At 43.3% G+C, this 143,716-nt stretch overlaps 5 protein-coding genes and 1 pseudogene across 6 annotated transcripts in view; 4 read left to right on the top strand and 2 right to left on the bottom strand.

Moving 5' to 3' along the window:
- Positions 1-4,475, top strand: part of LOC119254927 (olfactory receptor 10T2-like) — an 11,737-nt gene extending 7,262 nt beyond the window's left edge. Inside the window, exon 2 of the mRNA XM_037521963.1 lies at positions 4,203-4,475. Within this exon, the coding sequence (XP_037377860.1) occupies positions 4,203-4,475 (273 nt within the window). The remainder of the gene's footprint in view (positions 1-4,202) is intronic.
- Positions 4,476-5,762: 1,287 nt separating this feature from the next.
- LOC119254926 (olfactory receptor 10Z1-like) lies at positions 5,763-6,707 on the top strand. Its single transcript, XM_037521962.1, has one exon. The coding sequence runs from the start codon at positions 5,763-5,765 to the stop codon at positions 6,705-6,707; it is 945 nt and encodes a 314-aa protein (XP_037377859.1).
- Positions 6,708-13,245: 6,538 nt separating this feature from the next.
- On the top strand, positions 13,246-14,202 carry LOC119254925 (olfactory receptor 10Z1-like). The gene has a single exon (XM_037521961.1). The coding sequence runs from the start codon at positions 13,246-13,248 to the stop codon at positions 14,200-14,202; it is 957 nt and encodes a 318-aa protein (XP_037377858.1).
- A 57,665-nt stretch (positions 14,203-71,867) lies between these two features.
- Positions 71,868-111,973, top strand: ZDHHC13 (zinc finger DHHC-type palmitoyltransferase 13). Of its 2 annotated transcripts, none has more exons than XM_054699348.1 (17): positions 71,868-71,968; positions 79,536-79,679; positions 82,248-82,370; positions 83,799-83,876; positions 84,919-85,063; positions 86,385-86,449; positions 88,455-88,617; positions 88,859-88,984; positions 92,074-92,207; positions 95,275-95,377; positions 98,659-98,781; positions 100,214-100,276; positions 100,937-101,030; positions 101,874-101,957; positions 105,912-106,069; positions 108,586-108,683; positions 111,584-111,973. In XM_054699348.1, the coding sequence occupies exons 5-17, from the start codon at positions 84,935-84,937 to the stop codon at positions 111,720-111,722; spliced, it is 1,479 nt and encodes a 492-aa protein (XP_054555323.1). In that variant the 5' UTR covers positions 71,868-71,968; positions 79,536-79,679; positions 82,248-82,370; positions 83,799-83,876; positions 84,919-84,934; the 3' UTR covers positions 111,723-111,973. The 2 variants fall into 2 exon arrangements, with proteins under 2 accessions (XP_054555323.1, XP_054555322.1); XM_054699347.1 differs by having other exon boundaries at positions 71,911-71,968; positions 79,531-79,679.
- An 8,967-nt stretch (positions 111,974-120,940) lies between these two features.
- Positions 120,941-139,006, bottom strand: CSRP3 (cysteine and glycine rich protein 3). Its single transcript, XM_037521667.2, has 6 exons — positions 138,907-139,006; positions 129,802-129,941; positions 127,006-127,174; positions 124,888-125,017; positions 123,641-123,734; positions 120,941-121,276 (listed from the first exon to the last, which is right to left on the bottom strand). Exons 2-6 carry the CDS (start codon positions 129,911-129,913, stop codon positions 121,200-121,202), a joined length of 582 nt encoding a protein of 193 aa, XP_037377564.1. The 5' UTR covers positions 129,914-129,941; positions 138,907-139,006; the 3' UTR covers positions 120,941-121,199.
- On the bottom strand, positions 122,043-122,217 carry LOC119254116 (40S ribosomal protein S29-like; annotated as a pseudogene).
- Positions 139,007-143,716: the final 4,710 nt, after the last annotated feature.

The following is a 143,716-nucleotide window of genomic DNA, read 5'->3' as shown; positions in this document are numbered from 1 at the left end:
AGAGAGTCACACCTGAATTGCAAGACTGTAAATCTTCTAACATAACATCTCATAAATATAAGAGACTAGTAGGAGGTCTTCCTTCTGTAGAAGGTGAGAATTTTAGTTCCAATGGGTAAATAATTATTCTATATGTTCCAGTTATCAAGTGCCTGTTGATGTTAATAGTCCACTGTAAAATATTAAAGGAAATATAGGCACAGATTATCTAGGAATTAATAATGTTGGCATTCCAATCTCCTAATATAGATGGAACTCATAAAGCTGTATGGAGGATACCTTTGAAAGAAATGAAAACAGAGAATGGCAAACACAAGGAAAAAGCCAGATGATAAAAAGGTATGATTTGGATAAACAAAGGGAAGGACTGAGAAATATTATAGGCATTATTGTCTTTAGTGCCTGCCCGAGTTATTGAGAAGGTGAATTTGTCATGGTGACATAATCTCCTATTATGACTATACAAAAATAATATGAAAACAGTGGAAGGGCCTCCCCGGTGGCACAGTGGTTGAGGGCTGGGTTGCGAAGCTGCCCCACGGCCTCTGCAGCACCGGTTCAATCCCCGGCCTCCAGGTGAGGGTCCCACATGGCACATGGCGCGCAGACCTCTCCTGCCGCCAGATGCTCCCCTCAGCAGTGTACTCCGGTCCTTCTGCCTGTTCTGCTCCCTGCTCTGGCTCTGGTGAATTCTCTCACCCTCCCGTGCTTCTGACTGTACCCAGTGCTTGTAAAAATAAATAAATAAATCTTTTTAAAAAAACACACACAATGGAATATAATATCAAATTTATTTTAAAAAGCCTTGAAACAAAGTTTTTAACCAAAATTAAAGAGAAATATTGTACAAATTACAGACATTAAACTGTGCTGAGGTTACTCTCCTTAGAGTGATTTGCCTAGAATTTTGGCAGGTGTGGGCAGGGTGTGCTGTTTTGATAAAGCTCTCCTGGACATTCTGGTATGCCTCTTCATAAATGACCACTTATGTAGATCAAGTGTGATTTGATTCTTCAGTAATTAAGGGAAATGTTTAGAGTCAAAAAACAATGGCCTCTTTCTCTTGGATTCTAAGCAAACACTGTTGGCCTTTTCAGAAGTGCTCATTGCTCATAAATTCAATTAAGTGAGTGTGTAGGAAGCATCAATGCATGTGTTCATATCTTTGCCAGGTGACAAAATCCTGAGAGCTATTTAGAAAGTCAAATGTCTTTGTACATGTCCAAACAAAATAAATGCTAATTAAAGCAAAAGAGGCACTAGTTTGTTATAAGTAGATGTGCCAAAATATTAATCATGGAAATAGAATAATAATTCTGAAGAAGATAGAGATCATTTTTTCGCTGTCATTAAAATATCCTCATTCAAAAATCCAAATTCACTGGACTTAGGCATCAAGATAGTGGGTAGGGAGAATAGAAAATGTTAAATCTGATCTTGTCTATTCAGTACAAGAGTCAAGCTTTAAGAAAATGAATGAAAAAACATCACAGCCAAGGAGGTTTGGGTTGATTTCTGAGTGGAAATGACACTTGAAAGGTATTTTCAAAATTTTGTGCTCTTAAATAGGCAGACAAGCATAGGAAGGATATTGCAAGTTACAGAAATAAGTGTGCAAAGTAAGAGTCACAAATGGACACACGATGTTAGGAAACATGATGATCCCTGTATAGAGCAGTTTGGTGACAGGAGATGAGGTTGGGCGGGAAAGGCCTTGAAAGCCAGTGTGCTTGCACAGAGATGTTTTATAGTTAAATACCAAGTAAGTGGTTCTCCAGACTCCCACTAACATACTGTCAATATACTATAATGTACACTCATACTTAATATACTACGAATGTAATGTCCAAGTGCACTTAACAGCTACCTTTGGCACATTAAGTAACTTACTTAGTCATGTTTTTCTCACTGTAAGTGAGAAAAATAATAGCATTTTAATAATAATAGCATTCATCTCTTCACAGTTATGAATATATATGAGATTGTATTAACAGAAAAATTCAAAAAAGATTAGAAGATATTAGTATTATATGCATGCAAAATCTAAAAGTTACAATGAAGAGCTGAAGCATATTGCAGATGGAGATAGAAAGTATTGTGCATGTAGAGGACACGTCTGAAAAAAGATCAAAAGTCTGAGAAGAAGTAGATGGAAGAAGGAAGAGGCAAAGCTGAGGCAGAGGGAACACATGGTGCAAGACACAGTAGCATGAATGACCGCATAGTTTGGGGCAGTGAGGGGGCTGTTGTGTTCTCTGATGCAGAGTAGATAGAGGGATGTGGTGGAACATGAGCCAGGAGTGGTATCGAGGGTTCAGTGTGTGATGAACACTAATGTCCTATTAGGTTATTTTGATTGCTTCCCACAAGCACCATAATGACTAGTGAGTTTTTAGATTATCAGTGTCAAAATATATCCTGTATGTAGAAACAAAAATCTGGTCATAGGTGTTGAATGAATAAAAATGCAACAGACTTGAGACTAATAGAAAATGAAGGGGGCACCATATTTACTATGTGGGATGGACTCAAGAAAATAGCAGAGGGAATAAAAAAGGGCATGGTGATATCATCAGGCAGACAAGGAATTATGGGTGTGGATTATGTAAAAAGATGAGGAGGAAGTCAAAATGGTGATCTTATGAGGGCTCTGTGGTCTCTAACAAACTCAAAAAACAAAACAAAACGGGAGGGAGCTAACATGGGAGACATGTCAATTTTGTTTGGAAACTCATGCACTCAATACTGGCAGGATATCATGGCCTGAAAATGTGCCAGAAGATATTGGCAAATCATTTTTTATAGAGGCAGGGATTAGAGAGTCACACAAGACAAGTAACAACTACACGTTCCATTTAGAGGTGAAAGAAGGGGTAAGTTTCAGAGGAAAGTAGTGTGGAGGGGTAGAAGTTAAGCCATGATGGTCTGGCTGAATGAAGATTGCTCTGGTAGATGAGTCCCCACCTCAAGGTCTGGGTAATAACTGTGAACTGTGCCTGCAATGCTCTCTCCCCTGATTCTTACCCTGTTGGTTTTCATTGTCATTCCATTCTCCATTAAGAATGTCACTTCCCCAGAAAGAGTTTTTCCAATTCCATGAACAAAAATGGTCATTCCCTCACATCAGAGATCCCATTGTGTCCAGTTTCATGTGGTGTTTCCATAGCTGGCACATCACACACATTAAGTCAATATATATGTTGGATAAACATCATTTTACCACATTGTACTTTGCTTGCATCATTTGTAAAGTCAGAATGAAAAATCTTCCAACCTGGCAGAAAACAGCTCTGTCTACCCCAGCCTGTTGCCCAGCACATTATAGGTGTTAAATAGGTGCTGGTTCCCTGGCCTGACTCATTGTATTCTTTTCCCCATAACTAAAGTACAAATAAAAAACAGGGCTCTTTTAACAGCAATATATTAGTTTTGTTGCCTTTCTTTGCCTTTGCTCTTTTGTGAATCCTAGAAAATATTTTCCAGTCAAGGTTTCTTTCTTTCTCTTGCACACTCCTTCATTATCCACCATAATTTCTTACTATTTTTCTGTCTGAAGGTGTGATGACTGATGGACACTACTGAATCTAAGGTGATAGAAGGTAAAATCAAAATTCTATGGAATGTTATCATATGATTTTCCTGTCCTTATCTCCTACAAGATTAGGTGTTTAATGAACAATCAAAAGTGAAATGTGGTTTGCCAAATTGATCTGAGAAATGTGCATCGATTGGATTCAGTCTGTACTCCAAAGCAAACAACATAACAAGTATTCCTTCTAGGAAATATCCAGAGATTCAACTGAAAATGTGAATTTAGTTAAAACACAATGACTAGAATATTCCATTCTAGAATGAGACTGTACCTTTAATGCCATATTCACTCCAAGCTAGTAGACTGTTTTGGAAAAACATAGTCTAAAAAACTGGAGAATTTCAGTGAGAAGTATTTAAGAACCTAGAATATTGAGGTCTTAAGATCCAGTGAGATTGTATATCTGAAACTTTAATTATTACCATGGATTGGAAACCACTGGAAGTAGAAATGTTCAATTCATTCATTTGGTCCAGCATTGTCTCAGTTATCACTATTGCACCAATTCGTAGTGAAGGATTGATGAAAAAACAATCTCATTCATTGTAAGAAAAGTCAGGGTTTTTTTAATATATAGCACATAAAACCTTTATTTTGTGGTATTTGACAGGTTTGTGCAAGGGGAAGTCCTCGTAACAGGAGACCCTACAGGGACAGAGCAGTGGCATGGCCACTGGAAGAGGAAGAGAGCAAAGGAATTCACAGGAAAGAGAAAAAAGCGAGGAGTCTTAAATATCTATATGAAATTGCATTAGTAGCTGTGGAGACTCTGAGTCAGGGAGCACCAAACGAGTTCAGCATCTTGGAACATTTTAGCCCAAGATTTGGCTTATCCATGGGAACACATGCTGGATCGTGGCCCAAGCGAGCTTTTAATTCATGATCCTAGCTCGCTGTGAAAAAATAAAAGTGAGGCCCTCTTTAGCCCATTTATGTAACTTCATCATCCTCATCATCCTTTTAACTATCAATTTTCCATTGAGGTATAACTAACATACAACATGACATTAGTTCCAGGTGTACAATATAATGATTCAATATTCTTCTATATAGTGAAATGATCACCACAATGTGTCTAGTTAACATCTGTCAACAACATTCTTGTAAAGATTTTTTTCCCAATATGACTTTTCAAGATCTGTTCTCTTAGCAATTTAAAACACAATACTGTATTATTAACTGCAATCATCATGATGCACATTACATTTCCAAGATTTATTCATTTTTTAACTTGAAGTTGGTAACTTGTGACCCTTCACCCATTTTCCCTACCTCTTGCTCTCTGTATCTATGAACTTCATTGTTTTCAGCTTCCACATACAACAGTGATTGTCCTTCTCTGCCTGACTAAGTTCACAAAGTATAATGCTTCATGTTCATGATTATTGTGGCAAAAGCAGGATCTCCTGGTTTTAATGCTTAACACAGTCCATTGTGTGCTTGTGTGTACACATTTGATCCATTCATCCTTTGGGGGACACTGAGGATGCTCCTCTCTTGCCTGTTGTAAACAATACTGCAAGGAGGATGCAGTAGCCCATATATTTTCAGGTTAGTGTTTCTTCTTTATTTTTGATAAAAACTGATAAATTAAAATGCAAGATCATATGGTAGCTATATTTTTAATATTTTGTGAAAGTTCTTTAGAGAACTTCACTGATCTTTCTAAAATTTTTTAAGTGCTAGAATCATAATTTTTTTAAAAATAATTGAACTATTTTATTCAACCAATCAATAGTTTATTAACACTATTACATGCCAAGGTACCATGAGATCACATGCACAAAAAACATTTTAAAATGCGAAATACCAACATCCAGTGCACAGATCAATTTTATTTCTATTTCTATCTTACATGCAGGTCTTGATAGAAAAGAGACAAAGAACATTTTTGGGTGTAAAGTCCAAGAAGATATTTGGGAACACTCAATACATCATTTACACAAAGTCTCATACTAGATCAGTCTCATCTCTGTGATGACTGAATTTAACACCAGCCAGGTAGCCTTTAACATCCCTTTCTCAGGCTTCTTTATGAAGAGTTGCTTTGAACTTCTCCAGATGAGTGGATACAGACAGATGATTCCAGAGCAGATGGATCTTCACGCAATCTCAAAGTCTTAACCTCACAATCCTCTGCACCTCTGAGGAACATTGCTCATAGCAGAAGATGAACAATCAAACCTCAGTCAGCACATTTCTTCTCTGGGGGTTTTCCAGTTTCCCAGACCTCCAAGTTGTCTTGTTTGTGGTGATTTTATTCTCCCATGTGATCATCCTGGTCGCCAATGTGTCCATCATGGTGGCCATCAAGCTCAGCCACAATCTTCACACACCCATGTACTTTTTCCTCTGTGGCCTGTCCTTTTCAGAGACATGCACCACCATGGTAATCATCCCCCGCGAGCTGGTGGACCTGCTGTCAGACAGCAAGACCATTTCTCTTCCTGAGTGCGCCACGCAGATGTTTTTCTTCTTTGCCTTTTCTGGCAACAACTGCTTCACCATGGCAGCCATGTCCTATGACCGTTACACTGCCATTCACAGCCCACTGCACTACACCACCCGGATGACACCCAGGATCTGCTGTCGGCTCATGGTGGCCTCTTGGATGGTCGGGTTCCTGGTTTCTCTGTGCGTAACCATGACTGTATTCAACTTGTCTTTCTGTGGCTCCAATATCATCCAGCACTTCTTCTGTGATATTGCTCCTGTGGTCTCCCTTGCTTGTGATTATAATTCCTATCATGAAATGACTATTTTTCTACTCTCTGCCTTTGTGTTAGTAGGTAGCTTTATTTTAATTATGATTTCCTATGTGTTCATTGGGTTTGTCGTCATGAAGATGTCTTCTGCAAAAGGGAGATATAAGGCCTTCTCCACTTGCTCTTCCCACCTCACTGTAGTGTCCATACACTATGGATTTGCTGGATTTGTGTATTTGAGGCCTAAAGACAGTAGCTCATTCCGTGAAGATATGCTGATGGCTGTGACATACACGGTAGTGACACCTTTGCTTAACCCCATCGTGTATAGTCTTAGGAACAAAGAAATGCAGACTGCCCTAAGGAAGGTAGTGGACAAAGCAAATAGTTTTTATCACTCAGACAATTAAAAGTAACTGATATTTGAAAATATATGGCACATTTATAGATAGCATTGGAGAAAACTTCCAATGAAATTTTTACTTTATTTACAAAACAAGATATTTTCTAATTGCCTGGCTTGCCCTAGTCTCGTGCCTTTCTTACTACAAAACCTGCTGTAGTTTTGAAACATTTTAAAATGTTGTCACACACATATACATACTCAGCATGCACCTACCCACACACGTGAACACATGTACACAATGGTACTCTCTACTGGTACATCCACATCGTGAATGATATTCCCTATGCTGTCGTAGGACTCAAGGACTAAGATGGGGAAAAGGGCCCAGAGGCTGGTGACAAAGCAAATGAGGAGAAGAAAATGGGTGGTCAGTAAGGGACTCTGAGGACAGTAGGACAGGAGACTTTATTTTATAGCTGCATAATAGTGACTGCAATGAGCTAATAGTTTGGTAATAACGATGCAAGCAAAAGATTTAGAAACATGGTAAGGAATTAGGAGAACGTCCACATTGTGTGCTAATGCCTATAGAATAGGGGAATGAGTTAATATCAACAATATTTAGAGAACTAAAAAGCTCAACAGCAAAAAAGCAATAACCTGGTTAAAAAGTGAGCAAAGGATCTGTATGTCTTCTTGAAGGCAACCAGGCACATGAAAAGATGTTCATCATCTCTTCTTACTAGGTAAATGTATAACAATAACAAGATACTACTACACGTATGATAAATATTATTTATCCTGAGACAAGAAACAAGTTTTACAGAGGGTGTAGACAGCAGGAAACAGAAATTCAGCACCACAAGGAAGAGAAATTTCATCTGTATGACTGTGTAACTGGCAATGGTGACAATGGCTTAAAAGGAAAGTGCTCCCTTAAAGTGCAGTCTGATTCCACAGGGAACCCTGGAACATGAAAGTTCTTCTACTTTGTGACAAAGGGTGACAACAGGTGTGCTTTTTGCATTACTGTACTATTCAATTCCTGCCCCTGGGTCTCCCTGGCAGAGAAAGCAGGCACTCACAGTTATTTCCAGTCAACAATGCTCTTTTCAGTCATAAACAATACTCTGAAGAGCACATTAGCAGCTGACCCTCAAATAGGTACTGGTCTGTTAAGGGAGATCTAGGAAAGGCTACCTAGCCTTAAGTCCTAATTTATTGTTAGAAACAGCAGCCTGGATGGCCACATCATGTCTGTGAGCACTGAGCTTCTGGTCCAGGCCAGGCCATTCAAAGTTAATACCGTACCTTATAGAATTTATTTTTAAAAGCTGCTATTTTTCTCTTAGTTTGTACTTCATTCAAAGAAGGATTTTCTCGTGCTGAACCCTAAAATATGGAAAGAATTTAGATGAATACATTCAAGGAAATAGATTTTACAGAGACAACAGAGTACATCGATGAATGCAGAATCTCATTAGGAGATAGAGTATTGATTGTTTTGTCTCACATTGAGAGCAGATACTGGAGACTAGACTTAATGGCACATTAGATAATAGACAGCACAGATGGTGAAAGATTTTGAAGGCCGAGCTGATGAGAGAGGTAATTAGGAGCTATATATGAACATCACCAATGGCATTGAGGGAACTAAAAGTATGGATGGAAGGGATATTTTTTGTAGCAGATCTTCTACAGCAGAGTTACCTATGAGAAAAAAATCATGGTGCTTACTGTGTGTTAGTTTCCATTCTATTCATCCTCTTCTAATGATTCCCCAGAGGACACCTTCTGGTGACACACTGTTGCCTTGCCAACTGTAGAGCTGAGGAGACCTGGGAGACTTGGCAAGTTTTCAGAGTTATTAAAAAAAATATTTACAGAAAGGAAAATATCCCTGAGGAAATGTCTACATCCTAAAATGTATTTTTAACAAGTTGCGTTTTGATCATTTCAATAGCTATGCAGAAGAAACATAATTAAAATGTCCCTATGGCATATCAGGATTTAAATCACAGTTTTGTGGATACTACACTAGATGATAAGTGCATGAAGCACAAGACTCCTGTTATCTAAGCAATAATCTCACAATAGTGGTCTGGGGCAGGAAGAAGATACTAAAATCTTCGTGGTCCTAAGCACCATCCTTAAGGAATGGAAAAGGCATTTCCTTTGATGTTACAGAAGGAAAAATAGCAAAGGGGACTCATCACAAGTATTCAATGGAAAATTGCCTTAAAATTATTCTTGATTTATGAGATACCTAAAATCAAAGGAAGAACTGTGCAAAGTCACACCTCGACTGTAAGATTGTCAATTCTTCTTCAGGCAAAATATCTCATGAACTTAAGAGACTAAAACATTTTCCTTCTGTAGAAGGTGAGAATTTTAGTTTTCTCTCATTCCAATGAATATTATTCTATATGACCTAGTGACCAAGTACTGTTGAAGTTAATAGCCCACTGTAAAATATTTAAGGAAATATAGGCACCAATTATCAAGGAACTAATAATGTTCGCATTCCATAAAAATCTAAATGAGGAATCATATAGAATTCAAGAGACATTTTCTGTTAGGATTCTGGAATCTAGAAAATGCAGACAATACAACGGGATGGGGAGTCAAATTAACCTAAGAAAGAAGTAAAAGTATGAGAGGAAATAGACAGAGGAGGGAGAAGTTGAAGCAGAGGGAACACATTGAGCAAAGGCACAGTGGCATGAAGGACTGTATAGTTTGGGGCAGTGAAGGGGCTGTTGTATTCTCTGATGCAGAGTAGGTAGAGGGATGTGGTGGAATATGAACCGGGAGTGGTATCGAGGGTTCAGTGTGTGATGAACATGAATGTCCTATTTGGTTATTTTGATTGTCTCCCACAAGCAGCATAACTAATTGCTATTTTTGACATTATCAGTGTGAAAATATATTCTGTGTTGAAACCAAAATCTCGTCATAAGTGTTGAATGAATAAAAATGCAGCAGACTTGAGACTAATAGAAAATGAAGGGGGCACCATATTTACATGGTGGGATAGATGCAGGACAAAGAGAGAGGGGATTGAAAGAAAGAGGCTGATGATATCAGCAGGCAGACATTGAATTTTGGACATAACCTACTTGTGAAAGATAAGGAAGGAATCAAAACTGAGATCTTACAGCAGTTCTTGGTCTGTAACAAACTCAAAAAATATGGGCAGAAAGTGATATATGGGAGATATTTCAATTTGTATTTGAAAATCTTGCAATTAATACCTGCAGGATATCATGACCTGGAAATGTGCCAGAAGATATTGGCAATTCAGTTTTCAGAGAGGCAGGGATTAGGGAGTCACACAACAAGTAACAATCAAAGCAGTGAGAATAGAAAATGCTTCTTAGAGGTGACTGCAAGGGGAAAGTTTCAGAGGAAAGAAGTGTGGTAGAAGTAAAGCAATAATGGTCTTGGCTGAAGATGGCTCTGGTAGATGAGTCCCCACCTCAGGGTCTGGGTAATAACTGTGAACTCTACCTGTAATGCTGTCTCCCCTGATCCTTACCTGTTGGTTTTCACTGCCATTCCATTCTCCACTTAAGTATGTCACTTCCTCAGAAAGACCTTTCCCAATTCCATGGACAAAAATAGACATTGGCTCACAACAGAGAGGTCCTGTGTATCTAGTTTCATGTGGTGTTTCAATAGTTGACACATCACACACATTTTAGTCAATGTATGTTGGATGAACTCATGGCTTTAGCAACTACTTTACCACACTGAACCTTCCTTTCATCATTTGTACAATCAGAGTGAAAAGTCCTATTACATGGCATGAAACAGCTCTAACCCCAATAGGTGTCTGCACGTTATAGGTGTTAAAGAGCTGCTGGTTCCCTGGCCCGACACACCTTGAATTCTTTGTCCGTAACTGCAGTACAAACAGAAAACAGGACCTTCTATATTTTTTTGTTCCATTGTCTCCATTTTGTCTTTAGTCTCTGTAAATCCTACAAAATAATTTCCAATCAGTGTTTCTTTCTTTTCTTGCACACTCCTTCACTATCCACCACTAATTTCTTTATAATTTTTCTTCCTGAGCCTATGATGACTGAAGTTCTCTTCTGAAGATAGGGTAACAGAAAGTATAATCAAAATTCTATGGAATGTCTTCATATCACTTTTCTGCCCTTATCTCCTACAGGATTAGATATTTAATGAAGAACCTAAGTAGAAATATGATTTGCTATATTGATCTGAGAAATGTGGTTTGTTTCCCATTCAGTTTGTACTTCAGAGCAAACATGACAATTTTACTTCCTAGAAAATATCCTGGAGATTTTACTAGAAATGCAAAATTGATATAGAGACTAATGATTTATATGCCACTCAAGAGTGAAACCATACCTTAAAAATCATGTTGATTCCAAGCTAGTCAACTATATTAGAGACCTGGAAAAGAATTTCATTTAGTATTTCTAAATAACTTGCAATATTCATGTTTTAATAACATGTTTTAATGACACGATAGCTGAAGCCCAGTTATTACTGTGGATTGAAACCCAATGGAAGTAAAAGTGATAAATTAATTTATTTGGTCTAGCATTGTCACAGTAACACCTTGGAGGCCATTTCATAGTGGTGGATTGAGGAAAATATAATTGTGTTCATTGCAAGAAAGTTTGACGGGTTTTTTTGTTTGCTTGGTTTTTGTTTTGCTCTTTGGCAAGCTTTATTTTGGTGGTGCTTGACAGCTTTTACCAGAAGAAGTCCTTGCAAAAAGAGATCTTCCAGAAACAGAGGTGTGGCCCCCAACTGGAAGAAGAGAGCAAGGGAATTCACAAGAAAGAGAAACCAGAGAGGAGGTTTAAATATCTCTATGAAATTTCACAACTAGCTATGGAGACTCTGAATCAGGTTGCTCCATAGAAGAGCAGCATCTTGGAATGCTTTTAGCCCAAAGGTTTGGCTTATCTATAGGTAGGAGACACTGAATCGTGGCCCAATCTAGCTTTTAACTCTTGTTCCTAGCTCTCTGTAACACAGTAACAATAGGGGCCATTACACAGGGTCCTCTTTATCCCATTTCTGTAACACCTGCATCATCCAAATTTTTAACTCATTGAGTTTTCCATGGAAGTATAATTGACATATAACATGACATTAGTTCCAGTTGTACAACACGATGCTTCAGTATTCTTGTATACTGTGAAATGATTGCCATAAAATGTCCAATAACATCTGTCAGCAAAACAGTTACAAAGATTTTTTGTAATGAGAACATTTAAGATCTCTCAAGTTTAAAATATACAATACTGCAGTATTAATAACTGCAATGACCATGCTGCACATTATTTGCACGAGATTTATTTCCTTTATAACTTGAAGTTGATAACATCTGACTCTATCACCCATTTTCCCCACCTCTTGTTCTCTGTGTCTTTGAACTTCATTCTTTTTAGATTCCACAAGTGAGATCATACAGTGATTGTCCTTCTCTGTCTGACTTAGCTCACACAGTATAATGCTTCATGTTCATGAATTTTGTTGTAGACGGCAGGATTTCCTGCTTTTTTAGGGCTGAAAGTAGTGCATTGTGTGTTTGTGTGTATATATTTGATCCATTCATCCTTTGATGGACACTGAGGTTGTTCCTTTTTGGCTATTGTAAACAATGCTACAATAAATATGCAGTTGCACATATATTTCTAGTAGTTTTCCTTTTTTTGATCAATACCCAGAAATGGAAATGCAAGATCTGTGGTAGTTAATTTTTTGAAGATTTATTTATTTATGCATATAAGAGGAGGGGTGCAGGCCAGAGGTGTGGTGGTGGTGGGGGTTGTGTGTTTGAGAGGATTCACTGGAGACAGAGTGGGGAACAGAACAGACAGATCTACTGAAAAACACTGCTGTGGGAGCAGCTAGACAGGAGCAGGTGAGACTGGAGAGGTGTGCTGCACCATGTGGTTCAGCTCTCTGGCTGAGGATGGAACTCACGCTGCAGTGGCTGTGGAGAGAGACTTAACTCCTTGTGCCAACAGGGAGACTCTGAGGTAGTTATTTTTTAAATGTTTTGTGAAAGTTCCTCTCTGACCTTCCTAAGTTTTTTAAGTGTTATTATCATTATAAATTATTTTAAAATGATTAGCTCTTTGCATGCATTCAATCAATAGTTTATTAAGCACTATTGCATGTCAAGTTACAATTAGAGCACTAAAAAATAACATTTTAAAATGTGAAATATCAAATTTCATACAGTGGGTGAAAACAGACCAATTTTATTCCTATTTCCCTCTTATAAATAGGTCCTAATTGGAAGAGAGACCAAAAAAAAAAAAAAGAGCACTTTGGGTGTAAAAAACAAGAAGGTATTTAGTCCCACTCAATAGGTCATTTACAAAAACTCTCATACTAGAATCAGTCTCATTACTATCATGTCTGAACTTGACTTCAGTCAGGTGCCTTTAGTGTCCCTTTCTCAGGTTCCTCCATGAAGGTGGTCTTAAGCTTGTCCAGGTGCGTGGATACAGACAGATGATTCCAGAACAGATGGATCTTCATGCAATCTCAAAGTCTTAACCTCACAAACCTCTGCACCTCTGAGAGAACGTTGCTCACAGCAGAAGATGAGCAATCACACCTCAGTCAGCACATTCCTTCTGTGGGGGTTTTCCAGTTTCCCAGACCTGCAAGTCCTCCTGTTTGTGGTCATTTTATTCTCCCATATAATCATCCTGGTTGCCAATGTGTTCATCATGGTGGCCATCAAGCTCAGCCACAATCTTCACACACCCATGTACTTTTTCCTCTGTGGCCTGTCCTTTTCAGAGACATGCACCACCATGGTAATCATCCCCCGCGAGCTGGTGGACCTACTGTCAGACAGCAAGACCATTTCTCTTCCTGAGTGCGCCACGCAGATGTTTTTCTTCTTTAGCTTGGGCGCTAACAACTGCTTCACCATGGCGGCCATGTCCTATGACCGTTACACTGCCATTCACAGCCCACTGCACTACACCACCCGGATGACGCCCAGGATCTGCTGCCGGCTCATGGTGGCCTCTTGGATGGTCGGGTTCCTGGTTTCTATTTGCATCATCATCACTGTATTCGACTTGTCTTTCTGTGGCTCCAATATCATCCAGCACTTCTTCTGTGATATTGCTCCTGTGGTCTCCCTGGCTTGTGATTATAATTTCTATCATGAAATGACTATTTTTGTATTCACTTCCTTTGTGTTAGTAGGTAGCTTTATTTTAATTGTGATTTCCTATGTGTTCATTGGGTTTGTCGTCATGAAGATGTCTTCTGCAAAGGGGAGATATAAGGCCCTCTCCACTTGCTCTTCCCACCTCACTGTAGTGTCCATACACTATGGATTTGCTGGATTTGTGTATTTGAGGCCTAAAGACAGTAGCTCATTCCGTGAAGATATGCTGATGGCTGTGACATACACGGTAGTGACACCTTTGCTTAACCCCATCGTGTATAGTCTTAGGAACAAAGAAATGCGGACTTCCCTAAGGAAGGTATTGGACAAAGCAAATAGTTTTATCACTCAGACAGTTAATAAAAGAATCTAATAATTGAAAATGTATGGCACATTTATAGATAGCATTGGAGAAAACTTCCAATGAAATTTTTACTTTATTTCCAAAACAAGATATTTTCTAATTGCCTGTGCTGGCCTTAGTCTCACATCTTTCTGACTACAAACCTGCTGCAGTTTTGAAACATTTTAAAATGTTGTCACACAGATATACATACACAGCATGCACATACCCACACATGTGAATGCATGTGCACAAGTGTATCTTGCAAATATATTAAAATGTTTTGGAACACTTTGTTTTCATAATTTTGATTGCCTTTGGGAAAGAAGAAAATTATCCACAAAAGGAAGAGAACAAAGAATGAAGAGAAGTGACAGGTTAATAGAGAGAAAAGTGTAGGAGAGAGAGAACTTATTTACTTGTTTAGAAGAGAAGGTACAAAAACAATTTTAGAATTGAAATAAATTTCAAAGAATTTTGAAAAAAACACTTCGTTCAACTGTTTCAAAGAAATATGTAAACTAGGGTGTAATGGATGATTGCCTGAAAAAATAAATTTACAAATGTGACTACAAAGAAATAAACATTTTCAACATGTCATACTCCAGGAATGATATATAAATTCTCTCTGAGAGCTATTCTTCCCATCCCTTCAACATAGAGGTAGGGTGGATGGTTGCATAATTACCTTACTGAAGTCCTTGGAAACAAATAACTCAAATGTTATGTAAGTCCAGTTAAGGCAACAAAGACATGTAGTGTGTTATTTATGAAATCCAATGGTGTAACGTGGTCAATATGGGATAGTTTGATTAATATAATTGTATGGGTTGTGGAGAGAGTAGATGCTGTAGTGGTGTATAGGCAGTTTGAGATCACACTGTCTAATGGTACATCCACATCGTGAGTGATATTCCCCATGCTGTCGCAGCACTCAGGGACTAAGATGGAAAAGGGCCCAAGGAAAAGGGCCCAGAGGCTGGTGACAAAGCAAATGAGGAGAAGAAAATGGGTGGTCAGTAAGGGACTCTGAGGACAATAGGACAGGAGACTTTATTTTATAGCTGCATAATAGTGACTGCAATGAGCTAATAGTTTGGTAATAACGATGCAAGCAAAAGATTTAGAAACATGGTAAGGAATTAGGAGAACGTCCACATTGTGTGCTAATGCCTATAGAATAGGGGAATGAGTTAATATCGACAGTATTTAAGGAACTAAAAAGCTCAACAGCAAAAAAAAAGCAAATAACCTGGTTAAAAAGTGAGCAAAGGATCTGTATGTCTTCTTGAAGGCAACCAGGCACATGAAAAGATATTCATCATCTCTTCTTACTAGGTAAATGTAACTCAAAACAGTAATAAGATATCACTACACGTATGAAAAAGATTATTATCCTGAGACAAGAAACAAGTCTTAGAGAGGGTGCGGACAGAATCCTGTAAACTGTTGGTGAGGATGTAAAACCGTTGGAGAGCATGCACTCACAGATATTTCCTGTCAATAATGCTCTTTTCAGTCATAAACAATATTCTAAAGAGAATGTTAGCAGCTGACCCTCAAATAGGTACTGGTCTGTTAAGGGAGATCTAGGAAAGGCTAACAGCCATGAGCCCTAAGTTATTGGTAGAAACAGCAGCCTGGATGCCTTTGGTAGTAAGCACTGGGCACTGAGCACTGAGGTTCATGTCTGTGAGCATAGAAGTCCTGGAATCCAGGGCAGGCCAACCAAAGTTATCACCGTATCTTATAGAATTTAGTATATATTCCAGAAAAGAGATTTTACAGAGACAATGGCGTACATCATGATGAATGCAGAATCTCATTAGGAGATAGTGTATTGATTGTTTTGTCTCACATTGAGAGCAGATATTGGAGACTAAACTTAATGGCACACTAGATGATAGACGGCACAGAAGGTGAAAGACTTTGAAGGCCGAGCTGATGAGAGAGGTAATTAGGAGCCATTAGTGAACATCACCAATGACAGTGAAGGAACTAAAAGTATGGATGAAAGATATGTCTGTTTCAATAGATCTTCTACAGCAAAGTTGCCTGTGAGAAAGAAATCATGGTACTCACACTGTGTGTTAGTCTCCTTTCTACTCATCCTCTTCTGATGTTCCCCAGCTGATACCTTCTGTTGACATCTGTTCCCTTGCCTACTGTAGAGCTGAGGAGACCCAAGTTTTCAGAATTATTAAAAAAAAATATTTACAGAAAGGAAAATGTCCCTGAGGAAATGCCTACATCCTAAAGTGTATTTTTAACAAGTTGAGTTGCGATCATTTCCATTGCTATTCAGAAGAGTAAGTACAAACTTAATTAAAATATCCCTATGGCATATCTCACAATAGTGGTCTCATGCAGGAAGAAGACACTAAAATCTTCATGGTCCTGAGCACCATCCTTAAGGAGTGGAGAAATTTTTCCTTTGATGTTACAGTAAAATAATAGTAGAGGGGACTCATCACAAGTATTCAATGGAAAATTGCCTTGAAACTTATTCTTGATTTATGAGATACCTAAAATCAAAGGAAGAACTGTGCAAAGTCACACCTCGACTGTAAGACTGTCAATTCTTCTTCAGGCAAAATATCTCATGAACTTAAGAGACTAGAAGGTTTTCCTTCTGTAGAAGGTGAGAATTTTAGTTTTCCCTCATTCCCATAAATATTATTCCATATATTCCAGTGACCAAGTACCTGTTGAAGTTAATAACCCACTATAAAATACTTAAGGAAATATAGGCACCAATTATCAAGGAATTAATAATGTTGGCGCTCCGACATGCCTGCCAAGCCCCTCACCTGCACACATTTGGGAGGAATCAGAGTCCCCATCTGGGAGGGAGTCCAGCTCCCCTCAGTTTGGGAGGGAGTCTGTGAGTCTCCCTCCATTTGGGGCTCCTTTGGTGTGTCAGGCCTGGGTCAGTGGGAGTTAGGAAACATTGGGTATTTTCTTTGGGTATCTGGTATTTGGAATTTCCTATTCATTTCTGGAAGTTAGGGATGTGGTGAAAATTGTGAGAGGTGTGCCATATTTGTTTCATCTGAAAGCCCCTTGGGCATTAACTGAGTTGGGGACTTCTAGCTGCCAACTCATATCTAAGAAGCAGCTCCTATCACTGTTTCCCTGCAGAGCCCAGGAACAGCTGACAGTGGGGAACAAACAGATGCTTTTCTAACACAAGAGCCAGGCAGTAAGCGCTTCTTTTCCACACTGGCTGGCTCAGGCATGAGTTCCTTTTGGCTCTCCTCTTCCAGTCTCACCCTGACATCCAGGGTCAGTTCAGGCTATTTGGCTCTAGGCAACCTAGGATAACCCTGACTCTGTGGACACCGGCATGTGGCTGGAAGAACTGGGTTGTCCCCATGAGAGCAGTGGGCCTGGAATGGGGCTACTACTTACCTTACTTGGTCCTCACTTTGTGCAAGCAGCTTTGTGAATCTGAACATTGTGTGTGTGTAAGGAATTCAAACAAGTATTTGGAATCAGGTCTTGGTTATTAAAAATTGGGTATTTTTCTTATTTTTATGTTTTTAGTCAGACAGCTAATTCAGTATCTACCAGTCACTCTGAAAATGGGATGTAAAGTCAGCTGAAGAGAGTGTTCTCCACTTGAAGGAGGCCTTATCTGCCTCTGAATTCGCTGGCCTCTTCCGATCACACTCGGGGACTTCTGAGATCAGGCTCAGTTGGTTTTGTCAAAATTGCTTTGGACTTTCTAGTCAGCTGTGAAGGAAACCTGCCAGTTGGTTGGAAAATTTCTAAACTTATTGGCCATTCAAAGAGGCAGAAATCTAAATTCAGGTAAAAATTGGGTAGCCTGTCATTTGGTTGGTAGAAGGAAATTTTGTGGAACCTCAGTAGAGCCCCTGAGACACTCCACAAAGTTTCTCCCTTTCCTCCTGGGAAAGGCATCAGATGAATTTGTCCTATTTGATTGACCCAGTAAAGTAAAACTAGAAGGGAAGACTTGTCACTTGGGAAAACAGGTAAAACTTTGACACATACAGACATGTGCACATTGGTTTTCTAAAACGCGTATAAACCTCTCAGTACCTGACAGGTATGTAAATTGTCAGTGGTGATTGTCGCCTTGTCATCTTGTATACCTCAGTTGTTTGATATCTACAGAAATTGTTTCTGGAGAAAATAGGGGCGAAAGGCCTCAACATATTCCTATTGATGGAACTTTTGATGGGTTAAAAAAAAATTTTTCCCGCAAAAGAATGAATAGATTGTTGGAGAGACACGTGATCTTTACAAAGGTTTGACATAATACTGGGAATTCTGAGGCTTCGCTGCTGTCCTGGGGGGGTTTGTTCCTTCCCTCCATCCTCGCTGCCCTCACAAGACAACCTGTTTGTCACGTCATTTATTTACAGCCTCAAAAAGCTCTTCAGTGACTCCCACTGTCCGTGCTCAGGCTAAAGTCCAAGCTTACGAGAGTCTTGCCATCTGCTCCTGCTGTCTCAGGCCCGTGGCGCCTCTCTGACAACCTCCTTCTCTCCCGCTTCCCCACGCACCTGACCAGTCAGTGTCAAGGGTCATTCCACAGCAGCCCTGCCCGACGCCCGCTCGGCCAGGAGCTTGTCAGGTGTCCCTTCCAGGGAAGGCTGTGGCGTCTCAAGCTCCCTGTCACAATTCTTGTGGGTCTGTTGAGGTTCCCTGTGGCCCCGATTGCTCCTGAGGGTGTTCTGAGCTGTGGGCTCTGCTCAGCCCATGTCCCTGTCTAGCAGACAGCGGGCGCTCTGCAGCAACAGGTGAAGGGGTCGTGTCCGCCTCTTGAGTCGAGGGGATATTTTCCTTTGTAGAGATAAGGAAATGCAGGCTCAGGTATTAGAGGAAAAAACTATCCTCCCGCCCCCGGGCCTGCCTGAGCGTAGACCCTTCTATTTTGGCGGAGCGGGTGGTCTCAGGGCTCCCATCTGTCGGCTCCTCTGTCTCCTTATTCAACGCAGGCGGGAGCGCACACCTGGCACCTTGGGGTGCGGGGGAAGTGCTGGGGCAGCCTTGCCCGCCTCTCTCTCAGCTGTCAGGGGCCTCGCCTCGATGCCGGGAATGACGCTGCCAGGCGGGCGCTCATCCCTGGGGGCAGTGAGGAGAGGGCGCTGTTGTCGCACCCCAGGGCGGGGCTCCGGCCACTGGGAGGGCGCAGGTGTCAGGGAGTCTGTGCAGCCTCCATCCTGGGCGGCGACCAGCTCCAGCGGGACCCGGGAGTGGTGGACACAGCTGCAGGGCGACTCCTGGGTGGAGCGAGGTGCGTTTTTACCTTGTTCCATTGAGTTCTCCGCTCAGAGCACAGCAGTGATCAGAACTTCCCGCGCCTGTGGGTCTCCTGGGCGCCCCCTCACACTGCGGGTTCTGACCCAGTGGGCTGCACAGGAGTGAACCCGGACCTCTGTGCTGCTCCGTGCCCACAACGCAAACTGCCAGCGCCTGGCAGTTTTCCACGTCCAGCCCTCCCTCCCCTGGGTCCTCCCGGCCGGTGCCCCCCACTCTGCCATCGGCCGCCCACAGGAGATGCTCCTCACTCTCACCTCCCTCTGGGCTCCCCTCTGCGCAGATGGAAGCGCAGAGGGTGCTGCAGGGCCAGGTTCCTGCCCCCACCCCTGCCCGCCCCGCTCCCCCCTCAACCCTCCACTCCCCACCCCACAGGCCCAGGCCCAGGCCAGGACTTCACTCCAAGTCTTACCAGAGTCTGGAAGGGAGAGAACCCGACTCACGGAGACACCCACCTGATGGTCCTTCCTGCTGCATCGTGACAGTGTGGAAATTCAAAGTGAGATAGAGGTAAATCGCCCACGTGTCCTCCAAAGATGGTGACGATGTAAAAATTGTAAGATGAGTGGGGAAGGCTCGCCTGTCCTTACCTCTAGGGTGGAAATGTTGGTGAGGATGTCCATTTTGTGGGGCCTGTGTGCAATTCCATTTCAACATTACCCAAATGGGTTGAGACTAGAACATCTGTTGCCATCAACGCTACCTTGAAAGTCACCGTGTCAGGAACAATAAAGGTCATGGATAGACACGGCAACAGCCATCTGCTATGTGTCAGTGGCTTCCTTTCATTGACAGTTGACAAAATTCATTTAAAGGGTACCTTTTTAGCCAAAAATAAAATCCCCTTTTTAAAAAATGGGAGTTAAATATTGTTGGCATTCTTTGGTTCCTTGAATGCCTCTTGCTATTCCCAGTTTTTTTTTTTTCTTCCTTTTCCTTGAGCCTTAGCTCCCTTTTCATTTATGAAACTTCTGACCTTGTACAGTTTACAAGTTTACCCAGAAATAAAACCACTGTTGAACTACTACAAAAGAATCGATATAAATTTCGATACCACCATCTTTCCTGTCAATGATGGACCCTCTGCTGAAATAATCAGGTTTTCATTTCAAGGATGAGACAGAAAATGAACGTTTCTGTTTGGCAGGACACTAGATTTATATCGATCAGTGACAAGTTGATTTGGAGGACAGGAGTTTCATTCTATTGTGTTCTCTATTTCTTTTTGCAAAGGCAGTGAACTAATCACAGGAAGGTTTTATTCGTTATTTCAAATTTTGTTTTATGGAATGTCGTGGCTCCATTCAAAATTTTGTCTTTTTCTTCCCATAGTTATGCACAACTTTCAGGCCTCTGCTACTTGTTTCTTTTGTAAAATTTTTATTTATTTAAGCATATAAACTGGCCTGGGGTCGGCCTGCAGATCAACCTCCTCAGTCTGGGAGGTGGAACTCCTCAGCCCCCAGCTGTGCTGGGTCCCGCCTGCAGGACGAATTCCTCAGCCCTCAGGCTGGGCTGGTGCCGGCCTGCAGGTCGAGCTCCTCAACCCAAAGGCTTTACTGGGGCCAGCCTGCAGGTCGACCTCATCAGCCCCTAAGCTGGCCTGGGGCCAGCCTGCAGGTCGAATTCCTCAGCGCTTAGGCTGACTTGGGGCCGGCCTGCAGGTCGACCTCCTCAGTCCACTTGCTGGGCTGGGGCCGGCCTGCAGGTCAACCTCTTCAGCCCCCAGGCTGCGCTGGGGCGGGCCTCCAGGTCGAAATCCCCTAGGCTGTGCTGGGGCAGGCCTGCAGTTCTACCTCCTCAGCCCCCAGGCTGGGCTGGGACCGGCATGCAGCTGGACCTCCTCAGCCCGCAGGCTGTGTCGGGCCTTGCTGGGTCGCCCGCAGGAGGACCTCCTCAGCCTCCAATCTTGGCTGGGTCTGGCCTGCAGGTCAACCTCCTCAGTCCACACGCTGGGCTGGGGCCAGCCTGTAGGTCTACCTCCACAGCCTCCAGGCTGGCCTACCTCCTCAGCCCACAGGCTGGGCTGGGGCCGGCATACAGGTGGTCATTCTCAGCCCCCAAAATGTTCTGGGGTCGGCCTGCAGTTCAAACTCCTCATTCCACAGGCTGAGTTGGGGCCGGACTGCAGGTCTACTTCCTTAGCCCCCAGGATGTGTTGGGGCCGGCCTACAGGTCGACCTCCTCAGCCTCGGGGCTGGGCTGGGGCTGGCCTACAGGTGGTCCCTCTCAGCCCTGAGGCTGTGTTGTGTCCAGCCTATAGGTCGACATCCTCAGCCCCCAGGCTGGGCTGGAGCCAGCCTGCAGGTCGATCTCCTCAGCCCACAGGCTGGGCCAGCTGGCCTATAGGACTACCTCCTCAGCTGCCAGGCTGGGCTGGTTCCAACATGCAGGTCGAGTTCCTCAGCCCAAGGCTTTCCTGGGGCCGGCCTTCTGGTAGACCTCCTCAGTCCACAAACTGGGCTTGGGCCGGCAGGCAGATTGACCTCCTCAGCCCCCAGAATGGGCTCAGCTGCCCTGCAGGTCAACCTCCTCAGCCTCAGGCTGGGTTGTGGCCGGCCTGCAGGTGACCTCCTCAGCCCCAAGGCTGTGCTGGGTGGGGCCTCTAGGACGACCACCTCAGCCCCCAACTTGGCTTGGGCCTGCCTGCAGGTTGACGTCCTCATCTCCCAGGCTGGGCTGTGGCTGGTATAGAGGTAGCCATCCTCAGCGCCCAAGCTGTGCTGAGGCCGGACTGCAGGTTGACCTCATCAGCCCCCAGGCTAGGCTGGGGCTGGCCTGCAGGTCTACCCCCTCAGCCCCCAGGCTGGGCAGGGACCGGCATACAGGTGTACCTCAGCCCCCAGGTTGTGCTGGGGCAGGCCTGCAGGTGGTCCTCCTCAGCCTCAGGCTGTGCTGGGTCATCATGCAGGAGGACCTCCTCAGCCCTCAGGCTGGGCTCGGGCTGCCTGCAGGTCACCTCCTCAGCCCCCAGTCTGAGCTGGAGTCTGCCTGAAGGTGGTCCTCCTCAGCCCCCAGGCTGTGCTGGGTTGGCCTGCAGGACGACCTCCTCAGCCCCCAGGCTGGGCTGGGCAGGACTGCAGGTCGTCATCCTCAGCCAACTAGCTGTGCTGGGACCTGCCTGCAGGTGGACCTCCTCAGCCCCCAGGCAGGGCTGTGGCCAGCCTGCAGGTGGTCCTCCTCAGCTCCCTGTCCGTATTGTGTCCGGCCTCCAGGTCGACATCCTCAGCCCCCAGGCTGGGCTTGGGCGGGACTGCAGGTCAACCTCCACTGTCTCCAGGCTGTGTTGTAGCCATCCTGCAGGACAACCTCCTCAACCCCCAGGCTGGACTAGGGCCGTCCTGCAGGTCGAACTCCTCAGCCCCCAGGCTGGGCTGGGCCAGCCTGAAGGTGGACCTCCTCAGACCCCAGGCTGGGCTCGGCTGGCCTGCATGTCGACCTCCTCAGCCCCCACACTGGGCTGGGGCCGGCCTGTAGATGGACCTCCTCAGCCCCCAGGCTGGCTGGGGCCGGCCTGCAGGTCAACCAACTCAGTCCAAAGGCTGGGCTGGGGTCGGCCTGCAGGTCGACCTCCACAACCCCTAGGCTGGGCTGGGTCCGGCCTGCAGGTCGACCTCCTCAGTACAGAGGCTGGGCTGGGGCCGACCTCCAGGTCTACCTCCTCAGCCCCCAGGCTAAGCTCGGCCAGCCTGAAGGTTGACCACCTTAGCCCCCAGGTTGAGCTGGGGCCGACCTGCTGGTCGACCTCCTCAAGACACACGCTGGGCTGGTGCCGGCCTGCAGGTTGACCTCATCAGCCCCCTGCCTGAGCTGAGGTGGGATGCAAGTCGAACTCCTCAGTCCACAGGCAGGGCTGGGGCTGGCATGCAGGTCTAACTCCTCAGCCCCCAGTGTGGGCTGGATTCAGCCTGAAGGTGGACCTCCTCATCCCCCAGGCTGGGCTCGGGCTGTCCTGCAAGTCGATCTCCTCAGCCCCACGCTGGGCTAGGGCTGGCCTGCAGGTCGATCTCATCAGCCCCCAGGCTGGGCTGGGGGCGGCATACAGATGGTCATGCTCAGCCCCCAGGTTCTTCTGGGGCCGGCCTGTGTCGACCTCCTCAGCCCCCAGTCTGTGGTGGGTACAGCACGCAGTTCAACCTCCTCAGCTCCCAGCCTGGCTGTGTCTGGCCTGCAGGTTGACCTCCACAGCCCCCAGGCTGAGCTGGGGCCGGACTGCATGTCAACCTCCACAGGCTGGGCTGGAGTCGGCCTGCAGGTCGACCTCCTCAGCCCCCAGGCTAGGCTAGGGCCGTCCGGCAGGTCCAACTCTTCAGCACCATGGCTGGGCTGGGCCCTGCCTGGAGGTCGACCTCCTCAGCCCTGACACTGGGCTGGGGCCGGCCTGCAGGTCAACCTCCTCAGTCCACAGGCTGTGCCAGGACCCGGCGCGGACGGGGACGCGGCCCCCCAAGTGGACCAACTTAGCCCCGCTCAGAGCAGGTCTGGGGTGAGCGCCCCCCAAGTTCTGCCCGGGGTGGGGGCGACCCTGGAGGCGCCGCTGTCACCAGAAGGCGGACGTGGCCCGGGAGCTGCCCGAGGAGACCTCGGGGGAGGGTGAGCTGCCGTCGGGGACCCGCCCGGGACGCCGAGCCGCAGACGCAGCCGGGGAGCAGGAGCCCGACGCCCCCCGCCTCTCCCCGACGCACCGGGGCAACCCATGGAGGGCGTCTTCTCGTGGCGCCCGGGGCTGGGGGAGCGAGGGGCCCCTCTGTGCCCGCGGAGAGGAGAGTCGGGGTGCCCTAAGCGGCCTGGGGGCGGGGGGTTCTCCGCCGCAGGCGGGAGAGTCTCAAAAAGCCGCTCAGACCAGCCAAGGCGGGCGCCGAGGCCGGAGCCCAGCCCGTGGGGACGAGCCGCGGGGCTCCCCGAGCAGCTGCGCCTCCTCGCGGCACCTGGGGGTGAGGGAGGAGGAGCCTCCGGGGCGGGCGGGGACGGGGCCTGTGGGGGCGCCCGCGGGGAGCTGGTCTCCAGGGCCTGGCGCAGGGGCCGCCGGCCGCGGGGGGACGACACCTGGAGCGGCGGGGACGGCAGTGAGTACCCCTGGGGCTGGGCGGTCACCCCAAGAGAGCTGAGCGTCTCAGACCTCAGAGTGCGCGCGGGTGGGGGTGGGGGTGGCTGGCGTTGAGCCCGCAGCCGGGAGAGGCGGGAGCCGGACGCCCCTGCACGGGACCGCGGAGGCCGCCCAGACTGAGCAGCGGTGGTTCCCCTGCGGGGAGCGGGCCTGTGGGGGGCAGTCGGGAGCGACCATGGGGGGGCCTGCCAAAGGGCTCCTCATTCGCCCTCGGGGGTGCCCTGTCTGGAACGAGCGGGTCTCCGCTGTGTCTGTCGTGATGTTGTGCTCGGTTGCGCCGCTCAGCTGTGCGGGTCCTGGCTGCAGGGTTCCGTGGCCAGGAGAAACCAGGTGGGGACTGTCCGGAGACAGCAAATGGCGGGGTGGACGGAGGGGTAAAGGAAGATTGCTTCCTTTTGGGGTTTGCCCCGAACGCCTTTGTGGCAACCTGCAGCTGAGAAAACTGGGGGCCTTTGGGAGTGTGGGCTTTTTATCAGCTGCCTGAGGGTGAGCACCTGGGGGAAGGGGTGGGCATGCTGACGCGGCACACCTGAGATTGGGGGGGGGGCGCTGAGAAAATAAAGGATGCAGCAGAGAGCAAGAAGAGGAACAACCAGAGCATCGCCGCTGGAAATAAGGTACCGGGAATGGGGAAGGGGGTGGGGGGTAGAGGGCCCAGTGGGTAGAGGCGCAGGGCCTAAAGACTGCCCTGTGAAGCTCTCCCCAGCCACTGCAGCGTGAGTTCAATCCCCCACCGGCCAGGGAGCTACCCACATGGTGCAGCTGACCTCTCCCACCTCCCTGCTGCTCCCCTCAGCAGTGTATTTCAGGCAGTCCGCCTGTTCTGCTCCCCACTCTGTTTCTGGTGAGTCCTCTCACCTCCCCCACACCTCTGATCTGCCCTACAGCTCTGGTATGCATAAAGGAAATTAATCTTTAAAAAAAATTACACACACACAAAAAGCAACCCCCAGAACGGGTAAGTGTTCACACATACCCTGTGTCTGACCAGGGCTTCATGTGCAACACTGGCAGACACGCGCGCACACACACAAGCAAGGAAGCCAATGACCCCGATACACGGAGAGCAAAGGAGCCCCGTGGTCACTTCTCAGAGAAGATACCCCATTGCTGTAGACCTGGGCAGACACTTTGCCACCATTATTACAGGAAGGATAAAGTGAACCACAGAGAGGAGCCCTGTGCTGTGAGAGGGCCCAAGAGAGAACACGCCCTAAGTCCGGAAAGGCACCGCGGATGGGCCCCAAGGTCAGCAGCTGAGCAGACCCCACACACCTCCCAGTATGAACACACGGGCCTGGGAAACAGGATGCCCAGCCCAGAAGCACAGGAGGGGGCGCCAGATCAGATCGTGGAGGGAGTGACCTCTGCCCCGGGGCCCAGGGTGGGGGGTTCTGGGTCTTTTGGACCCTTTTCTGACTTGGGGCAGCTCTTGGGCTTCAGTGCCCCTGCTTTGGGACAACCCTGTTAGGCTGGGCCTTCAGCCACGGGTGGTGGTGGGGGGGGGGGAATGGGGAACTCTGGGTGCTGGATTTGGAAGCCGTGTCTGTCCCATTTTCTTCATTGCACTCATGAAAGTATTAAAGTTCCTTTCCACGAAAGGCCTCACGCACTAGCGCATGTCTTGTCTCAATGCGCTGGTTGGCAGAACTGATTGAGAACGGGCAGGTTTGGGGGTGATGGGGTGTCCTCACCCTGCCCTCCAACACTTTGTTGGAAAGCGAGTGAGAATGACAAAGACAAATACCCTCCGTTGACTTAGCAGGTGAGGGGAAAAAGTAAAATTCCTAGAAAAAAGAACGGACTCTAAGTAAGAAGCCAGCCAGGTTGCTGAGGGTCAGAGGAAACGGGAGAGGCGACAGGCCAACGGGAAAAATGCCAGGGACTAACAGATATTGGGAAGGAGAGGTCAGGAACATAGATGGAGATTACCGGGGTGCTGTTACAGAGTGAGAGTGATCCTGGGGGGGTCCCTGAGGAGCGATGACTTGACAATGGCGTCAATGAAGTGACACAGTGGGCGCTTCAAGCAGAGGGAACCTCCCGTGCAAAAGTCCGCCCGGAAAATGGGGTCATTGTCAGCGAAATTCACGGGGCCTCTGTGTATATGGGGGCTGGGAGGGCCGGAGAGTGGAAGGAAAGCTGAAATACCCCCCCTGTTTTAGTCATGGTGGTTGATAACCCGCCATAGAAATGGTAATTTGATTTTCCCCTTGGTGGACACCACCTGGGAAGTCAGCCCTGAGTCTGGGGAAACAAACTGATCAGCAACCAGGAGGTAGGTAAATAAATAAATAAATGCACAGACATGAAATCCAAAGCGTTAAGAGTCAAGAGAAAAGACCCCCACGGGGCCTCCCTGGGGGCGCAGGGGTTAAAGAAAGCGCAGTCAAGCTCTTGCCAGCCACTGCGGCAAGAGATGGATCCCTGCCGGCCAGGAGCAGCGCGCACAGGGCGCAGCAGACCCTCCAGTCTCCCCGCTGCTCCCCTCACCAGGGAATTTCAGTAGATCCGCCTGCTCTGACCGCCTCTCTCGCTGGTGCATCCTCTACCCTCCGCCCCCACCTCTGGGCTACACCCCACTGCTTGTGTACACAGTAAGCAACTCTTGGGGAAAAAAGAAAAGCCCCCCCGCCCCCCCCCCCAGTGCAGGCAGGGGCACACACTAAACCCATCATGGTTGTGAAAACGAGGAGCTTGTCAGGAAGAGGTGCCAAAGGAAAAAGTGGATCAGATGGAGGAAGATGCGCTCACCCAGTGGGAGCAGGTGTTGAAATGGGCGGGGGGATAGGATTCCACATGGGAACCGGGACGATTAATTGAGGGGGGGGCGATGTGCTGGGTCCCTGGAATATTCTGGTTAAATGCAAGACGGAGGGCTGTGATGAGAACACGCGGAGGGCTGCGCGTGAGGTGAGCTCCGCGGCGAGGGGCTCTGAGAGTGGATGGGGAGCACCTGCGCTGCCGGGAAAGTCCCCGCGCGTTTGCAGCCACCGCAGGGTCAGTCAGTTCCTTTCCCAACGTCTCTCCCGAAACACACAAGACACTGCGATCCTTTGCGGGGCAGCCGCGAGCAGATCCAGGGCACGCGCGGTGGTGGGGCTCAGGGCCAGAGCGGGGGGTCCGGGGGTCCAGGCCGCCGCTCGGGCTCGGGCGCCAGGGGCTCTACGGCATCACCTGGGCCCTGCGCGCGGGAGGCGCGGGGGCGGACGAGGGCGCGCACCTGGGGAGCGCGGGCGGAGCATATAAGGCGGCGTCTCCGCGGCGGGGCGGGCTCCGGCCCCCAGCGAGAGCGGTGGCGAGCTAGGACCGCAGCGCCTGGGACCCGAGGAGACCGTGGGGGAACGCGGGAGAGAGCCCCGGGAGGGTCAAGATCCCCCGGGAGCTGGGGGGGCCTGCCCGTCCTTCAGCCCCCCGCCACCCCACCTCAGCCCGGATCCCGGCCCCTCACCCCGGCCCGCCCGCCCGCGCTGCGCGGGCCCAGAGAGCCGGAGAGTCTGGGTTCGCAGGGGCCGGGAGCCTCCCCCCGGGTCCGGGCCTCCTGCCCGCCCCGCCCCCGGCACCCAGCTGTGCTGTTGGGGAGAACGCGAAAGGCCCACGCCAGCCCCCGGGAGCCCCAGGATCCTCTGCTGGTGAGCCCGGAGCCCTCCGGAGCCGGCCCCTGCGGGACCGGCGCGGACGGGGACGCGGCCCCCCAAGGCCTCCGGTGGGACCGCGAGGGGCGCGGCTCCTCTCTGCGGCCCCCGGACCCGGCGCCACGGGGGACGGTGCGCACGGCGGGGGCGCAGCGGACGTACTTGGGCCACGCTCAGAGCAGGTCTGGGGTGAGCGCCCCCCAAGCTCTGCCCGTGGGAGGGACGACTCTGGAGGCGCCGCGGCCCCCCAGAAGGCGGACGTGGCCCGGGAGCTGCCCGTGGGGACCTGGGGGGAGGGCAAGCTGCCGCCGGGGACCGGCCCGGGACCCCGAGCCGCAGACGCAGCAGGGGAGCAGGAGCCCGACGCCCCACCCGCTGCCGGCGCTGCCGGGCACCCGCCACGGACGGCGGGGACTCCCGAGCACGCCAGAAACTGGGGCGGGGGGCGCCTTCTCCGTGGTGCTCGGGGGTGGGGGAGCGAGGGATCCTCTGCGCGCCCCCGGAGAGGAAAGTCGGGGTGGCCGTCAGCGCCCTTGGGGGAGGTTCTCCGCAGCAGGCGGGAGAAAATTCCTAGAAAAAAAGGCTCTCAAAGAGCCTCTCAGACGCGTCAAAAGCGGGCGCCGAGGTGGGGAGCCCCGAACGTGTGGGACGCAGCCGCGGATGCCCCCGGAGCAGCGGAGCCCCCTCACAGCACCAGCGGGCGAGCCCCGTTGGCTTCGGAGTGAGGGTGAGGGCGGAGGAACCTCAGGGGGCGGGTGGGGACGTGGCCTGTGGGGGAGCCCACGGAGAGGGCCCCGCGGGGAGCGCGGTCTCCCTGGCCGGGCCGTGCCCACGGGCAAAAGGCTGCCCAGGGCGCAGGGCCCGCGTGGCAGCGGTGGTGAGACCCGGTGCGGCGGCGACGGCAGTGAGTCCCCCTGGGGCTGGGCGTCTGCGACCTCAGTGCGCTCGGCTGCGGCGGGGCTGGGGGCGGTGGGGTGTGGCTCGTGTTGAGTCCGCAGCCGGGAGAAGTCCCGCGAGCCGAGCCGGACGCCCCTGCCTGGGACGGCGGAGTCCGCGGAGACAGAGCAGTGGTTCCCCCTGGAGTAAGCGGGGCTGTGGGGGGCAGTCTAGAGGGATCATGGGCGAGGGGGGGAGCGTGCAAAGGTGCGGCTCATTCAGCCCTCCGGGGTGCCCTGTCCGCTAGGAGCGGGTTTCCGCTGTGTCTGTGGTGATTGTGCTCAGCTGCGCCGTTCACCTGTGTGGGTCGTGGCTGCAGGGCTCACAGGCCAAGAGAAACCAGGTGGGGATGGTGGAGAGACAGCAAGCGGCTAGATGGACTGGGGGGTAAGGGAAGACTGCTTCCTTTCGGGGTTTGCGCCAAACGCCTTTGTGGCAAATGTGGGGTAGTGAAAATTAAAAAAAAGGGCGTTTGGGAGTGCATGCTTCGCGTCGGCAGCCTCAGGGTGGGCACCTGTCAGAAGGGGTGGGCGTGCTTGCTCGGCACACCTGAGACTGGGGGCTGCGAAAATAAAGGTTGCTGCAGAGAGCAAGGAGCAGAAGAGGACGCATGGGAGCGAAGTAGCTGAAAATAAGTTACAGGGATCCAGGGTCCAGGGGTAGAGGGTCCGTGTGTGTGTTTGTGCACGTGTCTGTGTCAGTGTTGCAGATGAAGCCCTGGCCAGACACAAGGTGTGCGTGAACACACTTTCCCTTTCTGGGGGTTGCCTTTTGCGTGTGTGTGATTTTTTTTTTTTTGATTAATTTCCTTTATGCGTACCAGAACTGGGGTGCAATCAGAGGTGGGGGGGGCAGGTAAGAGGACCCACCAGAGACAGAGTTGGGGGAGTAGCGGGGAGGTGAGAGTTCAGCTGCACCATGTGGGTAGCTCCCTGGCCGTTGGGGGATCGAACTCACGCTGCAGTGGCTGGGGAGAGCTTCACAGCGCAGTCTTTAGGCCCTGCGCCACCAGGGAGGCCCGCTTTTTAAGTCTGTACGCATCTCACTTGTTTAGTTTCCCTTGGGACAAAGAGAGAAGGGAGGGTTGAAGCTAGAAAATGTGCTCCATCAAGGGCAGGTGGCATCAGGCATTGGGAGTCTGCCCCCAGACACCTCTCAGCTGCAGGAGGCTAGGGCGCATTAAGTCCTGGCGATTGTGGCCTCCTTATCAACAAGGTCCTTGCTGAGCAGCTTCTGTGGTGCTTTGTCCTGCATCAATCCTTTGCTCCCAGGCTGGTGTTCCTGGCCACACCTTGTGGCGCAGCCCATCTGCCGGGGGAGATCTGGCCAGGTGCGCTCAGGGTGGATTCCAAAGGCACCTCCTAAGATTGGGCTCTGATCTAGGGACCTGGCGGCTCTGACCTGATCTAGGAAGGCAGAGTGCAGCTCACAAGATGGTGGCCGAGCAGGCTGCTCCGGGTTCGCAGACCCCAGGCCACTGGTCGGTGGCCTGTGCCTCGTTGTGTTACAGGGCAGGGAGAGGGGCACCCCAAAACCTGCAAACCTGCCTGCTCTAATTAGTTCTGCCATCCGCCCGCCGCATCAACACAAAACATGTGAGACTTGAATGAAAAGGAACTTGAACACAATTAGGAAACAGTACAGGAAAGGCAAAGAATATAGTTTCTAAATTAAGCACCCAAAGTCACCCATCCCCTCGTGGGTAAATAGTCCCCCCAAGCAGGGTTGGCCCAGAGCAAGGCCCCAAAGCCTGCTGTTACAGGGCAACCCTAATAGAAAACGGGGTGCCTGGCTGTGGGTCCTCACCCTTGAGCTTAAAAGGGACTTAGGAATACTCCACTGCAGGCACAAACAAAAAGTTAATACAAGGTTTATTTACAAGGGAAGGGGAAATGAGGAAATGTACAACTCGGGAGAAAAGAGGGAGATAGTCTTCAATGTGTCCTTCCCTTTCCGCAGACCTGGAATCCCAATGCCACCGCTGAGAGCTGGCGGGAGCCAAGAGAGCCCCCCAAGGCCTATGTGTCTGGTCTGATACCACACCTGGCAGCTTACCTCTACCCTCAGGTACCAGCAACCCCGCCTTTAATGATGATTGGACTTGTCATTCCCAATGTCTTGATGGCTTTGGTCTGGAGTGGGTGTGGAATCCACAAAGCCTGTATGCAATTAGCTCAGGACATCCTTTCCCCCTAACGCTACCACAAGTCTAAATCATCTTCCAGCGGGGACCCACAGAAAAGGATCAGAAACAACCAGACAAGTATGGGAGGAAAAGAGCAAAATCAAGACAAAACCCACCATTGCCACCTCCCCAGGGGTCTCACACGTCTGTGTCACCTAGTCCACAACCAAATGGCAAGCGCAGTTTCTTCACGTGTCTCTCGGCTCCACGTGCCTCCTCCAGGGCTCCTTCTGGCTCCATCCTGCTTCCTTCCTTCCTCCCTCTCCTCTGCAGCTTCTCTCTGCTTAGCTCCACCCTCCTTTTTGGTGGGATAGGGAACCTCCCCCTTTCCTGGGGACCACATGTTACAATCTCCCCTTTTATTTTTATCCCACCATATCTATGGTGGCACAGTCTTAGCAGACAGTCTTTTTGCAGGGTTACAATGTAGCCAAGAGAAACAACATTAGTCAGCAGCATTGTCCATGAAGGTTGAGTATGACACTTTTCCATCTGGAAAATAGTCCATTATCCAAGCCAAAAGGGGAAAAAAAAAAAAAAAAAACATCTGGAGGCATTAGCCAAAACAAGACAGCAAATATATTAAAATCACAGGGGAAAAAAGTCTTAAAATTGGTTCAACTTACCTAAAAAACAAGTTCTCTCACACTTGACCCCAAGTTGTTTCAACAGCATAGCAAAAGTTTGCAAGCTAAACCTACTTTTAAACCATATTACCTCTTTTTTGCATATAATCACAGTGCAGAAAAACCCAACAGCCATTGTAGCTGGCACTGTGGGAACACTCCAGGTAGGATCAGAGCGAACTCTTGACGTCTCGTCCACAAAGGCTTCAAGAACAAAGCTGATCTCACCAGACTCCACCTGGGCTTCCTCTTCTCGAGGGTACCAGGGCTTTTGTTTATTCCGGGTTGCCCAGTCCTGCCCAGGGAGGCAGCTTCCTCACCTCCCTTGGGGGTCTCTGGAGCTCTATGGACAAAGCAGCGGGTTCTCCTCTGCTTGGCCCAGCTCTGTTTCAGCTTCTTGGAAGAATGCCTCTCAAAGCCACACGATGCCACTCATCTCCAATTGTTTTTGTTTGAAGCAGACAAAATCCCTGTGGAAGTTATGCAAAAATAGACACTGACGTGAGTAGTAGAAATTACTACCACTATTTTCATGTTGTATTGGTATCAAGGGGAGAGAAAATGCAAACACGAGTTAGCTCTGCTGAAAAAAAAAAAAGTAATTTAACATGAAATCTCATTGTCTCTTGTCTCGTTCCCAGTAGTAACCAATGTTTAGTTTCTATTTGGAATCTTTTAGAAATCAACATTGTAGTTTCATATATTAAAACCACATTTATTTTTAACTTAATAACAACAGGATAACTGGGTTTCTAGTAGAAGATATGTAATTTATCATACCACAACACTATCTGTCATGTTTCTTCCTCTGTATCATATTTGTTAGCTAAATTATTTTCAGATCATCTAAAGCCTACCAGTGTTTTCGGCTGCAGCTCCTGTGACTTCCTTTCATGTGACTGTGCTGCAGCCAGATAGAGGTACCTGTCACTTCTTTTGAAAACTATGAAGCATTTGAAGCAATCAAACATTTATTCACTCATTTGTTCATTCATCCAACTCTACTGTATGCCTGTGCTATGCCAGGCACTATCCCAAGCAGTAAAGCTACAGTGATAAATAAAACATGTGCCTCATATTCAGAGGAGCTGACTCAACTTCCCCTGGGACTGCATGTTGATGTAGAAGGGTTTGGAGATTCAGATTTAGGGTCTCTTACCCTTTAGAGACCTGGAAGAGTAGGAGGACCCAGTCAATGCAGTAGTAGTGGACAGCAGCTACTGAAGAAGGGGTTAACTAGGAGAACATGGTATTCTGGAGACCGAACCACAAAAGCTGGTTCTAGATGGTGAGTGTGAGCAATAGCATGAGTCCTACTCCAGAGACTGAGTATGACAATACAAACAACTGACCTTGGGATGTGCCATACAGAGTCATCACAGATCTGGACAGGAGTGGTTCCAATGGAATGTGATTCTGGAAAAGTGAAGTAGTGGGTTTGGGGGAAAAGGGTGGGTAATGTGATAGAATAGTTGGATACCCCAAAGAACCAACTGATAGATAGCACAGGAGGATGGTTGGTACAGAAAAAGTAGTTTTATGGGAGGAAAAGTTCTAAGATATAATAAAATGAAACTCTGACTATTTCTGCAAGAAAAAGAAGCAATGAGGTTGATCAGGCCCACCAGATACTAGCCCATGTTAGAACATAAGAGGTCTCAGGAATGTTATGGTGTGGTGCTAATATAAATACAGGCGGGGATATGAATGGAGCAAGGTCTGAGAAGTTCTTGGGAACTAGATGTAAATACTTAATGGAATTCATTCTACAGTAGAGGGACTATTTTGAATCGGAGGTGAGTGAAAATGGACTTTAACATACACTATCAGGCGATGGAAGACACCCAGGGGAAAATACAGTAGGAAACATACCTCACATCTTACACCATATTAAGTTTCAAACAGGTTGTTTATGTAAATATAAATAAGGACAGCATAAAAAATTAGGGGAATTATGGGAGAATTTTTTTTATAACCTTCAATTGGGCAAAGTCTTCCTAACCATGACATAAAACTTAGAAGTCATAAATAAAACTAGTGATTAAAACACTATGAAATCTTTTTCTGCATGGAAATTCACACCATAAACAAGTCCTTCTATTAAAAACCATTTGGGAAGTGGGTTCTCTTCTCTCTTCTTGACCAAGACTGGAAGACTATGGCTGTGTGCTCATAATGATGGTTATTATGGCCCAGAGCTGGGGGCCTAGAGGAAATAGATCAAGATCAGCTGGTCTTGGCTGGAGGGAGGAAAGACAGACACATGGCTTCAGAGAGACACAGAGGAATCCAACAGGAGAGAAGTGGAGAGAGCAGGGGGTAGGAGACTCTCTGAAGAGCTCCGTCCCTTTCTCTCTGAGTAAGGGATGCCTATAGTTCTTACATAGGAGTCACATGGCTTCTCAGACTCTTGACAACCCCAGGTAAGGCAACAGCTTCTCAGGGCTTGGTGCAGCCCGGGGACGAATTCATTTCAGAATCAGGGGCTGGGAAGGGCCTCCTACTTCCAGGTAGCTCTGGAGTAGAAGGATTCTTTTCTTTCCAATCCTTTGTCTTTTTGGAGCTGGGTTGCTCAAGAAATTAGGAGATTGTGGAGATAGGAGTTTTAGGGCTCTTAGCAACTGTGTGGTCAAGGAGCTGGCAGTCAGGTTCTAACTGGAGAGAACCAGCTCCTTTCTCTACTGTTCCTCTGTTCTGTCCTCCCATCTGTCAGCCATTTAGATCTGCCATCTGGGAACATGAGCTTTGAGTGTGGGGAAAGTCGAGAAATAGAAAATTTCTTCTTCCCTGTGGTAATTTCTTTTTCTTCCAGACAGCACACAGTTCACGCAACACTTATTGAATGCCTCCTTTGTGCCTCCTGTCCAGTGTCTCTCCCTGCTGGTGGCTCTCTTAGAGGGAACACTGATAGTCCGCACAGCCCCCTTGCTGTGGGCACCCAGGGCTGGAACTCACAAAGTACGTGCATGTGTGTGTATATGTGTATGTAAATGATGTGTGCACAGCCTCAGCCTGATCACTGGTGTACACTCAACTCCTAGTGGTGGCTGCCTGCCACACTCTCTGTGGTCATCTTGTTCTGTCCCCACCTTGCCCCTCTGTGGTCCACCTTTCAGCATCATCAGGTGTCTTGTATGGACGAGAGATATTTAATCTAGTGAGGGGTGGATCTATCCGGCCTAGGGATCTTCTGCCTTCTGTGACTAGCACTGCCCACCCCACCCCCCACCTTTGTTATTGTCTTAGGCCATTTACGAAGGCAATCGGTTGAGATCATCTACCTACTCTCTGGAGATATTAATTTAAAACATATGGATACATAAAGATTAAGAGTAAAGGAATGGAAAAAGACACATCAGGCAAGGAAAATGTAGTTAGATTAATATTAATTATGTGACTATATGATGAATACAGAAGTTATTTTCATTATTTTAAGAAGTTAATTACAGCTTTATATTAGTAGAAAAACTATTCTGTTTTTTAGCATTGTGGTTTTATTCATTTATTTTTCTTACATTGTTGTTCATGTTTGTACAATATTTGATTTCTCCCCTCACTTGTAGTCCCCATAAATCTCCCACCACCGTATCACCTGTAAACTGTCACCATAGCTCCTTGTGCTCTTCCCTCCTCTGTTTTGACTCCTTTCTCTCCTTCTCCCTTGCTGTATGTCTCAGATTTATAATTTGCCTGCTCGTTTTGTCTTTTTTTAGAAAAACTATTTTTAAAGAGAACTATTTACAAAGTCAAAAGTGTAATTAGGAATAAATCTAAAAGAAATACATGTAAACTTAGGTGTAGAAACATAATTATATTTTTCTTTGAATGACACTAAAGACTATCTAGATAAATTAAGAGCATATATTTGTAGGTAGGAAATTTGACATTGTAAATATATGAATTGTCTCCTATTTCTCCACTGTATATTCAATGCAATAAAACCTCAGTAGGATTTATGTGAAATTTGGTTAAATTGATTTTAAAATTTAAAAGGAAAATCAAGAATTGATACTAGGCTTTGTAAAAGAAGCATAAGGAGATAGTATCTGAATTTATGAAGTTGTAGTAGTGTAGATAATACAGAAAACATCTATGGATAGACACATTGGCCAGTAGATTATGAGAGTCCAGAAATTGTTTTACTAGAATACCAAGCATTGACATACTCTGGGTAAAGGAGTGACTTTTTATTGAATAAAATCAAGAAAAAACTGTGTTTGTGGCAGGTGTGACGGTTGCCCACCAAAAACAAATAATTGTTCTTACTCCAAGTCACATTTTCAGTAACAATGCTGATGACTCTGACCTCCAGCTGTTGATGCTGTCCTCCATGTGTGACTTTCAAGAAGCTGCTCAACTCCTCTGGGTCTTCATTTCCTCTCTCACAAGTTATGGATGACATCTACCTGGAGTTTTCCAAGGGACGCCTAGGGACAATTCGGTAAGATTTTGTAGACTTCATACACGAAGGTAGTGACAAGTCTGAGTCTCCTGAAAATCAGCTATTTGGAGTTGGGCAAGTCATTTAACCTCTCTGAGCCCAATTTTGAATCTGTTAAGTATCATGATCTACTTAATAGAATTTTTGAATTAAAATGTAAGTGAGACTGCGTGTATTAAGCACCTGTACCAATGTCTGGCACCTAAATGTTCAATAAATGCAGTTTTCTCCTGCTAGCAGAGAGAATACTCCTATTGGTATGATTCGGTGAGTTACTTTTGGGTCCTGGAATGCTCACAAATTTGTCCATATAAGTTAATGGTAATAACATTCCCACATCCAAAATTAAACTTATCAAATAAGACTTTCTGAGTCAGCGGAACCTGTAGCTATTATTCTGTTTCAAATTTCAAGCTAAATTTAAAGCCTTGGCTGAAAGTTCCAACACTGTCTTGGTATTGTTGCATACCTGAGTGAGAAATGTTGAGAGCAATGGTGAAGCCAGGATAAGAAGAAAGTTTCACGATTTTGTGGTTCCTGAAGTGACACATCAGATGAACAGCTGAAAAAGAAAGGTGCCATTCCACAATGCTGCCACTAGGTGGCAGGCGGTGATTATTTTGGGATCCTGTAACCCTTAGAATAAATCCTACTTGGTCGTTGTGAGTTATCTTATGGATGCATTGTTGCATTCTGTTGGCAAGGATTTTGTTGAGGATTTTTGCATCAGTGTTCATTAGGGAGATTGACCTGCAATTTTCTTTTTTTGTGCTGCCTTTGTTTGGTTTTGGTATTAGTGTAATGTTGGCTTCGTAGAACGGATTTGGTAGTATTCCTTTTTCAATTTTTTGAAAGAGTTTGTGTAGGATAGGCACTAATTCACTGCTGAACATTTGATAGAATTCATTTGCGAAGCCATCTGGGCCTGGGCTTTTGTATTTGGGGAGTGCTTTGATTAATGCCTCAATTTTGCTGTTTGTAATTGGTCTGTTTAGTTGTTCTATTTCTTCTTTGTCCAGCTTTGGATGATTATATCATTCTAGGAATTTGTCCATCTCTTCTAGGTTGTTGAATTTTTTTGCATATAAGTGTTCATAGTAATCTCTGATTATTCTTTTGATTTCTACTGAGTCTGTTGTGATTTCTCTTTCATTTATAATCCTATTTATATGTGTTTTCTTCTGTTTTTTCTTTATGAGCCTTGCGAGAGGTTTGTCTAGTTTGTCCATTTTGTTTATTTTTTCAAAGAATCAATTTTTTGGTTTCATTGATCTTTTGGATTTTTTTTTAATTTCCAATTCATTTATTTATGCTTTGATTTTTATTATTTCCTTTCTTCTACTGGCTTCAGGGGTTTTTTGTTGTTCTTTTTCTAGTTCTTTGAGACGTGTGATTAGGTTGTTTCTTTGAGTTCTTTCTTGTTTGTTGATGTGAGCCTGTATTGCTACATATGTTCCTCTTATTACTGCTTTCGTTGCATCCCATACATTCTGGAAAGTGGTGTCCTCCTTGTCATTCAACTCAAAGTATTTTTTAATTTCTTCTTTGATCTCCTCATTAGTCTACTATTCTTCCAGTAGTGTGGATTTCAGTCTCCATGAAGTGGAAGTGTTCCTTGTTTTCTTTTCATGATTTATTTCTAGCTTGATGCCTTTATGATGGGAGAAGATAGTTGGAATGATTTTGATTTTCATGTATTTGTTGATGTTTGTCTTGTGGCCCAGTATGTGATCGATTCTGGAGAATGATCCATGTGCACTTGAGAAAAATGTGTACTCGGATTTTTTTGGGTACAGTGTCCTATAGATGTCTGTTAAGTCCATGAGTTCTATGTCTTTATTTGGGGCTCTAGTGTCTTTGTTTATTTTTTGTCTTGTTGATCTGTCCATTGGTAAGAGTGGGATGTTGAAGTCTCCCATTATATATGTATTTTCCTTAATATCTGTTTTCAGAGCTGATAATAATTGTCTAATATATTTTGGTGCCCCTTCATTTGGTGAGTATATGTTGATGAGTATTATATCTTCCTGATGTATTGTCCCCTTGATCATAATGTAGTGACCATCTATGTGTCTTTTTACCTTTTTAAATTTGAAGTCTATTTCATCTGATGTAAGTATGGCTGTTCCTGCCTTCTTTTTTGGTCCATTTGCTTGTGGGATTGCTTTCCAACCTTTTACTTTCAGTCTGTGTTTATGTTTTGTGGTATTTTGTGTATTTCCTGGAGACAGCAGAAGGTCAGATTTTGTTTTTTAATCCAGCCTGCTACTCTGTGTCTTTTTATTGATGAGTTTAGTCCATTTACATTTAGAGTTAATATTGATATGTTGGCATCTATGTTTGCCATTATGTTTGTCCTTTTTTGTGTGATTTTATTCCTTGCTTTATTCTGTTCTTCTTCTTCATTCCTCTGTCGGTTTTGGCTTTAGGACTTCTTGTGGAATTTTTTGGAGCGGGGGTTTAGTTGTGATGAATTTCTGGAGTTTCTGTTTGTCTGAGAAGGTCCGTATTTTTTCTTCATAGAGGAAGGAGAGCTTTGCAGGTTAAAGTATTCTTGATTGGCATTTGCTGTCTTGAAGTTTGCTGAATATGTTACTCTATTCTCTTCTTGCCTGAAATGTTTCTTTGAAGAAGTCTGAAGTTAACCTGATTGGTTTTCCCTTATAAGTTATCTGTTTCTTCCCCCTTGCCAGTTTCATTATTTTTTCCTTGTCTTGGACTCTTGCAAGCTTTACTGTTAGGTGTCTTGCTGTAGTTTTCTTTTGATTATGGTAATTGGGAGTTCTTCTCGCTTCTTGTACGTCTATATTCATCTCCTTTTTCATGCTTGGGAAGTTTTCTTCAATTATCTCCTTGAATAATTTCTCAGTTCCTTTGTCTCTCTCCTCACCTTCTGGAATGCCTATAACTCTTGCATTTCCTCTCTTCATGGAGTCTGATAATTGTCTAAGAGTCTCCTCATACTGCTTCGTTTGTACTTCTCTCTCCTATTCTCTTTTGGCTCTTTTTATTTCTGTATCTTCGATAGTACTGATCTGTTCTTCCATTTCATCGATTCTGTTTTCATTGCTTTTCCCAGAGTTCTTTATCTCTTCTAGTAATCTTTTTATCTCTTGCGTTTCTTTTCTTTCCTTTCTTAAGGTCTCAATTTCATTCTTCAGTTCAGTGATTATTTGTCTCAAATCATTTTTTTCCTTTTTGTTTTCTTTCTGCTTTTTAATCAGGATGGTTATTAAATCTCTATCTGATAGGCCAAGAAGTTCTTCCATGTAATTGTTGAGCTCTGGTGACTGTATTTCTTTTTGCGGTGTGTCCTCCTGTGGCCTTGCATGGTTATTTATATTTTTTCTTCTCCCTGTTGTTTGTTTTCTAATTAGTTCTGTGCGTTGGGATGTTGTGCCACTGGTGTTGGCGGGCATCTCTTTGGAGTGCTCCTTTAGGGGTGTCAGAAACTGTTTACCAGACTGAGACCAGCACTGGTAGGCAAAAACTCCACCAGGGTGTTGATGCTGTGTTGCTGGGCGCTGTCCCTTACAGTTCCCTCCTCTGTATTTACTCAGTTCCAACAGGGAATCAGCTAGTTGGTGGTTTTATTCTGGACACGAGGTGGCACCAGAGACCCGTACTTGCTGACCTGTGCTTTTTCCCAGTGGTTCTCTGAGTAACAGAGGGGGACAAAGGGGAGTATCTCAACGCAGGGGCTCTTATTCAAGCTGGGTGCTGTGTCTGCCCCTTGTTCACCCGGTGATGTGCCCACAGCTGTATGGATCCTGCGCCCTGAATTCTGCACTCTAGGTCTCAGTTCCAGGGCTATCAGATCCAAAACACTGGCTGTCACCCTGTGCTGTGCCCGCTGCTATGGCACGTCCCACGCCCCGGATCCTGTGCCTGGCTCTCAGTTCCAAGATGGGGTGTTCCTCCACCTCTTATTTCCCTCCTTACCCCTGTTTGCATGGCCCACCCTCTCTCAGAACCTGAGGGTGTTTTGGGGACCCCTGGTTTCCAACTATAGGATGTTGGTGATTTTCTTCTGGTTGCTAGGTGGCGCCAGAGATCTTTCCTTGTGTCCTTCCAGAACTGTTTTTTTTTTCCCCATGGGTCTGGGGGAACAGTGTGGGAGTGGCGTGAAGCGCTTCAATGGCGTGGGGGTGCTGTGTCTGCTCGCTTGTGCCCCACCATCGTGGGGATCCCAGGCCCCGAATTTCATGCCCCGGGTCTCAGTTCCAAAGCCCTCAGATCCAGGACGCGGGCTATAGCCCAGCTCAGTGTCCGCAGAAATGGCGCCTTTTGCACCCCACTTCCGTGTCCAGGGCCTGGTTTCTGATTACTCAGTGAGGGGCATTCACCTCAATGAGGGCTCCCACGCGTATCCTGGCAAGCCAAGGTCTCAGGTGCGGGGACCTGGGCAGCCGAGATCCGGGTATGCTTATCTCGTGCACCGCTTTTCCACACAAGCTTACCCGCTGGCCTTGGGCTATTGTAGGTCTCCTCAGAGTCTTTGTTTTTCTCTAATGGTCCCTTTTATCCTTTAGATCCAATCAAGTTTCTCCATTGAAATAGATCCCAGCTCACTGTCCTGCTTTCCTTGCCTGAGCCTGGTGGTTCCATGTTCTGCCCAGAGGTCTGACACTGCACTGTGCCATGTTGCTCTGAACTCATGCCTGGAGATGTGTCCCCCAAGTTGGAAATTCCCTGATGTCAGGAACCATGTTATTCATTGAGTGGTTCTTTCATTCAGCTGTTCAACAAACCTTTATTGCCTTCAGATATTGCCTGAATGTTCCTGTTTTGGGTGCTGTGTTTGCACAGTAACCCAGGCCCGAAATCCAGTTCCTGATGGCTGCCTGGTATACTTTCCAAAGGACTCCTCTTCCCCCACCCCACCTACCTAATGTCCAGGGCCCTCTTACCTCTCAGAGCTAACAGGCGAGCCCCTGAAATGTTCATGGGCAGGTACGGGCAGCTGAGAGGTAATTCTCTGTCACCTCTCTCTTCCCCCTGGAGAATAAAAAGAGTTATGGTCTCTGCCCTCATGGATGTCAAAGCCTTACATGGAAAAAGACAAACAGCAAGAAAATAATGAAGAAATAAAATAATTATATGCCATAATAGGTACCATGAAGGAAAAATCAATATGACCAGGATCCAGAGTATTTGGGAACTTCTTTGGATAGAGTGATTGAAAACACTTCTCTGAGAGCAGATTAAGCTAAGCCCTAGAGAAGGAAAGGAAACAGATTTGTCAAGAACCAGGGGAACAGCATGCTTGCTGCAGGAAACGCAAGTACAAAGACCCTGAGGCAGGAAAGAGGTTAGCTTCTACTGTGGCAGGAGCAGAGGAAGGGAAAAATAAACAGGGCCTAAGAGTTGGGTTTATTCTAAGTGCAATCAGTGTCTGCCTAGTCATTTTTATAGTCTCTGGCTCTTTACTTACTTTTCTTCCTCTTACTTCTTTAAACATAATAAGCATAATTATTTCACAGTGTATATCCCAATATCTTCAAAGGGCTGATTCAGTGGATCCTGTTTCTGCTGCCTCTCTCTTAGGTGGTCTGCTTCCTTGCATGTGCTGGGGTTTTTAGTGTAAGCCTTTATTTGGGGAATCCTGCAATAATGCTATATGGCCTAGCTTGAGGTACTTTTCTGCAGGGGGAATTTGTCATTGCTTCAGCCAGGCATCAGGACTGAATGCTGAAAGACCAGGATCCTCTTTAAATTCATACGGTCATTTGGGTGCCTCTTAAGATGCTACCAATATCCTTTCAGACCCACATCATGCAAAGGTCACTCAGTAGCTCTCAAATCTCAGATTTTTTTCTTTTTACTAGAAATCAAGGCTGATGCAGACCCTTCCTGCTGCCTATTTATATTGCACAGGTACACTTCGGAGATGTGGGTTCTGTCCCAGACCACTGCAATAAAGCGAATCACACTCAATTTTTAGTTTTGCAGTGCACAGTTATGTTTACACTCTGCTGTAAGTGTGCAATTGCATTATGTCTAAAAACACAACACATGTACCATTACACTGGAAAATACCTTGTTGCAAAACAAAATGCTAACCATCATCTGAGTCTTCAGCGAGTGGCTGAGCAGTACCTGTGGGAGGATGATGCTGAGAGCAGTTAGTCTGAAAGTCCAAACAAGAAAAACACATACCAGATGGAGTCACTTATAGGTGGAATACAGAGAAACCAAACAAAGAGTCAGATGAAGCCAAACTCAAAAACTAACTCTTAAAATCTGACCATAGAACGGAGGCAACCAGAGGAGTTGGGGGAATCACTAGAACAAAGTTAGGAGGGAGCTTAAGGGACTCTGGGTGCTTTGGTGGTGGGTGTGCTATGGCAACAACCCCTGAAAGGTGGGGGTCCTATACTTCTAATATACAATGATGTAAAGCAATGCTAATGCAATAAAATATTAATTAAGAAAAAAGATAGTGATTTAAAAAATGCAGTATCTGTAAAACCAAATGAAAGGAAGCACAACAAAATGAATAAAATGAGGTACACCTGGGCTGGGGGGTTTGTTTTTGCTTGGTGCTTTGTTTTATTTTTCACTGATCACCATTCAGCTCAGGGGGTAGCCCTTGCTGAGTCTTGGCTTTATGTGGAAGGATCTCCAGTTTGACTCCCCACTCCCATACTCTATGGGTACAGGAATTAGTGTCACCCTTCCTCTGCCGGCAAAGTGGTGCCTGCTGCTATTCTGGGCCTCGGGACAATAGACTCCCAGGGAAGGTTTGCTGCCTGGATCCTCTAGGACTGGGGTCCGGCTTATCTCCTAAACTTAGGTTCCTCTTCCTTGAAGTCTCTGCCATTAATTGAAAAGCATGTTTTTAAAAAGATGTTTTTTCTAACACCTTAACGTTTCATAGCATCACCTGGGAATTCATTGACAAGCAGACTTTTGTGTTCTGCTCACAGTCTCAGAATCAGAATGTGAGTTTTATTTTACAAGACCCCAGTGGACTTACAGAGGCCAAGAAGCTTGTCTTCCCTTGACCATATATATTACCTGAAACAGAAGTAGGATAAGGCACTTGACATGGATATTCTAGGATAGAGAAGAGATGAAAATGAAGTTGTTCCTTTCCTTCCATTGCTTCTCTCCTGGTTGTGATTCTGATGAAGAGAAAGTCTAGGGTTTGTAGCGGCATCTTGGTGGGCCTGTCTCAGCCCCACCAAGACCTCACACTGGCAGACTCAGCCCTAGGCAGTTCTGGAAGAACAAGACTCTGGGAGGGGCTCAGAGGCCCCAGGCCATGCTAGCCTGCTGTTTGCAGATCCCGGAAGTCCTTGTGCAGTTGAGTTCTCTTCTCCCACTGTTCCCTTCCCCAGCGGGGTCCCTGGGGTTATGCCTCCCTGGGGGGTTCTCATCCTGATGCAGATTCTCATCACATCGAAGCTAAATGACTGTCCCTCTCTAATCAAGGGTCTATTTCCCTGGGGAAAATAACCAGGTAAAGAAAACAGTCCTGAGTCCAGTGTTAGGGATTAAAAAATTAAATAAAATTAATTTAAAAATTAAATTTAAATTCCAGGTGATAAAATGTCCATTGTGCTGTTGAGCTTCGCCATGCCTAGGCTTCCTTATGTCCTCAGCTTCCCTGATTCTCCCAACGTGGCAGCTACTTACTGAGCACTCCTACTAAGTGACTCCTACTAAGTGCATTGAGTGCACTGCTTGATGTACATTATCTCATAGAACATCCCACAACATCCTGTGCAGAAATGAGATAAGGGAGTTTCAGTCAATTTGTTGTCCAAGGTTGGGGGGGTTGGTAAATGGTGAATTTGCATTAGAATTCAGGTCTTGGACAACAAAGTCCATTCTCTTTCTGCTCCTCCATTCTGTCCTCCTATGTGCAGCACCCAGCATTGTGCCTGGCCCCAAATAAGCCTTTAATAGACATTTTAATGTTGAGTGAATCTTATTTTATTGAACACCTATGTGTTAGTTCAAATCCTTACAATAATCCAGAAAGGTAGGAGTGATTGTTAATGTTGCAAAGATAAGCACACCAAGGTTCAGAGAAGTTAAGTAAATATCCAAAAGTCGCACAGCTAGTGAGTTGTGGAGCTGGGATTTGAATCCAAGTCTTTCTATCTGATGCTTCGAGCCATGCACTTTTGGTTGTACCTCCCACGCCTCTAACATGGGGGGCAGTGTTGGAAAGGGGTGACCCAGGGGCAAGATGCTATCAGTGGTTCTGGAGAGAGACATATCTGTCCCTGTGGCTTCAGTGAATGGACTCTTGAGTGTGGAGTGACAATTTCATGGGGGCAGATGGTGACTGGAGACACAGAGTAACCTTTAGCAAGTGTCTGACAATGTGAAAAAGGGAGCACCCCCTCCCTGGGGGTGTTAGTCAAGGCTAGTAGAGGGTGGGCTCTATGTCTGCTTTGCTTCTCATAGTCTGAGGCACTGTGAGGCTCTTGGTCAGCCCTAGAATTCTCTGGAGAGAATGACTCAAAACTATCCTTCTGAGCAGAGTAGTTCAGAAGAATATAGCCCTGGTAATGGTAGTTTCTAGGTGTCTGGGAAAGTCTTCTTTGATGAGGAAATCATCACGGCATGATTAACTACTTGGATAAACTTCTTTATTCCTGTGTGGGCCTCACCCAGAGACCTTTTAGGAGACTGACTTTCTTCTACACACACAGAAGTAGAGAATGTGACACAACAGGTTCTAATTTGGGTCTCTGAGAAAAAATAGAAACTGAAATAAATGGAACCCATTAAGTTTCCAATTGAATTTCAAAGGACTGATCCTCTAAAATGCCTCCTTCCAACCAAATAATCTGGGCTCAGAGTTATGAATGCTTCCAATTGTCCTTTGACAAGTAATGTATATTGTCCCCAGTCCACTCAGTGGGCTGAGTTCATTTTCTTGAACTCCGCCAGCCTGGGACTGGGACTTCCTTCAGTGCTGAAGAGCTTCTAAATTGTGAATAATAACAGGGATATTCAAATTTGTACAGAAGTTTGCACTTAACAAAGCACTTTCAAGTTTGTTCCCATTGGAACTTCCAAGACCTCCCGTGATGGGTAATGTGGAAAATGTCATCCCCATTATACCAACCAGGAACATGAGACTCCAAAGGTGGAGAAGTTACAGGATCCAGTTTATAAAGGGCAGATCTAAAACCCAAATCTAGATTTCTTGATTCCAAATTCAACTAGAGCTCCCTACTGCCATTAGTCAGGGAGATCATTTGATATCTGGCATCAAGGCAGCACCTTAAAACAGATAAATACAGATTTTTTTTAATTTATTTTTATCTTCTTACATTGTTGTAGTCCACATTGTTCTCCCACCACCATATCAAGCAAACAAAATGAGCAAAATAAATAAATCTTATGCAAGGAGAAGATTTTAATTTTCATAATCTTGAAGGCAAAGTTGTTTCAGTGGATCATCTGAGGCTACAATGATTCCCCACCCCTCTTCTCCTGTATTATAGCAGAAACTCCTTTGTATTCCCAGCCACTGTCTTCCATATATGTCAGAGCTAGGGCCTGAACTCACTGCTATCTGACTCTTAGTCCAAAGCTCTTTAGTTCAATAGACTGTCACAGACATTGGCTAGGATCAGTATTGCTTAGGAACAGTGACAGGAGCCCCTGAATTGGGATGACTAGAGACAGGGACTCTAGAACTCTGTCTCTATAACACACTATGTGTGCTTTTGAGCCAGTCACATCACCTCTCTGAAACTCACTGGTTTCATCTGCATGCCAAGGAGGTGCGACAGATCCTTTTCTGGCTTGCTGTGTGTGATGTTACTCAATCTCCAACACATGATCCTGGAGGAAGCATAACAGTGGCCCCTGAAATTGCTAATCAGTTTTGCCTTTTGAGCCCCTGTTTCTGTAGGAACGCAAAATCTGCCAAAGGAAAACTCTAATTATTCTATGGGGACTAGCCCAGCTAGTAATTACCTCGATTATTTTTAATTGTATTTTATAAGATGCCTTTCATCCAAGATCTCACAGGGCTTCTCAAACACTCATTAGGGAGCCCCACCCCCTCTGGTGTGGATATGAAAGGCTGAGGAATGATTGTAATGTCAAAAAGAGGAGGTGGGGGAAGAGAACAGGGGCCTGAGATCCCAGGAATAATTTCACCTCTGAGTTCAAAGGCCAGAAGAGCAGAGCAATGCCAGGGAAATGCTTATCTTTAGAAGGAATTCAAAGGATATTCAGTGAAAAGCAGTTGGATGAGGAAATTGTTCTTTCCTTTTAAGAAGTCAACTCTTGTTTGTATGTGCCTGGGAGAGGGTTATGCCATTTGGCTCAGTTTAACTTGATTTGCTTCATTTTACTTTAGACTGACCCATCAGTGTGTTCTGAGTTTGTCTCCAGCACCAGGCCTGGGATAGGTGATGTAAAGAATGTAAGTGAAGCAAGGCTTTCATGGCTTTCATTGCAGATTTGGGGACATTGGTGTAAGCAGCAAAGGCACAGGAACCTTCCAAGAGCCCTGATTCACTGCCTGAAATGGATGGCTAAAGCCAAAGTTAAGATGCTCCAGTATGTGGCCAGTACCTCCTCTAACACCTCTTGGTGTTAGTGAGTGACTTTGGGTCCACATGCTAAGTCCCAGGACTTGACTGACAAATGGTGTAGAAGAACCATTTTGAGTAGCTCATCATGGGGACCACCTTTCTCATTTCGTCCCCACCCTCTGCACCATTACCAAGCCACCCAGGGTACCTTTAACAGTTCCTTTCATCCCTGTCCCAATGATTGGGAGAAGGGAACACTGTGGAGCATGAGAATGTCACTGTCCCTGAGTTGGGTGAGGGGCCAACAGTCACATTCCTGTGGGCCTATAAGCTCCTGGATGACAAGACCCCTCCTGCTTACCACTTTCCTGAGCACATTTTCTGTCCACATTGTGGGGATGCTCTGAACATATCTACAGACTAAAAGAGCAGATCATAAAGCTAGGACCCTGTTTGTGGCCTTGCAAGAATGTTTGATGAGGCCAGTGGAGGAACTCTCCCCTACTCTGCTTAGAGATAGCTGAAACCAGAGGATAGCCAGGGACACACAGCTCCAGGGACTTCAGAAGCCAATGATGGAAGTCACTTGAACTTGTAGGGGAACCATGATGTGGTAACTGAGGACCCGGGGTGAGATGGTGTGGGAACAAGGCATATGGGGTGAGGTGGTAAAGAGGGTCCTTTAGTGAAGAGGCATGACCTACAAGGTAAGGCTTATGAACATTTTGCAGATGGAGACTGTAAGGAAGGGACTTCCTCTTAAAAACAGATACCTAATTTTCACATATATAAAATAATACATGTATTCTTTTATGCTCTCTCAAGTCAGTTTGATTTAAGTTTCTATCACTTTGTAACTGAAAAAAATCCTGGTTTAATGTGCCCAGCTGGTAAGTGATACCAGATTCTGGTTCTCTGCATTCATCATCCATTTATCCATCCATCTATCTGTCCGTCCATCCATCCATCCATCATTAATCTATTCATCCCTCCAAAACACATTTATTTAATATATATGGCAATTGTTCAATGCAAAGATTTGAATGAATCAATGACTAATTTGTCATTGTGTATTTAATGACAAAAGTGCAACCTTCTCCTTTTAATCCTAGTGGAGATAAGGTAACAAAGGGCAAACCAAGCTCTGAACTCAGAGCTTGAAACTCAGTCCGAAACTCAGTCCCCCAAGGCAATACTGAGTTTCATCAGTGTCATTAGCACACAGTCAGACATGATCCTTCCTTTGCCAAATATGATAGAGTCATGCTGATGCCACAACCCAAACAGGAGGGTCCAGACTGTCATTGACAAGCGTGTGGGTTTTCCTGTTGGAGCAGATGCCAATACTGCGAACTCTGTGGCGATGAGTGTAAATTGCCACAACGGACTTATTCACTCTACCCTTATTTTTGTCCCTGGTACAACAATGGCTACTTTGAAGGCAGAGCTGCCCAAGAACTACAGAGGCAAGTGCCAACTTTTTCAGGATGACTCTGCAACTCTCAAGGGAGGGTGGAAGTAAACCAACCACCTGTCACAAGCTCCTGTTTTTCCAAGTAAAGCTAAGACTCACAGAGAATGGGTAGGACGAAGGGTACAATGAGATTTACAAGGAGAGACTAGATCTGAACTCCTGACTCTTAATGGGTGCTTCTGCCTCAGGCCACATTCCAAAGCAGATGGAGTTTATCTCAAAGGGCTCATTTCCTTTTTGATCAATTACTGGTGCTGGTAGGTCAGGGAAGGCTGCAGGCACTAGATTGTGTTTCAGAGATGTCCTTCACATTGTCTATCACCGGCTGCTTGTGGGCCACATGACACAATAAGGATCGATGGACACGGTAGACACAGACTGGCTTCAAAGGGATCTTAAAAGTCACCTTGCCTACCCCTGCCTGATGTTTGGATTCTATCTTCATGGACTGGTGATACATTTACAAGATTCGCAGGTGACAGAGAATGTGGGTGGGGGAGGGAGTGCTTCTCTGGTCCAGCTTCCCAGCTACAGGAGAGTCCATCCTCTAAAGCTGGCCCCTCAGTATGGTTCCAACCTACATCTGCCACCTTTTCCCTCAAGGTTGTGTATATAGAGTGCCTGCTCTGACCTTTGTATCTTCTTTTCCTGAGATTCTCTGACCTCTGAGGCTTTCTTTTCCATCCGAGTGCAATGGCTTATAATCACCAGCTGATATTTCCCCATCCTTCAAGCCATAATTCTGGCCCCATCCTTTCATTAAAAGAGTTTCTCTGGTCACCCATTCTCTATCCTAACAAGGTAACATGGTTTTTGAAGATGGAGCCAGAATCCTGTTTTCTCACTCAGAAACACACCCAACAGTGGTCAGTGACTAGCTAGTATCTTGATTTTCACTAAAGGATAAAAGATAGGAAATCCATACCCTGGTGAGGCTGGGTGATGTGCTCCTACTTCCAGTTTGCCGGCTGCTGGAGGTGAGTCAGGGAGGGCCTCATCTAACCTGTTTCCCCAGCTGAGGCTCTGTGCCCAGGCCTGTCCCTGACACCACGATCTCTCTGGGGGGTGTTGGCACAAATGTTCAGAGAAGGGAGGCAGCTTCTCTGACAAGGGCAGAAGTGTGTGGAGATGCTAGAGATGGAATTTCTCACTGATCATCCTCAATTTAGGTACCACATGTTTAGGTACCACATGTTTAAATCAAAGACAGGAGGTAAACAGACTGCTGGGAAGAAGAGGATAATTTAAAGAAAAGAAAGCTTGAGAGAATGTGGCTCATGTTTTTGAAATGGTCGAAGGACCACCTGAATTAGCAGTGGTGGGCTTGTTCTGTGTGGTCACTCGGGCAAAGTTAAACCAGGTCAGGAAGTTACAGGGAAGCAAAATCCTATGAGGAGGACTGTCAGGTATGGAAGTATCCTGGGGAGATGGAGTGCCAACCTGGTCCTTCCTCACTATGGTTCACACAGAGGTTCCAACATCAACTGATGCCACAACTCAGCCCCTCAATCTTTTGGTTTCTTTGCACACCTCTGTCTCCTTACTGCTCAAAGGAAGATCTTTAAAAGCTCACCTTCATCCCTTCAACTTCAAATTCTGGTCTCAACATGTCTTGCAATAATTTCTTACCCTGTACCTCATCTAGTACCTAGATCCCCACCAATCTGCCTCCATGTTGCCAGAGTGGGACTTCTACAATACAAACGTGGATCTGTTACTTGCCTGCTCATAACCTTCCAGTGGATTCCTGGCATCTTCAGGAGATGGCTGAATTCCCCACTGGGGTTTTCAAAGTCCTTCAAGGTCTGACTGGGCAACCTCATCCCTTGCTCTTTCCTCTTGGACCTTACATGCCAGCAATACTGGATATTTAAATTCCAGGGACCCACCACACTCACTCCCACCTCTGGGGCTTCACATGTGCTGTTCCCCTTCACCTGCAAGACTTTCTTACTACCACTCCCACCCATCCCACTCTACCCTCTCTCTGCTCTTCATCTACTAGATTTCAGGTTCAGTGTCACTTTTAGGAGACATTGCCTAGCTCCCCAAGTCTGGATTAAATGTCCCTACTATATAGTCCCTCAATATTCTATCATAAGCTTTGCCATACAGTGTTGTGTGTGTCTATATAATTATCTATGTTATCCCCCACACACTAGAGGGCAGGGATCATGTCTGATTTATTCATTCTGTATATGCCTAGTGCCTGGCACACAGATCCTCAAAATATATTTGCTGAATGAATTGTCCTTTGCAAAGAGGCTATTGAAGGGATTCCTGTTTTGGGTGCTCTCCATCTCTAGGACCATGATTCTGTAAGACACACCCTTTCCTACCTTTAAATGATATGTTATCATGTGCAACAGGATTTTCTAACATTCACTTCCGGCTTCAAATAGCAATTGGCTGTAGGCTATGATGCAAGAGAGAGAAGGAGTCTCCTCTGGGATCCAGTGTAAATGGTATTTGATCGTACAATATGATTATAGAATAAAGACTCACTGGTGAAATGTTTGGTTTCCATGGCATCAAGCTCATTCTAGATACACACGGGAGGGTGATTAATTTCCTGCAAGAAACTGTTGAGACATCCCCCCTCCCTGAGCACGATCTTACTTCTGTGACTCTGTCTGGCCTGGCGCTGTTATCTCCCTTGGCAGAAATGAAATGACAGAATATCAATAGCCAACAAAATTAGCTTTGACCCCTACCCCATACCTTACACAAAAATAAACTCAAAATGGATCATAGCTCAAAATGTAAAACCATAAAACTTTTAGAAGAAACCATAGGAGAAAATCATGGCACCCAAACCACAACCCATAAAAGAAAAATAAAATAAACTCATTTGACTTGATTAAAATTTTAAAAATTCGCTCTGTGAGAGGCTCAGTAAAGAGAAATAAGAGCTGGCTGGGAGAAAATATTTGCAAATTATACGGCTGACAAAGAACTTGTTTTTAGAATAAGGAACTCTATAAACTTAACAGTAATTCGCACTTACGAAGTTACTTGCAGGCAAACTATAGATCTGAGGCATACAGCAGGGGATGGGGGAGGAGAGGGGTCAAAACAGGGGAAGGAAGAGCACAAGGGAAGAGCACAAGGGTGATGTGATGGTGGGAGATTTATGGGGACTGCACCTGAGCAGAGAAATCAAATATTGTACAAAAATAAACAGCCGTGTAAGAAAATTAAAAAATTTAATCAAAAACAAACAAAAGCAAACTCTGCTAAGTGTAGTGGAGAGAAAACAGAAAAACAAACAAACCAACAAAACAAAGTTACTATTTATCTGAGAGCTCTGAGGTTAAGTGGAAGGGGAAGAGAAAGGAACAAGGTGATGTCTGGTGGGGCCTGGGGAATATCCAAATAAAATAAAGTAAAATTTTATGTTGTTAAAAATCTTTAAAAGACTACTGTTTGTAAGCAGAGAGTGAGGGGCACTTCACTAAAGAAAATATACAGATAGCAAATAAATGTATGAAAAGATATTCAACATTGTTAGATCTCAGGGAAAACTCATAAGTAGAGTAGTGATATAGCAATGGCTCTCCTGCTTTGGAGAAAGACACACTCTTCCCTCCCTAAATTTCTTTAGTCATAACAAACATAGATATAGGGGTCATAACTAACAGTGGGGATATGGTAGAAAGAAGTTGCTTTGCAGCCTACCTTGCAGGGACACAACAATTATGTAAAAGGAAGAACATGTTGGCCAAATTTTAGTACAGGTGCCCTCCAATAAATACTCTATTTGAATTGGTTTAAATTTGTTTTAAAGAACTAACATGTGGGGCCTCCCTGGTGGTGCAAGGGGTTAAGCACTGCACTATGAAGCAATCCGCAGCCTCTGCAGCATGAGTTTGATCCACAGTAGCCAGGGAGAAACCCACATGGTGCAGCAGACCTCTCCTGTCTCGCCCACTGCTCCCCTCAGCAGTGTATTTCAGTCAATCTGCCTGTTCTGTTTCCCACTCTGTCTCTGGTGAATCCTCTCACCCCCTGCATCTCTGGCCTGTACCCCAGCTCTTGTATACATAAATAAATAAATCTTTAAAAAAAAAAGAGCTAATATGTGGCATAGTCAGGATATGAGTGGTGTGGCTGATGCCAAAACCCATCCCTCAGCATTAGAGTGAAGTTAATTCACCAAATACTGCCTGGATTGGGATTGCTCTGGGGACGGTCATCTGAGAGCTGCCTGCCACTGCTGTTGAAAGGAAACTGGAAGGGAAGGCAGAAACCAGCCTCATTTCTGCCCCACCCCAGCTAATGACAGTTCCTTGAGTCCAGTCCCTGAGGTCTTGGCAGCAGTGACTTCTATTTGCTTTCTTAAGTGTCTCCCTGAGTTGAAGACTCTGTTCCAAGAATCCCACATCTTTTCCTGTGTTGCTGAAATCCATTTCCCTGCACAATTAATACTATTTCCAAGGCAGTACTTGAACCCTGTCAGTCTCTTTTTTTTTTTTTTTCCTGTGTGATTATCCTAGCCTTTCCAGCACTCAAGCAGAAGGTATTGTGGAAAGAAACTGGAATAATAACAAATTTTTGTTTCAATTTGTTTTTTTTAATGCATAACTTTGAGTGACTTACTTACAGCTTTAGAAGTTGTTATTATAGGGACCTCCCTAGTGGTGCAGGGGTTAAAGACACAGTGCTATCAAGCTTTCACCAGCCACTACAGCAGGAGTTCCATTCCCAGCCAGGGGAGTTAACCCACATGGCGCAGCACACCTCTCCTCTCTCACCCGCTGCACCCCTCAGCAGTGTATTTCAGCACACCTCTGGCCTATACCCCAGTTCTTTAATGCATAAATAAATAAATCTTTTAAAAAGTAGTTATAGTTGGAAATTAGTTTTCAACAAATATTGCTATAATAAAAAATGAATAAGCATTTATGAATTTCCATGGATTGTTATATTTATAAAAAAATACTGAGGTGTGATTTATATAAATGGCTGCGTGCGCGGTCATCTCCCCTCGTGTGGCCTTGGGCTATGCACTCTAACTTCTATGAATGGGAGTAACAGGAGATGTTCTGAACTGCTCCCCTCTGTTTTGCTCTTGATTCTGATCTGGCTTCCTAACCATCCCCTGCTTGAGTCACCTGGGAATTCCCATCTCTTCCCCCCGTCCCCCCAGACCTGCTCTGCCTGAGTCCCTATGCCCCCATCCCAAGGTAATTAAGTGTGTGAGATGTCTGAGGGCTGCTGTCACCTCAACCTCAGGGTAGGGTGGAACCAAGATGCTGACCTCATTACCACTATTAGGATTTATAACAAAATAATCCAAACAGTTCCAGTCTTGGGGAGATAGGCTGGGACTCCTCAGGCATCTGCAAACAAGTCTGTATGTTGACCCCTTAATCCTGAAGTTTCTCCCCATCTTACTTTCCCAAAATGCGGATCGTTTTGTGGTATTTTCTGATTATGGAAATAATCGATAGTCTTTATTTTTTTAAAGATTTATTTATGCATACAAGAACTGGGATACAGGCCAGAGGTGTGGGTCATGAGAGGATTCACCAGAGACAGAGTGGGGAACAGAACAGGCAGATCGACTGAAATACACTGCTGAGGGGAGCAGCGGGCAAGTCAGGAGAGGTCTGCTGTGCCATGTGGGTTTCTCCCTGGGCAGGGATCAAACTCGTGCTGCAGAGGCTGCCAACAGCTTCATAAGTTGTGTCTTAACCCCTTGCGCCACCATGGAGGCCCCAGTCTTATTTTTTTTTAAAAGATTTATTTATCTATACAAGCACTGGGTACAGTCAGAAGCGTGGGCGGGTGAGAGAATTCACCAGAGCCGGAGTGGGCAGCAGAACAGGCAGACTGGCGAAGTACACTGCTGAGGGGAGCAACAGGCGCGGCAGGAGAGGTCTGCGCGCCTTGTGGGACCCTTGCCAGAGGCCGGGGATCAAACCAGCGCTGCAGAGGCTGCGGGCAGCTTCACAGCCCAGCGCTCAACCGCTGTGCCACCAGGGAGGCCCCCAGTCTTATTTTTAAATGTGTGGAAAAGTACAAAAAGAAAATAAAAACCATTATTCCACAATATGCTTCTGAATGTATTACTATAGATTTCCTTTTTCCAGACCTCTACAGAAGTCTTTCTACCTGGTAGTATTGGGACCAGTATTTAGAGGATTAAGCAAAAAAAAAAAAAAAAAATGTTGAGAAAGGGAATAATAATATATCGCATACGTTTTATTTTAACTTAAAATATATCCCTATTCTAATAGTCTTTTTTTTTTATTTTTTTAAAGATTTATTTATTTATTTATTTATACAAGCACTGGGTATAGTCAGAAACGCGGGGGGGTGAGAGAATTCACCAGAGTCAGAGCAGGATGCAGAACAGGCAGAAGGACCGAAGTACACTGCTGAGGGGAGCAGCAGGCGGCAGGAGAGGTCTGCGCGCCATGTGGGACCCTCCTCTGGTGGCCGGGGAGCAGCCGGGGATCGAACCGGTACTGCAGAGGCTGCTGGCAGCTTCGCAACCCAGTGCTCAACCGCTGCGCCACCGGGGAGGCCCTCTAATATTCTTTTATGTGATGGTGATTCTGCTGAAGCATGTCTTTCTTATAAAGACACCAAAATATTTTGTCTCTGGATTCTTGTTTTGGCTTATTTGCAGAAGAAAACTTTAAAACAATTGTGAAGCATTCTGAGAACAGAATCTTGAATTTTTATGAAATCATATCCATTTAGAGCTAACTTAGTTATTCCCAATACAACCTAGCTTTTTAAAATAGACTTTTGACTGTTTCCATTCACTTTTAAAAATTTATATAGTATTTCACTATGTATTTACTATAATAATAAGTAAATTAAAATCGAGTCTAGACAACTACATGACTAAGTCCAACTCAGCACGTGAGCTCTCTGATGGTAGCAGAAGTATGTGGGTGCAAAGGCGCACAATCATCCATCCAGAACCTTCAGTGGTTCTGAGCATCAGCCCTGGAGGTTTCCCAGGTGGAAAAGGAATGCTGACTGAATGGGTGAATCAGCTAAGTGGTAAATGTCAGTTAAGGGAGTTCACGCTCTACACAAATACACACAAATATAATGAGGAAATATGATCTCATACTATACATAAGGCCTATTTTTTGGTGTATCATGTTCTATATTTACAGAACAGTGAATATAGTCCAACATCATCTCTTTGAACAATTGCATAGTATTGCAATGTATGTGTATAGTATCTTTACCTTACTCCTTACTAGACTTTGTTTTTATTTTGTGCACTTGTTCATATTTTTATATATTTGTTTGATTATTTCCTTGGGATAAATTTCTAGTGGTAGGATTGCCATATTAAACCATATCTATATTATGGGACTTTTGATATACATTGCTACCAATGCACTAGAAAATGTGTACCAATAGGTATACCTCTAGCAATGTAGCCCCCAAATTTTCCTCATGGCTACTTCCTTCTTTACCCAACTTCTTGATGAGCAATAAAGATTATAAGGAGGAAAAGATTTAAAGGGTGTGAGCTTCCCCATAGGGATGTCAAATGGGTTGAACAGGAGTAGAAAGAGACAGTGCTGGAGGAGAGAAGGGAATGGATTGGGACTACCTCTTCCTTTCCTGGAATCTCAGGGCAGCATCACGTGGCAGAGAGGCCCAGGCAGAGAGAGTATGCACATGTGTGGGACAATTGCATCTAGTGTGTTGATTATCATCATAAGGATTACTTCAATACAACATGTCTGATCTTGAACTTCAGACTGCAAGACCCCCTTCTTGGATCTGCCTGCTCCGGGCTCCCTGTCTGTTCCCAGCCCCTGTTCTCCTGCCTACTTGTACCTTCAGGTTGACAATACCATCTCTTTCAACTAAAGGAGTTCCTTTAAAATAACAACTCTCACTAACATAAATTGAGCCTTGTTATATTTCAGGCACAGTGCTAAGCATTCTACATGAATGCTTTTAATAGTCCCAGAAAGTAGGTGTTAACATCCTCATTTCACAGGTGAAAAAATTGGCTCAGCAAGGTTTAGCAACTTTCTCAAGGTCACACAACTGAAGTGGGAATGAGTTTGGATTTGAACCAAACTACTTCCAACAAAGTCTGTGTTCTGTGTCATTGCCAACACCCCTGAGCGGTGGGGAGAGCAGGTGTTCAACCCCTTCTCATTTTATAGACGAGGAAGTGGCAACTCAGGGTTGCCACACAGCAGGTCTGTAGCAGAACCAGCCCCAGTACCAAATCTCAGTAAAAGCAGCCTAGTTGGAGCTGTAACCCAAAGGGTCACTGAAATGCTGAGGGAGAGCCGTCTAACTCCAAAGGTGGGGAGTAAAGAGAAGACACTTTGAAATCTTGGACAGGGATTTAAGGTATTCACTTAAAGTTATTTTTTCCTTTGGCAAGAGGCCATGCAGCGTCTGTGATGACAGGGATATTTTGTCTGTGTCTCTATCTAAAGAAACCTGACAAGCATATGCAAAGTGACAGAAATGCATACAAAGTTTAGAGCAGGGAGGGACACTTCTATCACATCTGGGTGGATTTCCTGAAGGGAGCATTCTAGGTATGCCCAACTATGTTCAAATTATATAAACCCTCCAAAGACCATTGAAGATATAATTGAAGAGAACTTCAATGGTCTTTGGAGGGTTTATATAATTTGAACATAGTTGGGCATACCTGGGTGCCTGGGAACTGATTAGTCCTGACTTTGGGTCGACACACACCAGATGGCTGTTGTGAACCAGGAAGACTCTAGCACATGCTTTTCATGCTTACTGATGTTATTCTTAAGTGGTCCTTGACGAATGCTTAGGCTGTGTTGCATATATTATTTAATTGGGTAAGTACAGAGAAGAATAACCACCTATTGATCTGTTTCAGACATACTCTCACTACCTAGAATCTGACCTTCACTATTTCCTTGCCTGAAAACCCTCTACCTTCTTAAGCAGTCTGGACAGTCTCCCCAAGAGTTTCTGTTGAGGCTGCTGTCTACTTTAGTCACCACTTTAAATGTTCATAAAGTGCTTCATCCATTATGTATTTTCATCACTCCCCATAGGTAGTAGATGTGCAGAGAATATTCCCATTTAACACATGAAAAAAACCGAGAGTTCAAGATAGTGGTGGCGAATAGGTTTCAATCCACATTGACTTTCTGGGATATTCTATAGAGGTTCTGAGGTCAATTCCAGAGGTTAGCAAAAACTAATGCTGTGTTCAATTAGCAATGTCTGCCCTGGGCACAGAAAAGAATGTGATGATACCTGTGCTGGTGCGTGCAAGAAGTTAAGTTTCCTGATTCCCAACCCAGAACTTTTTCACACTATATGCTGCTCACAGATGGACTGTGGAAGAGGTAAAGGTATATAGATACCAGTAGGAAATGGTGCAGAGGTAATGTTCTGGGCAGTATGCTGAAAATGACCCTCTAAGAAATATTCATGCCCTAATCATTGGAATCAGTGAATATTATTTGATGTGCAAAGAGGGGTGAAGAGTCTTGTGGAGGGGAGTGTTCTTGATCATCCAAGTGGATTTTAAATACAATCATGTGTATACTTAGAGAGGAGAAGGGTGATTCTAATACACAGGAATAAGTGATGTGAAGGTAAATTAGAGAGTGATTTGGAGATGTGTCCACAAGCTGAATGATGCTGGCGGCCATCAAAAGTTGGAAACTACAAGAATGGATTCTTCCCTAGAGCCTTTGGAGGGTACACAATCCTGCCAGCACCTTCATTTGGAATCAACACCTTGATTCCCAATTTCTGAACTCCAAGAGTGAGAGAATACAGCTCTGTTGTGTTATCTGTTGTATTTCTGTTGTATTGTAAAGCTTCCAGGATTGAGATAATTTGCTACAGCAGCTACAAGAAACAAATGCATTCAGTAAGTGTTAATCTTCCCTCTCTTCACAATATTTCTGAGCTCTGAAAATACACAAGCACATTACATAACAATAAGCATTTCTATCTATATTTCATTGCCCCTAGGAAAGACCCCCATTATGGGTAGATAAGTTTAAAGCAGATTCTAATGCCTAGTAAGATCACACTTAGATGTTTACTGAACAGGAATGTTGATTTTACATGGATGCCAATTAAGAATTAATTAGTCTGCTCCATTTCCTACCAGTTCCTCCATTATTTGTCTGACATTTTTCTTCAGTGAATTTTCAATTGCCCATGGTTGGAGTAATAGCATTTTGAACAAATATGAGCCCTTTACTCTAAGAAAAAGGCTTGCTTCTACATTCTGGGGGTATGTTTATTTGTTTGTTCTGGAGATATTAATGCTGCTGTTTCTCCTCCTTTGGGAAAAGCTGGTGAAGAGAGAGAAGTTTAGCATGCCATAAAATTAGTACTCAGGCAGAACAGTCCAAGGCTAGGAAACTGGAAGCAATAAATCATGTCATCTCAGTGCATTGCCCATGGAACCTAAATCAGAAAAGAATCCATTATGAGAAATGAAATTCTTAATAATGAAATCTTATTCATGGATGAATGTGTTGGGGGAGGTTATGAAATATGATTTAGAAGAGGTTTGGAATGTTAATATCTGAGGACTAAGAAGATGACTGTCATAGATAATCATCATGCAAATATTAAATTGTAAGTCACTGTGTCACTTTTTTTTTAATATTCTACACACACCCCACTCAAGTGAAAACACCTGCTGCAATAAGATGCAGAAGACATGGCACTATCAGAAAAATCACAGCCATAAGAGCCTCACTGGATTTCTCCCAGGCTGGACATCCCTGGTGGTGGATCATTCTGGGTACTATTGCTTAGACTACAGGTTTTAATCCATCTCCTCCCCACCCCATTTTATAGATGAAGAGCCTGAGGCTTAGAGAACCCAGGTTCATCATCTATAGTGAGTGAATGTGTAATAGAGACCTTCCTGCTCGGCCTTGTCCCCTTACATTGACCAGACTGCTCCCCAGAACACCCATGCTGCTTGCCTTGTCAAAGTCAGCGTCAGTCTCACTCCATCCTGCCTTACAAACTTGCTGAATCAAGTTGATCTATGACAGGTATTTCTAGAACCTGGCCACTTTACACATGGTTAGGTAAGAAAAAATTACCATTTAGAGTGTGTTGATCTGGTTTATTAGGTCCTACTCATGTTACCCTTGGAAAGCAACGTTCAAGTTGAGTTAAGGTACCAGAGAGCTGGGAATGAGCAGGACTTTAGTTAACACTGTAGTCAAAACAAATCTCTAGCTTGACATAACCTCAAATCGCTATCTTCATCGACCGAAACCTTAAAGGATCTCACCTGAGCTGATGCAATGTACACCTCATTCCTACCTAACAATATCAAGCTCCCCCTCTTAACCAAAATCAGTCTTTTATCAGGTAGTAGATACATAGTCTGTTTTTGAGATGGGGCAATTTATTGTAGCTCCAAAGTCCTGGAAAACATGATGACTACTTTCTTGGTGTGAGGCACATTCTGGGGAGGTATAGCTGATGAAATCCATGCCTAGTACAGAAGAATTGCTTAGGAAGGTTCCCATGTAGTCAAATCAGCAATCAAGGGCTGTCTCAGCAAGTGATCATTATGTCATTGTTTATTATCCTCTTCGTGTTATGGGCCCTGGTGGCAAACCTGGTGAGAGTGGACAGTCTCTACTTTGTAATAGCTCCAGACTGCCCAACGATTGGTAAAAGGGTAAATGGAGAAAGAACATTAGCAACATTAATTCAATGTTGGCAACATTAGCAACATTTAATTGTTGGTTCATTCATGGAACAAATCCTTTCAGAAATTCTCTTTTCCCCTGGCTTGGTATTTTCACATGAGAGGGGTTGGAATAACACTTCAAGCTTCTGTCTACTCTCCCCTCCTTAGATCCTCCACCCCCCACACAGAAGACAGGAGGAATGACTTATCTCATAACTGAGGTGGCGCAGCGGTTGAGCGCTGGGTTGCGAAGCTGCCCACAGACTCTGCAGCGCCGGTTCAATCCCCGGCTGCTCCCTGGCCACCGGAGGAGGGTCCCACATGGCGCGCAGACCTCTCCTGCCGCCCGCTGCTCCCCTCAGCAGTGTACTTCGGTCCTTCTGCCTGCTCTGCTCCCCGCTCTGGCTCTGGTGAATTCTCTCACCTCCCCCCACCTGCGCTTCTGACTGTACCCAGTGCTTGTATAAATAAATATAAATAAATAAATAAATAAATAAATCTTAAAAAAAAAAGAAACCAAGCTTTGCACACTCAGTTCAGCCTCTTATTTTTCCTTTTGGGATCTGCCTGCCTGGAAGGCACACAACTTCTACTCCTTCCATGCACCCAATACACTGATGTTTGCTGTGCTTGCCAGGAATTATGATTGTGTATGTCTCTGATTATTGAGATGAAGTGTTAGAATTTCATTGGCTAATAGACCTAATCCTCTTTTTCTAATATCAGTTTTCATAACTAATAACGACAGCATTTTTATCTTTATGCACCTGATTTTCTACATGTCTCTTCTGGATATGGGTGGAGGAAAAGAGGCATTATTTCTTGAGTCCCACAACTCAAAAAAAAAAAAAATTAAGCACCTGTTTGTGTAAGAACTGTGCAGCAACTACCATCAGGTTGAGAAGGATGGGATCCCATATTTCCAGGCACTCATTAGTGGGGAACAAAGGAAAGTAAGGTGACAACAAGTAGCTTCAGTTTTAGCATTGAAAAAACCAGGAAAACAGTTCAACTTACTGTACTAAGAAACCCCTCAATCTAAGGAAAACTGGGGTGATTTTCACCTACAATGCAAGGAGTTCATTATAGGAAAATGTAATAATGTAATAAAAAGGAAGAATCCAGGATCCTGAGAGAATGGAGAAGGAAGTGTATCACTTCCTGGAGAGACCAAGGAAGCTTCTACAAGTGCTATTTAGCCAGTAATGGCCAAGACTAGAGATGTGAGGGTGTAAGTTGGGGAGCTGGGTTGAACAACACTTTCTACTGTCCTGGCTAGCTCCCAGGAGGTAAAGGTCAAAACAAGAACTTTTTTTTTTTAAGATCACACAGTGAGTTAGCCAAGGTGGAACCTGAAACCAGACTTTCTAAGTCCTTCAGCCAACTCCCATATCCCTCAAAAGCCACAGGTAGTTTTCTAATTAGAGAAATCCCTTCTGACTTGGAAGGATTGCACAATATTCCTCCTAGGAGTTTCTGTTACCCTCTGGAATTAAAATACCATGACTTTGACAAATAGAAAAGAAATTCCCAGTCATTCTCAGGAGGATTTTCCTGATGTATAAATGCAAATGTATCAAAACTGAGTTTTTACCTTAATTCAGGGCAAAGTCTGTGGTGCAATCTTTACTCCAAAATTCCATTGGCAGCGGAATGAGAGCTGACTTAGTCAAAATCATATTCTTGCTCCTTATCTTCCCACTCCCTATATAAGCCAGGATTCTCCAGAGAAACAAAACCAAAACTAACATAATTATAATACATATGTATATGAGTATATGCACATGTATCTATATGATGAATGAATGAGAGGGAAGGGGGAGAAAGAGAGCAAAAGAGAAAGATTAATTTTAAGGAAGCAACTTACGCAACCTAAGTTCTGGGACTGACAAGTTCAAAAATCAATAGGGCAAGTTGACAGGATGGAAATTCAAGTAAGAGTTGATGTCGCAATCACTGTCCGAGGTTGGAATTTCTCTGTTGCAATCTGGAGGCAGAAGTCCTTCTTCTTCAGGAAACCTCAGTCTTTGCTCTTAAGGTCTTCAACTTACTGAACGAGGCCCACCCACACTATGTAGGGCCATCTGCTTTATGTAAAGTCAACTGATTATAAATGTTAATCATATCTAAAAAGTACCTTTATAGCAACATTTCAATTAGTGTTTGACCAAAACAACTGGTCACCCCAGTCTAACCATGGTGACACATAAAATTAACCACCGTATTTCCTCACTCCCTAACAGGTTTTCCTGAGAACAAACCCTTAATAAATGACTTGCATATTTATCTTCATCTGACACTCAGCTTCCAGGAAACTGCACAAAACAAGTGATGCTTTGTGTCCTGCTGCATTATCTTGTTTGCTCACAGGCTTGCTTTTTTAGTGCCTACCCTTCTTACTAGAAGTAAGTTCACCAAAAGTGGGGATCTTTCTGTTTTGCTTACTGTTGCTTACTATTGCCTGTTTTGCTTACACATTGCCTGGTATTTTTCCTGATTGTTCTCAGCCCCCATTTCCTCTCAGTTTTGTTGTGCTACTATTTTGGGAGACTTGGACCCTGCAACTACATTTCCCAGGCTCTCTCGCCAACAGGCTATTTTCAAGCAGGCTCTGCTAATGAGACACTGGTGGGAGACTAGAAGACAGGAGGAGAGAACAGGTTCTTTTCCTGCTTCAGACTCCTGCCAGAATCTCTCGAGCAAGCTCTGAGGAAGAGCGACAGGTGTGTGGGGGCACATCTAGCACCTGTAGGTGGAGCTGCTTCCTTACATGGTTTTGGTATTAAAGTGGAGTCCCCGCCATGGTCTTAGCACCAGCCACCTTGGGGAAACCTCTGTGGCTCAAATCATCAGCCCAGCACCTCCCTCCTGCCTGACACTGGACTCTGAAAAAACTACCTCCACTCTGTTGTTCTCCCAGCCTCAGTGATGGCAATTTCTTTCAGCACTTACAAAGCTTTAGGTTAATTTAAAATCCCTTCTGTACTGTCTTAGCTCTCCTAACATTGTATAATCACTTTCCTATATTAAATTCCCTCTGTTTAAAAGATCTAAAGAGGCAGGAATATGTTGCTGTGACTGGACTTCCCAACTCTGACTGATATTTAGGCCCACAGTAAATACTGTTTGCGTGAATAAATGGTAGTGCCAAACTAATATTCATAACGTTAGTAATTCAAAAGAAAGAAACTTGTCATTTGCCATATCCATAGATGAAATTACACGGAAGGACTCTAGTTGACCCTGTTGGGACTCATGCTCTCCTGCTTTGGACAAAGGGAGGGAGCACTGACTGGGCAGGCCTGGGTCATGCACTCAGCCCTGTGGCTCATAGCAGGCAGGGTGCTGACCTGACTCATGTGGGATGAGGGAGAAATACTTCCTCTATAGAAGGAGGGAGCAAGAAAAATAAAATCAACCTTTCCCCTTCAAGATGAACATACAGTCTGCATGGGAAAATAGACACTCTGACAGTTGTTATAGTGAAGTGAAACATCAAGTTTGTTCTAAAACAGGAGAACATCTATTCCACAAAGCACTTTTAAATATAATTTATTTATATTTTACATCATAGTTCACTTTCATACAATGTTTTCTTTCCCCTCTCAAGTGTAGTCCCCATAGAACTCCTACCACCACTTCACCTGTGCACCATCACCATAGTCCCTGTGCTCTGCCCTCCCCTTTTACAAAGCACTTTTGAATACACTATATAATGTTTTCCTCACAATGCCAGCCACTGTGAAGTAGGTTTCCTCTTGAAGCCACTATCAAACAAATTTTCATCTTCATTTTACAGAATCTTCTTTGACTTTCTGTGACTGCTCTTTCTGCCCTATTTGACTCAAAGTGTAACCAGACCATACTCACCCCATTTTTTTCCTAGTTCCATATATCTAACACCTTTTTCTTTTTTCATGTACAATTGTTCTGGAGAAGAATGCATTGCAAACATCTTTCCCTAGGCCTGTTACTATAATGCACCCTATTCTCATACAAAACACCCCATAAGGCAGGCATTCTACTGTGTGCTTTATACCTACTCCCTGGTGTTGTCCTCCAAACAATACTGCAAAGTAGAAGCAGATTCCCAGAAAGATGGTGTGACTTGGGCACGGAAGATATATTACTTAGCGCTATTCATGAGTGCTGTGGCCAAATCACAATATTCAGGTGAGGAAACTAGAATTTCAAAGGTACACTGTCTCACAGGAGGCCATGCAGTTAGTCACTGGCCATAGGAAAACTGGAAATCTGGATGTCCTGACTCCTGGCCCGCTCCTTTCTCTGCCCTACACAACATCTTCACAGGCTGCTCCGTGACACCACCAATGGAAGAAGAAGCAAGGCCAGGGAAGGTGGAGCTCTTGCCTCAGGCCCTTGTGGCTCTGTGTCCTGATCAAGTGGAGCTTTGCCTTCTGCTGCTCTAGATGCAGGTCACTGTCCTGATTCTCCTTTCTGATCTGTCTTCCCTGTAGGGATATTCCTGCTGTGAGAGCTCTTTCTGGTCGGGTTATGTGTGGCCATCACAGCCTCAAGACATTTGAGTTCCTGGTGTAGCTGAGGTAAATACCTATGTGGTGGGAGCCACCATTTCTGCCTCCGGCAAAGGCAACCGTGGACTGCTTCACAATTGAACCTGTCTTGAAGGAGGCAGGCAGGATATGTATAGAATTTGAAAATGAACCATGTGACTAACTGAAATTAGAAACCATTATGTCCTGACTTAACCTCTAACTTGCAGCCTTCTCTCCCCTGTTTCTCCTCAACCCTACTGGCCCAGACCTTAAGACAGGCTCCTGGCAACCTCTGCTTCCTCACCTACACAAAGTGCATGCCTGCTCCAGCCTTCTCCATGTGGTGTACATATTAGCTGGGGGAACATGGCGGTGAAAAGGAGGACATAGCCCCTTGACAAGAGGGCCTCCTGGTTGTCAAAGGCTCTCTTTATCCCATACTACCCTGACTTCTTCCTCGAGGAAGTGCTCTTACTCTCAGAATTACCTTTGGCTCATGTCTGCCAGCTCCCAATCAAAGCTGTTATTTTCTAGGGCCTCTTAGACAGGTGCTCTGGGGTTAACCCTTGCTGTCTTTATTCCCTATTATGCATGGAATCATGTCCCCAAAAAGATATGTTGAAATCCTAACCACTGATACTTGTGATCTTATTTGGAAATAGAGTATTTTGCAGATGTAATCAAGTTATGATGAGTTCATATTGCATCAGGGTGGGCCCTCACCCAGTGATTATGTTTATAAGAAAAGGACAATTTGGACAAAGAGACACCTAGGGAAAATGCAGAGAAAGAGGAAGTGATTGGAATGATGTAGCTACAAGCTAAGGAGCAGCAAAGATGGCCAGTGGCCACTAGAAGCCAGGAGGAGGTAAGGAAGACTCCGCCCCCAGAGCCCTCAGAGTGTAGTGCCCTGCTAACATCTTGACTTGGGAACTGCAAGTATCCATAAGGAAGAGAATAAATTTCTCTTTTTTTAAAGATTTATTTATTTATGCACACTAGAACTGGGGTAGAGATGCAGGGGGTGAGAGGATTCACCAGAGACAGAGTGGGAATCAGAACAGGCAGAATGACTGAAATGCACCGCTGAGGGGAGCAGTGGGTGAGACAGGAGGGGTCTGCTGCGCCATGTGGGTTGCTCCCTGGCCGGCCAGAGATCGAACTCTTGATGCAGCGGCTTCGGATTGCTTCGTAGTGCAGTGCTTAACCCCTTGTGCCACCAAGGAGGCCCGAGAATAAATTTCTGTTCTTTAAGTCACTCACCTTGGTATTTTGTTATGGTAACTCCAGACAACAAAATACATCCTGTTGAATGTGTTTACTTTTTGAGCAAATCAATCTCTAACTTAGGGAATTTCAGGTGCTGCAGGTCCCTTTCTCTGTGAATTGCCTCCTATAGTCCTTGCTAAAGCCCTGGGTGATTATGGCAAAAATAAGCAACCTCATCACAGCTGAACACTCAGAATAGATAGATCCATGAGCAAGGGCCATGTGAGCTATTGAATAATAACAGTCAAGGGGATTATCTCTTTAATAGTCTGAATGAAGTGGCACAGAGGTAGACAAATAGGTAGCGTTGCTGGGCCTGTAGAAACTTGTAGAGTTGGGGCTGGAGTCAAGTTGTGTGCAAATAGAGGCTGTTGGGAATCAGGGACTTTGAAAAAACAGAAGGCCCAATTCTACAGAGAGAACAAGATCGATGCCCAAGGCCCAGGTGACAATGGCTACCCTGGTTCTTGAGCGTGTCTCAGGGCTCAACTCCAGTCCCACAAAGGGCTTTGCAGTAAGCTCTGGGAATCTTCCTTGTATAGGAGTCTAAGGGGACTTTCTTTTTTTTTTTTTTTTTTAAGACTATTTTTTTTAAGGCTTATTTTTATTTATTTATACAAGCACTGGGTACAGTCAGAAGCACGGAGGGTGAGAGAATTCACCAGAGCCAGAGCGGGGAGCAGAGCAGGCAGAAGGACTGAAGTACACTGCTGAGGGGAGCAGCGGGCGGCAGGAGAGGTCTGCGCGCCATGTGGGACCTTCTTCCGGTGGCCGGGGAGGAGCCGGGGATCGAACCGGCGCTGTAGAGGCTGTGGGCAGCTTCGCAACCCAGCGCTCAACTGCTGCGCCACCGGGGAGGCCTGAAGGGGACTTTCTTGAGGAATGATATTTAACCCTCTTCTGGGAGCCCAGAGACTACAAGGGTATGCAAACCAATAATTCAGGCTATGGTAGATGGATATAGAAGGGAGAGAGGGAAGTCTTGTCACATCTGTATCAGAGTCAAGATAGGTTTATCACCCAAGCCTGAGTATTGCTGTCACAATTTGGACACGTTCAGAAAATTTTCCATAGGAGTGTATGTTTAGATGTGTGACTGCGGTGGGTAACCAAGACTCAAAATAACAACTAGCAAGAAATAGTAGGTATACATCACTTCCTGTTTCACCTCCTCTCTCTCTGTCCCTGTCTCTGTCTCCTTCTCTGCTTGTGTCCCTCTCTCTGTCTCTCTCTGACACATACACACACACACACACACATACACAGAGACAAATCTGGCAAGTAAATTATAAGATGTATTAGGTGTGCTTCTAATATAGATCATACTGTAGTTCTTAGAATTCTCACTACCAGATGTTAGTGATTTGTGTGCAAAATGAAAAGTCACTTTCATTTTTTAACTATGAAGCTTTTTCATAGATAGGGAACAAGAGAATGAGCAAGATGTCTAAGCAATCCCCTCCCTGTCCCACAACCCTCCAGCCCTGAGCATCTGTGAGGATGTTATAGCCAGATAGCTGAGGATTCTTGAGGGCTGTGGGGACAGCCCTAGAGGGGGATTAGAAGAGTTGCCCATGTTCCACCTTCACCCCTAACTGGCAGTGTGATCTTGAACCAGTCTCTTCCCTTCATGTCTCTATTTATAAACACAGGAAGTTGAAAAAAATTCCTTTGAGCTAGTTACTTTTTTTCTTGTTAAAAATTTTATGGAGGCAAGATGAAATTTACCCTTTTAACATTTTTTTAAGTGTACAATAATACATTATTGTTGACTACAGGTACGAGGTTGTATAGCAGATTTTTAAATTTTTTTTAAAGATTTATTTATTTATGCATACAAGAATTGGGGTACAAGCCAGAGGTGCGGGGTGAGAGGATTCACCAGAGACAGAGTGGGGAGCAGAACAGACAGACTGAACTGCACTGCTGAGGAGAATAGTGGGCAAGTCTGCTGGAACAGTGGGATAGGTCTGCTGCACCATGTGGGTAGCTCTCTGGCCAGGTGGTGCTGCAGTGGCTGGTGATAGCTTGATAGCACTGTCTTTAACCCCTGCACCACCAGGGAGGACCGGTATAGCAGATTGTTAGAGCTTATTCATCTTGCTTAATTGATGAGCAAGTTTTATGAATGTATGAAAAGGACTCTAGTCTACCCCATTCCCCCAGGTAAAAGTCAGTCCTGTGTTACACTTGTGGCTCTTTTCCTCATTAGCACTTATCATCTCTACTTTTTTTTTTAATTGACTAATCTATCTCTATTAACATTTATCGTCCTCAAAATATTTGAACTGCGCCTCCCTGGTGGCGCAGCAGTTGAGCGCTGGGTTGCGAAGCTGCCCGTGGCCTCTGCAGCGCTGGTTCTATCCCCGGCCGCTGGCGAGGGTCCCACATGGCGCGCAGACCTCTCCTGCCGCCCGCTGCTCCCCTCAGCAGTGTACTTCATCATTCTGCCTGTTCTGCTCCCCGCTCTGGCTCTGGTGAATTCTCTCACCCTCCCATTCTTCTGACTGTACCCAGTGCTTGTATAAATAAATAAATAAATAAATCTTTTTAAAAAAATACTTGAACTGCAGTAGAGCAGAGTGGCTGTGCCTTTCCCCTGAATTTGTATGTTTTAGACTGTCCCTGGCACATAGTAGGAGTTCAATAAACATTTGTTGCCAGAAGTATTCCAGGTAAGCACTTACCCCACCCCTGCCCTGCTGGCTGTTTTGGGAAGCACTAGGATTTTAACTGGTGTTTGTGTGTTTTGTTTTGTTTTGTTTTGTTCTGACATTGAAATGATTATAAGCACTAGGTCTCTTTTCAAAAAATGCCCTTGTCCTATCCCGGGCCATGGAAGAAAGGAGGCCAGAATGAAAAGTTCAATTAGAACAAAATCAGTTGCCACCCATACTATGACATGGGGATTAACAAGCCCTAATGAGGAATTCTTTTTTTAGGCCAGGAATTGTTAAACATTGTGAAATCAGCACATCTTAGCATGATTTATGGAGTTGAACCGCCTTTGATTTCCTTTGGTAAACCATTACTTCAGCTGTGTTCATTCATTGGCTCATTTGTTTGGACAGGGTTTCTTTTTGGGCTTTACCGCATGCTGGAATTTATGCAAAGCTTGATGAGGGACACAAAGATGGGTATGTGCCAGGAGACCACAGCTAAGTAGAGGAAAGAGAATATGCCCCAGTACTGTGAGACTTACGAGTGGTCAGTATTTATGAGCCCATTTGATTAAAGCCTGTGTTTTGCTGCTAGACTGTCAGCACAGAAAGTCAGGGAAGAGATCTTTCTGTCTTGCTCAATATTGAATTCCCAGCGCTGAATAGTGCCTGGCACATAGTAGAAGTTCAATACATATCTGCAGAATGGGAAAGAAAACAGAAAGTGCCATGGGGATTGGAGAGCGAGAACTCAGTTTCAGCTGGGGAAATCCAGGATAGGGACTGATAGGGGCCTATCTTACAAATGAGGAAAGTGCCTCAGAGCGAGGGGTGTGATCTGCCCAGGGTCACATACAGATTCATATAAATGAGGTCACATGGTGGACCCTAATTCATTATGACCAGTGTCCTTATAAGAGGAGGAAATTAGGAACACAGATAAATATACAGAAGCAAATATACCATGCGAGAAGATGGCCAAAAAGCCAAGGAGAGAAACCCCAGGAGAAACCCCACTGCCAACAACTTTATCTTGGACTTCTAGACTTCAGAATGGTGAGGATATAAATTTCTGTTGTTTAATTCAGTCAGTCAGTCTCTGTACTTTGTTATGATAGTCCTAACCAAACTACTACACAGAATAAATGATGGTAAAGCTAAGACTGGAAGACAGGTCTGCTGAATCTCTATCCTGACTCCTTTATGTGACACCCCCCCAAGCTGGTCCATGCAGTACTCTTCCCAACAGCCACTCCTGGCAAGGACGACCACAATGAGGATGATAATAGCTAAGCCACATATAGCACCCATTATGTAATGCACTCTTCTAAGTATTTTACATACTTAATGCTTATTACAATCTCTCGACAGCCCCATGGAGTAAGTACTATTATTGTCCCATTTTTACAGATGAGGAAACTGAAGCCAAAGAGATTGAGCAACTCATACAAGAACACATAACAACTCAGTGCTGGGGCTGGGATCCACACCTAGGCAGTTGGCTCCTACCCATCATGCTTTTCTACTGTGGTATGTCCACCAGCCAGAGGTGTTTTCAAAGATAAGAGGTAATGACAGTTTTAGGATTTATTTGCTCCAGAATCTCCTGATGTGTTAGGATAGGGATGCATAGGTATTAAAATAGCAGATTTCTAGCCTCCCTCAAGTTCAGAGTCATCTTTTAATTCAGTCCTACAAAGTAAAAGAACCAAACCACTTAGGCTAAAACACTGTGGGGTAAGAAACCTGGGTTTGAATTCTCTCTCTACCACTTTCCAAGTTGATTATATTTGGTTTATGAAATCACTGTGAAATCCATTTTTCTCCTGAGAGATGGGAAAAGAAATACCCATCTCATGGGCTGGACATAGCATGTGCACAAACACTGTCATGGGTGCAAATACATAGGAAGTTATTAAAAAAAAAAGCAGAACTCCTATTAGTTATGCAAAATAACTATAAACAAAGGCTCTCTTTCTCCTGTGAAGCCTTGCCCAAAGTCTCATCCTAGTGTGTCCAAATTAATTGCTCTCTTCTGGCTCTCACAGGAAGTTCCTTGCACTTCTATTTGTCACTCCATTTGTCCTTCCTTGTATGATGACACACCCATCCACATGCCCATCCACTAATTAAAACTGTACTCAGAATTCTCCATGTTTCAGTGCTGTGCTAGGGACTGGGAGTTTAGAGATTTATACAACATGGTTTCCACCCTCAAAAAGATTGAGTTTTTAGGGCAAACCAGGGCTGGTGTGCCCAATAAGCAGGGATCCAATACTACTACTACTAATAATAATAATAATATAGTAATAATCTTTTTATGATTTTATTGTAATATAATAGTATTTATCATGGGAGAACCCACCACTCGGTTGAATTTCTAGGCATATTTTATGAGTTAGTATTATTTTTACAGAGTAAGGGAGTCTTAAATGCTTTCAGCTCTTTCTAACTTCTGAAGGTCTTAATCTGGTTGAGGTTGGCAACAGACACATGAAGGAATAATTACAGAGAATTGTGTTAAGTGCTAGGCCAGAAAAGGTCCTGTGTTTTGGGAGGCTGAGATAAGAGCTCTTTATTGCCACACTAGTGCCCCCTCAAGCGCAGAAATCAATTTTTAGCTTCATAGGTGTGCTTCCAGTTAAACAGAACTTCGATGCCAGCTCCTTCACTGCCGTCCACGAAAGGGTGTGGGCATTGTGGGGTGAGTGAAGGGCTCTTGCTTAATCCTCCTCTAGCCAGATGTTGAACACATATTTTTCTCTTTTGTATGAGGAAGCAGATGGCCAGATGGTGGAAGTGACTTGCCCAAGAAAGGCAAATGCTTTAATAGTTAACATGCACTGGTTCCTTATTGTCTGTCAAACATCGATGGAGGAGGGCAGATCTTTAACATGCTTTTTCTCATTTAATACTTTTGATAGTTCTGTGGAGTAAGGAGCTTAATTTCCCCCATTTCCCAGATAAGAAATCTTAAAGTAAGATACTCTCACAAGATCTTTTAACTATTAAGTAATCAAGCCTGTATTTGTTTTTAATACATGGTAGTTGACGTTGGATTAATAGCCTGATCCTGGACCAGCACTGGGGCAGGATGGGACATGAAGGACAGGTGGACACCTACCAGGTCAAGGAGCTGTCTCTGCAGGGAGCTGGAGGCGCTTGGCAGGGGCGGGCCGGGGGCGGGGCCCGGGCGGGCCAGGGGCGGGGCCCCGACTCACGCCCACCACTGAGCTTCCCGGCAGAGACAAAGTCCCGCCCCCGACCGACGGGAGGACAGGGATTGGCCCTCCCGAAGCCGATTGACGGCTGGGGGCGCGTGCTGGGGGCCGCGCGGAGGTGGGGGACCCGAGCAGGAAGTGGGAGTCGAGGCCGCAGGAGGTAGTCTGCAGAGCGGGCTTGGCCGCCACTTTGTCGCGTCGCTGCCGCCGCTGGGGCGATGGAGGGCCCGGGGCTGGGCTCGCAGGTGAGTGCGGCCGGGCGCTGACCGTCCTGGGGTTCCGGGGCGCGTCTGCGGCTGTGGAGAGAGGCAGGGTGTGGGTGCGCAGCCAGTCTTTAGAAGGACCCCTGGGTGCGGAGGGGCCTGGGCCGGGGAAGGGGCTGCAGGGAAGCGCCCAGAACCGCGCTGGGTGTTCGCTCCGAGGCTACCGCGACGTAGAGGCGAAGACAGTGGTGAGTGCTATGGCCGCCTCTCACCTCTTCCACATGCGGGCTTGGGCGCCCCCTGGGGCCGGTATCCCTCCCTTCTCTTTCCCCCTTTTCGCCTTCACCGCTTCTCAGACCCTTAACCCTCCAGTCCCTGGAGGGCGAGGCTTTGGGGCCCGGAAGGGGAGGGTGGCCATTGCTTGAAGCAGGTGTCAGGTGACACACCTGACTTGGACCAGACCTCCTTGACCTATGCCTGGAGTCTGCGAGGTTCTATTGATCTTTTCAGCCCAGGCGCCTGGGCACCAGCCTGGGCCACACCCACCCCAGTTTTAGGTCTTGATCCCATCATCCTTGCTAATTCCTTGACAGAACCCAGGCAGGAAAAACGGCGGTGGGGTGGGGGCTGGGGTGGGCAGGTGGGGGCGGAGGAGAGATGGAAAAGGAGGTATCTAATAGTTATCTGCAAAATCCCAAAGAACTCTTACTCTGTGGAGGAAGTTTTACCCAAAGCCAGATGTAGTTCTAGAGAACAGAATGGTCCAGTAGGAGAAGTTACTGGAGAAAAGATATTTTTTTCTTCTTGCTTATGTTCCTAACTCAGTGCCTAGAGCACTCCCTGGCATATTTTTGTTTTTTGTTCACTTAATATTTATTGAATAAATGCAGACTGTCCAGATGTAGCCAGCATTTAGTGAGTGCTTATTATATGCCAGACACATTATTTTATAGCAGAATTGAAGTATCCTTAAGAAGATGATATCTCCACTTCCAGATGAGAAAACTGAAGTTGGCTCCAGTTGGAGAAAATTAGGTGATGGTTTTTCTGTCCCTAGTGGGATTCACAGAGTTTGAGATGATTGAATTATTGGCCTCTCAAAAACTCTTCCTAATCCCAAGCATGTTTCTTATGCTCCTCCATTCCCTTTTTTCATTCAACAGTCTGATAAAAGTTTAAGTGAGGAACAAGGCATATGATGGGAAGTTGTCAAAGTGTTCTTACTAGGTGGTCTTGCATTTTGACAGAACAAAGAAAGATTTGCAAGCTGACTGAATTTTATAAAAGGGCATAGACTCTTTAGATAGAAACTGTATTTCCCCCTCTACCCCCCCACCCCCCAGTATCAAGGAAAAGTTGGTAGGAGTAACTACCATATCTTAATTACTGCCACTCATTTACAAAAGCCTTCAGGTGCTTAAAGGTCACTCCCTTATGTTGAAGGGAAGGTAGCCCTGCCCCAATTCCATGACAAATGGATGGAGAGAATGATTCAATCAGAGGTTGAAATTAATGGGACAGAATAGAGATTATTGTTGTTATTAATAATAATTGCTGTTCACTTTGTCACTAATAATGTGACCATCTTACCCACATATGGTACACTATATTTTGCAAAATACTTAACCAATTTTGATACTCAATGTGACCCTGTGAGGTGAGGAGAAATTGTTATTTTCCTTTTGGAAATTAGAGGTGAGGAGTCATTTGTTAAAAGTCAAATAGCTGCTAAGTGACAAAGCCAAGATTCATTTATTCTGCTATGTGTTAGCCACCGTTAGGTGCTAGAGATAAGTCAGTGAATGAAACAGACAAATATATTTCTGCTCTGGTAGAATTTGACTCTCCTGATTCCAACCTCAGAACTGATGGGATTTTTGCCAGAATTTGCCTATACAGTCTGACTTCATTTTTTTATTACTTTTTTGCTTGTTCAGTAAACACTAGCCACACTGCCCTCAAGGCTTTTGAACATATTATTAGCTCTATCTAGAATATTCTTTCCTCCTCAAATCTTATGGCTTATTGTGTCTCTTTTAAGATCTTGACACACATGACTTCAGTGTTGTAAACCCTCCCCATTCTCACCACCACCAGCATCATTCCCTGACCGCCTTCCTTGCTTTATATTTCTCCTCAGCATTTAATACTATTTAACATACTTCTGTGTCTTGTTTGTTGTCTCTTTTCTCCGCACTGAATGTGAGTGCTATGAGGGGCAGTGAGTTTTAACTATTATGTTCAGTGCTGGGAATGTTAATATGGGTACTTCGGTTAATATTGGGAGAAATTTTGATGTGTCGCTCTGTTTTTCTTTTTTTTTAAGATTTATTTTTTATTTATACAATAGCTGGGGTACAGGCCAGAGGCGCGGGAGGGTGAGAGGATTCACCAGAGACCAAGTGGGGAGCAGAACAGACAGACAGACCCAAAGCACTGCTGAGGGGAGTAGCGGGCAAGACAGGAGAGGTCTGCCTTGCTGTGTGGGAATCTACCGGGCCAGCCGGGAATTGAACCCGCACTGCAGAGGCTGCAGACAGCATCGCAGCGCTGTGCTCAACCTGCTGCGTGTCTCTCTGTTTTTCTTGATAATCTGGCAGAATAGTGACCCTCATCAGAGTGTGAGTGTGGTTTTCTGCATCCTTCTTTTTGCTTAAATAATTTGATTCATAATGTCCCCATGTGAGAAATATGTGATCCTTTATATCTTTTTTAAACATACTTTTTTAAAAGATTTATTTTATTTATGCATACAAGAACCGGGATACATGCCAGATGTGTGGGAGGGTGAGAGGATTCACCAGAGACAGAGTGGGGAACAGAACAGACAGATTGACTGAAATACACTGCTGAGGGGAGCTGTGGGCCAGACAGGAGAGGTCTGCTGCGCCATGTGGGTATCTCCCTTGCCGGCCTGGATCAAACCTGCGCTGCAGAGGCTGCACAGCTTCACAGCGCTGCGCTCATCTGACTGTGCCACCAGGGAAGCCCATGATCCTTTATATCTTTAAGATGTTCCAGTTATCTAGTACTGTGTAATAACCTCCCCACCCCCATAGTAGCATAAACCAGCTGTTGTCATGCTTCAAAACTGAGTGGCAGACATTTGGACAGTTGTGACAGGGATAGTTTGTTTCTCTTCCACCATATTTGGAGTCTGCTAGAAGACTTAAAAAGCTGAGTTCCTTGATAATGGGACTTGGTGTCATCTGGTGGTATTTTCAATCACATGTCTGGCTGTTGAGCATCTTCAGAGAAAGAGAGGAAGCTGCCGGTTATTGTAGCCTGTGTGCCTGCCGGCAGGCAGAGCATCTACACCATTTACAAGTGAAGTAGTCACAGCTCTGATTCGAGCAGAAGGGACACAGATGCTCTCCTCTTGATGGAAAAGTTTCAAAGAATTTTGGGGCTTTGTTATAAAAATCATCATAAATATATACATATTTTTTTTTCATAATGTCTTGCTTTTCTCCCCCTCTGTGGAGAAGAGTATTCAGCTTATTACATATCTCTTTCTTGGTATCCTTTTTTTTTGGATCTTGTCTTGTGTCTACAACAGAGTCTGGCATATATTAGGTATTCAGTAAATATCTGTTAAGTTAAAGAATCACAGCAGGAATCACATCTGATTCCTCTTTTATCCCTAATTACTGCGTACTCTGATTGCTACGTGGTAGGTATTCTTTGTATTTCCCTGAGTGAGTGATTATTGAAACTCTTAGGAGTTTGTGGGCATCATGAATATCTGCTTAGTCTATTGCTTTATCTTTTTTTTTAAAGATTTATTTATGCGTACAAGAACTGGGGTACAGGCCAGAGGCGTGGGAGGTAAGGAGAATCACCAGAGAGAGCAGGGAACAGAACAGGTGGATCTACTGAAATACACTGCTGAGGGGAGCAGTGGGTGAGTCAAGAGAGGTTGGCTGCACCATGTAGGCTGCTCCTTGTCTGGGGATCGAACTCGTACTGCAGTGGCTGCTGATAGCTTAATAGGTTGCATCTTAACCCCTTGCGCCACTAGGGAGGCCCTGGTCACTAAGCTTTTTTGATCATGTACTCCCAATCAGTAAAGCAATGTTGAGTTTGTACCCATTAGAGTAAAATGCCACCAAGTTGTGAAAAGTAGCATCCAAAATTTTCATTTTTATAAAATGTCATGTATTGTGAGAATAATGGGATGCTGAATGGAGCCTGCACCACCATCTTCCTGGAAGCTGCTCTGGCTAAATCATCTAATAGTGATCACTTTGTTTGCTTGCTTCTTTTTCTTTTTACTATTATTTTTTCTTATATATATATTTTGTATCTTTTTTTAAAGACTTATTTACTTATTTTATACAAGAACAGGGGTACAGGCCAGATGTGCAGGAGGGTGAGAGGATTCACCAGAGACAGAGTGGGGAGCAGAACAGGCAGATCTACTGAAATACACTGCTGAGGGGAGCAGTGGGTGTGACAGGAGAGGTCCGCACCATGTGGGACCCTCCCTGGCCAGCAGGGATGGAACCGGCACTGCAGAGGCTGCTGACAGCTTCACAGCGTGGCGCTCAACCGCCTGTGCCACCAGGGGAGGCCCTTTAATATCATTCTTCATTTTTGTACAATGTATGCTTTCTCCTCATAGGTGAAGTCCCTGTGAAATTCCCACCACCATGGTCCATCACCATAGTCCTTTGTGTTCCTCCCGCCCGTTTTGATCCTTCCCCCTCCTCCTCCCCTGCAGAATGTCTTGATTTATAGTTGCCTATTGATTTTGATTTTTAATTTATTTTAATTACTTTTTCCCTCCGATCTGTTATTTGTTTCCTCTACATTCCTCCCATAGTGTGATCACTTTGATTTACACATTGACGGGGATGTTTTTGTGTCATGTGATTGACGGACTTAAAAATTTTAGCCCCTCTGTTTGATGTACATGGGAGCTGGGGACAGATACTAATCTGTCATGGGGCACTTGGTTATAAGATTTGACAATATATTTCTAAACTATATTCATTCATTACTAGCTCAATATATATTCCTGGCGAGGTTTTGAATTAATACTAGTGAATATAAATCTTTTTTATTAGCCTTTTTGGTAACTTTGAGTCTTTTTGGAAGAGAGCTAACTTTTTGTTAGATTAGATTAGATATCTTTGTTTTTACTGCATATAACTAGTGAAGGGCTCCTGCTATGAACAGTGTCAGTGCTGCCACTCCTTAGTTATGCCATTCTCTAGCTTATTCTATTACTGCATTTTGTGATTCTTTGTAGGAATTGCTTAAGCCATGTGCTCATTTTGGGAGGGGGAATTTAGTTAAATTTAGATAATATGGTTTGAAAATTATTTAACCTCATGCAGACTGTAATAGGCTAAATGTGCTATTGTCAACTTCTCTGGGTTGTGGAACTTTCACTCTGACCCTAGGTTACCACGCAAATAGAATATGGTGTGACCAGCTTGATAAGAAGCTTTGTTGAGACTTGTTTTATGGTCCAATATATGGTTTATCTAGGTGAGTACAAGTACACTTGAAAAAAAAAAAAAGTTGCACTATTATTGGTTGGAGTTTTATGAGAACAAGTAGATTCAATTTGTAGATAGTGCTTTGTACCCTTTTCTGATTCCTACCCTTTCCTCTTCTTAATGTGGTTTCTATTTACTCATTCTGTTACTGAAAGAAGTGTTGAAATATGTTACTATAACTGTTCATCTTTCTGTTGTTCTTTTCACTTTCTTTAGCTTTTGCTTCATGAATTTTAAAGCCCTTTGGGTATATTTACATTTAAGATTATTATGTCTTCTTGATGATTTGACTCTTTAATTTTATGATATGTCCCTCTTCATCTCTGATAGTATTTTTTGTGCTGATATCTGCTTTGTCTTATATTAATATAGCCACTATATTTCTTATGCTTAGTGTTTTTGGAGCATAACAATTTCCATTTGTTTTTAACCCATGCGTGTTTATATATTTAAAGCAAGTTCATTGTAGGCAGCCTATAATTCTAGAGTTTTTACTTGCTAGTTTGTTTGATTTTTTGAAATCCAGTCTAACAATTCTTGTCTTTCATTTGTATTTTTTTCAGGACATTTGCACCTAACATAATTATCAGTATGGTTAGGGGTAAATATGTCATCTTGTATGTTTTATGTTTTCCTTATTTCCTCTTTATTCTTTATTCATAATCTATTTTTTCTCCCTTTCAAAAATATTTATTGAATAATTTAAAATTATTTTATCTCTGTTAGTGACTTATTATATCTTTATTTGGCAGTTGATCTCGGGATAACATTATACACTTTTAACTTACCACTGTGTACCTGCAAATACTATTATAGCATCTCATATTCTCCTGTTTCTCTACTTAATCATTAAAATTTTTATAATGAAAAAAAAGTCTGTTGTATTTATATAGTCCTGGCACTCTTTATCCTTTATATTGATTTAGATTTCTGTCTGGCATTAATTCCCTTTAGTCAAAGAACTTCCATTATCATTTCTTGTAAATATAGATCTGCTAGTAATTTTTTCAGATTCTGTTTGTCTGAAAAAGTATGTCTTACCCCTATTTTTAAAAAATATTTTTGGTGGTATTTCTAGTGTGTAGTTTTCTTCTTTCAGTTCTTTAAAACTGTTGTGCTTTTGTCTTCTGAATTGCATTCACTAATGAGAAGTCTGAGTTCATTCTTATCTTTGTTTTCTTGAACATAATATGCCTATTTCCTTAGTTTGTTTTAAAGATTCTCTCTTTATTATTACTTTTTAATAGAGGCATGTTTTATTTATTTATTTGTTTATTTGTTTGTTTGTTTGCTTATACATGCATTGGGTACAGTCAGAAGCGCAGGAGGGTGAGAGAATTCACCAGAGCCAGAGCGGGGAGCAGAGCAGGCAGAAGGACTGAAGTACACTGCTGAGGGGAGCAGCGGGCGGCAGGAGAGGTCTGCGCGCCATGTGGGACCCTCCTCCGTTGGCCGGGGAGCAGCCGGGGATCGAACCGGCAGAGGCCACGGGCAGCTTCGCAACCCAGCGCTCAACCACTGCGCCAACGGGGAGGCCCTACTTTTTTAATTTTGATTATGTTATGCGTAGGTAGTAAGATTTTAAAGTTTGTCCTGCTTGGGTTTGTTGAGCTTCTAAGTGTTGTGTATTTCTAATTTTTGCCAAAATTGAGAGATTTTGGCTGCTCTTTCTTCACATATTAGAAAATATTTTTTCCTCCTCTCCTGGGACTCCAATTATACATATTCAGTAACTTGACTCACTGAGGATAGCCTTAAGGAATGTTTGCCACAACTCCCCAAAGCAGAGGCCTGGAAGCCTTCCTACTCTGTTAATAGCCATGACCCTCCGCCTACTACAAGTAACAAAGTCTGTTTGTGCCTTTGCAGATGACCTTTGATTTTTGCCAAAATATGTAATTTTCTGATATTAAAAATCTAATTCTAGTGAACAGCATTAAGATGAAGATCTTCCCCTGAGATACCTGTCTAAGACTTAAACAAAATTTTTTAATTGAATAATATAGATATGGCTGATAGTAATAAATACTTTTCTATGCAAGTGAATGAGACATTGATTTTCTTACTATGCTCTTTCAAATTACTCTTACTCTTCAGTGCAGGAATCACAGCCACGGCCCCCACCATCCTCCAGGATTTGGTCGACTTGGAGCCTGTGCACATGAAAACAAAGAACTTGCCAAAGCAAGAGAAGCTTTTCCTCTTATAGAGGACTCTAGTAACTGTGACATTGTAAAAGCTACTCAGTAAGTCTTCCCAGTATTTTGTTTGTGTTCTCTTGAATTCTAATGATGTCTATGCAGTTCACTGCTCTCCAATCTATACCTTCCTCATTTGTACTCCAGGGAGTGTTTGTCATACCACCATCAGAGCCTTTATACAGTGTACCTGGACTGTTTATTCCCAGACTCCCTGATTACATCATGAGCAGCTGCATAGCAAAAGCAAGTCTTTTTACTCCCAGTGCTTTTGCACAGTCCCTATCTTATACCCCAATAAGTGAATAAAGGATTAAATCACACTAATACTAGGCTCTAAAACAGAAATCTGGGTCTTTTAAATTGTTTTACAACCTGAATATATTGCTGGAATAGAAAAATAACAGGTCATACATTTATGGACATTTTAAACAACTGTTTATTGAGTACTTTCTATGTTCCTATTGTGTTACATGACCCAGAAGAAAAGTAATAAAGTGGAAATAGGTTTTCTGTCCCCCCCGTCCCCCAAAACATACGGTGGGTTATTATGCTTACACTGAAAATGGAGGTATGCTTTGAAAGTTTTCCTTTAGGATGTGTATATGGATGTGCATTAAATCACTTCCCACATTTTCAACTTTCTGGATCTCAGTGATTATTAACATCCACCCACTCTTGCCATTGAACATACTTTGAAATATTTTGTTTATAGGACTATATTAATTAGGCATTCATTTTCTTAGTAATCAAATATAAATCTGCCCATCAGAGCTTCTAATCAGCATGAAAGGTACTAATGTTACCTCACTGATGATATAATTTTTATCAAAAGTAAATGATTGGTGATTAATTAACCTGTTTGGCCTTAATGTGGACTAATACATTACTTATGTCAGTTAAAAAGTAATTGGCAATTATTTGAATATTCTAATTACCAATTTATATGTACTCTCAAGGCTCTGGGAACCGCTGCTTTAGGTCAATGTTCTTTGATATTATTTAAATTGCTATATTTATATAAAGATGAGAATGTTCTTAAAGTAAGTCTTTGCCTTAATTAGACTGAAAACTTTTAAGTGTTTCTTTGCTACTAGTAAAACCCTGTATAATAAATGTGAGAAAAGAGGCTGCATTTACAGGGAATCTTAATAAGAACTCCCATTTACAAGTTTCTTAGAATTATTATTTCCTTCAGGTATTTGACCTTTGTCTCAAGTGGTTGTGGGAAGACCTTAGGTAGTATTTGGGTAAGGCAAAAAAAAAAAAAAAAAGGCGAGAGAGAGAGAAAGAGAGACAGACAGATAGACAGACAGAATATAAATGTATGTGTTTTCTAAACCACCAAAATTCTAGTGTGTACTCGTATATTTCTCAAGTGGAAAGTATTTCTTTTCCAGTAAAATATTTAAATTAACATTTAAAAAATGGAGAATAAAAGTAGATATGTTGTTAACAGTTCACTCATTAATATTTTTACTTAGCATTATAGATATCCCTATTTTTAAAAACACCATAAAGACAGACAAATACGCACATATTTTGGTGAGACAAATTACTGAACAGCATGAGAAACGGTAACAATTCTGTCATGTGGTTTCATTTTGACTCTTAAAGTCTACTGAAACTTACAAGTTCCCCTAAATAGTAGTAAATTTAAAAGAAAAGCAGTATTTTTCACTCTGATAGTCATTTGAATAACTCTTACTCACCTCACAAGTCCATTCTTCCTTTGCCATTCCAGTGCCTCTCTTATTTTAGAACCTCACTGCCTCACCTGTATTTATTGTGAGAACCTCTAACCTGGTCTGCCAGCCTTTGCCTCACCCTGTTCTAATTAGCTTCCATTGACACTAAAATTATCTTTTGTAAAACTCAAAGTATGAGTGTTTTCCTTTTTAAACCTGCAATGCTTCCCCTTTGACCTGTAAAGTCTAAACCTCATAACTTGGCATAGAAGGCCTGTTCAGTTCTGCCTACCTTTCTTGGCTTTATCTCTTACATTCCTTCTCTTAAGCTTTATGCTTCTGCCACGCTACATTGCCTACATTTCTCTGAATATATATGCAGTTTCATACCTCTGATTTTTGTGCTTGCCTTCCCCCTGAAATGCCCTCCCTTCAGCCTAAACACATAGGATATATATTCTGTTTCATCTTCCTCAGGAAAGGCTAATCATACCTTCCTCTGCTGTACCTAGGAGATGTCCATGTTTTGTTGAACTTATCCCATCCTAAGTTTACTTTCAGTCCCTCCTTTCCTGTGAGGTCACTGCATGGGCTTGGTTTGATTCAGGGATAAGATTGTAGCCAGGAATTGGCACCATGCATTCCTGGCTCACAGTAGAGGATCAAATGAAAGTTATTGCAGGAGGGCAAATGTGAATGTTCAAGTTTATTTTAAAAAATCAAGTTCCATTCCAAATAGATTAATCTGATCAGTTAGTATACTAGGTTTGTTTTTGTTGTCTAGCTTTGCAACACGCATAGCTTTGTTAATTATTGTATTTTTGTGTTGACTAAAAGCAGATTGGATAAAAAATATGGTAAAAGGAAGAAACTTTGATGTTTCAACTGATTTTTATTGATGTCAATTATGCTTCTTTTCTTATTTGAGATACGGAATTTTTGAACGATGTAAAGAGTTGGTGGAAGCGGGATATGATGTCAGGCAACCAGACAAGGAAAATGTGTCACTTCTTCACTGGGCTGCTATTAACAACAGACTGGATCTTGTCAAGTAAGATGGGGTTATGTGTGTGTCAATTGAATGTGTACTTAGAATTCTAGACCTCTCCTTCATTTGTCTTTTCCTTCAAGTACATGTATGAATATTGAAATATCTGTAATTCTTTATTGTAAATGAATGCCTGAAGCTCTGTGCCACACATATTATTTATCATAGCATTGTAAAGGACCGTAGAGACCATCTAGTCCAGGCTTTTGTCATTGACCCAAAAGAGAAAGTTAAAGGCACAGGAGCCCATCAGAAAGTTCAGGTAATGAAATTTCAGGTAAAAAGGAAACATATAATATAAACTTTGTTAGGATAGAAAAGAAAGTTTCATCTAATTTAGAAGAAACTTTGATTTACTTTATGTTGAAATAATGTCAGGAGGAGTGGATGGTCAGGGAATAACTTAATCTTTAACTTTAAAATATGAAATGCATTTGTAGTAGGCATGTATTGAATTGTGGAAAATATTTCTTCTTCATAAAGCACCACTGCTTACCCAACCTCTGTTTGTTTTATACCTTAGCATGGGAAATATACATATATATGTGAATGTGTATATATTTTGTGTTAAACATTTTAAATCCTTGAAGTTTAAGAAAATAAAAATATATACTAAAGTTTAAAGTATTCAGATAACATATGCACATGCCAGCTCCTCTTCTATGGAAACAGACTTATATTTAGGTAATGTGATATATGAAACAGAACTTAAAAACAATGAGATTAATTTCTATAAACCACAGAAGAAAATAAGTCATTTTACCTTATACGTTCACTTTGACAGTGTTTTGCATCTGTTCCCCCAAAATAAAGAGCAAAATACTCCAAATATCTCATTTTCAGAAAGAATTTTTTTGTTTTTGTTTTTTGGTTTTTTTTTTTTGTGGGACCCTCGCTGGTGGCCCGGGATCGAACTGGCACTGCAGAGGCTGCAGGCAACCTCGCAACCCAGCGCTCAACCACTGCGCCACCAGGGGAGGCCCATTTTCAGAAAGAATTTTAAGTTTTATTTTTACTAGTTGCTTTTAGAATTCATTCCCATGTAGTATTGCTAATTTTAAACTTTTAAAAGTGATGTAATATCACCTTTCTTCTTGAAAATTAAGTCAAATATCTGTGTGATTCCAAGCCTCTTGAATAGAAACCATCCCAAAAGTGTTGCGATAATTCAATATGCAGAGTAGTTATCAAATGTTTGGCATGTTAGTTGTAAAGGGATGCTCTTTGCAGCAGGATTAGTTATGTATGTGCTAAGCATATTTCACCGGGCATCTGTTTGTTGCTGTGAGTCTTTCATACTTTTGTAGATCTGAAGTTGTTAACTGTAATTTCTGTTTTCCAACACATTTACTTCTAAGAAAAATTAGTGTTTTTTCTCAATATGAATTTCAAGTTTTAAATCTTATTTTCATTTATATCTGCTTTGAACAGGTTTTATATTTCAAAAGGTGCTGTGGTAGATCAGTTGGGAGGAGATTTAAATTCAACTCCTCTTCATTGGGCCATCAGGTAAAGCTTTCTTTAAACACTGAAATTTTTGTTCAAAATCAGAAGTGAGTTAAAGTGTTTCTCTGAGCATGATAGACAATTTTTTCCTATAGAATTTTCTTGTGACTGTGAAATGTTTCTGTGCTGTCCAATGTGGCAGCCACTATGCATGTGAAATATGAAAGGTAACTTGGAGAAACAACTAAGGAATTAAAGTTTTAATTTTAACTAATTTGAACTTAAAATAGCTAAATGTGGCTAGTTTGAAAAGATTCCAGAGACAATGTCTTTGCATTTAATTTAGGACTCTGCTATACTGTGAAAACTGAAATATCTGGTTAGACTTTGTTTTGTAGTCAGATATCTTTTGTTTGACCACATGGATAAAAGCAATAACTGAGTGCACTGTAAACTCAATCAGGCTTTTCTCTGGGATGTATTGACCATCCAAAGTTGAAGCTGATAAGCACCTGTCTTGATATTTAGCAACTTCATTTTTTATTTTGACCCTACTTTCTGTGCTTGGTAGGATTAACATGAACCTGAAACTAAAGTGAATTACTGTTCATTTAAGGCAAGGAGTCATATTTTTTCTCCCTACCCCAGAGTTTTAAAGAATTAAGGATTAACTTAACCACTTATGTTACTTTATGTAGAAAATGAACCGTATTTAACAACAGTATTACAGTATACTTGCAGTCTACAAATGTCATCCTTCTACATCCCTGGCTCATGGTTATTTTTTTGTTTATAAAATAGCAACAGTGAAGTTCAAGTTGTTTTAAAATTTTCATTTTAGTGTGTAGAATTATTACTTATACATGGTAGTAACATGAGATTTAAGGTAGATTGGGAGGTTAGGTTTATCATCTGCCCTCAAGGACTATCTAGAGATTTCTAAGTTTGGAACATCTAAGTAAAAGATGATGGAAAATCTCTAGCATTTTAAAAATCTTACTGATTGACAATGCTCTTTTGTCTAAACAAATCTTAAGGATATGAGTTTCTCCATGAATTGTTTTCTTTTTCTGGATACCGTATAATTTTTGTCCTTTATTTTCAGACAAGGGCATTTACCTATGGTCATATTATTACTACAGTATGGTGCAGACCCCACTCTCATCGATGGAGAGGGTTTCAGCAGCATCCACCTTGCAGTATTATTTCAACACATGCCCATTATAGCATATCTCATCTCAAAAGGGCAGGTATGTTTTGAAATGTATCTTATAGCTACTGTAAATCTGGAGAGATTGGGAGGATGGTTAGTAGTGCTATGTCCTCATTTTTAAAGTGTAAGTGTTAGGTAGCCTCATATTCATCTGCTCACCTCAATAAGTCTAGCTATTAACTACTGCTTTTCCAGCTTCATTGGGGCAAAATTCCAATGGTGTTTCTGAAACTGATAAGCCTGTAATACTTTATGATCTCACTAATTTGAAGAGTTTTTCAAAACATGACCTCACACCCTGCATTTTTCTTCTGGTTGAATGGTAGTCAGATCACTGTCACTAAATGAACCCATCATTTGCTTTCATTACTTGAGTCCACATGGGAGAACAATTTGAGTGTATGCTTCTTATTGTTCTCTAAAGTGATTCCACAAAAAATGACTTGCCTTAAGATGCATCCATTTATGGAACAGGTTAAATTATAGGTTATTGTCAGTGGGAGTTTCACCATCAGCTGTACTTGCGTGGGATTTGCTTTCTGGTAGCAGTTTATATATCAGCCGACTTGCCTATAACAGGTGTGGAAACATGTTTGCACAAATGCTGTTGGAATGATTGTGTTGTCTTTAAATAAGCATTTTCACTCAGATGTGGTCAATTATTGAGGTAGATTAATTATAACCTCCTGTATATCATTTTAGAAAGACATAGTGTAAGGAGTCCTTCCTGCTTCTCTTTGTGCTCCTTCCCAAGTTGTATTCCTCTAAGGTCTTTAGAAATCTCCAGTAATTGAAGCTTTCTTTGACTTGGTAGGAACCATCATTGTACACTTCCCACCTGGATCCATTTTATTGACAGGAACATATAGCCTCATGGAGCCATGATTTCTTTTTTCTCCCCCATTGTCTAGAAAATAGGAAAGAAATTTGTATGTTTTACTATTTGTAATATAAGTCCACAAAGGCAGTGAGTTGCCTCAGAAGATAGAGAGATCACAATGACTGTGTTTACATAAAGATGAGATGGCTTTGTGTAAGATAGGATAGCATGAATTAATGTGACAGTTCATGGCCAACCTAGAGGACTTCTAAGGTCTGGTCAGTCTCTTATGTTTATTGCATAATCTTAATGATTTTCGATGTTTTCCTTATCTCTTTTTCAGTCACATCATTCAATACTTTAAATCATATATTCTGGTTTTTCCTTTAAAAGTATTTTGTAGAAATCAAGGGATTTTCAACCCATGAATGTGAAGCAGAATTGTCCAATGATAATTGAACCCCTGCTTGTATTAAGAAAAGAAAGAAAATTTTGACTGTGTTTACAGTTGGGCTGATTGACTTTTCTTTTTTCATAGAGTGTGAATATGACAGACTTAAATGGGCAGACGCCTCTCATGTTATCAGCTCACAAAGTACGTGGGTAAGTGATTTAATTGAGTTGCTTCATTCAGATTATTGGTTGTAACAATTTCTTTTCTGTGCATATAATTTTAAATATCTCAGTCTATGTGGTATGACCCTACATTCTAAAGAAGAAAAGATTTTTCCACCTTGTGGCTATGATATGGTCTTTTGATGTAGTTCTAAGTTCTAGTTAGGAAAGCACCATTGAAATACATTTTCTGATAGCTTTGAGGGAAGTTTGAAAGTTACTCATAAGTTAAAAAAAAAGTCCTTACAGATGAAGATTTTATAGCATATACTCCTTAGCATGACTTACATTTCTTGGTTTGCATTTTTGAAAAATGACTGTAAGCTTAAATATTCTCATAATTTGAAATTTAAATGATAAATCTGAATTCAGGAGAACATGTTTTGAGCTTCTCTGACATCTGTGAAAGTATTATTGTAATCTATGAGAAAGGCCTGGTTTTATGTTCATATCAGATACATATCTAAGTGTTTCTGTGTATTTATTTTATAAACATGTGTTATTTTAATGACCAAATAACCCAACTTCTGGTCATCTATTCAAATTCATCCTGCAGTTTTCCTTTTATCCGTTTGTTTCTAACGCTGTACTTAATTTCTGATTAAGTAAAAAGTAAGCTTTTACTCAGGACTTCTAGAAACTAAGTTATTTCTGATGTCATTTACTTTTTGTCCAAGGAGTGGTGGGGCTGGATGCAGAATTTTGTTAAAGACCATTTTATCTTTTTCACTATTAACTCTAACGTTGGGCATAGTGTTTAAGGATCTTAATCGAATGAGCAAAGTAGAATATTGTTTTATTAAAATAATTTCTTGAATAATCATGAAAGAAGCAATGGTACTGATGATAAAGAAGTATTATATTAAATTCTGTCATTTGTCCATAACTTTCTAAGATTCACAAGTATTTTTGACAGTGTTTAAATTTGATTTATTTACTAATTGACCCAGAGAATGTGACGTTAGCTTTTGGTTCATCTACTCAAATATATTATTTCACTTTTAGTCTTTTTTTTTTTTTCATGAAATACAAAATTTTATTTAGATATTGTTTAGAGTAGGGAGAACAATCTTTACCAAGAAATACCAGGTGGAAAATGGGTTCCCAATAGAATTGAATATTAGGGCAACAAAAAGAGAAATAGCACCATTGTCATTTGAACACTGGCTGGTTACTTACATTTTTTGGCCTTGTTGATCATTGAATCTGGGTTCCCTCCAAATTCCACATAGAGCATGCAGTACATAATAATTTTATCATAAAATATCTACCTTCAGAACACATTTTAGGATGAGCTAACACCAAAAACAAATCAATACAAATGCATCAGTGGTTGAACTATTCTCAGTACTGGATGAACACAGTTTGCAGAATTCTGCCAAACTGTTGGCAAAACCAACAAAGGAGATAGAATGAAATACTTTATTTTTTAAAAAATATTAATAATTCAGATATGGTACTGTATTTTATGCAAGAGAAAATTAGCACTTTGTAACATGCTGTTTTGTCACCAAAGAGATTTAGTGCATTGACAAAAGCTGGGTAAAGTGGAGGGTGATGGAGAACAGGTACCAAAAACACCCGGCTTGCAGGTCCTGAGGAAGCTATGGCCTTCATTCATCACTCCCTTTGTCAGAGGTCCAGAAAGAACTTGGCCAATTTAATATTGACCAAAGTTAAATTCATGATTAAAAGAAAAAATACTAAAAATGCTAACCTATAGAAGAACAACATGAAAGTAAAAGTTTGAAAAATGAAAGCAGTTATTCTACCATATTGATGTTATCTATGTAGTAGACTGTCACTTAATAGGTTACTAGGGGTGTGAGGGACCTCTTCTGTTAGCACTCTGAATAGAACTCTGCACAAAGAAGTTCTCAGTTGCTCAGAATACTTACTGAATGGTTAATTGAAACATTAGTTTTGAAGATTCTTAGTTTGCAGTTATCCCTCAAATCATGTTCTCTGTTAATATTTTATTGCTTCGAGACAGGCCAGAACCAACTGGATTTCTTTTAAAATTTAATGCCTCTCTGAATGTGGTTGATAAAGTACAGCAAAACACTCCACTCCACTGGGCAGTTGCAGCAGGAAATGTTACTGCAGTTGATAAACTTTTGGAAGCTGGTTCTAGCCTGGATGTCCGAAATGTTAAGGTATGACCAGGTATTTATTTATCTCCCATAGAAGATTTATCTCCCAGCTAGAAGATTGATACATTAGCATAAAGATAACCTATACATCTGTTTTCAGTTCCCACAAGGTAGATATACATAATAACTGTTGGTTATCCTTGGAATAAATGTGCTGAGTCTGTAATTCTAGTGAGTTTTTATAAAATGTTTAGCACCTTTACTGTATTGAAACTATAACTGACTACTTTATTTCTTTTTTAAGGGCGAAACACCGCTTGATATGGCTCTGCAAAGCAAAAATTGGCTCATTATTCACATGTTAAAATCAGAAGCCAAAATAAGAGCCAACAAAAAATTGAGACTTTGGAGGTGGCTGCAGAAATGCGAGGTATTTTCATGTGGGGCCTATTTTGCGGGCACTAATAACTTTTAGTTTGTTGGTTTGGGTTTTTAAGGTTTTAAGGGAAGCCAGAGAGTTAGCTTAGTGCTGCATTATTTTGGCATTGGTTATTTCTGATTATTTCTTACCCAGTTATCCCACAACCCCAAATTGGAAATTTGGCACTGAGGCTGGTAGTTTATTACTGGTCCTCAGCTAGAAGGCTCTGAAAGTACATGTCACCTAGTGAATATCCTGGTGTGCTTCCACACTTATTCAAGGAGTGAACTGAAGTGCCCATGTGGTTTAGATTCTTAGAGAAGCAGAAAGAAAAATACCTTGTTGCAAAGAATTTTATAGGAGCTTTTCTTGAAGAACTTGTTCCTTACTAAATTTTTTTTTAAAGGAAAATACTAACATTCAAAAATGTCTTATTACATAATAATAACTCTTAGTCTCTGAAAAATACAGTGATTACCAGAGAGGATGAGGGGTAGGGGAGGTAGGAAGCCCCTAGGGCTTCCATGGAGGGTGAGTGAAGCCTGTGCACATGTCAACGGGTGAAATTGTACTCCCCGAATTATATAGTTATGTAAACGAATGGCAAATCAATAAAATTGGATTAAAAGAAGTTTTATTAGAATGATAAGTTAGACATTAAAAATGACAATGCTGTAAACTTCAGTCATATGATGTCACTTCATAAACTCAGAAATATCTGGGACTTTGAGAGCTGTAGCTCAATTTTTATTCATTTTTTATATTTGGCAATTCTTCTGGGTGATGTTCTTCCAAACTTAAAATTGAACTGCTCAATAGAAAACGTTAGGAAGTTCTGTTTGTTTTTGTGAAAGACCAACAAAATCTAAGTCCTAATAGTGACTGTAACTCAAATTGTTAAAATAAGTTATTGAGTTGATTCTACTCTTTTTTAATGTTTTTAAATATACGAGAGTAGCATCATCGTATCTAATTATACTTTCAGAATGATTCTAAATTAACAGCCATGACCAGTTTTCTATGCTGAGGGTCATTATGAATAGCACACCTATTTTGCATTTATGTGGAGGGAGATAGAAAGAAACAACTGTTACTCCTCAGTCTCCTTTACCAACTCCTCTCCTTTATAGGTATCACACCCCGGGATTTTGTCCTGGACCTCTTTTCTCTCAATTCATTCCCTTGGCGATTTCATGCACTTCCATGACTTTAAATGCCATCATCTGTATGTGGACAACTCCTCCACTTATCTCTAGTTCAGACCTCTTCAGAAGCATATATCCAGTTTCCTACTTAACTTACCCCGTTTAGTGTCTGATGGGGATCCCCAACATAACATACCCAGAACTGAACTCCTGGTCGCCTCTCCACCCCTCTCCAACAATCCCATCCATTGCCTTCCTGGTTCTCACTAGGTGGTCCCTCCAGCTTTCAAGTTAATTCTAGTTAATTTTTGCCTTTTCTCTGTCATACCATGTATCCAGTCCATCCGAAAAACATACTGGCTAGTTCTGTCCTCATTATATATCCAAAATTTGACATCTTTCCACTCCACTACTGGTGTTTCAGTCTAGTCTCCATTATCTTTCATGCACACTACTGCAGTTGTCTGACATCTCCCACCCCTACTCTCTAGTCTGTTCTCAACACAGCAGCCAGATAAATCTTTTAAAATGTAAGTCAGATCCTGTCAGTCAGAATCCTCTGAAGTTTTCCCCTTTCTCCTAGAATAAAAGCCAAATTTCTTACAATGGTTTACAAAGTGGTGTGTGATCTAGCTTCTTAGATACTATAAAATTCACTTAGTTTGTCTACCCATGCTAGAATTTAAGGAAAACAAGACCTTAAATTAAATGATGTGTACCTGGATTCATGCCTGGCATCCAGTATGCCCTCCGGTGTTTGTTGAATGAAAAGACACACTATAAGAATGGAATATCTGGGATTGTAAATTTGAGGTCCACATATTTTATTTCTATTCTAAGGTTTGTTATTTGTAGATTCTAAATTTACTTATTAAAAAAAATCTAAACTTGCTCATTTTGTGTTATACAAATGAGAAGCATTTTAAAGATTTGCTGTCATTCTCTGTTGATGTCAGAGAAGGAAAATCAAAGAAAATAGAACAGGATATATTTCTTCCTTTGCTGCTGCAAAAACCCTGCTTTCTTCCAAGGTCACTCTATACTGTATATCGCAATAAAGGGGCTGCACTACACTAATGTGGGCCCAGCCTGGTGTAGTCACTCATGCAGTTTGGTTCCTCACTGTTTCCATTCTTTAAGTTAAACCTGGCAGCATCCTGAGGACACGTTTTCAGTCTTTGGTCTCTGTGTGACATTTGGAGAACTATTCCCTACTTGAAACTCTCTTGGGCTTCTGGTTCTTTCCTTCTGCTAGTCCTTACCCTGCCTTTCTAGACACTTCTTCATTAGTATTTTTCTCCTAAAATGTTTATGTTGACCAAGATTCTCCTTTTTCTACCTACACATAGCTCTTGGGATATCGGTCTTTGTGGCTTCATCGCATATTGATGAATTCCAGACTTTCTCCCTAGATCTGCTGTTCTGCGAGCCTGATGGGCATCTCCTAGATGTCCATACCCATTTAAAATTCCACATGTCCGAAACCAAACACATCTTTTCTGCAAGCCTGTTCCTTCTAACCTTCTTAGTCAGGGAATGGCACTGTGCACACCCAAGTTGAAAGCTTATACTCCTCTCATTGAGTCTTGGACATCTTCATTTTGATGTGATCCCTTTATGCTTTCTGACGCATAATGCTGCTTGAAACAAATTAAACAGTTTGTTTTTAATGTCAGCTACCATAAACACTTTTTCAAAGACCACTATATGTTAGAGGGGAGGAAAGCAAAACAAAATGTTTAAGTAACACTTTATAAAATGTAAGGACTTTTCAAAAATTTGTTCCCAAGATTTGTAATGTCTCAAATTTATCAATCTGCAATTTTCAAGAAAAGCTGTTTTTGCTGTTGTAGTGTTGTTATATATTTAGGAAGTAGTTCTGTTAAGCCAATTATTATGAGATGCTTAGGAGGTAAAATCCATAAAGTTCTAAAATTCTGAATCTCTTACTAGCTCTTCCTGCTGCTGGTGCTTTCTGTGATTACCATGTGGGCTGTTGGATTTATATTGGACTTCAATTCAGATTCTTGGCTTTTCAAAGGATGTCTTCTAGTAGCATTGTTTTTTCTGACATCTTCATTTCCCAGGTGTGTATGTTACTCTTGCAAGGCTGGTTATTGCATTATTAATTTGATCACTTATTTCTATTGTTGGTTAGCTGGAATCACAGATTTTACTGAGCTCTCAATGTTAATTTACCACATAGACGCATTCTTAGAAATGGTGGGAGGGAAGGGCTTTGGTAACATATGATTTGGCTGAAAGTATGTTAATTAAATTGGCAATTGGTGGAAAATAAGTATCCTTGCTCACTTTTAGAATTGTTAATAATAATTTGATAAATAATGAGGCTCTGTAACTATGTTACACTTTGAGGCATTTTTTTGCCCTTTTTTCAGAAATTTTATGTTTTCCTTTTCTAAATCTAAATTCATTTTAAGCTAGTTATTTTTGTTTTTACTGATTTTTAATTGAAATAACCAATTAAGTCATGGGAATTTATAAAATAGTAACTATGGTATGGCTCTATTTTCAAGAAAATATTTATAGAAAGTTATATTTAGTCACTGATTAAGAGGTAGATTGCTTGATTTCAAGTCAAACTTGATCATGTAACAGTCTGACCTGAACGAGTTGCTTTACCTCTCTGTGCCTCAATTTCTTCTCCTTTAAAATGAGCATCTTTGTGCCAATGCCCTCCTCATGGTTAATACATAAACAGTGGTTAGAACCTTTACTAACCATTGGTTAAATACACAGAATCCAATAATCATATCACATTCCAGTCTCCTCACTTCCCTTTCTCAGTAAAATGGCATCCAATTCCTCCCTGGGTGTCATGCCTGGATCAATGTCATCCTCAGGGAGGGAAGAACTTTCCCTTCTCTTCACTTTCCACATCCAGGCCCATTACGAAGTCTTTCCTACTGTGCCTTCAATTGGTCTGCTCTTTCCTCTCCTTGGTGGACACCCTAGACTAAGCCTTCTAGCTAGTCTCAGACTTCAACTCTTAACCCCTCTCTTTCATCCCCACTTAGCCCTCCAGGGTACTCTTTAAAAGGCAAATCAATTTCTGCCTATTCCCCCTGCTTAAAGCCCTCCAGGGGCATTTCCTTGTACTCAGAATAAAATCTAAACTCCTTGCCTATAAGGTATTATGTTATTCATTCCTCCTCTCTGAATTCATCCCTTCCTCCTTTTCCCTTCACTGCTCTCCAGCCTCCTCTTTGTTTGCTCAGTACATCAAGCTCATTTGCACCAGAGGTCTGGGTTCTCACTTGTGTCTTTGTCGGAAGTGTTCTGACCCAATATAACGTATAACTGGAGATAACATTTAGGCCACAGCCCCAAGATCACCTCCTTAGCGAGGCTGTCCCTGCTGCATCACTCCAGTTTACTTTCTTTGTCGTGTTGAATCACTGCTTCCTGGATTGCAAGATCCATACTAGCTGGACACTTGTCTCTCCTCTTGAACCTTTTCACTGACCAAATGAAAGAAAAATATAGTGATACTTGTCCACAGAAAAGGATCTAAAGGGAAATCCTATGTTGCTCTCTTCAGGGGTGATTATGAGTGTTTCCACATCCATCCTTTGCTTGCTAGCATCTTTGGAATAAGCATAAGCTGCTTTTTTTTCATAAGGAAAAACAAAGTATTAGAGGAATGTTACCACTTGGTCACTTATGAGCAAGACTGCTGGCTGGAGATGAATTTGAATTCAAATGTAAAGTTAAAGCTAAAATTTCTGAAAAATAGCAAAATGCCTAAAATTGTCTGCTATTTAGAAATCTTGGAGCTTAAGAGATATTCATTCATTTTCCACTAATTGGATTGATGTGGTCTCCAGATTTTAAATTTTCAGCTAAATCACCTGGCATCCCAGTTATCACTTTGGTTTATTGTTTGCTTTTTCCAGTGAGAAAGCAAGGATTAGCAATAGCTACTCATACCCGACAGGGGCTTTTGAAATTTTGTTTGCTTTAGTAAAAATCCAGATTATAAAAAAATTACATGAAAACTTGTTTTTGATGACTGTGAGATGAGGGCTTTACATGCTACACTTGGCACATGGGCATAATTCAAATGGCAGCTTTGTCCGTGCTGCTTTTATTTATCCCATACTCCTCTGTAAAGTCCCTGTTTCATGAAGGTAAGCAGCTGCAGACTTCTATAAGCAGGCTCCAGGGACGGTTGCTTATTGATCCAGGCTGCCATGTGATATGTCAGAAGTAGACAGGTCACAGAAGTGGGCTCTTAGAAATTAGGAAGTTCGCTGCACTACATAATTAGGCCAAACACATTTTTGCTGCATAATCTCAGGTCATGCTCTGGAGTGACCCGGGTTCCATTCTAAGAACATACTGTGTGCCTGAGGTTTGGGATCTTTTTTCTTCTCAAATACTGTTTTTTCAATTATTATGCTTATTATCCTGATAGCTTTTTAAAAACCCTTTTCATATCCATCATCAACTGTTGTTTCTTCTGGGAATAAATTTTTAAGTAAAGGCAAGTAAACTATATTTATGCATAGATTTACTGGACACAGTATTTAATATAAAATATTTTTTTTCTTTTGAAACTATAATGTCAAACAGTTGAGTAAGTTATATGTGGACTTCAAGTTGCCTGTTCCAAGTGAGATGGAAACAGTTGAGCCTTTATGTGTCTTTTTATGTCCAACGTCTGTTTCTCAAGATAGTTGGGATGTGAGAGGGTTTAAGGTTGTGTCCATCTGTATGTTTCAGAAATATGTTGCTAGCTCTGGAAGAAAAATGGGTAAATGCAAAGGGAACTTTGCAAGGGTTTAAATTTTGCATTTTGGAGTATTTGGAAATATGATTTGAAAAAGTATATGTAAACTGGGTGTGCCTCAATAGAAAAAAAAAGTTATTGAAAATATAAAGTTATTGTTAATGAAATAATGTATGCTCATTATAAGAACCAAAACGTTCGCTTCTTGAGCACTTCAGTTTTATGATGTGTGAAATAGGGTGATTGATGGTGCCACATAGGAAGTGGCACATGGTTTCACTCAGAAGTTGAAAACTTGTTATGTAAGGGAATCATTATTATTTAAGGGAATGCTGAACTAAACTGAATATGAATTATACTTATTTTCACTAATACCTCATGTTTATTCTTTTTTCTCCTAGGTTCTTGTTCGGGTATAAAAACTTTGTATACTTACCAGCAGCCTTTCTGCTAAGTTCCATTTTTTGGATATTTATGATGTGGTTCATGGTATTTTTGCCTAATATCCTTTAAACTTAAATGGTGACTCATTTTGCCTTTAAAAAACAGTAATGAGAGAAGAATGAACAATGATGAAAAAAAAAAAAACACTAATGCAGTTGTTAAGAATTTAGATAGTAGAAGAAATCCAGGGAATGTAACTTACATTTGTATTTATTTAATGATTCTGGTTGAAGATGTTTAATGTTGAAAATCTAGTAAATTCTGGAAATAACCTCAGAACACACTATGGAAATAGTAGGTTTCTAGTGTTTATTATCCATAAGAAGGAAACAGTAAAATAAATTATTGTCTTACTTGGACCCATAAAAATGCCTTAAGATCTCTTCAAGGCCAAATGATTCTTTGAACCTGGTCAGCAGTTGTAGTTGATTTATAAATCTTCTGGGTACTAAAATGGCTTGCATGGCAGGGATATTGGGGAAAATGTTGGCTTCCTCAGCCGTGGTCAGTGAAAATGTTATTATCTGAAGCAGTAATTCTCAACCCATGGTAAAAATAAATTTCCATCACCACCTAAAGCATACTTAAGACAAAATTTTTAGAAAACAGTATACTCCCAATGTGTGCTTTACTCTGATAATTTCTTATTTTATCCTAGTCTATTTCCCTTTTAAAAAAATTGCTGGTCACAGCTAGCACTTGCTTCTCTCATCACCTACTCATGCTTGGCAGCCCATGGTTTTAAAAAAAAAGCTCATCTAAGGAACAAGTTTATCGCTTGAGGAGAGGCACCCATGCCAAGTTCCAGTTTAGAGCTGTGGTGTGTGGTTTCAGAACTGGGGATAGCAGTTTCTTCTTAGGTTATAGCCTGTATAGCTCCTATTAGGTGGGAGGCATTTTCTCCAATTTTTAATCTTCCTACTTCTTTCCAGGTTCCTATCACTTGTTCCAAAGACCCTGGGAAGCCATTCCAGCATTGCTTTGATTATGGGGTAGGAGGAATGCAGTGGATAGAAATGTAACTTCAAGCATATTCCTTTATCTTCCATGTTATTTTTTTCTGGTAAGGACAGTTTTGGAAAGAAAGTATAGTATTTATAGGAGAAGAGTATAAACTCAAATCAAGAATATTTTGTCATAGGACTAAATAAAGTGAGAGGATTGTACACATTCTCAGAGTGCACACATCTGCCTTCATTATAGCATGCTTCTGCTTAAGGATGCTTTTTATTTCTGAACATTATGTCTAATATTTTCTCTATTCTTTTAATCTAAATGAATGGCATAGCATACTCTGGAGGTCATTTGTTATTTTTCAAAAGATTTTATTACGTTTAACCTTTGTGTCATAGCTGCTGATTTGGGGCCTGATTTTTAAGCTTTCCTTTTATTACCACCTAATGTAGGTTTGGATGATATCATTATATGTTATAAAAATACTTTAATTTATAAGTAGCCATGAGTGCATAAAATACAGGACAACATCACTTCTAGACATCTCAAAATTGGTAATTTCTAGGATAGTTAACATGATACTGAGAAGGGATGGTTGATATTTTTGTGGTATGTAATGTGGAGAAAATACAGCTTTTAAATTGTGCTTCTTTATGAGCTTTTAACTTTTGAGTACCTCACTTTATTTCAGATTTTTCACAAAATGTGAGATAGTTCTTATATTGACTCATTTCAAAGTTGCCAGGGTGGGAGGATCAAAATTAGCAAAAGTACTCCATGGTAATTTGAAACCCTGGATAACAAAGCTTAGTATTCAGTTGAGTTTTACTACAAACTGTTCAATATTTGTGAAGAGACTTTCTGTAAGGAGAGCAGTTTCTGTTGTTTCTGAATGAACTCAACATTAGAACTGATTTCCATGTCTATTATATTGTAACTGTTGTAGTTGACAATATGTGGGGTTTTGCCCATGATGACCGTAAACATAAAACCCATACATAACTCACATGAGCCTACTGCTCTTGAGGGCTGGTGAACCAGTAGGTGGCGCACTTCACCATCAGATTCATGTTTTTCAAGCTGAGTGTTAAATGCTGTTTGAGCTGCTGGGCATGAATGGATGTGCTACTCTGCAAAGACCCTCCTGGGTAATTAGAGGAGGCTTGTCTCAGATTGCCACCTTGGCCATAATGAGAAAAGGATCGGGGCACTGTGGAAATATGGTCTTCAGAATAAGTTGGAGTTTGAGCTCTTTTTCTAACTAGTTATGTACATCGTTGGCAAGTTATTAAATTTCAATGAGCCCTAGTTTTTCTGTATATTGGGACAGCAATAACAAGCTGTAAGGGTTACTGTGCTGTGATGCCTGTAAAGTATTGACCCCAGTCCCCGTTGCATAGTTCAGTTTGTAAATAATATCTATGGTTTTATAATTATTATTACTCATGAATAAAATCTATGTAGAAGACTCATGTTGAAATTAATTTTCAGGAGACATCTAGGTTGATCATTCTTCAGATGATCAGTTACTTTTGGTGCTTTTTTTTTATGTTCAGTAAGATATTTGTCTTTTATGAGGCTGGGTTAAGTGTCCTGACCAAAGTGTTTGGAAGTAAGGTTCACACTCAGGAAAGAAAAAATGACCCACTGACTGTGACATTGGTGATCCTGGCTATAGCTAACCTCAGAGTAGGAAGGATAAAATAGGGCTTCAGACAATCAACATATACAAGTTTGTGTTGTGAGAATGGCATAGCTTCATGTTATATGAAAAGGAAGCAGAAACTTTGACCAAAAGCCCAGGATAGTACACACATAGTTGTCAAGAAAGCCAGTATATTCTTCAGTGTTATCACAAGGATTTGATTTGTAGTCACTCTGTAAGGAGAGCAGTTTCTGTTGTTTCTGAATGAACTCAACCTAATACAACTACAAGGATTAGTTACTAAATTTTCTAATAGGACATTTTTGCAAGCATTCATTTAATATTGGTGGACTTTCTGAATAAAGTGATTTGTTTCTCTGTATGAGATTGTTAAAATGATCAGAAAATATTGTTTTAGATGCTGACAGGAGAGGTGCAGTTACACCAGTAAAGATTAATTTATTTGGATTTTGTATGTTTTTGCATTTAGGGATGACCCTTGTATATTGTAACTGTTCCTATCTACATTTCATATAAGTTTCAGTAATTACATGGGATTAATTGCTACTCAACTATAAGCAAATTCCTGTAGGTTTAGAACATAAGGTGGGGCCAGGTTTGGGGGCAGGAATGTATGTATGTAAGGGAAGGGGAGGCTGGAGATCAGAGAGGAAAGAGTCTTAGGCACCAGGGTGCTAGTCTTAACAGAAACTTCTTATTTCCTTTAACTTAGCTTTAACATTTAACAGGCACCCCCATCTATTTCACTTTTATTCTCAGCATAATGGGTTTCCTCTACTTTTTCTACAAGACTTGGGCAACTGATCCAGGCTTCACTAAGTCTTCTGAAGAAGAAAGGAAAACGGTGAGCTTCCACTTAAATGTTACTGATTTTTTTTGAACCAAGAGGGTATGTAAAGTGCAGAAGGTCATGGCCTTGTTGGCTTTTGTCACAGCTGATCTCTAGTGCCTGGCACTCATAAGGGGCAACATGCAGGTGGATCACATCAGCAAAAAAGTGATATTTCTCTGCTGTCATACTTATTTATTTATTTATATCAAAGTCTTTTTTTAAGATTTATTTATTTATTTATTATTTTTCATTTATACAAGTGCTGGGGTACAGGCCAGATGCGCGGGAGGGTGAGAGGATTCACCAGAGACAGAGTGGGAAACAAAACAGGCAGACTGACCAAACACACTGCTTAGGGGAGCAGCTGGTGAGACAGGAGAAGTCTGCTGCTCCATGTGGGACCCTTGCTGGCCGGTCGGGATTAAACCCACGTTGCAGAGGCTGCAAACAGCTTCACAGTGTGGCACTCAGCCGCCTGCGCCACTAGGGAGGCCCTATATTAAAGTCTTATAAAATATTTTTATTTTCTATTCAAGTAGTATCTCAGCTAGACTCTTTTTTTTTTTTTAATTTATACAAACACTGGGTACGGTCAGAAGCATGGGAGGGTGAGAGAATTCACCAGAGCCAGAGCGGGGAGCAGAGCAGGCAGAAGGACTGAAGGACACTGCTGAGGGGAGCAGCGGGCGGCAGGAGAGGTCTGCGCGCCATGTGGGACCCTCCTCCGGTGGCTGGGGAGCAGCTGGGGATCGAACCAGCGCTGCAGAGGCTGTGGGCAGCTTTGCAACCCAGCGCTCAACCGCTGCACCACCAGGGAGGCCCTAGCTAGACTTTTTGAGACATAATTTCTATTAGCAGATATGATCACCTGCTGCTTTGTGTAAGAGATAGCAATTGTTTAGCTTAAATTTTCCCACTCAATACAGGGAAGGCAATTTAGTCAGGGACCAGGCAGGGTCCTTTTTTTTTTATTGACTTGGAGATGCCCCTTCCCTTCCTTAGATGTGAAGTTGTCAGATGGCATGATGTATCTTCCATTGTGTGTGAATGATTAGAGGGAGAGTGTCATCTTCTTTATTACCAAAAGCCAGTGTCACTGGAAGACAGAGTGCTTGGTGTTTATCGTTCTGATGTGGCTTTTGTTGCTTTTCTATGCATGTATATATGTGTGTTCTCTGTAGCAGATTATAACTGGGCGATGATTGTCTTTGTGGAGAAAGGGATGCAGCTTAATTTTTATGCATTCTAATTTACTGGCTGTGGTTGAAAATGCAGCCTTGAAAAGTCACATTATTTCAAGCACAGAATGATTTGGTAGCAACTATTCCAAATTGCTTTCCTAGCTGCCTCCATTAGGAGAAAGAGCTGTGAGAATGGTATATAACCATGCATTATACATTCTTCAATAAAGCACAGTTGTAAGGTCAAACTTCATGTCTTTCAGAATATCATCACCCTTGCAGAGACTGGCTGCCTGGACTTCAAAACATTTTGTACATCATGTCTTGTGAGTGAGTCTTTCTTTATAAATTTTCCTCACAGTTAAGGCATATTCTTCATAACATTGTTCATGTAAGCGTTTGTCAAATCTTCATAGTATGTTTATACACCTTTGTTTTTATTAAGAGTCTAATTTTGTGTTACTGTCATTTTAAATTTTTTTCCTTGAACATGTGGAAGCAAGATGTTTATAATCTCTTGAAGTGGAATGATCCATAGTGTCTTTTGATTACTTTTTCCTGCCGTGAAGCCTATATTAGAATTAACTTTGAGTCAGAGGCACTTGGTCACTCTAGAGACGACTTAATGAAACCTCTCATTTTGTGGTCAAGGAATCAAAGCCTAGGAAGGAGTAACTTTCCCCCAAATTATTGGAGAGCCAGAGATAGAACTTAGCTTTCCTATTTTTGAATCCAGAGGTCATTCTGCTATGTGGTGCTACCTCATTTCCTCTTAGCTGAATAGACCCTAGAATTCAAATTCCCTCTAATGATGGTTTAATCAAAGCAGACATACAGATAAAGAGTAGTGAGGCATTCCAGTGCCTCTGTGTCAATCGATGATCAACTTGGGGTTATTTTTGCCGTATCTTTATGCTTTAAAAGTAGTTTTTTTCTTGTAATTTGTTACTGATTTTTGCTTAGGCTTCTCTTAATTGTCCATTTAGATAAGAAAGCCGTTAAGGTCACTCCATTGCCATGTGTGCAACTCCTGTGTGGCTCGATATGATCAACACTGCCTGTGGACTGGACGGTGCATAGGTGAGAGACTGAATTCTTCAGTTACCACTAGGAAGTTAACCATATGCTTAGTTAGGTGTGTGACATATAAGAAAAAATGGAAGGGCATCCAAGAGGTCCATTTTGTGCCTCTTCTTGCTAGGAAATCATCTCTATGGTATGTAATACTTTGGAAAACTAATCATCCGTTTTGATGATAATGTCATTTGCACAGTATTTTAGTGTTTATAATGCACTTTCAAAGACAGAATCTGTTTCATCATTGGAGCACATCTGTGAGGTTGGTGTTATTATCTCATCGCCAGGGTCAAGAGGGCAGCACATACAAGAGTAGGGCCTGGTTACCTGGCACCCTTACTCTTCTGTGCTCCCATAGACCTCCCTCAGGCTGCAGGTTGCTCCGCTTTTGCTCTATACAGTGCCTGCAACTTATTTATTTATTGCTGCTCCTCAGATTGTTTTCTCTCTTCCCCTGATGAAGTCAGTCCTTGATCAGAAGTTAAACTCATATGGACTTAATACATGGCAAGAAGAGAGATGCAGGATATGATTCTGCCCTTCTCCCTTCCTCCAATGTACCAAATCATCTTAGAGCCGTATATGCTTAGTAAATTTGGTTCTATCCAAAAAAAAAAAAAAAATCTTCTTTTAGGTAGGCAATGAATAAATATTAACTAACATGGGCAATTGACCATGACATATCAGTGCTGTTTAGTTTTGGTTTAATGGTATTTAAAAGCAAAACAGCACCTTATTTTTTTTTACTTTGGTGAAGACTTTTGACAGAAAAATGGCTGATAAGGTCTTGAACTGGAAAGTCACGGTAAAAGAGTGTAAAGTATACTGTTTTTCTTTTTGATGTAGGTTTTGGCAACCATCACTATTACATATTCTTCTTATTCTTCCTGTCCATTGTGTGTGCCTGGATTATGTATGAATCATATACCTGTAAGTATACCTTTTTTTTTTCTTTTCAGCAGGCTCATGTACCACACCCACACATACTTTTCCTTGTAAAGGCTTGTATGTCACATTCTGGTCTGAGTGACTCTCAATCATACCCCTAGTAAAAATGAAATGGATACATCTAAGACTACTCTCAGCATGGGAAAGCTACAAGAAATTCCCAAAGAGCTTAGTTGTCAGTAGAATGGAGGAGATTGTACTCTTAAAGTGACCTTGTTAATTTGGGAAGTTGTCAAAAATACAAATTCATTTGAGGCAAATGCAGCTTTATTTCTCTGTGATGTAAGGAAAAATCAGCTGCTGAAATACAAAGCAAGAAAGTGAAGAGTAAATCAAGTAGGAGCAAAGGAAAGGTTAGTGGTGGAAAGTTAGGGGAGGAGGAGATGGTCCCAGTCATTATAGAACAAGACTCTGAAATCACATGCCACTGATACATAGCAAGTCCCAACTTAGAACTGATGGGAAAACTGTAACAATCATTGAAAAGTTGGAAATAATAACTTGGGAGAAAGCATTAGATCTTGTACTCCGCATGCCTGAGAAAGGAAAATAATTTCAGTTCAGTATAAAATGGCCTGTCAGGGTCTCCTGAAGGGAATGACATCCAGCTTGACTAAGAACAACAGGGTTTTTATAAATCAGAGACATTCTGCAAGGGAGGGGGAGGTAGAAGAATCAAAACAGGGGAAAGAAGAGCACAAGGTTCTCTCAGTTCATGGGTGAGTTGGTGGTGAGAACTTTATGGGGAACACCTGAGAGGAGAAAGCATACAAGCATACATTGTACAAAAATGATCTCGATCTCTCTGTCTCTCTCTCTTTTGTGTGTGTGTGTGTGTATATATATATGTGTGTATATATATATGTGTGTGTGTATATATATATATATATATATATATTTAGCAACAGGGTTTAAATCAAAGCAGGAAGAATTTTGGTTAGCTCTCAAGAATTGCGGGACATGCTTTTCAACCTTGGAAAAACATACAGCTCTTGTATTGTCTTTATTTTGAATTTGTTTGACTGTTTTCAAGGCTTTGGGAGAATTGGGCTCTAGAGTCAGAGGCTTTGCTTCCAATCCCTTTTTTCCACCCTTCTATTATATTCAATCTCAGGGCTTCGGTCGTGCCAATAGGATACTAGTTTGTTGCAGGGGCTAATCAGGAATGATCCAGGAAGACTTTATAAAGTGTTTCCCCTCTAGTTTTTCTCTTTTTTCCTTAACATCTCATGTCCCACCTCTTTCTTCCCTCCATTTCCCCTTCCCCACTTTGATTTTCCTTAGTTTAAAATTTTGTTTAGTTTTTGAAAGAGAAGTCTCCTGTGCTGTCCCTTAGCCCTCTCAATTTCCCACCCCAGAAATATCCAGTTTTACAAGTTTTGCTTTGTTTGGGGTTTCATTTTTTAGAGATTGTCATTAACATCTATTTGAAATTTTTTCCTTTTGGCCCTGCCATGGGCATGGAGAGGGGTTCAGTTACCTCATCTGCGCCTTTCCTACCTGGCCTTGGGTGCCTCTGATCATTAAGGAATGCTTTTGTAGCTCATTGTAACCAGTGATGTCTAAAATAGATCTGATAGTAAAAAGGCTGTGATTCCTGATCTCAGTTCTTGTGAAAGGCTCAGTAATCCCAAGCACTGGAATTTTAAAACCACTTAGATTCTGTCCTGTGGTGTAAGAAATAAAAGATTTACCAAGTGCCTCTTTCTGTTGAAAGAACTGCCCTTTTAAAAGGCCTAACAATAAAGCATATTCCTGGAAAACCTTTTCAAAAGGGTCCATGGACCAACTTGTCCCTTGGACTTGATCCTAGGGGAGAGAGCCAGATTTTACACTACTCTTGTCTGTCTCTCATCACTAAAAATAGTCACCTTTGTTTAGTGTCTGTGTCCAACATAACGCTGTATTGATAAGGACAGAAGTAATTTTCCATCACAGTGAGTCTTTCCAAGTTGCTTTCTTATTACAAGCGTTGGTTCTTCCCTGCACTTTGTCGTTTTTCTCTGACTCTGAGTCGATTTCTATGTGATACTTTGTTTCTGAGGAATAGTCGCACCTTACTTTCACTTGAACATATTTTGTTACTTTTATCCCATTTATATTCTGATGCTATAGCTTTGCAGTGAATAGGATATCATGTCATTTATCATTATTTCTCAGACAGAAAAAATAAACGTACTCCATGTTTCTAATGAAGCGTCACCACCATCCCATCTTCTCTGATTACTGTTAATTAACACTTCTGTTACCAGAACACTGCTGTAACCCTTTTCATGTAATCCGATTGCAACTCTTTTGGCTCTATCCATCTTATCTTCTGTGAGGTCTGTTCTTAGAGTGGACAGTAAATAATACAGAAAGTGTTTCAGCCTCCTGCACGTTACAGGGAGAAAGATTTAAGTCAGTGTTAGAAAGATCTTCCTAACTGTCAGAGCTATCTAAAGATGAAAACAATTGACTTGAAACAAAGTGAATTCCTTGTCATTAGCCAATGCCCATCTGTCTAGAATGCACATGACTAACACATACTGAAATGTTTGACTGTAAAATAATGTACACGCTCACTTGCCAGCCTTACCTTTGATATTAAATCTGAAATCAATCCTATGAAGACTTCGTCTGAGTTCATGCTGTGTTAACAAAAGGATTCCTGGAAGAGAGCAATAGAAATCCGTAGCTGAAAGAAAGTAGATATTTTTTTCCCGCTCAGCCACTGTTTCTTCTTTCTTTTCTTGGAAATGATACTCTTTGTTGTTGTATCAGGTGCGTAGACTGCATCTTTCTTTGCTGTACTAATGAGAAGCTCCAAAGCAAGTGTAATTTGCTTTAATGTGTTACCTTGATTGTTACTCTGTGGTGATTGCTCTTAGAATGCTTCTGGCATATATTCACAAAAGGTAGTTGGGAATAAACCAAATGAGACTCAAAAGAGGAGAAAAAAAAACAGATTTTTAGGGCCAACAGAAAGGTGATAGTAAAGTCACAGACTCATTTTCCTCCAGTCCTAGGAGCTCTTAAGTGCTGCTTTGGAAAAGTGTCTAAAACTACTTATCAAACTGTCAGAGATATTTATGAAACCTCAAGATACAGATCTACAGAACTCTCATCTCTGTGAATTCTATAGAATTCACATGGTCATGGTACCTGTGGAAGCCTCTAGAGTTACATTACCTTGAAATCTGTTCTCTTGTTTCTGCTACTTCCTACCTGTATTCTTCTTAGCTGCATGGATTAGGGAGTCAATATCACGAATAGTGAAATTCTATCTTTTTAATGAGCATATAAGTAGATGTTCCTGGGAAGAAACTGAGCTGTGGCCATGTGAATCTTGCTCTCTGTTCTTTCCTAGGGGTGTCTGTCTCACGAATCCCCTCACTTGGCCTCTCTTGCTCTAGAATAAATTAAGATGCCAATGCAAAAGTATACCAGTAACTGTTCATTTATGTTCTATTGGTATCTAGGGGCCTGTAAATTACCTTGTGTTTAAGAATGGCCTGTTGGTCCGAACCCTAAAGAGTTTATATTCAGTTCCGTAATGGTACATAACGTGGGAGAGGTAGCTTTCTAGGACAAATATTTATTAAATATAATCATTCTCAGTTGCCATGTCCTTGAACAATTAACATCTGGCCAGTGCATTTTATGCTGATAATGCTGATTTTAGTTGTGGCTTTTTGAACCCTTTTTGCTTTTATTCCTTCACTGTCAACTGCTGATGCAGTGTTAGACCCTAACAGTAAAGTACCAATTTTTCATCTTTGTTTGCTGGACTGGCGTTTGAAAGATAAAATCTTCAAGTTGAATTCTTGTCTGTGCCATCGTGTCTTGCTTTCTCTGTGCCTTAATTAGAATTGCAGTGATTTTAATCTTCCTTTAGAGTGGTCACTTGTCTGCTGCCTTTTTAAATAATGGGCTCCTTTTTGTGTGAATTCACAGATTGGTCACATCACTGTGTCACGACATTCAGAGAAGATGGACCGTGGACCTACCTCAATCAGATTGTGGCCTGTTCCCCCTGGATCTTATATATCTTCACGGTAGCAGCTTTCCATTTCTCATGGTCAACATTTGTATTAGTTAATCAGCTCTTTCAGGTATTTCACTTCTTATTATGCCTTTGAATGAAATTCCCAATACCCTGTACTAAGAACAAAAGACTTACTTTTCAAATCAGAAAACTTTGATCCTGCTTCCACCTCTCTGGGACTAGACATTGCCTCTTATTTCTGAATTGCAGTTTCCTTGTCTGTAAAATGGGGATAATAGAGTCTCTTCTCTCACAGGATGGTTTAAATGTTAGTATAACAAACTGTTATTACTGGCCCTAGAAGTTATCTAATCTGACCTCTTTATATTACCAGTAGAAGTCCAGAGAGGTAAACTGAATTGCTTGTGCTTAAGGTGAATTGAATTGTAAATGGAAATAGCTGAACTGGAAATGTAGGTCTTCTGACAGTCCCACTCAGGGGCTTTTCCCATCACACAATTAAGTTATATGGTGTATGAAAGCATGGGATGACTGTAAAGCATTCTGCAGATGTGAAATGTTTATTTTCCCTTACTTTTGCCAACCCTGCTTGTTATCCTTATTATTATGATGTAGTTCTTAAGTGGGTAGAAATGGGGAAGCACTGAAAAATACATTACTAAGCAATGGACATGGTAGTTACACTTTCCAGGAAGGCCGTGGCCTCCAGGGCAGCAGTTACCTGCAGCTTTCTACAAGGCTCCTACTCTTCCCTGCAGCCTGCCTTCCCCCGTGGGCATAACCTAATTCTCACTGTTGCTATGGCCTGCCTTCATGGAATGGACAGCCATGGTCAGTCTGAGCCTATTACTGCAAGACCACAGATGATTAGAGCATTACTCAACAAAAGCAAAATGTATTCTACTTTTATGGGGGGTAAATATTTCTATAATAATAAAAAAGAGCAAGCAGGAAAATGCTAAGGCAGGGGATTAAGCTAATAAGACTGACTGACTGACTGACTGACTGACTGAACTGAGGTTTCTGGACATTCATCCCAATCTGTCCATCCGACATTTACATACTCAAGTAGTAAGAGTGGGTGTTAACCTCAATGATTATTAATTATTACCATTTGTAGTACCTAATATTTATATCTGCTAGACATATGCCAAAGCACTTTCCCATCTATTTCCTTGAAAACATTTGAGGTATAGACCATGGCAAAGTAGTGTCTCCATCTCATGAATGAGGAAACGAAGCCTAAGAGATCTGAGTCCTTGCTTGTGGACATATGGCTAGTAGTAGATGGAGTTAGAAGGAGAACCTAAGATTTGAGTCATCAGTTCTAATTCTCTTCTTTTTTGGAAAAAAAACAAGTGCAAGTATATATGAAACTACAATAGTCTTAATTTTTTAAAAGAAAAGTTGATATATTTGTCTATAAGGCAGGAAAGTAGATTCAGAGTTTTGCATAGTTTTCAGATGCAGGAGTTCAGAGTAAAGTTGTTGTTGTTTTTTTTGTTAAGATTTTTTTTTATACAAGAACCAGAGTACAGGCCAGATGCGTGGGAGGGTGAGAGGATTCACCAGAGACAGAATGGGAAACATAACAGGCAGACTGATGAAATACACTGCTGAGGGGAGCAGTGGGTAAGACAGGAGAGGTCTGCTGTACCATGTGGGATTCTTGCTGGCCGGCCGGGATCGAACCGGTGCTGCAGAGGCTGTGGACAGCCTCACAGGGCTGCGCTCAACTGCCTGCACCACCAGGGAGGCCCTAAAGTTGTTTTCTTAATGAGCAAAACAATTGAGTTATTTGAAGACTTTTCATTTCCGGAGTGCTCTGGTGAGTCATGGAGTTATTGTAGTGAGTCAAGCTGAGCTTCAGGGACTATTGGCCAGGACCAGTGTGGGCTTTATCCCCACACTGACCAAAGTGTTAGTCTCAGTTCTGCCACATCCTAAAGTATGTGGCCTTGGACTAGTCAATTCACCTCTGTAACTCTCTGCGCTAGATATTTTAAATGTTTTACCTCAAATTCTTAATCTGGTGAGGATTGTGTGATGAACTTCATTTATAGTTAAGGAACTTGGTGCTTGAGTGCTTTTGAGAATTAAATGATATAACTCAGTGAATAGTGATTTTAATGATTTGGAAGTTTTAAATTACTGTAAATCTTACCCTCCCCCAAATTTATGGATTTAAATGTTCTTAGATCATTAACTTTTTAATCTGGTGCTTTTCAAAGAGAGACCAAGAAGAATACAAAAGTTAAGATAATTGCACTGGCACTGGCCTTTTTTCCCATCTAAAAGTTGCATGTTTGAATGTGTGGAGAATCTAAATATGGTTTAAGTCAAGATTTGAGTTATTAAAATAATTATTTCGTGACTGCAGGTTGGCACTGTGCTTTCTTGAAGGCTAATAAAAATCAGACCAAAAAAATACCACACTCATCTGCTTTTACATAAGAGAGTCTAGTTTCTAGCTGCTGAGTCTTTGCTATCTCCAGGATCCTTGGGCAGAAGGCTAGATGATACTGTTTTGAGGGAGTAGTGAATGTTTGCCAATGTTCCATGAGGCACCGCTAAGAGTGAGGGAGATGTGTTTTTCATGTACCTCCCAACCTGCTTTTTCAGATTGCTTTTCTAGGTCTGACCTCCCATGAGAGAATGAGCCTGCTGAAGCAGAGCAGGCGTATGAAACAGACATTGTCCCTCAGAAGAACACCGTACAAGTAAGTGAGAGCTTTTTTGGCTGCTGGGTCCTGTGGAAGACACTAGCCTAGTCTTTGGTTCCTCAACCTAGAGCCAGCACCATGCCCACACTGCTATCCTCTAACTTGCTCTCTGGTGGAGCTGTACCTCTTCTTCTTAGAAGGCTCAGTGACAGGAGGTGAGTGGTATGATCATGCAGCACAAGGGTGGTAAGAATTTGGGATTTAGTCTGCTGGACTCTGCACGAATATTAAGTGACTGTGAAGTTATGCCAAGATGGGGAATCTCTCCTGTCAAACCACACGGTCACAAGGCTGCACACTGCTGGCATGAAGTCAGTGTGAGATAAGTAAGCATGTGGCTGAGAAAGCCAGCCACAAGGCTCTCTGTGAAAGTGTTAGATGGTGAAGTTTGCCAAGATTTTCAACCTGGCTTTCTATTGCCAGCGATTCTTTTAGCTCTACATTTAATGTACGCACCTCTGTCTGGGAGAAGTTAGTTCTTCAGGTTTGGGATCTGTTTCCCCCCCTAGAGTACTGATTGTATGAAACTTGTCCTCCACTGTGTAAGTGTTTGTAAGGAGGCCATCATCTCATGATGTGAGCCTCAAGCTTTGAAGCTTATCTCTTATCACATATATTGGGGTCTAGGAGCCTGGGAGTGCTGCAGAGGTGACCCACAGCCCTCAGGGATTTGAATGCTCACTGCCTATCTCACAAGCAGTCTATTTTAAACCATTCTCGTGGTACAAGGCGAAACTGGTAAGCTGTTAGACAAGGAAATCAGAGCCTCAGATATAACTGATGTGTGTTCAGAGTGGAGAGAAACTGACTTAATTGGGAAGAGATGGCTAAAGTGATGGAAAGTAGAGAGTCGTGTTAAGCTTCTGGTGATTGTTTCAGACTGGTGGTGATGATAAAGCCCCTTTCCCAGTGGGTTAGCCGGAAGAATAAATATTTACTCAACCAAAGTGTGTAACTCTTTGGGATAGAGGTGAAATTTTAAACTGAGCCTTGAAAGATAGGGGCAGGACATGAGGGAGTGGAAGGAAGGGCATTCCAAACCCTGGAGGAGTCTGCTTGTAGGGGTGAGAAAGCTGGGTGTGTTTGGGCTGAGTAATGGCAACATAGGCCAGAGGAACTAAGAGCCTCTGTGAATCTCCCTTCTGAGTCCTGCCCAAACCACAGATTTATTTCATCTGTTCTCTCCTAAGAGACTTTTACTCCTAACCGTCTCTCAGGCTGGGCTGCATAATGTTCAGCATGCTACCCTGTCCACTCCATGTGCTCAGTCCTCTTCCTAAGAAGTTGCCTTCTGAGGAGCACTGCTGCTGTCCCTGATGGACCCCACTTAGCAGCAGCAGCAGGCAGTCAACCTCACATACACAGACATGTGTGTAGGGGGTTGGGCCAGGCACTTGAAAGATACAGGTGTATGCATAAAAGTAAATGTTCCTCATAACTGGGTGGACAGTAGATTCTTGGTGTCGACTGCAGAAAACAGAATGATACTGAAGAATGTTGTAATTTTAGGCAGGCTTCAAAGGGTAAGTGGGTCTTGACTGGGCCTTAGAAGTGATAGGACTTAACAGGATAAGGGAGTTGTCCAACCACTATGGAAAGCTGTGTGGAGATTCCTCAACCTACTAAAGATGGAGCTTCCATATGACCCAGCAATTCCACTCCTAGGTATTTACCCAAAGGACACAGAAACATTAATTCCAAAGGGCACCTGCGCCTCTATGTTTATAGCAGCACTATTTACAATAGCTAAGCTTTGGAAACACCCCAAATGCCCAAAAACAGATGACTGGATCAAGAAGATGTGGTACATATACACCATGGAATATTACTCAGCATGCAAAAAAGATAAACACATGCAATTTGCAGCAACATGGATGGAGCTGGAAGGGATCATGCTCAGCAAAATAAGCCAGAAAGAAAAAGAAAAATACCGGATGGTCTCACTCATAGCAGGAATCTAGAAAACTTAAATAAGGGACCAGGAAAAAGAATAACTATAAGAAAGAAAAAATCAAAATCAACAAACAACTTAAACTAGAGACACACTATAGGTGGGGGCGGGGAAAGGAGGGATTGGGGTCAAAATAAGGTTGCAATTGTATGGAGAATATAAAAAGAAAAAGAAAGAATATATGGTGTATATATAACCAATGGGAAAAAAAAAGGATAAGGGAGTTGCCTGAGGAAAGACTGGGGATGTGGGTTCCAGGTAAAAGAATCACCCATGCAGTTATGATCATGGGAAAAAATAGTGCCAGAGAAGCTGTAGCAGGGGTCTATAAAGATGAGTTTGGGGGGATAACACCTGAGGAGTTTAGGGCCTTGAACACAAAGGTAAGGAGTTTGAATTTGAGCCTTATGCAAGGAGTGTCTTTATGGGATTTTGATTAGGAGGTGGGGTGCTGTGACTATATCAGGGTTTTTAGGGGACCAGATAGTCCTAATATATGCGATGAATTGGAAGGAAGTGAAACAGAGAAATTATTTAGAGAGCTGCTTAGAAAGTTTAGAAAAAAACCCCTCTATTTTTTGTGATGTTTCTGACCTACCTGACTTTTGAGGTAATCAAAGTCTGAATTAGGGCAGTGGGAATAGAAGGAAAGAAACTTATTGATGGCAGTAATCATTCCAGTGAAGGGAGGACCCAAAATGAACTTACTCAGTTGCTGGGCAGAAGCCAGGGCATCTCAAAATAAAGATTCAGGTCCACAAATAGAGCTGGACTTTGGGTTTAAGATTCTAGAAGCCTATGAACTGCCTGATTCACCTCTGGATTCCTGCACAATCTTCAGGGGGTGTTGTATATTATAGATTCTCAGTGAATGTTTGAGTTTTGAATGAATTTCAAGAACTAAACAGAAAGTGTATTAAGACTTGTTCTCTTCCTTTCTTGGCAGTCTTGGGTTCACCCAGAACCTGGCAGATTTCTTTCACTGTGGCTGCTTTGGCCTGGTGAAGCCCTGTGCTGTAGACTGGACGACACAGTACACCATGGTCTTCCACCCAGCTAAGGAGAAAGTCCTCCGCTCCGTATGACGAGAAGCCACCAGAACTATCACTCTGATTTGTGTTTGCGCCTCCTCCCTGTGGTCTGCGAGTAAAGCGAAGATTAGAGTTCTCAAGAAAAACGTCATACTTTTTTTAGATATGGCAAGATGTACTGTTCCTGAGCGAACTTGGCAGACATCTAATAAAAACTTTTATATTTTCACAAGAAAATGCAAGTTACTGTTTTTTTGAGATGAGTCACTAATTAGGGATAAAATATGTTATTTTAGATACTTCATTGGCTGTTTCAAAATAGTTCTATTTCAACTTGTGATTTTTGATAAATTATTTGTTTTATCTATAAATATGTAAAAATATTTAAATAGAATTGAGGTTTGCTTCCACACTTAATTAAAAAAACACTTTTTTTATAATTTGAGACTGAGTTTTTGGTACTTCACACTTGTAGTATTGTTCCCCAACCCCCTGAGGGCCAGGATCAGTTTCCCCATTGACCGAAAGCCATAAACTGAAATACCAGGTTCAGTTTAACAGACCAAGACTTTTATTGCCCGGCAAGCAATGGAGATGAGAGAATCCATGTTAAAAACAAAACACCTCCCCGAGCTTCAGAAGGGCTCCCCATGTATCTAGGGAATTGGTGCATCATGAATTCAGGGCGGAGTCTGTACCACACACAAGGGCCCCTCTCGCACACCTCCCTTTCCCACCACAGGGCACTCAGTTGCCACCTCAGAGGTAACCATTTGCATCCAGCTCTGTGGCTACTGCCCTCCTATCTCACATTCCTGAGGAAAGGCACAACTTTGTATAAATACTCTGTCTCACAGTTCCATTTTCTTCAATTGAGAAAAGGTGTATTAAAGCAAGATTAAATTCACTTTTTCATCTTAAAAAAGTGAAAATACGAAGTCTTAGATTAATTATTATTTTTACTTAGTCCAATATATTAGACCATTGGGATTGTTAATTTCCCTTGTTCTGAGGGAAATGCTAACTTAAACTCTTGGTATTGTATATAAAATCCCCTGGGCCCGGCACTTTCCTGCTGAAAATCCTTCAGGTTCTCACTATTTGCATGGTAAAAACTATATCCTCCCCATGTCCTCAAGGCGTCAATCCTATGCCCTGCTTTTGCCTACTAGTATCGTTCTAACCTCATTGTAGGGTAAGGAAAAATGTCAGGCTTTTCTGCCCTCCCGCCATCAGGATAGATGATGGATCCTTGGGGTCCTGAATGCATGCCTGATGGCGGGCACCTGGAATAGGGTGTGGGCATAGGTAGATGGGATTCACCTGGGCTGAGACTATGCTTTTAAGGGCGGCATCATGGGGACACCAGCAGGAGCCGAGAAGCAGCAGAACGAACGGAAGAGCAGAGAAGCAGAGAGAAGGCCGGAGAGCCCAGATAGAGTGAAGACTTGCTGGGAGCTGGGAGGCCTGCCAGCCTCCCAGCCCCCCCAGCACCCTACCTGCTGTGTACCTGGTAAACCCCAATAAAAACCTGCAAAAAGCCACTGAGGACTCTGACTCCTCCTTTACCCGGTCTGCTGGGTCATAGAAAACCTGCTCTGGGGTCTTCCTGTCCCTACACACATGTTGTACTCTAACCATGCTGACCTTCCCATTCCTCAAGGATCTGGTTTCCTTTTCTTTCTTTGCAGGTAAAGACACCTAAATCCCTAAATATTTTGTGTCTTCTCCGAGTGCAATAGTGTAATCTCCATAAAAAGGAGAGGCTCAATGTTGCCCACCCCACCTGCTGAAAGGTGGAGCTAAGTGGGAAGGAGGAACTATGAGCCCTGGGAGATGAGGCTTGGAGGAGGCACCTGGAACAGAGAGATGTGGAAGAAAGAGGCCTGACTTGCTTCTTGGCTTTAGACTTGCACCGGGGACTTGAGGGGACACAGAAGGGGAGACACACAGAGTCAAGATGCACAGAGATACTTGGAAGAGACTGGGTAAGAAACCCTGGGGATGCTCACAATGGCAGCTGTTTTCTTGATTTGTACTTTCTTTTTGTCCCAGACTTGCCTGCCCCTCTGCCCTTTTCCTATGGTTCCCTGCCAGAAGATGCCTTAGACCGGTGGCAGGCTTTTGGGCCAACCCTGTTTAGCTGGGCATTTAACAACGAGGGGGTGGGTAATTTTGGGTGTTTTATTGGGAAACACCCTTCTTTTCTCTCTGCATGCTATTAAGATTCAATCTATGAATCTTACTGCCATCTTTATGTGGTGGATGGCAGAACCTCTTTAGAGCATGCAGGCTTGGCATCTCTTGCATAAGTACCTCAGTTTCCTAATTTGTATATAATAATAGTATACACCTCCAAATGTTCTAAGGATTAAATGTGTTATTGCATGTAAACTGCTTAGAATTATACTTGGCATATAGTAAGTGTTCAATACATTTTGACCATTCAGAAATCTTTTTAAAATTGACTACCGAGAGCGAGAAGCTAGAGGCAGGAGAATGTGCCTAATCCTACTCTCCTGTACTCTGTCATGTGCTCTGATGTTAGGGTTCTGAAATCACAATCTCTGTGGCAGCTCACTTTCCATTACTCTCTGCCAGCAGACTGGGAGGAGGAGGGAGAAGAGACTGTCCTGCTTGCCGGCTACTCCTCAGTGTTGTTCGGTGACCCTTAACCCTCACATGACCGTTGGAATCAGGGTCTAGCTTTTCTTCTGTGTTTCCCAAACAAACTCCATTGAGCCCCCCTTCGAAGCACCAGCTGGGCTTCCCCGGTGGCGCAGCGGTTGAGCTCTGGGTTGCAAATCTGCCTGTAGCCTCTGCGGCACCGGTTCAATCCCTGCCTGCTCCCCGGCCACCGGAGGAGGGTCCCGCATGGCGCGCAGACCTCTCCTGCCGCCCGCTGCTCCCCTCAGCAGTGTACTTCGGTCCTTCTGCCTGCTCTGTTCTCCCCTCTGGCTCTGGTGAATTCTCTCACCCTCCCGCGCTTCTGACTGTACCCAGTGCTTGAATGAATGAATGAATGAATGAATGAATGAATAAATCTTTAAAAAAAAAAAAAAAGGAAGCACCAGCAGTAACCAAGTGGATTTTGCCCTCAAAGGTACAGCTCAGCCCCTGGAAAGCCACTCCTCAAAACATCTAAACTATGTTGCACACCCCTGCCGACCCCTTTTTATTTCCCTGGTCCCCAGGTAGCTGCTTCCTGCACTTGCCTCTGTGTTGTCAGTATGTTCACCTTTCTCAAAAATATTAGTTTGTGTTTAGTCAATGCCCAATTAGAAAAATACAAAACTAGTGTGTTTTCTGGTTCTCTCATTGGACCCCGCAGTGTAAGTGAATTGGTTTGGCTTTCACACTGCCGGCCTCTGTGGCGATCACCTGCAGCTTTGATTGTGCTAATGCAGGAGGCGCGTGGGCGCGGGGCACGCGTGCCTGATGGTGGACACCTGGAGTGATGCGTGGGGACGTGTAAGTAGGCACACCCAGGCCTGGCTGCGGCTCTAAGGGCGGCGTCACCCAGGGCGGTGACTGTGGAGAAAGGCACGAGAGGACAAGTGGCAGCTGTGGGAGGGAGAGACCATGAGAGGCGATGCCAGCGAAATCCTGGAGGAAAGAGCATATAGAGATTAGCAGGGGGCCCAAGCTGCCATCTCCCTGCAAAGTTTATTCAAGAAAGTAAAGTTTTTTTTTAGAAGAAAAAGAACAAAAGCAAAGACTCCAAGGCAGTGCTGCCAAGGAGGGGCAAAAGACACTGTGTGGACCCATGTCTGGAGGACATTTAAACCGTTTTTTCTCTATTCTAAAATCTCGTCACCCTCTTTGTGATCAGCCCTCTCAGCGGCTGTACGCCCCTGGGCAGCTGTGTCCAGCTCTACAGCTCTTAGACTTTCTTTTTTTTTTTTTTTTTTTTTTAAATTTATTTATTTATTTATAAAAGCACTGGGTACAGTCAGAAGCGCAGGAGGGTGAGAGAATTCACCAGAGCCAGAGCGGGGAGCAGAGCAGGCAGAAGGACCGAAGTACACTGCTGAGGGGAGCAGCGGGCGGCAGGAGAGGTCTGTGCGCCATGTGGGACCCTCCTCCGGTGGCCGGGGAGCAGCCGGGGATCAAACCGGCGCTGCAGAGGCTGCGGGCAGCTTCGCAACCTGCTGCTCAACCGCTGCGCCACCAGGGAGGCCCTCTTAGACTTTCTTTCAATGCCCCTGTCGAAAGCCTCTTAAAATTTACTCTCATTAGCCTGAAAATTTACTGCTCTCATTTAGCTGTCCTGGATTTCTCTGTCCTTACCTTAGGAGCTTTAACTCTCCCAAAGTCCCTGCCTGCAGTCCCTGAAGTTGCCTATTTAACCCTAACTTGCCCTAGGACTCGTTGACACACATAGAATGTTAGAGATAAGCTTATAGTAATGGTCTAGGCAAGATGTAATGAAGACAGAAATAAGACAGTGACTGTGACATAGAAGAGATCCGGCAGGCCCCAGTCACTAACTGAATGTGGGATAACAGGAGAGACGGTCCAGGACGAACCCAAAGAATGAGGGGGCAGCATTGCTGTTCTGACAAGAACACAGTCCGGAGACACTAGGCGATGTGTTCAGTGGTTGGGACCTACTGAGTCTGAGGTGCTTGCAGGTTATCCATGGAAAAGTCTAGAAGGCAGCTGGAAAGGGTCAGGGCCTGGGGGCAGTCATCTGCACAAATGAATGAGGGTGTGACAGGAGAGTTAGAAAAATGAGGTGAAAATGAGGAGTTGCTGTAGGGGCAGGAATGGACCACAGTGCAGGTTTTCTGATCCAGCAGACCGGGTAAAGGAGGAGTCAGAGTCCTCAGTGGTTTTTTTTGCAGGTCTTTTATTGGGATTTAACAGGTACATGGCAGGCAGGAGTGCTGGGGGGCCGGGCGGCTGGCAGGCCTCCCAGCCCCCAGCAAATCCGCACGCTTTCTGGGCTCTCTGGCCTTCTCTGCTTCTGCTTCTTTGCTTCTCTCTTGGCTTCTCTTCAGCTTCTGCTGGCGTCCCCCCGTGACGCCGCCCTTAAAAGCCCAGTCTCAGCCCAGGTGAATCCCATCTACCTATGCCCACACCCTACTCCAGGTGCCCGCCATCCGGCATGCATTCAGGACCGCAAGGATCCATCATCTATCCTGATGGCAGGAGGGCAGAAAAGCCTGACATTTTCTTTACCCTACAGTTGTCCTGCTGAAATGGGAAGATCACTTCCCAAAAGAGATGAAAGCCAAGGCAAGCAGATAAAAAAGTGGAAAAGGAGAACGCAAACACCTTTTAGAACAGGTGTTTGTATTTATCGTATTTAGGGAGAGCGAGGGAGGGGTGCGGGAGGAGAGTGGGTAGGAGACAGTGTCGTAGAATTCAAGGAGAAGATTTTATTTCAAAAAGGTAGCAGTTAGTGACCAGGCACTAAGGAGAGCTTGAGCAGAATATGGAGGGAGGGAGGAAAGAGCACAGAGTTTGTGGTTAGGAGGCGGGGAGGAGACACGCAGGACTGAATGGAATCTGCCATAGAGTTTGGCTGCTGGGAGGGGGAAGAGGGCAGGAGCATGAGTGGGCCACAGCTGGGCTTGGCTTTGTTTTGTTTTAAATCCAAGGCAAATCCAGTCATGGTTGTTGGGGCCAGGGGGATGCGACTATTATACTATCTTGTCATAACTTCAGACTTCCCCCCCAAATATCTGTATATATTGAAGACAGCACGTTTGAGTCACTTTCACAGACACTAGGCAAAATCCTGGAGCTGTTCCCTGTCACTTGGATGGGCGGAATGGACACCGAACAGTGAGAAGTGGAATATTTTGGATACAGCACATTCAATATTTCAGATGCATGTTAGCCAAGGGAGTTACTGTGATGATCTCAGGTAGGGTAAGCGAAATAGGTCAGGCTTTTACGCAGCTGGCCTCTGTGGCTATCACATGCAGCCTTGAATGCAGAAAGCGCTTGGGCGCATGGGCTCAGGGGGCGCATGCCTGATGGTGGACACCTGGAGTATGGTAGGAGCAGGCGTGAGTGGGCACACCTGAGCCTGGAGGCTGAGGCTGTACGGTGGTGTCACTCAGGAAAAAAAATGGCTTTGGTGGTTGGCAGTAAGAGGACGAATGACTACAGAAGCCGGGCCACAAGACAACACCAGAGAGAATCCAAAGAGAAATAGTAAAGATTTGCCAGGGACTGGGAGGCCTGCCAGCTTCCCGACGCCCCAGCCTCCTTGCCTTGTCAGCCTGTGGGATTGCTTGCCCCACAGCAATTGGCGTAGAAAGAACATTAAAGTCTGAAAAAGCCAATGAGAGCTCCAGGACTCCCCTTTTTGTCTATCTGAATCAATAGACAACATGTCCTGCGCTTGCTGGCACTACAATATTTATCCCCCAAACCTTAATGGCTCCACATAAGGTTTAGTTCTCTTTTCTGCAGTCCATTAGCTGTTAATTGGTGTTCTTCCACACAGAGGCCACACTCCTTCCCAATTAGTGGCTCCACTATTTCCTAAGGCCTCTGCGTCCTTTTGCATCTACAGACATCGAGGGTAATGGAGACCCACCTCAGTCTGGAAGGCCAGACCCTTGTAGCAGTCAATGGCAGGGGAGCCTCGGAAATGTAGTAGCACAGGGAGATTGCCAAACCACAACAAGGTTCTTTCCAGGTTTTGTTTTTACCCTTCTAAGCTCCTTCACTCCAGTATATAATAATTTCTTCTTTCACATACAAGCAGAATTTACATGTAGTCTGACCTATCCTCTCTCCCACTTCACTTACACAACAAATGTTTATTAAATGCCTACTATTTGTCAAGCACTGTGAATTCAAGCATGTCTCATTTTAACAAGGAGGCAGATGGGAATTCAAGATTTCAATGCAATGAGGCAAGTGCTATGTTAATTATATAATGGCCATGGGAACACAGATGGGGATGAATTCAATTTAGGTAATTCATGAAAGTTTTGCAGAGGAGATGGTGTTTGACCTGAAACTTGATTGATAGGAGTTTACTAGGCTAAGGAGTTGGATTAGAGGGCAAAGTTGGATTGCAGATATTCAGACAAAAAGAACAGCAGTAGCAACATCACGGGGAGGTGTGGGTAGGTGGAGAGCTGCAAGTCTTTGAGTATGGCTGGAGCTTCTACTGAAGTGATTGTCTAAAACGAAAGTGAAGGAGTAAGCCCGGTCAGTTTGTGAAAGTCCTTTATATGACATATAGTTATTGGCTGAGTTATGTCCCAACCTCCCCCACCCCAAATTTATACGTTGAAGGCCTAAACCCCAGTACTTCAGAATGTCACTGTATTTGGAGATAGGGTCTTTATAGAAATAATTAAGGTAAAAATGAGGTCATTTGGGTGATCCCTAACCCAATTTGGCTTGTGTCCTAAGGCAAAATGAGGACACAGGTACACACAGAGGGAAGATAGTATAAAGACTTGGAGATGAAAGCCACCTGCAAACCAAGAGGCCTCAGAAGAAATCAGCTCTCCTGAACTTTGTCACCAGTTCCATGGTATTTTGTTATAGATGCCCTAGCCTGCTAATACACAGACCAAAGATTTGGAAGGAGGAGATGGTTTAGGAGTATTTTGGAGTCGAATCAGGGTGGCTTGGCAAATGAGCACGTTTTTAGCTTCTGTCCCCGGGTGGATGATGGTTTGGCTAGAACTATGAAGGGCCGCAGTGGAGGAGAGGATCAGAGTCACACTGTCCTGTCCTCATGTCACATGTGGGACTTGGCCCTCTGCAAGCCTGAGAGTTCCTAGCATAAGGAACTTCCCAGCAAAGAGCCAAGGTAGTAGGTTGCAGTTAAAACTTGCAGGTCAAGAGGGACTTGCTTTAGTTAATTCAGCTTATCAACTGGCATTAATTAACTATACCCTTAATAGTGATGGGATCTCGAATATAGCGCTGCCAAAAAAATTACAAATTAAAAATATACTGGTCTATGCTTCATTCCCCCAGAGAATGTACAATGTGCAGCGTTTCCATCCTCAGGCAGTTTTGGTGGAACTCAGTGGCTGGATTACCCCAGCTGGAGTCTGGACAAGTGGAAAAATGCATAATCTCTGCCAGCTGTTTTTTCTCTTCTGGACCATTCTATTAATACTGACCGAATACAAGAAATGATCAGATGTAATTGCATTTTGAGCACAAAAAAAAAAAAGATAAATAAGGACTGAAGTCAGCACACAGAGTCTTGTCCATGATAGCACATAAGCAATGCTTGTGAATGAACAAATCCTCGTTTTTAAAGAAAACCTTCCTGGGTACGCTGGAACGAAACATGGTTTAGTGCTTCATCATTTTTATCAATAGATTTTCATTTGCTTTCATTTATTCCAAATAACTCAGAATTGCATGGTGGTGGGAGAAATGCTGTGGTTGTTAAAAGTGGGAACCCAAGAAAACACACATTCGAGTTGCTGAGAACTTGCTGAGGAAGCAGAGAAAGACATTTTTAATTGGCCACATTTCATTTGTGAGACTGGCAATTTGATGGAGGAAAAGTTCTAAGAAAATTGCTACACCCTAGGGAATTGTCTTAGAATAAAAGAAAATCATCCTGTCGTTTATACCACAGAAGCAAGCTCCACATTTTGTTGCCATTTCTGAGTTTTCCCAAAATGTGTGATACTGTCAAGCCCAGCATAGAACAAAAGGATTGACTCTTCAGCAGTTTTATTAGTTTTGATGTTAAGTTTAAAATAGTCTCTCAAGTTGTCTCTGTCCTCCTGGACGCCTGCCTTCTTCTCCCTTAACAGGAACTAGAAGGGAGCTCAGCTGACAAGTTCCAGAAGACTTTTCTTTTTGCCTGGTGTTCCTCCTCCTCACCCCTTCCCCAATTGACATAAAAATTCATTCCATCTGGGGCCTCCCCAGTGGCGCAGCGGTTGAGCGCTGGGTTGCGAAGCTGCCCGCGGCCTCTGCAGCGCCGGTTCGATCCCCAGCTGCTCCCCGGCCACCAGAGGAGGGTCCCACATGGCGCGCAGACCTCTCCTGCCGCCCGCTGCTCCCCTCAGCAGTGTGCTTCGGTCCTTCTGCCTGCTCTGCTCCCCGCTCTGGCTCTGGTGAATTCTCTCACCCTCCCGCGCTTCTGACTGTACCCAGTGCTTGTATAAACAAACAAATAAATAAAACACGCCTCTAAAAAAAAAAAACCTATAAAAAAAAATTCATTCCATCTTCTGCCACACTTTTTTTTGAACCAGCTCTATTTTTTTAAACAATATCCCTCTATTTGAACGAAAAGATCCAGAGATAGACTAGTTATCACCAACACATTTATTTATTGTCTCGCCCCCCACCCCGCCAGGTATGGTGAATAATGAAGCATGTGTTACAAATTAGGCTTTTAATCATTTTCTTCCAAAGGTCTCTTCAAACTTAGGGCAAAACAATCATCACTTCTAAAGAGGAATAATGTCCACAGACAAATGAGAAGCTGTTTCGGGGAAAGGTTTCCCCAAATCTGGGCAGGATTACCACGCAAGTGCCTCAGGTTGTTGAAAGATCTCAGAAATGGTGTTTTTTTCACTCTTTCTTTTCTGGTTGTTGTGTAAGACCTCCAAACCCAATACCAGTAGGCCCAAAATTTTTGGCATAGCAAACTGTGAACGAGAAGGTGAGAATAGGTGGTTAGTGCCGTTATCTCAGTTCCTTCTGCCTGCAGTCCCTCTACCTGCAAGAAACATCCTTTTGATAAATTTATTCATAGGTTAGTCTTTAAGTATGTGAAACTATTTTATTTAGGCCTACCAAGAACACTTGTTTATACCTTTTTTTGCACTTCATCAAGCGCAAGTGCGTTCAGAGACATGTTCTCATTTGAGTGGCCATAATCTGGCCCCTGATCATCTGCCCTGCCTTGCTGCCTCTTGCCTCCTGCTTCGACCTCCCTCCCTCTATTCCAGGACAGTTCCTGGAAAAACCAAGAGGTCTCAGCTTTGGTGTATGGGCACTCACTGCTCCCCATTCTTGGGATGTCCCCCTTCAAACCTGTATTTGCCCCTCAAAACCCAGAGGAAGCCTGTCTGCTAAGGAGACTTCTCTTACACCCCAAGCTGACCACTTGGCCTCTTTGTATGCTTCTTATTGCATCTGGCCCTCTGTTATCACTTGAAAATGCTATTAAGGGTGCACATGCTGATCTCGGTGCTAGCTGCATTTTAGGCCTCTGAATGTTGAGGACCATCCATCGCCTGGAGAAGGCAGCCCATCAGTGTCTTACTTCCCATCCCGTCTCATGGGAAAAGCTTTGCCAACTTACCCCCCCCTTTTTTTTTTTAAGTATTTAAAAATTTTTATGTGCAAAGAACTAGGATTGTTTCTGTTGTAAGGTAGGTGTCTTGGGATGACCCATTCAAGGAAGGTCACTTAGGCCAAGTGAACTCCACGAGACAGTTTAACGAAGCTTCTGTCCTTTGAGTACTGACGGAATCACTGGCGGCAGATATTGAGGCCATATTGTATTTCTGGATTAGACTAAGCAGGAGCAAGAATCCTGGCTGAGCTTTCTCAGATAGCTCCAGTGGAGCTGCTGATGACCCATCACACCCTCACACAAATAACGAGGCAAAATCCTAGGGGATGTTTTCACCCTTTTCCTTGGGCGGGGAGCTCTGCTATGACCATCACATAGATGAGGAGACTGAAGCCAGAGAAAGACAGGGACTTTCTGGTGCTCTGCCAGACAGTGACAAAGTAGGGTCTCTGGCCCAGGGCTCCAGCCCACCTGCCCAAGCATCAGGTGGCTCCCCCAGCACCTGGCTTACACCCTCTCGCTGACTCAGACACCTGGTGGTTGTGAGGAGGCTGAAGGTTGAAGGCCACTGTTTCCATAGAACTCTCTACAATGTGACTTGGTGCCAGGTAGCAGTGGCTCAGAGAAGAGCACCTTCGTGGAGGGGCAGGTATGTTGGGGGGTGGCCCCCTCATCTCACATCCTGGCACAATTATTATCATTGTAACATTGGTTTACAACACTGGATATGCTTTAGGGGATAGGCTTACACTTCCTCAGAAGGATGTCACCACACACCACACCCACCACCAAAGCACCCCATTCCTTTACCACAGGCCATTGGGCCCCCTCACCCCGAAACCTACAGTCTGGGTAAGTAATGTCCTCTCTCTTGCCCCTCTCGCATGGTTCCTGTCACCCCACCCCAACACGTCATTGGACATCTTGAGACACCATCATTAGGTGTAAGGGAAGGGGGTAACCTAGTGAGGAACAGAATAGGCCTAGGGAAGGCTCTTAAGTTCAGGACACATTGCCTTGACCCAAACGCATCCCTTCCTCTGCATGTAGTCAGGAAGAGCTGAGCCTCGGCTACATCTCCACAGACAAAGGAACACGAGACAGCCAGTGACGGAGCTGCGAGGGCCAGGAGGAAAGCCTGCTGTCAGTTCTGTCCCTGTGATCACTAAGTGATGTGCAGCATCAGGGACAGATATGCCAGGAGGGATGGAAGGAGAGAGCAACGGAGGGAGGGAAGAGGGTGGAGAAGAGGGGTGAAAGGAAAAGGGAGGAGGGAGACAAAGATATTTCTTAAAAAGGTCAAAAGATGCTAAACTGAGTTCATCCTCCCCCAGTCAGCCTGATTTGCTGTCCAGGTGGACAACATATTTTGGGGTGATAAGGGGGTCTGGATGCTGTTTGTCCAGGCCTGAGGCCTCCTCCAGGACCAAAGTCAGAACTCTGCTTCCTCCTCATCCTCTTCTCCCCCCAGGCACCCAGCTGCTCCTGAGCCTCTCCAAGCATGGGCCAGGGCTCCCACGGAAGAGGAGGCCTGGGTCAGGCAAATGATCTCTTTCCTTAGGGGGTTTTGGACCCCATTCTGACAGCCCAGACCTGCTCAGGCTGAGTCACCTGCCTCCTGGCAGACACCAGCTTCTCTCCAGGGACTCAGCTTCCCCTCCAAGGACGCTCCTTGGGAAAAGATCTCCAGGGAGTCTCTGGAACCACTCACCTTTGCAATAAAGTTCCCCATCTTTGTCAGTGACGTTTGTGGATTCTAGACTCTTCCCACAGATGGCACAGCGGAAGCAGGTCTTGTGCCACGGCTGAGAGTCCAGGGAGAGCAGAGGGTCACAGAGTTAATGCAGTGAATGGCACATTAAGTCCCCTCTGAGAGGCAGCACATATAGGGACGCCACCATCTTAATATTAAAGTACCTAATTGGCCTCCAGAAAAATTTTTCTGGCCATCTAGAAAAAATGAGATGCTGTGGACCTGGCCAGCAGTTCTGAGAGCCCTTAAAAATAAAGTTATCATTGTCATTGCCATATTATCCCTTTGGAACAGACTAAATGGAAAAGAGCCTCCCTTTTCTGAGGACCAAGAAACAAGCCAGGGAGGGGAGAACTTAGACTTGGAGCAGTAGGTGAATTTTATACCAAATATAAAGTTGAAGAACAAAAGAAGTGCAGAAATAAGGCAAGTATCCAGGCAGTTCACTTAATACTAACTCTCTGTTTGGTTTTTTTGTTTTGTTTTGTTTGTTTTTTCTCTGCGTGTTTCTGATGGGAGAGAGCCGCCTGGCTTGGATCTCACATGAGACCCTGCCTTGTCCCCACAGCCTGCGTACCAGACCCAGCAGTGAGGTTCTCATATATCTTCGAATGCCCTGCCCTGTGGAGATGGCCCTAGAATTTAAAGCCAGATGCTCCATGGCCCTTCCCCCCACCTTGCTTTCTTTCATCAGGCCCAATCCTGTGCTGAACACCCTGGCTTCAGGCCTGAAACAGAGCTCAATGAGCAAGTGTGCATTTCTGTCTTTCAATGACTGTCCCAAGACAGGACATTTGTGAGTGAGGCTGCTTCTCTCTGCTGCTTGTCTAACCATCACTTGTGCCAGCAGGAGGCTGAGTTACACAGTGGTGATGGCTTCCCAGAGCTGACACCTTTCTGGGAGGATGAGGAAACCGAGGGCAGGGGGCTTGTACACCTTTGCATCTCTAGAGCTTCTGCCTGAGTGCCTTCTCCTTCCTGGGCTAGCCTGCATCAAATTGCAGCAGTTCTGTTTCCAAGGGCACCCCAGGGTGATGGTCAAAGCCCGGGAAAGGGATGAAGAGGGCAATCCTAAAGTAGGTCCTGGCAGCTAAAGAGAAAGGTGGGTCTGGCCCCACCCACCCACAGTTCCTACTTTCTTCTCATTCCTCCCGACTGATCCCATGAAGGTGAGCACATTCTGTGGAGCTCACACACGTCCTTACCTTGCCGCCTCCCATCACCTTCTCAGCAGCGTAGACGGACTTCCCGCATCGGGGGCACTTCTCGGATTCTCCCAACTTGGAGAATTTGGAAGGGGTGCTGGAGGTGGCCGAGCGTGCCACCTTTGGGGACCTAGTGAAAATAGACAATCAAGTCAAACCTTTGGACTCCCTTTGCAAATAAGACTAGCTGTGTGACGCTGAGTGAGTGACATAACTCCTCTGTGCCTCTTACTCCTCATCTGGAAAATGAGGAGGGTTTAGTTACCAGGGTTAAGTGAGGCAACGTGAACCAAGCACTCAGAATGGTGCCTGCTGGCATGTAGTAAGGGCTTATGAACACCAGCTGTAACTGGTTTAAACCTTTCCTTTCTGTTGTGAAACACTTAGCAAATGTCCTGTGTGTGTTAGCCTGCGTTGTTGTTGTGTTGCTATGTTGTGATCCTTTGTACAGCTTCCTCCAAAGCATCTTGATGCCCACTGTCTGCTCTCCGAAGTGAATTGTGGAAATGATATTAGAGGACAAGATGGGATCTTGACAGTTGATTCAAACAAATCACAGTCCAGCAAGGATGTATTTGTCGTTCCTATTCAAGCTGTCATCCCGCATCTACAGGCCGCCTGTCCCCTTTACAGCAATGTCCACAAGCCCTTATGTCCCCATAGCCTGTGGTGTTTTCTTGCACAAATGCCCCTTAGAGATATTGCAGATTCAGTTCCAGACCTCCACAAGGAAGCAAGTATCATAAGAAAGCAAGTCACGCGAAAATGCTTGTTTCCCAGTGCACATAAAAATCAGGTTTAAATTGTACTCTAGTTTAATAGGCACATAATAGCATTAGGACTTGAAAAACAATGTGCATATCTTAGTATATAAATAGTCATGCTAAAAAAATACTATCATAGCCTTCAGCGAGTTGTCCCGGGAGGGCCTTGAAAACAGAGCAATATCTACGGGGCACAATAAAGTGGTGCACGACCAATGGCTCTGCCTGTACATTCTAGCCTCCGAGTCTCACCATGACCCTCCAAGCAGACAGGGTGCCTTGGAGGAGAGGATCAGAGAGGTAACGGCCCAAGGTCAGGCAGCTCTTACTGGCGGAGCTGGGGTGAACCCCAGAGCTCTTCCCATGTTCTTCCTTGTGCAGCCTCACAAGAAAGCCCTAAATGAGCTTTGGGTAATACTTGGCAGGGAATTGCTTGCTACCATCTTTCTTCTTTGAACAGTCTCCAGTTGGGGTTGATTATTGAGAAAAATTAGAATGACTAATCACACCACTATTCCAGGCTCTCCTATGAATCACTCTCTTTGGAAGCAACCAGATGACTCTTCAGATGGTCTGCACTGGGGTGACCCTCCATGAACACTGCTCGGTCAGTTTGGGTCTCTGCCCAGTCCCACGGCACTGCCGAGCCTGGGTACCAGCTGGCCAGATTGCAGCTGCAGGCCCCACGTTGTCAGTCTGGACTCAGCTGTGGTCTAGAGGTCAGTGTGATCACCAAGAAATTGGACTTTGGGGAGCAGCCTGGTGGGTGGAGGTGGCACAGGCTGGGCTCCTGGCTTCCCTAGGGTAATGTTGGGGGACACTCAGCACTGTATTGGCAACAAGCAGCGGAAAGACCCACAGGACAGACACAATTGATTGTTTACCCCTGAGGCACCGCCCACCCCCACACCTCCACTCCCCCTACGATGCAGACATGAGTCATTTAACAACCCAAAGGAAGAAATCTCTTGTGACAAGTACACAGTGAACAGCCACTGCTTCCTTGCCATATTTATGTGATTTACACAGAAATGCTCAAAGGGGAAGAAAAGAGACTCCTCGCAGTTTTGCAAAGGTCAAACAATGGAACATCTGTACATCCTGAGTTTTCTCTTGACATGCAAACCATGAGCCATGGTGTAAAAGCAATTGCCCTTTAGAAAGGCAGATAATTTAAAGAGAGTCCTGGGAGAACTGACACATTGTTAAAACTTGGTCAGACTGAGTATTCCTATTGTTGGCAAGTCAACAATGGAGTCCATTCTTCCACTTCCAGAAAATGTTGCTATGGGAACATAATAAACTGTCCTTATAAGGGGGCTGTAGAGGGCCAGTGGGGAGGGGTAGTACTCACTGTTGGAACTGGAGGCCCAGGTGCTCCCCCGTGTCAGTACTGAGGCAGCCGGCACCTTGTCCGTACCCTATGCCCTTGGGGCCATACTTGCGCCCGTAGCAGACCTTACAGTAGATCTCTGACTCGTGAGCAGCCACTGTGGTGCTGTCCAGAGCCTTCCTGCAGGCCACTGTCGAGGAAAGGGAGGTTAGGGGGCTAGGGGTAGGGGAGGATTCCTCCTCACTTCCCTGCACCTTCAGAGCCATGCCCGAGGCCCAGACACACAGCACCAGAGGCTTTCCTGCCCAGGATACAACTTTGACCCCTGACCAGAACATCTGGCCTGAGTCATGGGGTCCAAGACAGTCCTGACTTTCCAGATGAGGAGACTGGGGCACCGAAAAGGGAAGTAATGGGTTCAAAGGTAGCCAGCTGGAAGGCTGAATATGTGCACCCTGAATTCTGAATGTCTCAACCCAAATTCCTGTGTGTGTGTGTGGGGGGGGGGTAGGATTGGAGAAGATCTTTTTTAATTATAATTATCAGAACAAGATTTAAACAGTTTCTTTACTTATGGCCTATAAAAGCCATGGTGATGTTCAAGGAGACAATTATCACTGAGGCTAATTTGGGTCCATTTCTGGAAACAGGAGAGGTGGGTCAGGGGTAGACCTGTTCTCATAGACTAGTCTTATATTGGTTAAAGCCCCCTCGCTCCTTGCATTATCTAATTTAAATCATTCCAAGAAATATAAAATATATAAGGCAAATCTCCATCTTTCCAAAGAGAAGGTTTATAGAAGATTTTTTTTTTTTTGCCGATTTGAAAAAATGAACTTTTAGAGATATAAGTGAAAATGTCAAATGTCTAATTATAATATTTCATTTATAGTAGAAATCAATAATATATCAATTTGGAGATGTTTTCTAATCTCACACATATTCAGGCCCCAATTGTATACAAATTCTCTCTTTGCATCTTCACCCTCAGCATCTCCCTCATGCCCAGCACCTGTTTGTGAGCGGCTGACCCTGCCTGTCATGAGACCAGGCAAGTCTTGTGATCATAATATAGAAAGCATGCTCCCAGCCACGCCCCTTCATGACCACTCGAGAAACACACTGCTCATGACCCTATCCAACCTATGAGTTCTAAGGAAAATATCAAAGAGTTCAAAGGGAAGACCACCAAGTGCTCAGATCCCTCTTCCCATGGCTCGATTGAAAAGGGCATCTGCCTAGAAAGACTCCTTTTATTCTAGAACACTTCCCTCACACTTCCTATCCTCACTCAGATATCAAAGTTGATCAAAAGAAAAGGGAGTACTAGAAGGTTGGATTCCCACATCAAGAACCCTACCGTGTGCAATAGGTATAACCATCTCCACTGTGTTTGTGGGGAAATTGAGGCTTGATGGCAAAATAACTTGCTCAAGGTCACAGTTAGTAAAAGCAGAGTCCAGACTCAAACCTAGTACTCTTTACTCCAGCTGCAGTGTCCTTTCCAGTATTCCTCGCTCCCACTCTTTTTAAAGAATAATAACTGTTTTTGGACAAGAGCCAGAGCACATGGCATAAGCCCTCTTTAGCAGGAACTTCTGGATAATTGTAATAATGATGATGAATCTGATGGATGTGTATGATGACTTAAAAGTAATTGCCCGTCATTAAGATCCAAAGCATTAGTAAATCCACCAACCCAATCACTCAGTGTTTCCTCCTGTTCTTCGATGATAATTATGTTTGCTGTGGGAGGTAAGGGATAATGAAAACTCCTGCAGCAGATAAAATATTACTATTTCTAGCAGCTTAAGGATGGCGTGTCTTCCTGCCTTAACAGATGGAGCCCAACCTTTCAAATTCTTTATCAGACAGTTTGGGTTAATGGGATGCCTCGTGGCCCTCCAGGATTAAGGGGCGGGAGGGGGATCCTTGGGGTCAGGGCCTGTCAAATGTCCAGCACAGTCATTCCTGAAGTCAAACTCACTGGAGGGAACCAAAGAAGCTAAGTGGCCCAAACAGACTCCTCCCAAAACAGGACCAGGAATAGAAACGAGAGTGCAGTGGTGTCAAAGAGACTGGACTGGGAATCTGAAGGTACTGGTTCTACACTTTGCTCTGCTGCACACACTTGGGAGAGGAGAAATAGTTTTCTGAGTCATGAGTTGGGCAGAGCAGACTTCCAGAGGAGCTACAGGATCTGAAAGATCCACCAGTTTTGTGAATCTGTGTCCAGCAGGTGATGGTCAAGATTGCCTTGTCAAATTATCGGTGCCTGGACCCCCAAACACTTCCCTTTCTGAATCTTACAGAATTTGCATGCATTGCTCCCCACCAGACACAGGCTCTGTCTTAGGAAATAGCAGTCACAGCTGACTTGAGCAACAACTGGCCAGTGAGAGCAACACATGGAGCCAAATGCATCCTGGCTCCAGATAAGTGAGGGCTTCATTCTCTGCCAAGTCACACTTTGTAAATGTCGCCACTGGGTCAAGGTATTCAGCACTAAGAACCAGGGGGGGAGGGCGGGGGTGGAAGAGTGGGGGGAGTGGGCAGTCCAGGTTGTTCTGACTTTGAGCTGCAGGGTAAAGGCCTCTGAGCTGGACACATGGTTGAAGAAAGTTGCTCAGAAGAGCATTATCCCTTCTCTAGGTGGGGCCCCAAAGCTCTATTTCTAACAGGTTCCCAGGTGATGCATCAAACTGCTGCCTGGGACCATACTTTGAGTGGCATAGATAGACAGTTTCTGTGGCTAGCTGTGAACTTTGAAATGCCCTCGGGATGCTGGAGGGCCCTCTTGGCATTCCCCCAACTCACTACAGTGGAAGCAGGTCTTGTGGAAACTCCTTCCATTGCACTGGATTTCTTCCGCGTGGTAGACGGTCTTGTCGCAAGCTCCGCATTTTGCTCCTCCACCCAAGTTTGGCATCGTGAAGCCTCTCTGATCAAGGTCAAGTCTAGCAGGACATAAAGCAAATACCCTAAATTTAGGTGAGCTCAGGAGGGCACCAATCCCGAGTAGCGCAGGGGTTCCAGCTCCAGTGTGTTGGTGGTTCATCCATTCATTCACTCATTCATTCAGTGAATTGTTACTGTGTAGAAGTCATTGAATAAGCTCACACACTCATAGCTCTGAGCAGGTCACTTTGCCACTTGGGACTCAGTTTCTTCCACTTCTGTAAAATTTTGATAGCACCTGCTATTATGTACCTTATAGGATTCTTGGGAGGAATGGATAAGCTGATTTTGTGTATATAGAATTATATACAAATATTAAGTATTATTATTATTTTCCACTTAGGGTCTTAAAAATTATTCCGTCAGAAATGGGAATACTCTATGAAAATGGTGTTATCTCCTTATCTAACTAACTGCTTTTCAAATCACCTTGAATCTTGCTAATAGGCATATTCTGGCTTGGTAGGAGTGGGGAGAGATTGGAAATTCTGCATTTCTAACAGATTCCAGGCGATGCTGATGCTTCTAATAGTGGACCACCTTTGGGAAGCAAAACCTTACTAAACTTGCTGATAAAAATATATATAAAATCTATACAGGGCCTCCCCGTTGGCGCAGCGGTTGAGCGCTGGGTTGCGAAGCTGCCCGCAGCCTCTGCAGCGCCGGTTCGATCCCCGGCTGCTCCCCGGTCACTGGAGGAGGGTCCCACATGGCGCGCAGACCTCTCCTGCCGCCCGCTGCTCCCCTCAGCAGTGTACTTCGGTCCTTCTGCCTGCTCTGCTCCCCGCTCTGGTGAATTCTGTCGCCCTCCCGCGCTTCTGACTGTGCCCAGTGCTTGTATGTATCAATCAGTCAATCAATAAATTTAAAAAAAAAAAAAATCTATACAGATGTGTTTTTCCTGTCCATTCATTCGTTTTCAAGAAATATTGAATTTCTTGAATTAACTTGGCCCTTCACTAGACCTGCGGTCTGGAAGCCCACCTTTGGAACCACCCACACCTTGCTATGTGCAAGCAATGAACTGCCTGGCTTCCACTTTGTCTGTTCCCCACCTATGCTATGAAGAGTCGTGCTTGCACATGCCACTTCACAGTGCTGGATAGAGGACCATATGGCACAGTGTATAGGAAGGTCTATAACAGAACTCCCAGTGCCAGGTGTGACTACAGGAGCCAGTTGATGTTGGTGCTGCATATCTTCCTATATCCTTTGAGCTCATTTGATTGCTCCAGATCACCCTGGTCTCCTCACTAGAGAATTATGTATAGTATAGATACTAGACAAGGAGGGACATCAAAAACATTTTTTTCCTCCTTCTTACTGTGTCTGTGTTTAAGTTGAATTCAGTTTTCAGTTTTCTCAGAACAGAATTAAAATAAGTGATCAATACTCAGTGAAATCCAGCCAGCCCCAGTGATGCTGATTTTTCACTGGAATCTCTTTGGTTTCTAAGAAGCCTGCTGTGTTAAATTGTTATTGACACCAGGCCATTGACATCAGGCTATTCTAAGTGGCTGCTTCTGACCTTCTCTTTGCCTTCTGGGAAGCTGGCCACCTTCTTATGATAGTTGGGATTAACACTAAACCTGTTTGAGTCAACTGGTCCAGAGTGCGTTTCCCAGACTCACAACAAAGATAGTTCTTGCTAAGAAACAGAAGGTAAATAGCAAACAGGCCACTGAACTCAACACTAGAACCACAAGGGGACATGTCTCTAAATGTCTCTTCAAAGAAATTTTCCCACTTAAAGAAACAACAAGGTTAGCCAGGAACAACTTCTCATAGCAGCAGATGCTTCTTTTTATTCAGTAAAATTGTAGAAACTGACTTTTTATAAAGGAAACATTTAGTGCTCCTATATTATACTTTAAGCTGCTCAGAAGAATGAAGAGGAATGAATTCTGAATTGAAAGTCTTGGGATCAAGTCTGCATTCATTCATTCATAGTGCAGTTACTACCTACCTCTCTGGTGTGAGCACTGCGCTAGGTACTTGGTGAGGGTTCTGGGGGAGAAAAATTTATGGAAATGAGTAATTTCTGTCCCTTAGCAGTGAGAAGCTCACTTTCTAGTGGGGTAGGTGGGGACCAGCATATTCTGTGAGAAGAGGTATGCGGATTCAGAGGGAAATGGTTACCCATGGGGTAACTGGGGGAGAAAGCAGTGAGTTGTATTTTTTTCTTTTATAAAATATTCATTGTAAAAAAATTATACTGTCCAAATTTAGTAGAACATTCTCAATGCTTAATATCTGTAAAAAATCTGAACATAACAGACCAGAGTTAACAGATGAACTTTCATTGCTGCTGTCTCACATACAAGTGATAAAGTTGTCCAAAAGGTACCCAGAGCCAATCAATAATAAAATTCACCCGCTGACTCTCACAGTTCAGTTTCCTCTAAGTAGAACCTAAAGTTAAGGAAGGAGGAATGGTGCTTCCCCAGGGACAGGATGATGAGGCCGTGTTTATACAAGTCATATGCTCAACACACAGATGACATCAAAGCAAATGGGGTTTTCAAAGAGTGAGTAGAATTCACCAGAGAAGTGGGGAGAGGACATTGAAAAAAGAGCACCCGAAAGGCATGGATGATTTGATATCCCTTAGAAGATCCCAGGTTACTCCATTTAAAATTTTAGGACTTTTAGGGTTGGAATAGATTTTCAAGATTGACCAATTCCCTCATTTACAAACAAGGTAAAGCATAAAGTGTAAACATATGGGAATTTTTTTCTTAACTAACTTCCTTTTCTAAGATTCATCTTTTTCTGATTAACGATGATACTTTCTCTGTAAAATAATACACTCATAATTTTGCCCATGATATTTTGATTCTGAGTTTCAACATAATATAAAATAGAGGCAAATTGTAACATACATCCAGGAACGTGGCAGTGACACTTGTGAAAGTAATGATGTGGAAATTTTCAAGGAAAACAGCCCTAGGTCAAATTTCTCATTTTAAATCTTCAATGAAGATTTCATTGTGATGTCCTGCAAGTTTATGGGGGAGAGATATGCCTCTTGGGGAGGGGGTGTGTCTGTGTGTGTGCTTGTGTGTGTGTATGTGTTCAGCAGTTACCTAGACAACATGATAGTTTTCTAAGTGAGGATAAGATTATAGATAATAATACCTTCTTCATGGGGTAACACATCCCAGCACAGGTGTTTTTAAGTGATCATTAATATCTGACATGCATATAACAGGACTTGAAACCCAAAATAGAAATTCATGGGCATTATATTAGACAGTGCTCAGTTCCATTTCTAAAGATAGAAATGCAGCCGTGGAGGCTAAACACAGAACATGTCTCTGACTTCCTCCAATGCACGAAGGCTAAAAGACAAGGGTGCTGTAAAGCATCCTGAATTGGAAGTTCTAATCTTGATCTCGTGACCTTGAACTTGGGTGAAAATGGCAAAAATATTATCTTCTGCACTTTCCTCCTAAAACTCTTGTGAAAATCATGTAAATAGGGTGGAATTTAAAGCAGAAGAGAGAAGTTATTCAAATAAAAGGCATAGTTTTCCATCTTGTTTAAAGAGCACTGACTTTCTAATTAAGTCACTGTGATTTGAAAGCACATTTAGGTCCTGGCTCACACATGTAACCTTCTCAGCTCCCGCATTGTTTTGGAATTCCTGTGTCTCAACACTCCCCTAGCCAGGCTTGGAATGTGAGTTGACGCTGGTAAGATACTAAAGGATGGCCACTTGTTTATCAGTGTTGCCTGGTAGAGGCATGGGTCACTGAAGGTGGGACGCCAAATATAGGCTTGCTCGTCACTCAGCCCCATTTGTCACCTGTGTCACACCATCACCACGCCACCTGGCTCTACTCCCTGGGCCAGTCCCGGAGATGCTTGTGTTGTCAGATGAAGTCGTGGGTCAGGATTAAAACAGGCGACAGTCTAGGACTTATGAGGGTAGATAGAACGCAAGCTCCATTATAGCGAGTTCACTGCTGGCTCACTACAGTTTTTGAGAGGAGGGGCTTTACCCTTTTAGAAACCCCGGCCCCACTGAAAGATGACCTGTGTAGACTTCTGAACAACAATCTGTAGAAGAGATAATATGGGAAATGTGCTGAAGTGGGGGCTGGGGAAACCACTGACTCAGACCCAAGAGGCCGTAGTTCTAGTGCACTTCCCTCCTCAGAGATATGTGGTTTGGGACAACCATTCAAGCTCTCTGAACTTCATTCTCCCTTATCTGTTTCACTATACTGGGAGAATCGTGGCAATTCAAGTACATCAAATCACTCTGTAGCATGTAGAGCAAAATGAAACATAAATATAAATTAGCTCGGCAGCAACCCCTTAGATATGTATTCGTATTTTTAAATGAAAAACCATATTGTTTATCTCAGGCACATTCTTCCTCATCTAACACTTTTTCTTTTTTAAACTACCAATGTAGGGCTTGCGTTGATATCTTGTGCGAAAGTGGGTGAGGTAATTTAGTAACGATTCTGTTTCTCCTTTGTAGGAGTCCATTTAAAAATCTGGGTGGGTGGGGGGCCGCCCCAGGTGGCGCAGCGGTTGAGCGCTGGGCTGCGAGGCTGCCCACAGGCTCTACAGGGCCTGTTAGTTCCCTGGCCGCCGGCGAGGGTCCCACAAAAAAAAAAAAAAAAAATCTGGGTGGGTGGGGACCTTAAGCCAGAGGGTGAGAGCAGAAGACCTCAAGAGACAGCTGTTTTTATCTCAGTGCTTGTTCACACAGTCCTCTTACTAATTCCACATAATGAGTTAAATTGTCTACACTGGCGGAGGTAAAGATTTGGCATCCCAGGAACACATGTATGGAAGGTAGGTTCTAATCATTCCTAATAAAGCAGTATTATTACTGAAGCTAAGAGTCTCGAGCACAGCCCGTGGGTCAGGCACTTAACTTCAAGTTAAGTACGATTATAGAATATCCACTCAAGATGAGGAAATGGAGTCTTAGAGAAATTACATTGCTTGGCATGCAGCTAGTATCTGTCATGCAGAATAGAACTTAGGTATCTCTGACTCCAGAACCACTCTGGTTCTCATAAGTCCCAGACTGTCCCCTGAACAATAAATTGCTACTCTTTATTGTTCATGCTACATAGTTGCTTTCCATATACTATCTGTAATATGTTGTAAAAAAAAAAAAAATTGGGTCCTGCAGAACCAATCTTGTTTTACCCATTTTTCAGGTAGGAAAACTGAGACTCAGTACTTTAGTAGCTTGTATGAGGTCAGTGTAAGTGGCAGAGCTGAAATACAAACCCTTGTTAAGCAGGCTCTATATGGCACATCCCTGCTTACAATGCACTGAGAAGGGGCTTGGGTCAGCCCCTCCCCCAATCATACGTCCCAGCTGATGAGAACTGAGGATTGATGGATCCATTTTCTCTCCATGGGACAGGAAGGGTGCTCATGGGTGGGAGCAATGGGGAGACAGAATTCAAGTCAGTAAAGAAAAGGACTTTCTAAGAGTCCATGCTATTCAAATACAGAAAGGGCTTCCTTGAGGCTGGAGAGTTCTCACTATTGATTTGAGCTTGGCTGGATGGATGGTCAAGTACTGAAATATCTAGTGAAACCCCTTCAAGGGTCCTTCGAGCCTGAAGACAGAAGCAGGAATCTGAGTGGGGACTGGTGCCTTACCAGAGAGGCTGCCCAGTGGTATCTACCCCACCCACTGCCCACTTGCCTTTCTCTTCTCTTAATCCAGGTAAAAGACATGACATAGCATTAAAAAAAAAAAGCTGGTTTCAGAAAGAACCAGGTCAGAGTTCAAAAAGTACTGTTGGGCCTCAGGCAAATTGCTCAAAACCTCTCAGCCCAGTATCTTATTGTATGCAGAGAGGATGTCTTTAGCACATCTCAGAGGTTGCTTCAAGTTAAATAAGAGTGATGATAGCTAAGATACTCTCTATAAATGCTTAGTACATTATTGCTTAATAATTTTAGTTGCTTTTATTACTACTACCATCGTTATCATTATTATAGCTCCAATTTTCAAATCTATTTTCTTAAAACAAGCAAATTGCTCCCTGATTCTTCCCCATGACTCCTTTCAGGCAAATTGTGAACCAGCTCTGCCTCTCAGCTTTCAGAGTGACAGAAGAGGCCTGACCAGGGGGAGAGTCAACTCCTGGTGGACATCAGGGTACCTGCAACTGCAAGTCAGGCACTGGCCTGAGCCTCTTCCTGGGATGAGGGCTACCTGGCCTTGGCAGTTCTGTGCCTCTGCGCGCTTGTCCCCCCAGGGTGATCTGGGCTTTGGACAGAGGCAGGGAGCTCCAGCAGAGTCCCCGTAGCCAGGGAGATTTTGCCCTTCAACTACCTGTAAAGGACATTCAAGGTCAGTGGCTTCCTCCTAAGCTTCTGAACTCAGACATCTGAATCCCCAAGCAGAGGCCCTTTGACCAGCCTGGGAAGCATAGGCTGCTCACCGCCAGCACAGCATAGGAAACCAGGAAGCCCTCATCCTAGGGAGAGGCTCAGGACAGTGACTAACCTTCAGTTCAATGTGACAAGTACCCTGATGCCCCCCCAGGGGGTGACTCTCCTGTCACTCTGAAAGCTGAGGGCCAGCACTGGCCCTCATCCTTTCAAACTGAGGCATGGTGGACTTTCCTGTCCATTTAACTAGGGCCATAACATATGGGTCAGCTAAGGGCTTTTCTGAAATTATCTCTGAATATGCCTGACTTACTTTCTCAGAAGCTCACTGTCTGTCCTATCTTGCCCTTTAAAATCCATGGGTAAAGACCACACTGCATCCTGGTTTACTTCGTGGCTCTACCACTTTCTAGTCATGTGACCCTGAGTAATTCCATTGCTTTCTTGAACTTTAGTTTCTTCCTCTAAAGAATGACATCTTGTAGGACCTTTTGTGATGGTTAAATAAACTAATGTAAACATTCAACAAAGCATGATCAATTCTTCCCCAAGATGAGGTCTGAATAGAGGCTCAGAAAATATGATTGTTTTCCCACCTGTTTATCTTCTGCCATTTCTCACATTGGGGTATCTCATTTCTCATTGGCCATGAAGCTGACCCTGGCTGCAGTGTTCCCAGACACCCAAGTAGCACGCCTACAATGGGGAGGTCTGCCTGCCTCAGGCACTGTGTATCCTGGATGTTATAGTCCTCCTCTGTGTCCTTTCTCTTGTAAAACATTAATCATCTTCTAACTCCCAGCGAGCTGGTTATCTACTCTGACCTCTGGATTTTTATCACTACGCTTGTCCTTAGCAGGAAATTCTCGTACAACTTATGGGTTTGGTCCTGTGTCTTGATTCTAACAAACCCCTTTGGGATAGGTGGCCTTACCTACATTTCACTGTTCAGAAAATGGAAACACAGAGAAGCTGAATGATGCTCAGAGCTAGAATTTTAAGACTCCATGACTGACACTCCCTGTATTTTTCTACTTCTTTATTTAATTCCTAGGATTCTGAATTTGTATTTGACCACTATTCTGTCTCCACTTCTTCAAGAGGATTGTGGCTATGTGGCTGTTGAATGATCTGCTCACTCTTTTGCTCTTCTCTCCTGTTCGCTCTCCCATTCCCTTGTTCCCCTGGCTGCCGCCCCCCACTCTGGGAGGCGTGTGTGCATCTGAGTTGCACAGCACCACCTGTCTGCCTGGTCTGGGAAGGGCCTGTTTTAATTCCTTGCCAATCATTGGGACTCATTTTTATGACCTGAGTTTTTCAGAATGGAAGCTAAGCCAAGCCAGGTGAGTCCCTTACATTTTCTGGGTCATAAAGCAGTTTCACATATTGCGATGCATTGGATATTCTCACTGAGGACACAGGTTCCCCCAATTTCCCTATCCACTTTGCTGTTCATGTCTGCATTCCCTGGTGGTGCCACCTCTGGCTCTCTAGCCCACACCCAGGAGTTGCAGATTCAAGCTCATTAACTGGCACTGATGATTGCAAAGAGATAAGATCCCTTGGAACTGTCACCTGACACCTCCTTCTTGGCAGAGTCACCACCCCCTCTTAGGGATGGGAATGAAACTTAGAGGGGTGGCTTTGATCTTTGGGCAACATCACTACTCAAGACTGTTGCTTAAAATCACTTCTCATTCTCTGTCACACTCACGCCTGTCATTCACTGTGCTGTAAAAAAAAAAAAAAACAAAAAAAAAAAAATCCTTGACTGAAACCTAGAGGGAACACTAGGAATCACCCCATCCCTGGCTGGGAATTATCCTCTCATTAAATGGAGCTTTGAATGGATTTTCAACCTAACAATGTCTTTTTGGAGGCCCAGTTTTGATTCATTTTAAATTATTCAAAGCAAACCTTTTGCTGAACAGCCTTGGCATATAAAATCTATTTTTAACCAACAGACCTTCACTGAGTGTTTTCTATGTAAAGACAGGGTCTAGTGAACTCGAAAAATCTTATAATCATTCTCCCTCCCTACTTTTTGAATAGCACAATTCCTTGTGTTTTGAGCATTGGAAAGCTAGCATTGTGTCTGTTAAAACTACTTTATAACAGTGCAGTACTTAACAGTTTAGAAAAATACTGCTACATCCATTCCGCGTGTGGGTTTGCAGACATCAAGACCCTCAGGGCAGTTTTCCCAGTCACACATCCATTACATTATGTAACTCTAGGACGAGAAGGCAGGCTTTTTTTTTTTTTTTTTTTTAAAAATTTAGGAATCATTCCATCTTGAGAATAATATTGCACCAAAAATTATCCCTTGCTCATTTCTCTGTCTGTGAATGTCCCCTGAACCCCCAAATGCTAATAGCCCTTTTAGGAATTGTCTGAACAATAGTTAGATCCACACCAGAATCAAGCATAATTGAAGCCTCCTCACAGAACCAGAGTGGATGCTGCTACTTGGAACTTGAAATGTACCCTTTACCCCCAGGGACCCTTCCTAGACCCAGGCAGCCACCAGGGAAACACCTCCCCACCCACCTCAAGTGCAAAGGCCAGCTAGGCTCCACTTACCTGCCTGTGAGGTCTCCTCCGTCAGTCAGCTCAACTGAGTACGGGGGGCTCTGATCCTCTTTAAATATATAGAGGCTGTCACCACCCTGGCCTGCGGGGGCAAGGGCAGGAGGGAGTCTGAGGGGAGAGGGTGAATGAGACGTGAGTAACACAACTGCTATCAGAGGCTGAAAATAGCCTGTGATCAAAGCCCTGAGTTTTGCCCCCACCCCCCAACCAGCTGTGAGGCCCTCAGAGAACAATATCACTTGGTTCTGTTTTAATGGCCCATTGCCTATGTGTTTGAGATCAATTTGTGGAATATAAATTCTGAGCAAGTGGTTGGAACAGGAACAAGAGCAAAGAAGAATTTTCTATCTAAAATCATTTCTCCAGTCTGCTACTCCCCTGACCTTCTTGGAAATCAATGCAAGGTACCTGCAAATGAATCATAAGCCTTATCTGGGAGGCCTGTGGGACTCCAAGACACAGGTCACCACACTCGTGAAGAGAACTCAGAGCTAAAAATAAGAATGATGGGTGTCTGAAACCATACTCAGATAATCTCTTCAAAGAAGCTTGGGAAAACAGGTCAGTGAATCATCAAGGTCTTGTGGTTCCATGGCCAGCCATTGAAGAAAAGTTTTCTCACAAAAGCTTTGAATTATTTTGTTCATCATCTTGTTCTATTAAGAATTTAAATGGTGGTGCATCCTATTCATGACAAGACTTGCTAAGTCTCAGTGAACCCACATTTTCTTTGCCTGGTATGCACCTATTTTGGCTTGTCTCGAGCATCAAAGACTCAAATGAGTTATATAGCATTTAACAGTTGACAAGAAGTTCAGAGACTCAGTATATCAATTCTTCATGTTTTGGCAGAGGAAACTGAGGCAGCTAACTTGCTCAAGCCCTAATGAAAAGTTCCATTGGAAGCTTCCAGATGAAATTCAGGTCATCAGGGGAAGGCACTTTCCACTAGTGTTGACCTAGATGTTAAGGTGAGATGTGGGAAGTACCCAACCAAGAAGTATATGAGAATCAGATCTTCAGATCAGCCACACTAGCTTATTAGTTATATGCTCACAAAACAATTGGCTGGGGCATCCCCGGTGGCGCAGCGGTTGAGCGCTGGGTTGTGAAGCTGCCCGCGACCTCTGCGGCACCGGTTCGATCCCCGGCTTCTCCCCTGCCACTGGAGGAGGGTCCCACATGGCACGCAGACCTCTCCTGCCGCCCGCTGCTCCCCTCAGCAGTGTACTTGGGTCCTTCTGCCTGCTCTGCTCCCCGCTCTGGCTCTGGTGAATTCTCTCACCCTCCCGCGCTTCTGACTGTACCCAGTGCATGTATAAACAAAACAAACAAACAAATAAATAAATAAAAACATGCCTCTATTAAAAAAAAAAAAGCAATTGGCTGAATGATAGACATTTCACTGTAAAGGGAAGGTGTGGTAATTTCACAGAGATGGTGACAGCACAACCTCCTGTGAGATCTCCTTGGACTGTTTTCATGCAAATGTGTGTTTATTGTAGAAATGGTGAACATTCTAGAATGTTAAAGTTAGAAGAGACTTTAGAAATCTTCCAGAATAGCAGCTTTGAAACTTCTGTGGGTTTTCTAAAGCATGATAATACTTTTTTTCCTACAGATAATCTTAAGTGGAACATCAATATACAAAGCAGATAAAAGAGGATTTTGAACTGCTTGAAATAAATGGGTGCTCTCATTGGCCCCACTCACACAGCCTTTCCCTGAGCCCCCAAAGTGACTTCTAAAAGACTTCTTTGGGACAATATTTAAAAGCCACAAATGTGGCCTGAGAGTTTAATTTTGTAATTGCCGATTTTAAGATTGAAAGAAAGGATTTGACTTGCTTGAGGGGAAATGCAAGGTATATAGAATTATTCCTGGAATCGAAAAACTACTTGCTTCTGACTTTTAAAAAAAATGTTTTCTGATAATACAAGTAACAGGAATGCATTTTTATTGTGAAAAACTAAACAATATTTTATTTAGGTTAAAAGGTAAAGGAACACTTCCAGAATCCTTTCCTTACCAGAGTTGATAATGTATAAAATCCTTGGTTTTATCTAACTTGAGTCTTTTTTAAAAAGGATCTTAGCCCATTCAGATTTATTGTGATTTTTGATATTTATGGACTTTCATCTTATTTTATGTTTTGATTTAATAATGATTTTTCTTATATTTTATTGGATTTAAGAGCTTTTTTGGGTCATTTTTTTCTCCTATAACTTAGAGATGGATACTTTAAAAGTAAATGTCACCATAAATGTTTATTTTATTAGTTTCTATATTTCATTGGTAATTTATTGCTTCTTCCATAAGATGAGAAATTTATAAGAACTTCAGATATTTTCACTATCTCCACTTCACCTTCACCCTGATCTGACAATTGCACACCTGCCCACCACCTCCCATGTGTAAATTGAATGGATTTTAGCTCCAGATTGTAATTAGTTTTGTTCATTGCCCATCAGTAGTCATTTAAATGTAATTATAAATTTTCATGCTTTCTTCATTCAGCTAGTTTCCTGTATATTTTCTTTGTATCTTACATTTTTACGTGTGTATGATAGAATACATTCTTGATTAATTCATTGAGAGGATTTGTTGAAAATGTACTGCATTCTCACAGAATTGAAAAGGCTTTTGTATTAGTTTGTTAGAACTGCTCTAACAAGTATCATATAGTGAATGGCTTATGCAATTATGAGAAATTGATTTTCTTGCCATTCTGGAGGCTAGAAATACAACATCATGTTATGGCAGCATTGGTCTCTTCTGTTTTTTAAAGATTTATTTATTTATGCATACAAGAACTGGGGTACAGTTCAGAGGTGTGGGGGGTGGTGAGAGGATTCACCAGAGACAGAGTGGGGAGCAGAACAGGCAGACTGACGGAAATACATTGCTGAGGGGAGCAGCGGGTGAGACAGGAGAGGTCTGCATGCCATGTGGGTAGCTTCCTGGCTAGGGATCTAACTCATGCTGCAGAGCCTGCGGATAGCTTCACAATGCTGTGCTTAGCCCCTTGTGCCACCAGGGAGGCCCAGCATTGGTCTCTTGGGAGGCCTCTCTCCTTTGCTAGTTGATGGCCATCTTCCCCACAAGCTTTTCACGTGGTTATCGTGTGTGTGTGTGTGTGTGTGTGTGTGTGTGTTTGTGTCCTAATCTTCTCTTCTTACAAGAACATTATTCATGTTGGATTTGGGCTCACATAATCTCATTTTACTTTGATTACCTCTTTAAAAGCTCTATCTCCAAATACAACAGCATTCTGACATTTCTGGGATTTAGGACTTCAATATAAGAACTTGGGGAAGACACAATAATTTTGTCTTAATAATGCTAGTTTGGACACGATAGCCAGCAGTGACATGAAGTTATTTGAATTGAAATTATTTGCAATTAAATAAAACTTAAAATTCTGTTCCTTAGCTATAGTAGTAGCCACATTCCAAGTACTTAACCCCTACATGTGGCTAGTGTCTATACATTGAACGGCAGAGATAAAGCACATCTTCATTGTCATGGGAGTTCTAGTGGATAGCACGGCTCTAGGACTTCATCATTTGAAGAGTAAAGCACATCCCTCCAGGGATGTTACCAGTGATAATATTCAGCATGTTGGACACATAGCAGACATGCTTAATCAATACTAGCTGGACATTGAGTCCACAGTAAATAAAGGTTAATGGTAGAACTAGAACCCCTCCTCCTGTCCTATAGATCCCCCAGAATAACCACAGATGAGCAAGTCATTGAAAAATATAGGACAGGAAGAAGACAAGGTAAGAGACTGAGACAAGACAATGAGAGTAAACTAAAACACACGCTTTAAAACACTCTTTTAACTGGGATGTAAGATCTGAAGCAATAAAATACAAAGAAACTATATAGAACATTCCATGACATTGAATTCAGTAATGTCTTTGTGGATTCATCTTCAATGGTAAAAGAAACAAAAGTGAATATAAACAAATGGGACTGTATCAAACTAAAAGGCTTCTGCACAGCAAAAGAAACTATTATTAAAACAAAAGGCACCCTACTGAATGAGAAAAAATATTTGTACAACATACATCTGACAAAGGACTGATACTCAAGATCTACAAAGAACTCATACAACTCAACAAAAAGAAAACAAAGAACCCAATCAAAAAATAGGCAGAAGAGCTAAATAAACACTTCTCTAAAGAAGACATACAGATGGCAAACAGGCACTTGGAAAAATGCTCATCACCACTTATTAAGGAAATGCAAATCAAAATCACAAAGAAATACCATCTCACACCTGTAAGAATGGCCCTTATCAAAAAAGACCAGAAACAACAAGTATTGGCTAGGAAGTGGAAAAATAAAAGGGCGCTTATACACTGTTGATAGGAAGGTAGATTGACCCAGCCCTTATGGAAAATAGTATGGCGGTTTCTCAAAATACTAAAAATAGATCTATCATATAATCTAGCAGTTCTACTCCTAGGTATTTACCTGAAGAATATAAAAACACTAATTTTAAGGGTTATGTGCACTCTTACATTCATTGCAGCCTATTTACCATTGCCAAGCTATGGAAACAACCTAAGTGCCCAAGGTAGAGGGGTGTAAGGACGTGGAATACTACTTAACTATAAAAAAAAAAATGAACTCTTTATCATTTGGACACTGTGGATGGAACTGGTGGGCATAATGCTAAGTGAAATAAGTCAAAAGGAGAAAGACAAATGGTTTCAATTTACATGGACTATAGACAAAGCAAAGAATTGGACAGAACCAAACCTACAACAGACCTTAAAAGTCTGACTGT

This window comes from Talpa occidentalis, unplaced genomic scaffold, assembly GCF_014898055.3.
Source record: "Talpa occidentalis isolate TD23 unplaced genomic scaffold, MPIMG_talOcc4v2.1 talOcc4.3, whole genome shotgun sequence".
Classification (NCBI taxonomy): domain Eukaryota; kingdom Metazoa; phylum Chordata; class Mammalia; order Eulipotyphla; family Talpidae; genus Talpa; species Talpa occidentalis.
This window is presented reverse-complemented; position numbering and strand designations above follow the sequence as displayed.

Excerpts from the sequence above, each read along its gene's own strand:
- LOC119254926 (XM_037521962.1), top strand. The coding sequence starts at position 5,763 with ATGAACAATCAAACCTCAGTCAGCACATTTCTTCTCTGGGGGTTTTCC.
- LOC119254925 (XM_037521961.1), top strand. The coding sequence starts at position 13,246 with ATGAGCAATCACACCTCAGTCAGCACATTCCTTCTGTGGGGGTTTTCC.
- ZDHHC13 (XM_054699347.1), top strand. The coding sequence starts at position 71,942 with ATGGAGGGCCCGGGGCTGGGCTCGCAG. Across the intron at positions 86,450-88,454 it reads TCAGCTCACAAAGTACGTGG|GCCAGAACCAACTGGATTTC; the intron begins GTAAGTGATTTA and ends GCTTCGAGACAG. Across the intron at positions 106,070-108,585 it reads TAGTTAATCAGCTCTTTCAG|ATTGCTTTTCTAGGTCTGAC; the intron begins GTATTTCACTTC and ends CTGCTTTTTCAG.
- CSRP3 (XM_037521667.2), bottom strand. The coding sequence starts at position 129,913 with ATGCCAAACTTGGGTGGAGGAGCAAAATGCGGAGCTTGCGACAAGACC. Across the intron at positions 123,735-124,887 it reads AGGTGATGGGAGGCGGCAAG|CCGTGGCACAAGACCTGCTT; the intron begins GTAAGGACGTGT and ends CTGGACTCTCAG. Across the intron at positions 121,277-123,640 it reads TGGGGAACTTTATTGCAAAG|TTTGCTATGCCAAAAATTTT; the intron begins GTGAGTGGTTCC and ends TCTCGTTCACAG.